Source organism: Symsagittifera roscoffensis, chromosome 5 (assembly GCF_963678635.1).
Source record: "Symsagittifera roscoffensis chromosome 5, txSymRosc1.1, whole genome shotgun sequence".
In the NCBI taxonomy this organism is placed as follows: Eukaryota; Metazoa; Xenacoelomorpha; order Acoela; family Convolutidae; genus Symsagittifera; species Symsagittifera roscoffensis.
In genome coordinates this window covers 55,295,728-55,439,906 of record NC_087066.1, presented here as the reverse complement: position 1 = coordinate 55,439,906, position 144,179 = coordinate 55,295,728, and the positions used below count along the sequence as shown (strand labels likewise).

Sequence of the window (144,179 nt, the reverse complement as noted above, 5' to 3'; positions counted from 1 at the left end):
GAGCAGAAGCTACTCTGCTATGCGTTTAAAGCTCGTTGCTGATATTTGGAGTTCTTCAGCTTTTCGTGATATTTGTATGTGTCTTTATTCAGTTTTCGCGATGTTTTGGCCTGGGGGTTGAAAATTTTCTCATCAAAGAAAGCGCGGCTTAATTGTGAACCCCAGAGTCTGTTCGTTTTAATGTCAATTCGTGCCTCATCCTAAGTTGTACTTAAATTGTTGAAAAAGTTTTTGCCTGGCCTGGCAACGGCTGTAGTTTTGACTCAATCTCGATGCATGCCAAACCTCGTTCATGAGGTTAGCGAATGTGTCCCTGATTTCATTGAGTCTTATGTGTGCGTAACCGCCCTTTGCACAGTGTAAGGCATGTGTCAAATTAAAATTAGCACCACATGCACACGTGAGTGGGGTTTTGGTCGGTTCCCATCCGTATCCCAAGTAAATACCATCTCTGAATTCTGATTTGTTCAGTTTGAAGTTGTATCTGCTCAGTGGTAAAGCATTGAGCCATTTAAAGCATTTAGCCATTAAGACTTTCCTTTTTAAAAGCCAAGTCGAATGCGTATTTATCTGTTTCAGTTAAGGAGTTAAAGAGGTTTGTTTTCTTTCGGTTTGTTCTATCAGTTTTCAATTTTTTATGTTTCATACAAAACTTTTCTTGCTCTGTTAATGCTGTAACAGGATCTTGAGATTCCAATACTAGTGATGTTTCCTTAGATCATTCTAGAAAGCTTTCATGGTCGGATGGCAGCTTGATGTTTGAGCCGCCCATTTTGAGGGGTAAGGTAGATATCTCATATATCTCAGAAAAAATTATCTCAGAAAAAATTAGAAACCTCTGAAAACAAAAGAAGTGTATTGTGAGTGATAGGTTGTTTAGAATTTTATAGAATGTTTACAAAGAAACTACATGACAATTCAAATCATTTTTTGATTTGAAACGAAACGATACAACCTTCAAAGGGACTCCAGCCCAAAAAAAGGGTTTGTTAATCGATCAGAAAGAATTAGCGCAGACACCGTTTTAGCAATATCAGACACAATATACAGCTTCCATGTACGTGTAGACTCATCATCAATAGGAAAATGTTCAAAAGTAGTATAAGAGTTCCCCGAAGGGAAAGGTATTATGTTATTTGTTTCAAAAATTTATCATAAAAAACAGCCGAAAATGTCAACAACAGCTAGAGAACTTTGCAGTGTCGTATCAGCCTACAAACATATGAACATTAGTTACTAAAATTCATCCAATACATCTTTATACTGATCACGATGCTTTAATTTGCCTTTGGGCTCAATGAGGTAAGCTTTATCACAAATATTTTGGACATCAATTGGTGAAATCACAATTCCGACTTTTGAAAATTAATTAGACAGAAGAATAAAACCTGGCAGAGGGAAGAAAACCTAGAAAAGTTTCAGTTAATTTGAGCGAAACGTAACAGCTAGTCGGATTTTCTCTTCGAATTTTGTATGCCTTCGATTAAACCTTCTTGGCTATTCAGGATGGTACCTTTTCAACCTTGTTGACGATTTCTATTAGCTTCATGTGTCTGCTGGGTGCTCAATCAATTCTCTTTGCTATAGCAAAGTCATGGATATTGCAGTTTTTTCTTCGGATATTGAAAATGCTGTCCAGAATTTTGTTTTTTTTTTCGCCAATAATCAGATTATAATTTTTGATTGATCTATCATAAAATCCAAATCAAGAAGGCAAGGTAAGCAGTTATCAACCGTTATCATTAACTCGTGGTCGAACTCTTCAAAATTTGGTTGAATTTAGATTTTGGTGTACACACTGCCAACTATTTTCAGCGCCGTATTGTTGCCGCTGAAACCTTACTATTAAAAGCCTTGATGCTTCCCGATTTTCCAGGCCGTTCAAAGTTGTGGAAATTTATGAGCGCAATGCTTCTCCCGCTGCCTAACAGTCCCGTTACCAATTTGCCGCTGAAATGTAACATTTAGTTTCAACAGTGGAGCGATACCTGATTATGTTGGTTTAATCCTTCTTTTAATCCGAGAACAGCTTCGCTTAATGTGGGTAGAGCTACCACAAGTAAAACAATTACGGCAGTTTTTTGCCCAACGACCTTCTTGCTTACATAGTCGGTAAATAATTTCCCTTTTTGAATTTTCATTTCGTTCGCACGTATTTGGTGTAAGAGTTCTTGCTCGATCTCCTGAACCTTGCTCCCTATATCGGTTCCCTTCGCATCGCGTTCTTCCCTAGTGAATGCTGTCACTTCGACCGTCACTGCTTCGGGTATTCTTTTCACTGTCGACCGACATCTGTCGAACAATTCTGTTCACCAAGTCTGTTAGAATTTCTGTTTCATCCCTCCGCATGGCTGCTATTCGCGGCTTTTGTTTTTCTTCGTTAATTCTAATGACAGCTTCCAGGTGAAGTCCCGCTCTAAATTTTTTGCGATGTTCATATCTCTAATTACCTTGCGTAGCTTAATACTAACTTGACTGTGATGGATTCTTTCGAGACAATATCGTAGCACTTAGTGATCCCAAATGTTTTAGGACTCGTCTGGGTACAACTTTAGCCCCAGTTTCTGCAAATCCCCCAGAAATTCTGTTAATTTTTTACTTGCTTGCTGCACGCAATGCAATAGCCGGCCTCGGATGACTATTGGTAATCTTCACGCAAAAAAAATGCGACCGTTCAACAGTTTTGGTTCCATTTGCTGCACGTTTCTAGTTTTGTAGTTCAGCTAATAGCTCAAAGTGTATTAAGTAGCTTTTGAAGTCGTTAGAGCCGATGAATGCCTCCGTTAATAACATCTCGGAGACCCAACATGCCGTTGCCAAACTTAACTCTATTCTTTTTTAATTATCGTTTCAGTTATCCATTGATTTGGAGTTCTTCTAGGTCTTACCCGTTAATTTTAACATATATAAACTTTTGAGTCCTTCCAACTACAATTTGTCTTCTGTGAAATTAAAAAATGATGTTTTACTGAAGTGTTTTAGGTTTTGTTAGCTCGTTTTTGTTTCAAATTTTCCAATGAAATTGGTACAATTCCGTCTTTTTGTGCAATAATAATTGCAAAATTATAGCCCGATTCAAAAAATGTAGCAATGAATTCATTGTCGTACTGTTTTTCACAATAAACCTTGATTTTAACATTTTATTTGATTTATTGATGATTTTCCGACATGGTGAACAATTTTTGATCAATTAGAGTTTTGTCAGCTTATTTTTAAAACTCACTCGTTTTTCCTGAGCAGCATTCTCTTGCAGTACGGCGCGGGTATCACTGTGAGTTTCCGTGCAGCTGCTAATTTTGACTTAAGCAAAATCAAGTTTCAAAAATTCAACTTCTTCTCAATATCATACACCTTGAAGTAGCCACAGTACTCTACAGAAGTTGGATTTTTCTGTAAAATTTTTAAAAGTTAGACTCGGTTTCTTTGAATCATTTTCGAACTGGTGTCAAGAGATGCAAAATTTTTCTGATTACCTCGCGTTTCACCGTTTTGCTCTTTAATATCACTGGTATTAGCTGAGCAATATTATGGACATTCTCTGATTCGTTCCTATATGCTTGTCATATAATCTTGGCAATTAGATCCCACAAAATTCTACCATTTGACGAGTTTGTCTTAGTATCATCATCGTTAATTAATGAAGTCACTTCTCAGACATCATAATTTCTCAAACAAATTCAGGAACATTGACACTTCCGTCTCTACAATAAAAAGACTAAAATCTCAAATTTTCAATCGCTCCAAGTTCTTTTAATGAGAAAAATTGGCGTCTAACAAAAAAGTGAAAAATCACAAGTTCACAAGTAATGCAAAGCTTATTTTAGTTCTTATGTCATTTATCGATTCTGGGTAGCCTTCTTGTCTTTTTTCAATTAGTTTGGAAAAAATCGCTGCATCGTCCGTGTAGCTGTTGGAACAGCGCCACCGGTGCATCCTAAAATTAGCGAGCAGAAGCTACTCTGCTATGCGTTTAAAGCTCGTTGCTGATATTTGAAGTTCTTCAGTTTTTCGTGATATTTGTATGTGTCTTTATTCGGTTTTTGCAATGTTTTGGCCTGGGGGTTGAAAATTTTCTCATCAAAGATTGCGCGGCTTAATTTTCAACCCCAGAGTCTGCTTGTTTTAATGTCAAGTCGTGCCTCATCCTAAGTTGTACTTAAATTGTTGACAAAGCTTTTGCCTGGCCTGGCAACGCTGTAGTTTTGGCTCAATCTCAATGCATGCCAAACCTCGTTCATGAGGTTAGCGAATGTGTCCCTGATTTCATTGAGTCTTATGTGTGCGTAACCGCCCTTTGCACAGTGTAAGGCATGTGTCAAATTAAAACTAGCACCACACGCATACGTGAGTGGGGTTTTGGTCGGTTCCCATCCGTATCCCAAGTAAATACCATCTCTGAATTCTGATTTGTTCAGTTTGAGGTTGTATCTGCTCAGTGGTAAAGCATTGAGCCATTTAAAGCATTTAGCCATTTAGACTTGCCTTTTTAAAAGCCAAGTCGAATGCGTATTTATCTGTTTCAGTTAAGGAGTTAAGGAGGTTTGTTTTCTTTCGGTTTGTTCCATCAGTTTTCAATTTTTTATGTTTCCTACAAAACTTTTCTTGCTCTGTTAATGCTGTAACAGGATCTTGAGATTCCAATACTAGTGATGTTTCCTTAGATCATTCTAGAAAGCTTTCATGGTCGGATGGCAGCTTGATGTTTGAGCCGTCCATTTTAAGGGGTAAGGTAGATATCTCACGGAACTGGGGGTTAAATGTGTCTTTACCGACTAGGGTTGGTATTAGTTGTTCTTTGATAATCTTTGCACATGTTTCTAAGTTTTCCATATTGTTAGGCGTTGTCCTGGTTAGAAAAGAAATCTTTTCTTGAAATCTTATAGTATAGCCGGCATAAACGTTTTGGGGCATAAAAGTATTAGCAATTTTCATTAGTTTTTTCAAAATTTTGACTTGCACATTCTGTTGAAACTCAAGGAATTTTTTACTATCAGTTTCTGTTCTTATAACTGAACCAAGCACTCGGGCGCTTGCTTTTATAGTGATTCCTGTATTTTCGAAGGTTTTCTCAGCTTCAACGAGTTTTTCATTTGTCGGCATTTGATTGCTTTAACGTGGCAGCCAAAAAAATGTACCTAAAGATACAATTTTATTGAGGACGGTTCGTAGATTGCTTAAATTACCGACCGCGTTTCCGTCGTCTGCGTACCATTTCTGGGTTACGTTGTCTGCTGATAAAAAATTTATTAGGGGTTTTATGGCTAGACCGTACATGGTCATTGCTAGTGGATCCCCCTGGGTTGTCGCTTCTTGAAAATAGATGTTTTTTTTTGTTAACGAACAGTTTGATGGGTTTAAGTACTAGTTCTTAATCGCTGTTTAAAGAGATTGGCAGGTATGTACGATATTTTTCAATGCCAGCTTTCCATTTAGCGAGTTGAAAGCGTTTTTGGTGATTTAGCGAGTTGAAAGCGTTTTTAGCACTACATGCACCAGTGAGTGGGGTTTTGGTCGGTTCCCATCCGTATCCCAAGTAAATACCATCCCTGAATTCTGATTTGTTCAGTTTGAAGTTGTATCTGCTCAGTGGTAAAGCATTGAGCCATTTAAAGCATTTAGCCATTTAGACTTGCCTTTTTAAAAGCCAAGTCGATTGCGTATTTATTGGTTTCAGTTAAGGAGTTAAGGAGGTTTATTTTCTTTCGGTTTGTTCTATCAGTTTTCAATTTTTTATGTTTCATATAAAACTTTTCTTGCTCTGTTAAAGCTGTAACAGGATCTTGAGAGTCTAATACTAGTGATGTTTCCTTAGATCATTCTAGAAAACTTTCATGGTCGGATGGCAGCTTGATGTTTGAGCCGCCCATTTTAAGGGGTAAGGTGGATATCTCATGGAACTGGGGGTTAAATGTGTCTTTACCGACTAGGGTTGGTATTAGTTGTTCTTTGATAATCTTCGCACATATTTCTAAGTTTTCCATACTGTTAGGCGTTGTCCTGGTTAGAAAAGAAACCTTTTCTTGAACTCTTATAGTATAGCCGGCATAAACGTTTTGGGGCATAAAAGTATTAGCGATTTTCATTAGTTTTTTCAAAATTTTGACTTGCACATTCTGTTGAAACTCGAGGAATTTTTTACTATCAGATTCTGTTCTTATAACTGAACCAAGCACTCGGGCGCTTGCTTTTTTAGTGATTCCTGTATTTTGGAAAGTTTTCTCAGCTTCAACGAGTTTTTCATTTGTTGGCATTTGATTGCTTTAACGTGGCAGCCAAAAAAATGTACCTAAAGATACAATTGTATTGAGGACGGTTCGTAGATTGCTTAAATTACCGACCGCGTTTCCGTCGTCTGCGTACCATTTCTGGGTTACGTTGTCTGCTGATAAAAAATTTATTAGGGGTTTTATGGCTAGACCGTACATGGTCATTGCTAGTGGATCCCCCTGGGTTGTCGCTTCTTGAGAATAGATGTTTTTTTTTTGTTAACGAACAGTTTGATGGGTTTAAGTACTAGTTCTTAATCGCTGTTTAAAGAGATGGGCAGGTATGTACGATATTTTTCAATGCCAGCTTTCCATTTAGCGAGTTGAAAGCGTTTTTGGTGATTTAGCGAGTTGAAAGCGTTTTTAGCACTACATGCACCAGTGAGTGGGGTTTTGGTCGGTTCCCATCCGTATCCCAAGTAAATACCATCCCTGAATTCTGATTTGTTCAGTTTGAAGTTGTATCTGCTCAGTGGTAAAGCATTGAGCCATTTAAAGCATTTAGCCATTTAGACTTGCCTTTTTAAAAGCCAAGTCGATTGCGTATTTATTGGTTTCAGTTAAGGAGTTAAGGAGGTTTATTTTCTTTCGGTTTGTTCTATCAGTTTTCAATTTTTTATGTTTCATATAAAACTTTTCTTGCTCTGTTAAAGCTGTAACAGGATCTTGAGAGTCTAATACTAGTGATGTTTCCTTAGATCATTCTAGAAAACTTTCATGGTCGGATGGCAGCTTGATGTTTGAGCCGCCCATTTTAAGGGGTAAGGTGGATATCTCATGGAACTGGGGGTTAAATGTGTCTTTACCGACTAGGGTTGGTATTAGTTGTTCTTTGATAATCTTCGCACATATTTCTAAGTTTTCCATACTGTTAGGCGTTGTCCTGGTTAGAAAAGAAACCTTTTCTTGAACTCATATAGTATAGCCGGCATAAACGTTTTGGGGCATAAAAGTATTAGCGATTTTCATTAGTTTTTTCAAAATTTTGACTTGCACATTCTGTTGAAACTCGAGGAATTTTTTACTATCAGATTCTCTTCTTATAACTGAACCAAGCACTCGGGCGCTTGCTTTTATAGTGATTCCTGTATTTTGGAAGGTTTTCTCAGCTTCAACGAGTTTTTCATTTGTTGGCATTTGATTGCTTTAACGTGGCAGCCAAAAAAATGTACCTACAGATACAATTTTATTGAGGACGGTTCGTAGATTGCTTAAATTACCGACCGCGTTTCCGTCGTCTGCGTACCATTTCTGGGTTACGTTGTCTGCTGATAAAAAATTTATTAGGGGTTTTATGGCTAGACCGTACATGGTCATTGCTAGTGGATCCCCCTGGGTTGTCGCTTCTTGAGAATAGATGTTTTTTTTTGTTAACGAACAGTTTGATGGGTTTAATCACTAGTTCTTAATCGCTGTTTAAAGAGATGGGCAGGTATGTACGATATTTTCAATGCCAGCTTTCCATTTAGCGAGTTGAAAGCGTTTTTGGCGATTTAGCGAGTTGAAAGCGTTTTTAGCACTACATGCACCAGTGAGTGGGGTTTTGGTCGGTTCCCATCCGTATCCCAAGTAAATACCATCTCTGAATTCTGATTTGTTCAGTTTGAAGTTGTATCTGCTCAGTGGTAAAGCATTGAGCCATTTAAAGCATTTAGCCATTTAGACTTGCCTTTTTAAAAGCCAAGTCGATTTCGTATTTATCAGTTTCAGTTAAGGAGTTAAGGAGGTTTGTTTTCTTTCGGTTTGTTCTATCAGTTTTCAATTTTCTATGTTTCATATAAAACTTTTCTTGCTCTGTTAATGCTGTAACAGGATCTTGACATTCCAATACCAGTGATGTTTCCTTAGATCATTCTAGAAAGCTTTCATGGTCGGTTGGCAGCTTTTTGTTTGAGCCGCCCATTTTAAGGGGTAAGGTAGATATCTCATGGAACTGGGGGTTAAATGTGTCTTTACCGACTAGGGTTGGTATTAGTTGTTCTTTGATAATCTTTGCAAATATTTCTAAGTTTTCCATACTGTTAGGCGTTGTCCTGGTTAGAAAAGAAACCTTTTCTTGAATTCTTATAGTATAGCCGGCATAAACTTTTTGGGGCATAAAAGTATTAGCAATTTTCATTAGTTTTTTCAAAATTTTGACTTGCACATTCTGTTGAAACTCGAGGGATTTTTTACTATCAGATTCTGTTCTTATAACTGAACCAAGCACTCGGGCGCTTGCTTTTATAGTGATTCCTGTTTTTTCGAAGGTTTTCTCAGCTTCAACGAGTTTTCATTTGTTGGCATTTGATTGATTTAACGTGGCAGCCAAAAAAATGTACCTAAAGATACAATTTTATTGAGGACGGTTCGTAGATTGCTTAATTTACCGACCGCGTTTCCGTCGTCTGCGTAACATTTCTGGATTACGTTGTCTGCTGATAAAAAAATTTATTAGGGGTTTTATGGCTAGACCGTACATGGTCATTGCTAGTGGATCACCCTGGGTTGTCGCTTCTTGAGAACAGATGTTTTTTTGTTAACGAACAGTTTGACGGATTTAAGTTCTTAATCGTTGTTTAAAGAGATGGGCAGGTATTTACTATATTTTTCAATTCCAGCTTTCGATTTAGCGAGTTGAAAGCGTTTTTTACTCTGTCAGTGAGACAGCAACGGTGAAGGATTTGCAGTATTGATGTTTTAGCGTGTGGATCGCATATTCAAGGCCACATTTTTGTCCTAGACAGAGTTGGTAGTTTGAACCGAGCGACAAGAGTTCAATTTTTAGGCTTTTGGTAATTGTTCGGCGTTTTATCTAACGCATAACTTCTCTTAGGCCTAAGTATTTTACTCCTGGATTCGATTACCTAAGAACTGTAGGCTGAACAAAGGTTTTGCACATATTTAGTGCATCTTCAGGTTTAAAAATTTAACTAATATGTACGTAATGATCAAAAATATAAAAAATGTCAAACACACTCATTAAAAACTATATATCAAATTGTTACTTCATTTATTTTATGCAATCAAATTTAAATATCCCGCCAATTTTATGATGAGAGTTTGTTAGTTTTCCAAATTTTCCCAAATTTTTGTTTTGAAGTTTATTTTCATGCTAAAATGCCAAAGTATTTCAAATAATCTGATGTTTTCGTCAAAATTTTTCAATTTTGGAACTTGTTGTGTTGTTGTTGTTTCAATGTAGCTTCAATGTTAGGATTTTTATTTGAGGGTATTAATCTACATGCGTTAAATGGTTCCGTTAGTTGTCTGGATTTAGTTCTTTGGTAGCCATTTTTTAGGCAATTTTAGCTATTAATTCTGAAATCTCAACTGATTATTGAGCGAAGCGTGCTAAAATACGCCTCCATTTGTTTGCATCAAGGCCAGATGGTCCATGAGATCCGAGCGTTCTCCTGGCTGCTTTCTTGATATGTTGACCGCTAATCTGATTAATTATCAATGGATGGAAAGGAAGTCTTTCATTTGAGACTGGTGTAATATAGTTCTCATCAATTGGTTCAGATGGTGGGTGCTACTCAATAAGAGCCTGTTCTACTGTCTTACCCTTGACGATCTCGTCCAGCGAAAAAACGCCTTTGGATGTTTCCGTTAGTTCAGCTATTGCGCTTGAGATTTTTCCAGTATTCATTAGTTTGTTGAACTTCACAATTATTTCTTTGCTGAGTTTTTTCTTTGCTGAGTGCTACATGAGTTTAAGGGCTCTTGGCCTGCAAAGAAGAGATGACCGCAGTTTTGCTGCCAACACCACTCCTTAGATTGGTCCTGAATAGAAAAATAATTTGGAAACTTGTGTTAGACTATTTAAAAAATTTTAATAAATTTCATAGCAGTTTCCTGAGAATTAAATTTCTGAGAAAAGGTCTCGATAACGACATTATACCAGACTTTTAACGGTTTCGCGTGCCTGATAAGGGTGTTTTTTTTGGGATCAAGCGGTGCACAGCTATCAACTGAAACTTTTGAGACCAAGCGGTGCACAGCTATCAACCTGAGAAAAACCAAGCAAATGCGGATTGGGCCAAGGCATCGCGTAACCTAGCAAAAGCAAGGCAGGTAGTGAGAAGGGGAATAGCTAAGAAGTGGTTGCCTTCGGTAATATTCTATCTGAACCATCAAGCAAGGTGTAGTGTCAATAACCGACACAAGAAAAAGCTTAAAAAGCTTTCAAAAAGACAGGATAGACCATTAAAACACTTGGATAAAAGGTCAGTTAGAATTTTAGATGATGTGATTTTGCCATTTTGGGTGCAGGAAGTCTTAAATTTTGGAGCAAAACATCCGGTACGAGACAAATTCAATGAAATTCATTTCCTTGAGGACATTGATAGCCCGGAGAAACCTTTCTTTGACACTTCCTAACCCGGAGAAAAATTATGTGAGATTGAAGCAGCTGCAAAGATATATGCTAAAAATGAGAAACAGAACCCCTCAGACAAAGGTGTTGAAAAAGCCAGAAAGTGTTTGAAGGACAACGGTCTTCTGGCAGTGTCGTTTGATAAGGGAGCGGGTTTTTGTGTAACGAAAAAGGAGACATATAAGAAGAAACTGGAAGGTTTATTACAGGCAGAACAATTAGTGAGAGGAAGAATCTGACAGACAGCGTGATCAAAAAAATTGAAAAAGACATAAGCAAAAAATTACTCGCCATGAAAAATAAGGACGAGATTAGCGAAAAACTGTATACTAGGTTGAGATCAACGGGGGCGCAGCCGGCTAGACTGTATGGATTAGCAAAAATACATAAACAAGGCACACCACTTCGTCCCGTCCCTTCCTAACCTGGTAACTGATATGACAACCTAAATAAAACATTAGTAAAGTACTTTGAGGAAATTGAGGGGGCAAACATAGAAACGAACACTCAAATGGCCAGAGAGATCTTGGAGAAAACTGAATTAGCCCTGAGGAGACTATATGAGCAAGTCAAGCCTCCGGAAACATCTCGCAAGACTACGAAAAAACTACTGACTTTGGCAGTGAGTAAGGTACACTTTAAATGCAATGGTTTTTGGTTTGTACAAAAAGACGGTTCAATAATGGGCGCCTCCCTTGCAGTAACATTGGCCAATTTATGGCTTAAAGATTACGATCCTGTATTAAAGAAAGATGTACCAAAATTGACTGTGCTAAATGAAAGTAACAATGAGGTCTGCCCTGGATGTCAGAAAAAGATGACATATCGGACTAAAGGTGTAGAAATTGAAGCTTGTTTAACTTGGTTTCACTTAGGGTGTGGTAACATATTGGAATCCGAATATGTAGACATCGCTGAAATAGTATGGTATTGCATTACTTGCAAAAAAACAACAGGAAGCAAATCGGACTGAGAATGGTGTTAAAAAATTTTCAAGATATGTGGATGACATAGTTAGAACTGTCAAGGGCGATCCTGGGATAGTTTAGGCTGCCAATAAGTTGCATCCAAACGTGCAGTTCACCATAGAAGAACTTGATAGTAACGGTAATTTGGCCGTTTTGGATTTCAATGTCAATGTGGACTAAGGAAAAAGTCACATGTGGGTGGTACCAAAAACCCATTCATACCGGCACCATTCTAAATTCCAGAGGTTGCGCAGCTTTGCAGTTCAAAAGAAACGTTTTTGACGGGATTTCATAGGGTTTTCAGAAGTACCTCAACACTGGAAAATTTTGACCAGGCATTGGAAAAAAGATTGGAAATAATGGATTGAAAATCCTTATCTGAAAAATTGGTCGGACAGGGTAGTGTTTGAAACTCTCAACAAGATCATTGAGGTAAAGAAAAATTTAGAGATGAAGGCATCTGAACCGAGAAATGATAAATGGTTAAAAGACTCACCCCCTTTTACAATGCATTATCGAGGCAATTCATCTCAACTGTTAGCTGCAAAGGTTCGGCAAGTATCCGGGGCACAAATAGTTTTTACAACAAAAAAAAGAAAAACATGCTCGCCATCCCTCGAAACTTTCTTTGCTTGTGAACTGAGATCCAAAACGGTGTATAAGCTCACATGTTGTGGATGTAACTCCACCTAAGTCGGTCAGACAGTCCGACATTTAGCCACGATGGTCGACGAACACCGCAAAGGGGACTCTCGAGTAGGGCTACATTTGTTAGAATGTAGTAAGGAGGTAGGCGGTACTGCTGAGCTGAAGTCAGAGATAATGGACCAATCAGCCAACACTCATAAGCTACTCACTTTAGAGGCTTTGCATATTCGGAGGGAGAGGCCAAAGATCAACACGCGATGAATTCAGGAGCCGGGAATCAACACTTATATTATAGTCTATGTACAACATGGCTGAAAGTTAAAAAAAATGACATGTCAGGATCAAAATTATTCCCAAATTCAAATTTTATAACCATGAAAGAACAAAATCTAAAAAACCTCAGAAATTTACAGGAAAATGTTATAAATGATTACGTAATTTTTCATGTAATTAAAGTTGTTTAAATTTGATTGGTCAAAAAGTTTTAGAAATAAATCGTGTATGAGACTTTCTATAATTTCCGGTACAGATTTTTAAAACCTGAAGATGCAGAAAAATGTGCGAAAACGTTTGTTTGAATTTACAATTTTAACGAACTCAAAAACAACAATTTGCTTTGACATTTTTTGTTTTCGGATTGTTTGTCGTCTAACTACAAGTTATCAGTTAATTGAACGCTTAAAATACACTAAAAGCTTGCTTAATGGTAATGGTTGTCTTTTTTGTCTATTCTTCTGAGGTTGAATTTTCGTATTTTCCAAAATATGTTGACTTGTTTTAACAATTATTATTTTCGTTCTTTTGGTTTTCGGATCAATTGGCGTCTAATCATGTATTGATGGCTTAGTGGACGCTCGGAAAATACTAATCTTACTTGATGGTAAGGTTGTGTTCCTCGTCTGTTTTTTTTGAGATTAAATTTTTTCTTTTTTCCAAAAACATTATTGAATTTTTTTATGACAACTACTTCCTTTGGTGTTTTTGTTTGCGGATCAATTGGCGTCTAACCATGCGTTGTGGCTTTTTGGACGCTAGGGAAATACTAAAAGAGTGCTTAGTGGCTGTGTTTGTTTTCTGTTTTTCTTAGATTGATTATTCCGTATTTCCAAAATAATTGTTGATATTTTATGTCAATTTCCTTTGCCATTTTTGTTTTCAGATCGGTTGGCGTCCAACCGGAAAATACCAAAAGCGTGCTTAGTGCTTGTGGTTGTGTTTCTCTCGTCTGTTTTTCTGTGATCGAATTATAAGTAGTTTCAGTTTTTTCACTTAGTTATGTACATTTCACAGACCACAAGCTGTGAAATGTTCAAGTAAAGGTATTAATTAACTTTCGAAGAAAACGGAATTTAGTAGCTTGCAGAAATTTTTGCTAAAAAGTAAATTTCAAACTTTTTCGCAACTATGTGCATCGTCAGGATTTTTACAATAAACTGATCTAAATGACGATTAGTAGCTTGCATTGGTACTCTAAATTAGTAGCTTGCATTGGTACGCTTTGTATCGCAAGTGATGCGAAGCTGCGCTTCGCCTCTGTGTGAGTACTTGTTTTTGTCCGTCGATTTTTTATGCACAATTCTGGTCGATTGTAAGATTTAGTTATTTCCGTTGGCTCCTAGCTTTGCCCTTCTTGTTGTAGCTTTGATTGAGTTTTACTGATTCAGAGAGATGAGTTCGAAGAAGGTTTCAATTCCTAATGCCAGTGGAGACTCTGCTGCTATGAACAAAATTGATTTCGCCAGTTTGGATTTGGAACAACTGGGAGTTGTTAGACAACAAATTGTCAGAGAAGCAGAACTTATAGAACACTCTCTTTCGAGCTTGAAGTTTGCCCAGCAGAGATTTATAAACAGCCATAAAGCAGTTAGCAACGGAATGAAAGCTGAAAATGAGGGCAAACAAATTTTAGTTCCCCTGACTGACTCCCTGTACGTACCCGGTAAACTGAGAAATGCTAGCAAAGTTCTGATTGATGCAGGGACTGGTTACTATGTCGAAATGAACTCCGATAAAGCTTGCCAATTTCTACAGAAACGTATTGATTTCGTTAGTGAAGAAACAGCTAAAGCTCAGGGAATCTTGAACCAGAAGATTGATATGCAAAATGTCTGTCAAATGATGATTCAAACTAAAGTATCACAGCTTCAAGAAGTAGCTAACATGCAGCAACAGTTTTCGAAAAGCAACGTGAACTCCGTTGTATCAAAGTGATAAAAAGTGTGTAAATAAAAGCGCGAGTGTGCATACTTAAGCCCAAATTTAAATATTTCTATGCATATTTTGGATTTCGAAAGCGAGTCTGGTGGCTTAGTTAAAACAGACCGGAATAATGCTTGCCAGGCAAAATTAAAGCATGACTAATTTGTTGCCATTGCTTTATAAGTTAGTGTTCCGACCATTTGAAAAATGCAGAGGAACTTTGTTTTCGGGTGTTTTAGTTTTTTCTTGTGTTCCGCGCCAAATCAGGAACCACCAGTAATCATCGGAATGGGCCGAGGTATATATCATATTAAAGCCTTTTCAGTCGTGATTCAAGCGGCATCAAAAAATTCTCAGTGAGAAAAACCGGTTTGAAACATTGATTTTTTGTCTAATTTTCAGCTAATAAGGTCAGCGTGGAGGCTTTCAATGGCTCAATTATTTTTTTCGAGCCGTTTTTTTTTTTAGCAAAGTTAGTTTTTGGTTTTATTTAGCGTGATAGCCTTGAGAGGACACCGGAAGAAACAGCAATACCTGTAGTACCCGAGACACCGACATAAACATTTTGTGCCACAATCAATAAACATTTCTCATCGAATATCATTCCAGCATAGACATGTACACTTTCAGTATTTCTCTATACTTTATACCGATGGTTAATTCAAAACCCTTTGCTTGTTTTTGTATTTAGCGCCATTTTGATAATCAAAATGTTCAAAAATTCAGAAAAAAATAGGAAAAATTTGTGAACTTTCGTTAAAAAAATTTAACGATTTTTTTTAGTTTTTTTTTAAGTCTTTTTCACTCAAATATGTTTTCCAATTGGCTTATTCGACTATGGCTGTCGAATATGCCTAATTTTATTTTTTCGTTCAGATCTTTTTTGCGCCAAACGCAAAAAACGAGCCCTGTTTGAATTTTTTTTTTGTATTTGTAAAACTATGGTCGGAACATTCTCTGCTATTAGCACAGTAACCGGCTATCCTTATTTACACTGCGATCAGCAAGCAGTATGAGACTTGAACATAGGTTTTTTCAGATTACAAATGTTTAAAAAATCACATCAATCAATTGGGCCTACAGTTGGAATGTTTATTGGGATATCTGATCAACACATATTTTGAGCATGTGTGCATTTTAAATTCCCGTTCTTGTTTTCATGTTGATTGTAAACAAACTCTGAGTTTTAAAAAATTTTCTTTTCCTTTTTGTATTTTTTTGCTTGAAATATTGAATGAGTGTCAATGATCTTTCGTGGTTTGAGTTTTGATTATTTTTTGCTTAATTACCCTTACAATAAACAAGGCTATTGCAATCGGGTACGACTTTTTTTTCTCGTAAATATTTTGTTCGCAGAATAGTTAAATGGTAAATTAATGGACTTGGCATCAGCAGCAAGAACTTTGACATGTTTGTCAAGCGCTCGGGATATAATATTTGTACATAATTTTCTTAATTTCAACTGTGATATCAATTTGTTGAGCTTGCTAATCAGTTTCAGAGCTGCTACCAATACCAGCAGCCTCAATACTTTAATCTTCTAACACATCAATCTTATTCATTATTGCCTTGCCGCTCAAGTCCGCGACTTGATGAACAAGTGCGCGACTTGTTTTCATGTTGGAGTTTTACAGATTTTTCTTTCCCGTTCTGTTTTTTGCTTGCAATTTTGATTTAGTGTCAATGATTTTTCGTGGTTTAACCTTTGATTCCTTTTTGCTTAATTACGTTTGCGGTTAGCTTTTTCTCGTAACTAAATTTGTTCACAGAATGGTCAATGTTAATTGTAATGTCCTTGACATAAAGCGCATGAACTTTGAATTGTTTATAAAGCACTCCGATACCATTGTTGTAAAGGATTCTCTAAATTTGAACTGTTTATTATCAATTTGTTGAGCTAGCTCATCAATTTCAGAGCTGCTACCAACACCCGTAGCCTTATTAGTTCAATAGGCTAAGAAATCAATATTTTTCATTCAGACTTTGCCGCTCAGATGGACGACAGTAAATTTGGTCTCGGTTCTTAATCTTGATCTAAATAATATTCAATTGGGGTTTCACTTGATATATGTTTAACAAATCCATATGCGGAAATATTTAAGTTTTTCAACATATTGTTTTTTGCATGTTTTAAGGAAAGTTTTTTTGCACGTTTAAGCTACATCGTTTTTTGTATAATGCTTTGGAAATTTCACTTGGCACATTGTTAACAAGTCCTTATGTTCTTCTATTAGAAGGTCAAAGCCTTACAAGGATTGTTTTAAGTACTCAAGTCGACGATTCAAAATCCATTGGAGTGCGAATGCTATAACTCTACAACTTTCCGATATTCGCAATGTAAAACTTTCATAATTTTGTTTCACAAATGATTAAATTTATCTTCGAATTGTCAACCCTATAGTGGGTTGCTGTCAGGGTAAACGCAGGATTTGCAAATCTGGCGTCCAAGTATGACTGCTCAAATTTCTTTGCTTTTCGAGATAATGTGTTTCTTAGGATTTCATTTTTTTCAGAAGCTTTGGATAAAAAGTAACTTGAAGTTCTCAACCCTATAGTAGGGTGCTGTCAGGGTACACTCAGAGGTTTCAAATATGGCGCCCAAGTATGGCTGCTCACATTCTTTTGGTCTTCGAGATTTGACGTTTTTTATGAATTTTTCAATGGTTTTTTTTTAAAACATAAGTTTAAAAAAGTAACTGAACGTGAAATTCTCAACCCTATAGTGGGATTCTGTCATGATACACTCAAACGTTGCAAATCTGGGGTTCAAATTTGACTGCTCAAATTCTTTTTTGTTTTCTAGACATGCATTTTTGTTCGAAAACATAAATATAAAAACAACTAACCGAACTTGAAATTCTCCACCCTATAGTGAAATGCTGTCAGGGTACACTCTGCCCTAAGGCGGGTGCTTGTCAAGTACACTTCGGAGTTGCAAATCTGGCCTCTAAGCATGACTGCTCAAATTGTTTTGTTACCCGAGATGTAGCAATTTTTAAGGTTTTCTCATTTTTATTTTCTAAAAGTACTTGAATTAAAAAAAACTAGCCGATCTTGAAGTTCTCAACCCTATGGTGGGATGCTGTCAGGGAACAATATAGGGTAGCAAATCTGCCCTCTAGTTTTATCTGCTCTAGTTATTTTGATTTTGGAGATAAAGTGATATTAATGAAAAAGAAACCCATGATAGATGAGCCCAGTTTATCTTCATGGTTGTATTTCATGGTTTTGGTACATGTTTTCGGAAGCTCTTTTTACGTTCAACGATCTATTTGAAGCTTCTTAGGTGCAAGTCCTGCTCCAGTAACTTCATATTTCTGCATATCTGGTCACTTGGTCTGGATGTAAAGACTACGCCTGGGTGGTAGAGGTCTTGAGTTCGAATCTGACAGTACCTGTTTTTTTTTTCGAACAGGAAATATTCCGTTTCAAAAAATTTGTCAGCTTTGTATTTGTCTGCTTACGTTCTGTCGGCTTAGTTGCTACATCGTATAATTTTTTTTCCAGTACTCAAGTTACATCGTAGTTGGTTTTAGTGTTTTTTTTAGCTATTTGTAATTTTACTAGCTTTGACTTCGTATATTCTTTTTTTTTTCGATTAAAAATCGCAAGTGGTGTGAAGCTCAGCTTGGCCTCTGTTAAAATTATGTTGAATTAAAGCATAAAGAAAGATGAATTGAGTTTTCTAAGTTACGAAAATGCGAATGACTTAGAAAAACCTGAATGACTTTTAGTTTAGGTTCGAAAAGGATTTTAATTTTTAGACTTCCAGCGGAATAAAAAATTACATATTGACCAGGTTTTCTATATTTTGTTTGCTTATGAAAAAACTGTCGATATCAAAAGATTCTTGAAATTCAAAGAGCTTCAACTTAGTGTTTTTCTGCAATCCATTTTCCCATACTTTTTTCAAGACAATTATCAACAAAACTGGGGACCGTAACTTGAGCATAAAGATAAAATAGCATAAAAAATGAGCTTCTGAAGAATATGTACAGTTGCGTTTTAACCAATCAGATTTCACCTTTTAGGATTACTTACGAGAAGTTCAAGCTGCTTCATGGTTAGAGACCGAAAGTTTGGGTACAATTGAAAACGACAAAAGACTATCTCAACTTTTATTGTTCGTCTTTTGCTTTGAAAATTAAAGAAAAAATGGCCATATCACAGCTAGCAAACGTCTATGCCTTAGAGGGCGTAGCGCTCGATATAGAAGTTTTTCTACAGAACTGTCATTAACGCCAAACAAACAAAGTCACAAAAAGCGCGCGGCAATGCGTAGTTTAGCTGGAAAATAATTTATGCTATTTTGTTTAGTTGCTTTCTATAGTGCCTCAATAAATCTACCATTTTTAAAAGTGATAAATTTAAATTAGTATCACATACTGATTGATTTACGTGCACAATACCATTCGTGCTGAATTACTTTGACTCTGCTAAAATCTTCGGTCAGCTAAAAACCTAGCCAACCTAGACAACTTTTGGATGTATCACATATAGTCCAAAGGTCCACTCGCTTCTTTCTTCTTTGTTGAAAATTTCAGTTTGTCATTTATTACACTTGCGAAGCGTAGTGTCACATTAGGAAGTCCTTTTTTTAAACCTAATTCGCAAATAAAAGTTCTCGTTGGATGACACTTTTGTAGCAATAGCTTTTTATCTGGCTTACTTTTGCTGCATCAATGTTTTATATTCTTCACTTTTGCTGCATTAGCATTTTATCTGACTTAATTTTACTGCATTAGTATTTTTTTTATTAATCTGGTTTTTTCGTGGCTATTGTTTGAAGATTTTCCAGCGACCATAGCGCAGATGCTAAGACGTTTGACTCTTTCTCTCGCGGGCGGGAGTTCGATTCCGTCAAATAGCAAAGTTTTTTCTTGTTTTGTTTTTTCTACTTTTTTTGAATAGAGCGAACTTTTGCCGTTTTCTAGCTTGTGTCCTTGTTGATGATTTATTTGTTTGCTACTACTGACTTAATTTATTTATTTGTTTATCTGACTTAATTTTACTGCATTAGTATTTTTTTTATTTATCTGGTTTTTTCGTGGCTATTGTTTGAAGATTTTCCAGCGACCATAGCGCAGATGCTTAGACGTTTGACTCTTTCTCTCGCGGGCGGGAGTTCGATTCCGTCAAATAGCAAAGTTTTTTCTTGTTTTGTTTTTTCTACTTTTTTGATTAGAGCGAACTTTTGCCGTTTTCTAGCTTGTGTCCTTGTTGATGATTTATTTGTTTGCTACTACTGAGAACAAATTGCGAACAAACAAAAATTGCTGAAAGAAATAACCGTTTTTTTCTTGATGTTTTTCCGTCGAAGTTTCTAAACCTTGAGATTACCAAGGTTATAACAATCGGATACTAGACTCGTTCTTCTTAAAAATTTTGCTCACAGGACTCATCTCCTGGAATCAAGCGTCACGCGACTCATCACTGTTGGAACTTCACTGCAACAAACATGTTTTGAGCATATTAGCCTGGAAGTTTGATTCAGGGGTTTGGTAAAATTTTTTCAGCTTTGTTACCACTGACTTTGCATTCTATTGTTTTAGCATGTTTTTTTAAACTACCTTCATCAGTTTTTTGTCGGCTTTCGTGTTTTGTATTGCCAATGGTGCCAAGCTCCGCTTCGCCCCTGTGTTCAATTTCAATCGATTGAAAATGTTGGACATAGGTATCCATTTAATATCGTGGAAATCAATTTGAAATTTTTTGGGCTATTAATTGCGCTCCATACGACAGAAATAAAAGTATTAAGACAAAAATAGCACTTTTGAGTTTCTAGAAGCAGCAGTTACAACTAAGTGACGCCGAAACCGAGCAAAGATTAGCTTAAGCATATCGAACTTCTGACAACAATAAAAAGAGGACAGGAATTTAAACGGAAATCAAAGGACACTAATAGAATGCAATTAAAAAGACGTTCATTTTTTCTGCAAAACTAGCATTTTGATCGAAAATAATTTTTTTCAAAAAAATACATAACTACTTTGCAGAGCAAAGTATTCATCTTAAATGGTTTACAAAACTTAAATCTGAATTTTTTTATAAACTTTTGTGACATAAGAAAGTTTGATTTACCGTTAATAACGCTCAAACAAAAGTTAATTGCAGTCTATAAACAAATTTCAGACACAATAACAGGCTAATTTTGTGTAATTACTCTTAATTACACTTGCGAAGCAAAGTGTTATAGTACGAACTTTCTTTTTTCCAACCTAAGTCGCAAATATTGTTGCGACTTTTGTTGCGCTAGGTCGCAAATATTGTTGCGACTTGAAGCAGCAATATTTGCTGCATCGAATTGGCATGACAGCTTATTTCTTGCAACTTTACAGCTTATTGATAATATGTGATTTGACATTCGAATAGTTATAAGTTTACACAGTTGATGCATTTTTAATTCATCAAATGAACCGAATAAAACTATTTGTTTCAAACGACATAATAAAATCTCGATTTCAGAAATTTTCTAACTCAATATATCTCGCAATTTTTCAAAATGCATAATTGCTTATTTGATTTGCAATTTAATACATCCAAAATTGTTGTATTTGGTGCTACTTTTGCTGCATAAAATTGGCAATTTATTAGCATATGTAGCTGCCTTATTGGAAGCTAGTTTTTGGGGATTTTAAGCATCCGTGCCTGATTGGTTAGTGCGTGAGACTTAAATTTGCTAGGTCGCAGATTTTTGCTAATTCGAGTTTTTGCTAAGTCTCGAGTTTTTGCAAATTCGAGGCTGATTTCTACTTTTTTTTATGTCGCTTGATAGAGCTGCTTTTTGGTCGTGTTTTTGCAAGTGTTGCGAAGCGCAGCTTCGCCTCTGTGTTTAAGTTTGCATCGATGTCCTAATTCGTTCTTTTGGCCACATATAGTTTGCTTGTCTAATTTCCTAGTCCGCTTGAAGGTTATCTTTCATATGCAATTATTTTTCCTCTTGTGCTACACAAAGGGCCGGTTTTTCAGCAGTAAATAGACGCGTAATTTTGGGTCGAGCTTGCCCGATCAAAACAATTATTTCACGATTTGCCAACATACGCTTTAGGACTGCTATAAGGCCGCTTATAAATCTGCTAGAAGCCGCATTTTGTCTGGTTTACTTTTACTGCATACACATTATATCTGGTTTAATTTTGCTGCATTAGCATTGTTTCCAACCTACTTTTGATGACTAGCATGCGTTATTCCATTGATCTGGTTTTTTTTGGTGGCTACTGTTTGAAGATTGTCCAGCATCGCACAACTCATCAATGTTGGAACTTTACTGCAGCAGACTTATTTTGAGACTAGCTTTGTTTTAAATATCCGTCCTGGAAATTTGCTTGTTTTTTTATTTTTACCAACTTATTTCTATAAAATTTCATGTTTTTGTTGCTGCTCGTCGTTTGATGAGCGGAAATAGTTTTTGTTTGCTTGTGTTTAAGGTGAGGAAAGTTTTTTTTTGTAATGTCTTCAAGTCTTTGAATTTTGGCTCAGATGTTTTCAGTCCCTTTTACCGCTTGGTAACCTTTCTCCCGATGCTAGCCTCACATTCGTTTGTTTTAACATGTTTTTTAACAAGCTTCAAGCGTTCTGTTAATTTTTTTGGTCTTTCACTTTTTGTTCGACTTATCGGTGAAAATTGTTGGCCATATTTAATATCGGGGAAATAAAATTGAATATGTTTGGGCTATTATTTGGGCTCCATAAGACAGAAATCAAAAATATTAAAACAAATAATTGCACAGTTGAGTTACTAGAAGCAGCCATTACCATTAGGTGACTCTGAAAGTTTAGCTCAAGCATACCAAACCTCGACAGTTCTAAAAATAGGGACAGGAAAGTTGACGGAAAGGAAATTAGACTACAGTTATAAAAACGGAATTTAGATCTTCGTGTTTCCTACCAAACTAGCCTTTTGGACAAAAACAAATTTCTATAAAAAGTATAATCACAATGCAGAGTAAAGTATGTTTTTTAAATGATATATAAAAGATTTTAATTATAAAACTGACATGTGAAAGTTTGGTTTTCATATAAGCAAGCTCAAACTAAATTTAATGGCACTGTAACTACAAACTTCAGATTTGATAACAGCTTAATTACTGTGGCATCACTCATAGGCGAAGGACCGAATGGTCCAAAACAAAAATTAGCCAATCAGATTTCAGTATTCCGAAGTTTAGAATTAAAGCTTTAAAATCTCAAAGAAAGTAAACAATCCCAGGGACTTAATATTAATATTGGCCGAAAACTTACAAATTGTCACTGATCGCCGGCGAATTCGAATACATTTTGTATTTCAAGGGTTTCCTTATATAAGAAGCAAAACATTGCTTCCTTTAATTCATTTTAGTTGAAGGTTAGTTAATTCATTTCATAAATTGACTTTGACAGTTTTTGTTTAGTCTTTCGCCCATGAGAATAGCCCTCGTTAATTATGTGTAATTGCTCTTAGTTTAGGATTTGCGTCGATGTCTAAATTCAATCTTTCGTCCACATCTCATTTGGTTGTCTAATATCCTCAACCGCTTTAAGGTTCAATTATCTTTCCAACGTGCTACGCAAATATTACTAAATCTAGTACTCGACTTTTTCTCAAATAATCTTGACTGACAGACTCACGGGGCCGTTTTTTGAGCAGTAAATAGACGCTCAGTGTTAGGTCGAACTTCCCGGGGAAAAAATGGAACTATTTCACGTTATTCTCAAATTTTGAACAGCACGTACTGAACCGAATTTTAAGTTAGGCGAAAGTGAAATTTTAACTCAGGAGGTTGTCGAAATTATTTGAAATTTTATGCTAATTTGTTTTTCGGAATCAACACCCATTTAAAGCAATTAACAAATGCTAGTTGTCACACATGCTAATTTCTACGCCCCCGATTTTCCCTGATCAAAACAATTATCTCACGTTTTGCCAACAAAGATCAATCAACTTTAAAAACAAAACTAGGATAGCCGGTTACTGAGCAAGTAGCACAGAATGTTCCGACCAGTCTTAAAAATAAAGCAAATTTTTTTTTCAAGTTATTGGCGTTTTTTTTTCGGCGTGGTGTGATAAAAGGAGCTGAATAAAAAACCGGGGGATTAGTTTTTTTTGAGTCATAGTAAAATAAGTAAATTGAAAAACAATTTTTGTAGAAAATTACAAGAAAAACGAAAAAAAAGTTTGAATTTTTTTTTGCAGTTTTTTGATTTTTTTTGAAAAGTTTGAGTCCATAAAGGTGCTAAAATTTTCAAATTAAACTAACGTTATTCGTGTAAAAGTAATTTTTCACGTTTTAAATTAAACTTTTTTTTTAAGCAGTTAAAATAAGACTGCTCGATCGCTTTATTCGCTCGAAATAAGACGAAAAATCAAAATTTTCAAACCGGTTATATCTTTAATATGATATATCACTCAACCCAGTCCGATGATTATTTGTGGTACGTGATTTTGCGTGGAAAAGAAAAAAACAACTAAAACACCCTAATACAAAGTTCCTCCCCATTTTCAATGGTCGGAACAATAATCAAAATTAGCATATTTGCATTAAATAACAGTAAACTATGCCCTTATTGTTGTCTTCGCTTCTCTGAATCCGAGCTGTTTATTCTTTTTTAGCATCCTGGTTAGTATAAAAAGCGATGTAAAAAGCATGTAATCAGAACATAATAAAAACAGTGAAAAATCATAATTTTCAATTTAAATGTTTTTTTTTGTAATAATATTGTAAATTATTAACTGTTCAACTATCTACGGATTAAGCTTAGCTTATTTTGAAAGATGTTGAATTAAGAGTTTTCAGAGCTCCCAATGGAATAAAAGAAATTGCTTGAAGCTTAAGGTACGCGTTGATTTTACGTGCTTATCCAATAAATTGCTCTGTTCAGCTTTTTCAAATGGCATTAGTTTCATCAATAAAGTGTCAACTCTTGAAGTGCAAAGAGCTTTAGGGCCGTGTATGTATTTTTTTTGAAGTTGCTTCGAAAAATTTCAGTCCTTTTCTGGATGTCTTGACTTTTTCAAGCCTTCTGTTGCCTATGTTTGATTTTTGAAATGTTCGAAATTTTCAAACGGAGGGTAAGGTTCATTTTTTTCAGTGGTTTTTTGGTATTTACTCTCGTTTTTGAGACACATTTTTCCACTAGGCCAGAATACAGAATAAAGTTTACTTTAAATATTTTTTTCTGCAAAACTATGGCAGAATTTTGGTTCGAGATAGAATTTTGGTTCGAGTCAGAATTTTTCACTAATTAATACCAGGAGAAAAGAAACTGCCATAACGAATTGCTGCAAGTTGTAATGGGAGGTCACGGAGAATTTTTGTCAAAGAACAATCTGCAAATAATTTGTCATCAGTTTTGAAGAACAATCAGCAGAGCACTTATTTATATAAGTGGTAGATCACAAAGACACTCCTGTAGTTTCAGAGCGGCCTGTTTTTGGTTTGTGGCTGTTTTTTTTTTCGTTTGGCTATCATACTGATTTTTTTCGGCTAGCTTCCGTGTTATATCTGTATTGTATAAGTAGCACGAAGCTCTCTTCGCTTCTGTTTTTAAGCTCAAGTCTATCGAGTATTTTGCACTTTTGGGTCGTTCGAAGGAACCATAATGTTTTGCACAAAACGATTGATTGCGCAAAACGTTAAAAATCTCAGAATAGAATCTATTATATATTTAAATGCAGGCTTCACTATCTCGCCATGTTTAAGCTTTTTCAACGTATTATTACTGCATGCTGAACGAAAGAATTTTTGCACGTTACGACATATCGTAAATGGTTAAGAATTTTTTTTTCGATTTTCCAGTTTGATTTTAGTGGTTATTTAACCGAGTTTAAAATAAGCAGCCCAATAGTGGGATGCTGTCAGGGTTTTCTAAGGGGTTGCGAATTTGTCCTCCAATTATGAATGCCCAAATTCTTTTAGTATACGAGATACGACAATTTTTGTGATTTTATCAAAAACTTTCTGAAAACTCAAATAACCAAATAGTTTTCAAAATCTGAAATTCCCAACCCTGTATTTATGTCCTTTCAAAGTACTCTCAAGGATTGCGAGTCTTGCCTCTAAATATGACTGCTCAAATCCTTGTAGTTTTCGAGATATGACGTTTTCTGTGATTTTTTCAAAAAAAAATTCAGAAAAATCAAATTATTTTTTTTTCAAAATTTGATAATCCTAACTTTGTAGTTGAGTGCTGTCAGGATACTCCCAGAAGTTACAAATTTTGCCACATGCGACTGCTCAAATGCTTTTAGTTTCCGAGATGTGACATTTATTTTTTTGATTTTTTATCTACAAAGAAATTCACAAAATTTCAAACTACTAACTTGATGAAGACAACCTTTTTGTCAGCGTACACCCAGGTGTCTCAAACCTTGCCTCTAAATATGAATGCTCAAATCCTTTTAGTTTCCGAGATAAGTCGTTTTTAATGATTTTTTCAATTTTTTTTCGGGGAAACAGGTTTAAAAAATTCACGAAATTTGAAATTCCCAACCTTATAGTAGGGTGCTCTCAGTGGTTGCAAATCTGGCCTCCAAATTTCTCCAGAGGCCCATTAAGTTTTTGAGATGACGTTTTTATGGTATTTCTAAATGGGAATTTAAAAAAATTAAAAAGTTTGAAATTACCAGCCCTGTAATTGGGTGCAGTCAGAGTTTGCAGATCTTGTTTCCAATATATGCGGTTTTTCATGAGTTGTCGAAAAATTTCGAAACACCAGAGGTGCGTTAAACGCTAGTTTATGGTTTATAGTTTTTCATGACCACTATTTCATTTTATTTTCGCTCAAAAATTGTTTTTGAATTTTCATTGATGCCTTCGAATGTGTTTCTGGATGTGCTTCCGCAAATAGAACATCATTCCAGACAATCTTTTGGAAGTTTATAGTTGTGATTTTATCGAAAGTTTTTCCGTTTTCTTTGGACTTAGTGGCTCTCGTTTCCTTTCCTGTCTGCTAGCTTGCAATGCTATTTTTTTAGTATCACAAGTGATTCGAAGCTCCACTTAGCCTCTGTGTCAAATATTTTTTGACTGCGTTCTTTCTTATTTTCTAAGCGCCAGCTTGCAGTGCTATGATTGCGTTATAATGCAAGTGTTGCGATGCTCCGCTTTAACTTTACGTTTATTTTTGATCCAAGAATTAGAAGTTCAAGTGAAGAATCATCTGTGGAGTATGGCTATGTTTTTTATTGATTTTCAATTTACACTGCATTTTAGAACTGCATTTTTGCGTCTGGTTAAATATTATTGGACAGTTGGTTCACTTTTTTGCACGGGTAATTATCTCGTAATTTGAATGCATTTTGAATAGTTTGTTGATGAAATGATTACAAAAGTTTTATTCTATGAGTGCGTATTGATAGTTTCTTTTTGAAAAATGCACAAAAGATGGGAAACCCGTTTTTTCTTTGTTTTTTCAAATGTTCAAATAACTGTTCTAAACTTTCTTGCTGCTTGTGCAAGCCACCGATTAATCGTGTTTTTTTTTAACTCTAAGAAAATCCTGTTTTGAAGAAAAATAAGTTGATTACTCGTGTGATAAGCCGTGTGTTCTTCCATTTTTTTTTGAAAATTACGATATAGCTTTTTTGCTTTTATGGAGGATTCGAGGGTGTTTGGTCTTAATCAGTCGAGCAAGATTTTTTGTTTAAAAAATGGCTCTAAATTGTATGCGCGTAAAGATTTTAGATTAGTGATAACGAATTTTCAGTTATTTTTAAAAAAGTTTTTGATTTTCAGTTTTGACTGAGCTATCTTCAGATTAATGTGAAGATGTGAGATGCCATTGTGAAAACACAAAAATGTCCAAGGTATCAATTGAGAAGGTTATTTCCGTGTCCTCGGAGCATCCGGTAAGTCGAAAGTTGAGATTGAATACCCAAAATATTAATCTGCACCAAATCACTTTTGTTACAGAAGACGGAACTGTTTTAGGACCATCTAGCTTCTAATATCTTTTCGGACAGTAGTGGTTACTGGACATGTAACAGCAAAGGAGAGAAACAGGCGTCAGTTGTTGTTCAGGTAGGAAAAATCAATACTTATTAATCAGAAGACTTTTGAATCGCTGCGTTTGCTTACGCTTTTTTAAGTGTCAATGATTGCAGTGAGGGCAATTATCTACGCAGTGTTGATTTTTTTCTTTTTTTTCAGGAAAAATTCAAAAAAACAATTACAGTCAAATTTGACTGTTAGCTATTTGATTTCTTTACACTTCTAAGTCGGAATATGGACTTTAGTGGGTTAACAACCTGATAAGCAAAATCATTTGAATCATTTGTGCTGCTGACATATACTCAATTTCCTGAAATTTTGAGTTTAACTATTGCTAAAAATGGTATGTAACTTAGTATAAATGATATATCTAAAATTCAAAGATTTTGCATAGATCTAGAATTTTGGAAATTATTTTTGCTGCTGATTTTTGTCTTAAGGCTCGAAATGGATTTAAAATTTAAGATTTCCCAGTGGATTAAAAAGAAGTTCAGAAGTTTCAGGATAAATTTTTTTTTAGTTTCACTCGGTTTCCCTGACTTTTTTCCAACTAGTAGAACCATTCAGCTATTGGGCAGCTTTCTTTCCACGCATTTGTGTCGAGTTCTTGTTAGGGATGAATTCGTTTGTATTGAAAAGCTTGAAAAGCAAGCATATGTTAGTTTTTACCCCCTGATATTAGCAGAAATTATCAAATCGTAGCCTTGACTTTTTACTAAAAAACTGAATATTAAGGCGGCTTAGGCCGCATATTAAGGTACGGACAGTAGCGTGGCGGGGGATAGGGAGCCCTCCTCAAAACTGGTTGCCAAATTTTCTCCAAGTGTCTACTCCTTTTGGTGGTAAAAGCGTTTTTGGCGCCAATATACTAAGTTCGAGGAGGATGCTCGTGACAAAAAAGTGCAAATAGAACGTCTTTAAAAGGTCTTTGTAGGCTTTCGGAGGCTCAGAAAGTTAATTTGGTCGGCCTACAAAAAATTCGGAACCCCCTTCCACACGAAAATTTCCCGTGCACGCCACTATGTACGGGTATGTGTACATTAAATAATTTTTTACTGGATTAGGGTTTTTTTTTATTTTAGATTATCCTTGGTCTACCTATTATTCGGCTTATTTGTCCGACTTTTTAAATTTTGACTACACTATTTCTGTTTTCTATAGTTTTCACCCCTCAAGGGTCCTCCTGTGCATGTTCGGCTATGGCGCGAAATGTTGTTTGCTGCCCACGGTTGTTCGCATTTCGGGCCTATGATTTATTTGCCTTGATATGCCCTGGCAGGAAGTTGGTAATATGTAAGGTCAGATCAATTCTTTCTATGGCGTTCGAACACACATTCTATAGCGTTTCTCCTTTTTACGCATTCTTGTGGTTTTCATTGGTTGATTATGTTTACACAAGTCATCAGCGTAGCGTATTTTTACGATATTTCTCTTTTTTCTAACTTAACTCGCAAATAAAAGTGTTCATTAAAAGTGTTCACTTATTTGTAAATTTCACTGTAGAGTTGAAAATTGTATAGCATCTGTTCTCTGCTTTGTTTGTGGCTAGTGCTTTATATTTAATACGTTTCCGTGTCTGAGTGGCTAGAGTGTGAGACTCATAATCTCTCGGTCGCTGGTTTGAATCTCAGAGGTAGCCGAATTTTTGCTAATTCGAGGCTTATTTCTAATTTTCTTACTGCACTATGTAGAGCTGGGCTCTTTTCCAGTTCCCTCCTTTGATGTTTTCTGAAATTCAATTTATGAAAGTCTATTAATAATTACTATTCATGTTATAAACTGCGTTAAAACGTGTCAGCGTGAACAGGTGAACAATTTTATACAACATTTTTAACATGCAAAACGCCGTGTGAACAATTTTTGAGCAGTTTAATTCTGTAATTTTACGAGGGGGGTGGGAAGCTGGAAAAGAGCTTAGATCTGCTTATTTCGTGTTCTCGCTAATGTTTCCGAAGCGAAGCTTCGCCTTTTTGTTTAGAATTTCGGTTGCCGTTTATGCAGTTAAACTTGTTGGTGTTTCTGTGTGGCTCATGTATCGTTCTGTTGTGAAACCTTAGTCCACCAGTGTTTTGCCTTCTTCTTGCAATATATACAAATAACTTATTTTGGCTCTTCCCCCCCCCCCCCACCTGCAATTTTTTATATTTGAAGTTACTGTTCACTTTGTCCGATTGTGATGAAAGTTGCCATGCAGACTAATTAGGCCATGGCAAACATATTTGGTCTTCATAAGTAACTTTGTAAAACCCCTCGTTAGACCATAAAATTAATGTTTGAGTGAGGTGGGGGGGGGGGGGGGGTTCAGACAGTTTTTCTGTGTAGCGATATTGTTTCCGTTTGGAGGGGTTTCTGGTAGATTTTTTTTGTCATATTTTAGCCCTTTTGTCGTGTTTCCTGTTCCAAAATATTTCAGAAAAATTTGTCCGATGAGATGATTTTTGGTCCGCGTTTTGCTAGTCAGACAATTCATGTTTCATCGTCTTTTGCCCTTAGCAGTTGTTTTTTCTTGTGATTTCAACTTCTTCAAAGAAAGCTCGTAAAAATGTCTAATGTTACTCATATTTTAAACTTTATTGTCGTGATTCTTCTTCTAATTAAGTATTTCGGAAAAATTCTACCGGTGTCAAGAAGAATTGGTCTTCAATTTGCTACTCAGATCAATTTTTCGTCAGTTCTTGCAATCAGCAAGGGTGTCGTAACTGTGTAGGTTTTTGCGATGATTCCACATCAACAGGTAACTACTACTGTTTCTAGATCAAGCTGCCACTTTTCTCCAAATAGACCTGGAAAAAGTCTTGCTGTTTATTTGTGGTCAAAAAGATTTTTAAGCTGCTTGTAAAATTTTGATTTTGATTGTATCAAAGCTCCTAATTGAAATCAAGTTCCGAATTAAAATTGTGTTACACATGAGGACTGTCTAGGATTTCATGAAGAGGGAGTTTTTTCAATATTTTGTTGGAAAACTTCTCGAGTGGATTATCTTGATTTTGTATTTTTGTTGCAGCTGCAGCGCTCGACCAAGGTCACGAGTGTGCACGTGGGCAACTATGGAAGTGGGTTTGTGGAGGTGTTGGTGGGCAAGGCCACTTCGCTTAAAGAGGAGGACTTCAAAGTACTACTCCTCTGCAGCTCACTTATGACACTACAGGACAGTAGAAACGAGAAAAATATGCAGGGGTCAGTTAAGTTTTTGTGTTGGTTATTATATAACAATGGAGTTTAACTGATTTTTAAATTAGCAAAAAAATTATTGTGTCGCAAGTATTGCAAAGTTACTCTTGTTTAATGTTCTCTAAGATTCCGTGTTTTGGATTATATTCAGTTTTTCAAAATTCATGAAAAAATGTTACAATTCATAAACGTATTTTTTCTCATGGGTCTGCGTAAAATAATGCGTTGGTTTAAAGTGCACATTTGTCCATACCCGTTCCTTAAGGGTAAACAATTTGTTCCCGCCCAAAAAAATAAAACAAAAAAATACATAGGTCTCGGCAATTAAAGAGATTTTGCGGAACGAGATGGACTTGATTATTGGTTCCTTAAATATTGCATATCTGGTCTACTTCAGGGTGAAAATGTTCTCCGTGGCTAAACTGAATGCTGAAACCCGCGATCAGTATTGGGACCGAGTGAAAGTGGTTTGCACGCAGCCTTTCAATAATGTAAGTCTACTCGATCTTCCAGTTTTATTCAGACTACGAATTTGGACATAAACCAGTCGTTTCGTTTACTCTATGGGGCAAGTTAATGGAAATCTGTGAAGCATAATTTTACCCATAGTTGTAGTGACCTAAAGGCAATGATTTTTGAAATGAAAAATCAGACATATTGTGCAAGTTTATACTTCATCGATTCCAATTTTAAACCTATTTGAATTGAAAACGTCATAGTACAAATTGACAACATCTAGTTTTCAGTACTATCAATGTTTTTAAGAATAAACTCTCGTTAGGGAAGAAGCAGTGAAGTGGCTAAACCTACGCCTCTTAGTCAAAAGGTTGGTGGTTCGAGGTCCACGTAATCCGTGCTGGTTGTTTCCGGGTGAGCCAACATTACCCAACCCAGGAAAATAAGCAAAATGTGCATGTTTTTCTCAATTAGGGGAGATATATGAACCTTTTGCTGTTGGGGATGGGGCATGTCATCAATTTTGCCGTAGTCGTCCCACCTAGAGGAGGCGAACGACAATAAGGGCCCCTCCAACCATGCGCGAATTGGGATTCGAACGCACGGTCCTCATGTTGAGAGACGCTTGCCTTACCCCCACTCGGCCACGGCTGCTCGAAAGGTTTTAAAACTTACCGCTACTTATAATTTCAGCATCTATACGGGCTGACGTTTTTCAAACTGATGGGAGAAAGCCATGAAGTGCAAACTTCTTCATACTCAAGTGCAAATGCTCTAGCCTCTCTTACAGTACCTTCGACCTCAAGCGAACTAGCTCCAGACACCATAAAGATTGGCTCTTTCTTCAAAAACAGACAGTCGCTTACAAACTCAATAGCCTTAAACAGTTCCACAAAACCGACCATTTCTAAGCAGAATTCGAAAGAAGACATTTCGAAAAACACGCCAACAAAAACATCTGTTAGTATAGCTTCTGAAATGAGAGTCAATTCTCCATCTACACTCGTTGCGAAAGATTCGAAAATAGAAGATAATTCAAAAGAAAGTCCTTTAACTGGTAGTAAACCACCGCGGAAAATGCCCAATTGGGAAATGAAAACACCATCGTCTGCTTCAAAAACTACAAAACACAAGGTAAGTATTTCTATCCTAAATTCAAAAAAAATTGAATCTTCTTGAATAGATAGAGGCAAGTCTTTATGTTGAATCTTAGAAATCGGACCTTGAGTGGCCTTCAATTTCCCTCAATTGTATTGGTTTTAGCTAACTCGAGAGAATTCACAAGAATCCACTGAAAAGAAACTGACTCCTGTAAAGAAAGAGAGAAAACTATCAGTGGAATCCGCTTCAAAGAAGCCAGCAGCACCGGCTGTGAAATATGACAAGTTTGAGTGTTTGATGAAAGGTATGTTTTACTCGCCGTTTGAACTATCAGTGAGCACAAGCGAAAATAGCCAGTTGCTGTGAACATAAGCCCTCGAGTTTCAATCGTGTTTTTTTCGAGGTAAATTAACGTAGTGGAGGCAGTTTACAGGCTATGTTGATTTTTCAGGCAAACGTCCCAAAAGTTGTTGATGCTCAAACGCGGTTTTTCGTGGTTTGAATTTTTGACTTATATTAAGTTCATTTAAAATTCAAACAGGAAAATCGAAAAAATCTTAACAATTGCAATATACGATATAGCTTAAACGCGCAAAAATTCCTTCGTTAAACATGCAAAAATAATACGTTTAAAAGCTTAAACATGGCGAGATAGTGAAGCCCGCATTTAACTATATAATTGATTATCAAGCAGATTTAATTTTCTTTTTTCACGAGCTGGATATTACAGTAACTCAACACATTTATCGGTATTAATTCAAGTATATAAAACTCAATTGCGAACTAATCAAATCGAAGCTAAATGTCAGTACGCCGAGTAATAACTTTCTCAGTAGAAATGGTTAAAAATAGCTCTTTTTATTCAATTTTAGTATTGGTAAATCTTTGACAATTTCTGATACGTGTGAACATTTTTAAATGTTTAGACAAGCTAAAAATCCTAACAAAATACAATAAATTGAAAAAAATCTGTTCGCTGTTCAGGTAGCACACAGTGTTTCAACCACCGCATATTTAAAAAAATGGAAAAAAAAAAACAAACTGAAAATTTTTGAAGGTTTATTTTTATTTTCAAGAAAAACTTTCGTAATTTTTATGAACATGCGAAAAAGCTGCAACTATACTTTCGAACAGACAAACTATAGCTTAACTAGCGTATAAAATAATTGTTCTTCTCGTAACTTGGTGTTAAAGCCATGTTGAAAAAGTCTGAAAAGATAAAACATTCCACCGTCTCGTTTTCGAAAGTTTGCAAATGATTAGTCCCCAATTGCGGCACGACGCACCACGCCACTGTTAAGTCTAGCTTATCAACAAACCCGATAACTTCGTAACCTTGTGTTTATATATGGGCGTTAGGATCTCTTTTGACCATCAAGCGATATTCAAAAACAAAGCGAACTGGCAGTTGAAAACGAGTAATGGAAACAAACAACTGACATGTTTTTGAAAAAACGTTTACTTGAAAATTTCAACACAGAGGCGTAGCTGCGCTTCGCACGTACTAGCCAGAACAATACATAATCAGCTCTATGAGGTGCAATAAGAAAAAAGTAAAAACAAGCTTCGAATTAGCAAAAATTCAGCTACGTTTGAGATTCGATCTGCGACCTACTTAGCCAATTAATCACAAACACTAGCCTGGAATCAAGCAGATAACAGATGCTATGAAATTTCCGATGCTTCAGATCGTGATAATAGCAGAAGTGCCACCAAATAATGAACACTGTGCCACTAAATAATGACACTTTTATTTGCGAGTTAGGTTAGAAAAAAAGAAGGTTCGTACTAATACACTAATGCTCGCAAGTTCGCTAATAAAAAGAAAAAAAGTTTCCTGAAAGCTCTTTGAATTTCACGAAAAAGGGAGCCAACAGTTTTCAACTATCCATTCTTAGTTGCACGTTGGTCACATTTGCTATTCAAACAGGACCAAAAAATAATCTCGAATGTCGGAAAATCTTTTTTATTAAAAGAAAAAGTGCATAATACATGCTCAAGCCGTTTGCATTTAAAATGCATTTCAAAAATCACTTTTTTTTCAAAAAAAGTTCAAATTCTCAATCCTGTAGTTGGACGGGGGGCTATTAGAGTACTCTCAGGGGTTGCAAACCTTGCCTCCCATTATGACTGCTCAAATCCTTGTAGTTTTCGAGATATAACGTTTGTAGTGATTTTTTTTTCAAAAAACTTGAATTATTTTTTCTTCAAAATTTGAATTTCTATATCCTGTAGTTGGGTGCTGTTAGGGTACTCTCAGAATTTGCGAATATTGTCTCCAAATGTGATGGCTCAAATCCTTGTAGTTTTTGAGATATGACGTTTTTTGTGATTTTTTTCAAAAACATTTCAGAAAACTTGGACGTATGTTCAAAATTTGAATTTCTATATCCTGTAGTTGGGTGCTGTTAGGGTACTCTCAGAGGTTGCGAATCTTGTCTCCAAATGTGATGGCTCAAATCCTTGTAGTTCTCGAGATATCACGTTTGTAGTGATTTTTTTTCAAAAAACTTGAATTATTTTTTTTGTTCAAAATTTGAATTTCTCTACCCTGTAGTTGGGTGTTGTTAGGGTACTCTCAGGGGTTGCGAATAATCTTGCCTCCAAAAATGACGACTCTAGTGTTTGGAGTTCTCGATTTTAGACGTTCTTGGGATTTGACAGAAAATTGGAATTAAAAAAAGTTTATTAAATTTGAAATTACCGACCCTGTAATTGGGTGCCGTCGATCTGGTTTCCAATATGTGTGGTTTTTCATGAGTTGTCAAAAATTCGAAGCACCGGAGGTGCGGTACACGCTAGTTCAATGAAATTGCTCGTATATCAGGACACTATTTAGTCGTTCAACTGCCCTTTGTTTGATCTGCATTAATTTTTGGTTGAGAAATTTTGAGAAACGATAGATTTTTTGGGCTTTTAGCGTCAATTTTGGGTGTTAAATTTTGAGTCGTGATTGTAATTAATATGACCGATTAGCTTGCCTTATTGTTCTGACTTTCGAGGAAAACGGAATATTTATGCTTGGGATGTTTTTTCATTTAATCGTCTGATTTTTTTTTAACTGAAAATATCGACTCCTTGAAATCAAATTTAAAAAAGTTTTCTGCGATCATTTTTTGCAAAGTTATGGCAGTTTGAAAATTGTTACTTTTGCCTTGCTCTGGACTAATTTATGCGCACTTGAAAACGTAACGCGAGTTATCTCGCACAACAAATCGTTCCAAATTGAATTGAGGCTAGCTAATCGATCATTTTAATTTTGTACGACTCAAATTTTTTACAATTGATCTTTGATATTGTCCAAGATTTTTAGTTTTTCAAAATTTTCTTCTCCCAAAGTTTATTCGATATGGGTTAAGGGGCAGTCGGAACATTCAGGGCTTTGCATTGTACACGAGAAGTCTTGTTTTGATATGGATTAACTTTGAGTGCTAGTTAATTCGCCACATGTAATTAATTCACGTTACGCTTTCAGCATCATAGATACGATTTTTAAAGCGCGCATAAATTGGCCAAGAATAAACTTGGCGTTTTTGAACCCACAGAGCCAAAGCTTTAATAAAAATGATGACTTGTAGAATATCTTGTCACGTTTGTTAAACTAATCAATTATTTCATTAGGGTGTAGAATTTTATATTAAACATTATTATTTTGTTCGCAGAAATTGGTCTGAAAAAAGCCAACGAAGCATATATTCCGTCGAATGTCGGAATAATGATTGTGTTTCTTTTTTTAATTTTCCGAACTCTTCAGTTCTGATGACTAATTTGGCTGTCGATCAATATGCACCACATGTGTATGTGTAAATGTGTGTTTTAGACGTGGTGTTCTGTCTGAGTGGCTTTGTGAATCCCTTGAGGGGGGAGTTGAGACAGAAGGCGCTTGCGATGGGTGCCAAATACAAGCAAGACTGGGACAATGCCACCTCTACACACCTCATGTTTGTTATTTAGACTCTTTTTAAGAGTCGGTGAACGTAGTTCAGACTTTTATATAGGCCCCGATTATTTTTTTTTTCAGGAAGTCTTAAAAGTTGTTTAGGCTGAAATTTAATTTTTCGCGGTTTTGCTTTGAAATTCTTTTTAATACTATTTTAGGAGAGCTCGGAAAATCTAATTGGTCGACCTATAAAAAAACGTCGGCAAAATTTTCAAAATTTTTCAAAAAATCGCCTGACCCCCCATAGAAAAATTTCTGCCATTTTGTCTAAGAATGAACTTGTAAGCATGATGTCTATTTTGTCTGATGATAATCCACTGAAGTTGATATCTAAGTTCACAACATGCCAGCACGCAGAGTAATTGTTAGTCAGCGAACTCTGAATTTGTTGTTGCCTTTGAAGCTTGCGATGTTCCGGGTATGGTTTTATGGATTTTGGGATGCTCTGGATATGGAGAATTTTCTTTTTCACGTGATTTTTGAAATGCATTTTATTAAACACATGAAAAACGGGTTGAGCATGTATTATGCACTTTTTCTTTTAATAAAAAAGATTTTCCGACATTCGAGATTATTTTTGGTCCTGTTTGAATAGCACATGTGACCAACGTGCAAATAAGAGTGGATACTTGAAAACTGTTGGCTCCCATGCTTTATCTATTCCTCGTGTCCACAAATGTACATGTTTCACTCATAATGTCAATTTAAAACAAATCTGTATTCTTATTAAATTGAAAAAAAAAAGATATGTTTTTTCAATTTTATTAACATTTTACATATCTCAGCACTAGTGTTGGATTTTTTTTTCATCTCAGTCAGTGGTTATTAACTAATGAAAATAGACTATGTTGTTGGATTTAATAATATAACGAGCTTCTAAAAACAAGATTTTCTCTCATCGTTGTCAGTGGTCCTTTATTCTGTAAACTCTTGCAATCCGGGCTGTGTAGCCATATTTCATTGAAAATATTGCATAAATCAAATCACTTATTTAACTATTGTCAAAAATCAAAATTGAACATGAACAACATGCTATCAATGAACCCGCCGCTTACAACTATGCTTTTGTGCCTATCGACTCTGGGCTTACTGACAAGTATTCAAAACGTAATGGCAGACGAAAGTAATCCATGCGGTGACTTGGACATGAGACAAAACCAGCTGTTGGACATTGAGGGGCTGCAAGAAAAGGGCAAGGGGTTCTACCTGGGGGCGAAAGAGGCAGATGATGCGTCTGTGTGTGCCCAGATGTGCTGTGATGTGTACTCGTCTGTCATGGAAGAAATGGGAAACAACGCCGAGGTTAGTTTTATACTCTTTTTTGTAAGGTTAGCGTTGGGCGTAATTTAACTGCATTTTTATTTCCAGAACTCAGTTTAATTGCTTCTGAGTTTTAAATGCAATTATTACCTTTGAGATAAGCAAGGGTATTGCAATCGGATACTAGACTTTTTTCCCCGTAAATAACTTTAGGCACGGAATGGTCTTGTGTAGGAATGGTAAATTTCAGACATGCTCAAATTCTTGAAAATTCAAATAAAACTACTTTAATTTAGGTAGTAAATAGATGTGGTTCGACTCTCGGCCGGAACTTGTTTTTTAGTATATATGCAATTGAAAAAAAATCGGTGAAAATTGAATTGTTGAATTTCCGTTATTCTGCTGAAAATTTGTCGGCTTTGTTACCACATCACAAATCTGGTTTTTCCTGTAAGCAACTTTCAATGCAAGTGCAAGTGTTGTTTTGTAAATTCAGGGAAGTGGACTTGAAACTTTTTAATTTTTTAAAACTAATTTATTTACACCAATTTAGTGTATAGTGCAAGTTCACATTTTAGAACTATAATGCAGAATATAGTCATTTCATTTTCAATCAATTGTACATCCTGCTAAGAAAGTTTTTGTAAATACAATACTTTGCCAGAAAAAATAATATCCAAAAACATAGATTTTACTCTTCTTTTGTCAAAAATTTGGCTATTGAAAAAAATTTTAAATACAGTTTGAAGTATAACAAAAAGCGATCCAGCTATTTAACTCAAACCTGCCACCTATTGTAATATATAAACACTCCGAAATTTGGGACAAAATTCTCACAGAAACAAAATTCTAATTAGCTAGACAGATTAGTTATTCCTTTATAGGGTCGTTATAAGTTCTTGAGTGGGTACAATAGGTGAGTCGGGGTAGAGCCCGAACTAATCTTATTTTTTATTAGATCCTCTTTTGACCATCAATCATTTGTGTTTTAGTCTTGTAACACGGCTGTGTTCTTCCGCGAAGAGAGCAGAAGTGAGACTTGTTATCTCGTGCACTGCAATGAGCCAAACTGTGGATCAGAATTTTTGCTGGAAAGCCAAGTTGTGAGTCATTCAAACTTCTCTAATATACTTGTTAAATGCGAATATCAATTTGTCGAATCAGTCGAAACGATTCAGTCCATGTGTGTTTTTACCGACAATTTGTAAAGAAAATGACGGAGTATTTATGCTCGGGAGTTTTTTCCAAAGTTTTAACTACCAATTTTTGACGGAGTTTAGGTATGTCATTCGAAAGATATTGTTGTCCTGAGTTAAAATTTAAAAAAGATTTTTTTTTGCCTGTGATCTTTTTTCATAAAGTTATGGGGTTTAAAGATTGCCAATTGGAGACTATTAACGCGCGATATATTTCGTGCTGTTAACGCTTAAGCGGAGATTTAATTGTTCCGACTTTCGAAGAGAACGGACTATTTAAGCTTGGTGTGGTTTTTTTATTGCTTAAATTTTCGGGAATCGAAATAATAGTTATTAAGCTTGCGATTAGCAAGCATTATCAAACCGGAATATAGGCTTTTTTCGGGTTAACAACTAGTTTATCAGAATCACTTGAATCATTTTACTTTTGGTTCAAATGAAATCAAACCAAAATTCAGACCTTATTTCGCGCATGTGGTGAAGAGTTTACGCACCTGCCTACAAAATCAAAGGTCATTGGTTCGAATCCCGCCAGGATCTGTTTTTTTGTAAGCTGAAAATTGGCCGCGCGTCAAAACATCTTTTTCGGACTTCTGTTTGTCTGCTTAGTTACCGCAGCACCAAATTTGCCCAATAATTGGGCAATTTTTACTGTAATCAAAAAACATTTCAGTGTATCCCGGCTTTGGGCGACTAATTGAATTCCAAGATGTTTTGCCTATTTTATTGTTATTTTTTGATTTTTTTACTGCTGTTCAATAAAAACTATTGGAAATTGTTTTTCTTTATAAAATCAAGGAGTGTTCTGTGCATTTAGTGCAGTGGTGACACCCATGCTTGAGACGAAAAATCCCAGAAGTTAGATTTCAGTCGGAACCTGTTTTTTTGTCGAAACTGAAAAGTTTGAAATTTTCTAGATTTTTGTGTCTGCCAATTTTTGTCGGTTTGTGTCCCGCGGAAAGGTTCGGTTTCTTTTTACACTTGCGAAGCGAGTGTATTAGTACGAACCTTCTTTTTTTCCAACCTAAGTCGCCAATTTTGGTGCCACTTTTTGGGCTCATTTACAGCTTCTTCAAAGCATGGGCTTTGATATTCGAATAGTAATAAGGTAAGACAGTTGATGCATTTTTAATTCATCAAATGAACCGAAAGAAGTAATTTGTTTCAAACACAATAACAATAACTCGATTTCGGAAACGTTCTAACTCAATATATCTCGCAAATTTTTGAAATGCTTATTTTATACCTGTGGCTTTATGCTTTGCAAATTACTACATGCAAAATTGGTGTGATGCCTTCAGTTTGTTATCATCCAAATTATTACTTTAAAAATTGAATATATTTGTATTCGGTGCGATTTTGCTGAATAGCATTGGCAATTTATTAGCGTATGTAGCTGTTTTCTTCGTGACTAGTGTTTGTCGGTTGTTAAGCTTGCGTGGCTGAGTAGATAGTGCGTGAGACTCAAAATCTTTTGATTGCAGTAGGTCGCAAATCAAATCCTAGACATAGCCGAGTTTTTGCTATTTCGAGGCTTATTTCTGTTTTTGGTGCTTTTTGGTCGTGTTCTCGCAAGTATCTGCACAGCACAGCTTCGCCTCTGTGTTAGCTTTTTGAAAGCTCTTTGTAAAGCTTGTAACGGTTCAGATATTTTTGTTCCAGGATTTTCTTGACTTTTTTGCAATTTTTGTAACTTTTTTGACAAAGATTTTTTGCAGGTTTTTTTTTCAATTTTTGATTTATCTTTTCATTTGCTGGTAACCATAGTCATACATTTTGTATTGCATGTGCTGCGAAGTTTTAGAAGTGGCCATGCTCCGGACTAATTTATGTGCACTTTTCAGATTTTATCCATAATCCTGAAAGGGTGACACAAATTATTTATGCGAGGCGAATTATATCGCACAACAAAATGGTTCCAAATTGAATTGACTCTAGCTCTTTGATCATATTAATTTTGTACGACTCAAGTTTTTACCCTTGATGTTTGATATTGTCCAAAATTTATAGTTTTTCAATATTTTCTCTTCCCGAAAAATTATTCGATATGGATTAAGAGGCAGTCGGAACATTCCGGGCTTTGCCCTGATACACGAGATGTCTTGTACTTCAGTATAAATTTGTTCTCAGTCTAATTCACAGTCTTATTCTTCCGACTTTCGAAGAAAGAGTGTAATATTTATGCGTGGGTCGGTTTTTTTCTTCAGTCAATTTTCTAGCTTCTAATTAAGCATTTCAATTTTCTAGCTTCTAATTAAGCATTTCTGACGGGATTTTTTAAAAACTATCCGAAACATAATAGTAGGCGGCGGATTAAATCGTTCCAATTTGAAATGAGGCAAATTTTTTTTGCTTATTATTATCCCTCACCCGGAGATTACGAGACGGTAAATATCCCTTTGTAATTTACATCCCCTTTGTGGGAGGTAAGTTGAGGAGAAAAAAGAATTTGTCAGTTTCAATTTTTTGTCAGTTTAACCACAACTTTTAAATTGGCCCCAAAAGGCAGTCGAAACAATCAGGGCTTCGCCGTGTTATACAAGCAGTCTTATTTGTCTTAAAAAATAGTTCCAAATTGGTTTGACGCTCTCTCTTTGATCTATTTAATACTTTGCACTATGCAAAATATATCACTTTGTACTTTACAAAGCGTGTGAGCGATATTTTTCAAAAAATATATATATATTTTTCTCTTTTTGAAATTTTCATCCATTGTTTTAATTCAAACTACTTCAAAGAAAGCAAAATGCAATCGGTACATTCAGGGGTTCGCAATCGGAACATTCAGGGGTTCGCGCTGATACTAGCAGTCTTGTTGAAAGTCAATGCGTATAAGTATCCGATTTTTGGGGAATTCTCCTTGCTTTTATCTTTTATTTACATAGATTTTCTTTTTTATTTACATAGATTAAATCTAAGTGTTTACATAGATTTTCTGTTTTTATATTAGTTTTTTTTATGGGTTTTCTCTATATATTTTTTTTGTTCAGGAAAAGTCCTAAAATACTCTAATAACTATAGAAATGCATTCATACATCTTCCTGCATTTATGAATGCCTTCAGTTATATGTGCACTTTTTGAGCTCAAGTCAAGTTCGTCTGCTAAAGTTAGGTGAGTTGCGCTCTCATATTACGATAGCAGAAATGGCGCGAAAAAAGCGGGAACGACTTTTAGTTTTGAAAGTGACTTTATTTTTTAGATTTCTCAGCGTAGTAGAACGTTTACCCAGTGCTACAGTTTTTTGTAATTTAGTTGATTTTATCATAACAAAGTCTGTCATAAATTGTTCTTGAAATTGAAAGAGCTTTAACCTGATTTATTTTATCTAAGTTTATTTTATCTGTTTCGGTATAATCAGCTGTACTGTACGTTTAGGTATCTGTTTTAGCGACTAGGCTAACATTATTTGGATTTCCAAACACCGTTAAGAATAGTCACGCAAGCGCTGTTCAAGTTTTTTTGTCGGGCATTTTCTGTTTAAAAAGTTCTCGTTCTCGAACATTGAATCGGTTTTTTAGGCCGATCTTAATGAATTTTCAAGCTCTTCCGAAGCACTATAAAGGCCCTTTTCTGTTCTTTTTTTTGTAAATCATTGTCCCTCACGCCGTATTAAAAGCAAAGTGATAGATTTTGCACCTAGTAGCGTAACAATTATTACAACTAGCCTGCTTCAACCAATTTTCTAAGACGGATTAAATCTCCACGTACGCATTAAAAGCGCGAATTATAGCGCGCGTTAATTGTCCCAAGTTGGCCTAATTAGCAAGTTGGCCTAATAAGCGCGAATAAAAAAATCACAGGTAAACTATCTTTTTACATATAAGCTCAGGACAACAATACCTTTCGAGAAAAAAATCCGACAATACCTTTCGAATGATGTAAAAAAACCTCTGTTAAACATTGCTGGTTAATATGTCGTAATTTGTCTGGATAAAAAAACCAACCCGAGCACAAATATTCTGTCTCTTTCTTCGAAAAAAGTCGAAGTAGATTTTTTTCAAGTAGTATCCTTTTTCGATATACTTTAGTAGCTAAATTGCAATAAGCAATCTCAGAAGCTTCTGAATGTAAATTGGTGCAGTCTTATTGTAAACAAGCTTTTACTGTAAATTGTATGGAAGTATACATATTTAGTCGTTTCAGAGCGAGGAGAGCACATTCGTCATATTTATCGAAGACTTCCACGGAGTGGAAGAATCTGAGGCGAACTTCTCTCAAACATCCCCGTCCGCGGAAACTGAAGACGAGGAATCCAGTGAATCAGGCGAAGAATCCGACAATGAATCCATCGAGGAATCAGACCAAGATTCCGAAGGTGAATCCGTTGAAGCTGACGATGAATCCGAAGAAGACGAAAGTGAATCGGGAGAAACTGACGGTGGGTCTGAAGAATTCCTTGATAATTCGGGGGAGGAGTCAGAAACGACATCTGAAGAGTCTTATGGCGACGAATCGGACGAAGGCTACGAGTACGAAGATGGTGATTACGAAGATGGCGATTACGAAGATGATGACTTTTATGAAGAATCGAACAAAAATTCAGGCGATATCGAGTATGATGACTTTTTTGATGCTGTTTTAAAGCCCATGGGCGATGAAGAAAACTTCACTGATGAAGACGATAACACAGAAGAAGCAGGCAACAGTTTTGATTCGATCTCGTCCAATCTGAACTCAGCTCTGGCCCATCCATCGGACGAAATAGGACTGATTCTAATCTCTGTTTTCTGTGTGGTAGCGGCAGTGACCGCCTCTGTTTTGATGGCCAACAAAGTGTACCAGCATTACCAGAGAAGAAGATTGTACGACAAACTGGATTACATGTCACAAGAGCCCCTATATGGCAATAGCGAATACCATGATTAAAAAATGAGTTTTTAAATCATTAAATCTAATCTTCAATTTGTTTCGGATAAAGGATGCATTTGTTTGGTTAAGGTTCATTCGATTTTTTTGGTTTGGATTTCAATAAATTTACTGTAGAGAATCAAGTTTTCCGAAGCATGTAGAAGTCCAGCTGATTTCATTCCCATCTAAAATCAACGCAGCATATATCCATTGTGCATAGTATATAAAAAGAGACAAGACTGCTCGTATCAGGGCGAAGCCCTGAATGTTCCGAATGCCTTTTAAGGTTTATGGAGCAGCAGTAATAACATAAAAAAATGAAATGAAATAAAACAAAATGAATTTTTTTTTTATAAAATTTGAAATTTTTTATGAAAATCATCCCCCCACACGCCATATAAAGTAGAAAAAGATAGAATTCGTTCCTTGTAACAAATCAATTATGTCAAATAAGCTTCATTCAACCAATTTGGAACGATTTATAAGACGGATTAAATCTTCGCTTACGCGTTAATAGCGTGAATTATATATCGCGCGTTAATTGTCCCAAATTGGTCAAAATGGCAACCTTTAAACCCTCATAACTTTACGAAAAATATTCACAGGTGAAATATCTTTTCAAATTTAAGCTCAAGACAACAATACCTTTTGAATGATATAAAAAAAAATCCGTCGAAAATGGCTAGTTAAATAGTCGAAATTTGTCTGAAGAAAAAAACCCACCCCGAGCACAAATATTCCGTTACTTTCGTATCGAAAGTCGGAACAATAAATGCATTTGATTTTTATTGTTAAAAACCTTCAACTTGTGCGCGGTTATATTTGGCTGTTTAAATTTTGACTCAACTTTCAATTGGATTTTCATATGGGAGCTCCAATATATCTCTTCAACAAGAAAGGCAAAAAAATGTTTTTTTTTGAAGTTTCAAAATTGGATTTGATTCTTAGAATCATATTGGAAAAAACAACGAAATAAATACGTTTTTCAAAATTGTAGTAAGTATCAATGGACGTAGTGAGGCCGTTCTGATTTTGTTTTTTCGCTTTTTTTGGAAGTCTTGCTTCACGCTCAATTTTGATTTTTCGCAAATTCATTCTTGATTTCTTTTCAAGTTCAATTTAAATTCATTTGCCGGGAAAAGAAGGGAGGCAATTAGGCTCTCGATGATTATTCTCGTGGAAAAAACGTATAAGATTACATATTTCAAATATGGATTTTCTTTTTTTGCAATTCCCAAGGAAAGAAGAATTTACCTATTAATAATATTTTATGCTCAACTTTGAGTTGTTTTAATCGAAAAGTGTCACTCATACAAAATTCTTTAAATTCACAGCTTTAAGGGTCCATAATTTTTTTAGGAAATGTTTTTTTTTCTAGTTCGGTTATGCGTTTCCATTTTTTTTGTTAGCTTTGGTCTCTATATTAATTGAAAATTTTCGAAATATTTACTCAATTGGATTGTGTTTTTTTTCTACAACTTTGTCAATTTCGCTCATTCATTGTTTTCGAGGGCTTAAGTTTATGTTCCAGTGGAGCTGAAAGCTAATTCTCGTACAGCAACAGATGGAATGACGCAAATAGTTGCATTTTCTTGATGTTCAAGTTGGATATTATTAATTAAGAGTCGATGAACGTAGTTCAGACTCCTATATAGGTCGCAATGATTTTTTTTCAGGATCAATTTCATTTTTCGCGGTTTGAGTTTTGATTTCTTTTTAAGTGCAGTTTGTTTCCTTTGTTTAAAGGAAGGCAAACTCCACTGTCGAACAAAAAAAAGCGTAAAGGTCACGAAAACGTAATCGACTTCTAGTTTCGTAAGTAGAATTTAATTATCAGATTTAACAGCAAAAAAATACCTGTTGGTCCAGTTTTCTCAAATTCGGTCATATTTATTGAAAAAGTGGCAGTCATAAATCATTTTTTTCTTTGAAATTCAAAAGTTGAGTTATTTCCATAAAACGGTATTTTTTCAATGTCGGTATTTTTTTTCTGTTGCGTTCATTGACTGTGGCCCTTTTCCAACTGTCTGTTGGCTATGTTTTATTACATTTGCGAGAGCAGGTGTCTGGTAAACGGGTACTAGAATTTGTTTTTACAAAGGTGAAGAATTAGTACATGTAGTGAGAGTGATTTCACCGACATACTTTGAGCATTTTTGCATTTTGAATTTCGTTTAATACAATAATTGGGTTCCTGCTGGTCGTAAACCAACTCCAACTTTTCATAGTTTCCTTTTTGATTTTTTGAAGCCTAAACTGTTTATTTGGCTGGTATCAACCGTACAATTTAACTCCTCAGTGACCTATCGTAGAATGTCCACCCCAAGCATGTAGTAATTTGAACATTCCGCATAACATATTCATTTCAAATAAGCGCCCAGAGTATACGACTCGAGAAAAGTTTTTTATACGGAACAGCTATTTTATACTGTTAATAACCTGAAATACTAATCATTATTTTGTATCGATAAAATTTTTTCGATCAATTGGATCAAGTTATTTTATCCTGAAAGTTAATTTCTGAAAAACCGGTATTTCTGAAAAACCGGGGGGAAGGGGGGAATTGTATGGTTGATCCTTTGGCTGTAAAGGTCTCCGCCAATCTTATACCGGTTTGTTCACGTCAAATTTGTCATTAAATGGGCGATGGTGGGTATGCTAAACTTAAAAACATCGAGTTTCGGAATTTTTTTTGACATATTTTTTTGGTTCGAGTCATCTTCCCAGGTTTTATCGGCAGTCCGGGTAGTTTCGGTTATACCCCCCCCCCCTAAGTAGATAAATTTGGCAATTCGAATTTTGAGTCGAAATTGAAAACGTGAAAGCGAGTGAAACAAAATATTAAATATCACTCGCGTGCACTTTGCAGCTGCTCGATTAGGAAACAACAGTATATGGCAAATTTATCACTAGGTTTCCTAATCGAGCAGCTGCTAATTGCACGTAATTGGTGTTTAATTGTTTGTTTCACTCGCTTTAAATTTCAACTCAAAATTTGAATTGCCAAATTTATCCACTTGGGGGGGGGTTTAATAAATTTTCTGTAGAGAATCAAGTTTTCCTAAGCATGTAGAAGTCCAGCTGATTTCATTCCCATCTAAAATCAACGCAGCATATATCCATTGTTCATAGTATATAAAAAGAGACAACACTGCTCGTATCAGGGCGAAGCCCTGAATGTTCCGAATGCTTTTTAAGGTTTATGGAGCAGCAGTAATAACATAAAAAAATGAAATGAAATAAAATAAAATGAAAATTTTTTTTTCTAAAATTTGAAATTTTTTATGAAAATCATCCCCCCACACGCCATATAAATTACAAAAAGATAGAATTCGTTTCTTGTAACAAATCAATTATGGCAAACAAGCTTCATTCAACCAATTTGGAACGATTTATAAGACGGATTAAATCTCCGCTTACTCGTTAATAGCGTGAATTATATATCGCGCGTTAATTGTCCCAAATTGGTCAAAATGGCCAAAATGGCAATCTTTAAACCCTCATAACTTACGAAAAATAATCACAGGTGAAATATCTTTTCAAATTTAAGCTCAGGACAACAATACCTTTTGAATGATATTTAAAAAAATCCGTCGAAAATGGTTAGTTAAAAAGTCGAAATTTGTCTGAAAAAAACCCCCCCCGAGCACAAATATTCCGTTACTTTCGTATCGAAAGTCGGAACAATAAATGCATTTGATTTTGATTGTTAAAAACCTTCAACTGGTGCGCGGTTATATTTGGCTGTTTAAATTTTGACTCAACTTTCAATTGGATTTTCATATGGGAGCTCCAATATATCTCTTCAACAAGAAAGGCAAAAAAATGATTTTTTTGAAGTTTCAAAATTGGATTTGATTCTTAGAATCATATTGGAAAAAACAACGGAATAAATACGTTTTTCAAAATTGTAGTAAGTATCAATGGACGCAGTGAGGCCGTTCTGATTTTGTTTTTTCGCTTTTTTGGAAGTCTTGCTTCACGCTCAAATTTGATTTTTCGCAAATTCATTCTTGATTTCTTTTCAAGTTCATTTTTATTTCATTTGCCGGGAAAAGAAGGGAGGCAATTATGCTCTCGACGATTATTTTCGTGGAAAAAACGTTTAATACAATAATTGGGTTCCTGCTGGTCGTAAACCAACTCCAACTTTTCATAGTTTCCTTTTTGATTTTTTGAAGCCTAAACTGTTTATTTGGCTGGTATCAACCGTACAATTTAACTCCTCAGTGACCTATCGTAGAATGTCCACCCCAAGCATGTAGTAATTTGAACTTAAATTCCGCATAACATATTCATTTCAAATAAGCGCCCAGAGTATACGACTCGAGAAAAGTTTTTTATACGGAACAGCTATTTCATACTGTTAATAACCTGAAATACTAATCATTATTTTGTATCGATAAAATTTTTTCGATCAATTGGATCAAGTTATTTTATCCTGAAAGTTAATTTCTGAAAAACCCGTATTTTATCCCCCCTAAATCAATTGGGGGGGGGGGGGGGGGGGGAGAGGGGCGGAATTGTATGGTTGATCCGTTGGCTGTAAAGGTGTCCGCCAATCTTATACCGGTTTGTTCACGTCAAATTTGTCATTTAATGGGCGATGGTGGGTATGCTAAACTTAAAAACATCGAGTTTCGGAATTTTTTTTGACATATTTTTTTGGTTCGAGTCATCTTCCCAGGTTTTATCGGCAGTCCGGGTAGTTTCGGTTATACCCCCCCCCCCTAAGTAGATAAATTTGGCAATTCGAATTTTGAGTCGAAATTGAAAACGTGAAAGCGAGTGAAACAAAATATTAAATATCACTCGCGTGCACTTTGCAGCTGCTCGATTAGGAAACAACAGTATATGGCAAATTTATCACAAGGTATCTTAATCGAGCAGCTGCTAATTGCACGCAATTGGCGTTTAATTGATTGTTTCACTCGCTTTTAATTTCAACTCAAAATTTGAATTGCCAAATTTATCCACTGAGGGGGGGGGGGAATATAACCGAAAAGACCTGGCAGTTGTACCAACACATAACTTTTGCTGGAGTTGTTCTGATTCGGATATGGTAAAAATTTTTTCATTAGTTCAATTTTATTCTAGCCAGTTATCCATGAAAAAAAGTAACTTTCCGACTTCCGAAGAAAGAGACGGAGTGTTTGTGAACGTTCTGATTTTTCTTCTGAAAATTGCCAATTTGGGATAATTAACGCGTGATATATTTGTTTTTACAAATCCCTTTTTTTAATTGAGGGAGGCATTTTGGTATTTTTAATACTAAACTAGAAGCAAAATTAATCAACGCGTAACTTTACCTGGCGTGTGGGGGGATGAAATAGAGACAAAATCATTATTTTTCTTTTTTGAAAAACTCTTATCACATTTTTTCTTTGATTTAAGGGCAGTCGGAAAATTCGGGGCTTTAAACCGATACGGGCAGTCCGTTAACATGCCTGATTGTGCCATAAACTATAGATTAATCGGTCATTTATTGTGGTATTAGTAATTTTTATTACTAGTATAGTGGGCCTGGCTATGCTTGAGAAGCGAAAACATAGCACATGGTGTTTACTTTTAGATGCGCGTTCGCCAACACGCCCAAATTCAATCAGGTGCAGAAGAGCTCTCCCTCTGCGCACATAGTGAAAAAAGAATGGATTCTGGATTGCCATCAAAACAGAACCCGACACAACCTCACCAAGTATGTTCTTCAACATTAAACTTGCCACTGAGAAGTGAACAAAATTGGACCAGATTTTCCTTTAAATCAATTTTCAGATCTATGAATTCTCTTTTTGCATTTTTTTTTTCAAAAAGGTTGAGGAAACAGGAAAAGATCTTCATTATTCTGGAAAAACCAGATTAACGACAAAAAGTTGATTATTATTTTTTCTTGCTGTTGGTCATATTTAAAAGATGAAATATCGTTTTCAGCTACTCGCTGATTCCGCTCTCCGACCAAACAAAGGATGAACCAGAGATAAAAGCTTCTTCAGAAGGCGACAACAGTGATGCTAATGGTTAATATGTTTGAGATTACTCTAACTGTTTCAAAATATTAATTGTAATTGTTTCAAAAGAATTTGGACAGACTCAATTCTGCAAAACCATAATGATCAAGAAAATAAAATTGGATCTTACAGGGGTTGTATTATCAATATTGATTTTTTGATATCAAAATCATTTGCCTGTCCGATTATTTAGAGCCTAAATCGAGTACGTTTTCTGAAAAGAAAGAGTCTCAAACTATACGGACCTCACGCAATACTTCAAAAGCGAGGGGTCAAATGAAAGAGGAAGAAAGTGATTCGGCTTATGACGTCGAAACAGACGAAGAGTATGATCCATATCAGGACATGGAAAATGAAGACGACCAGTTAGTCTCGATGCCAACAAAGCCGACAAAAAAAGAAACTCCAGATAAAACAGAGGCTTTGAATTTGGAAAATGTGGAGCTGCCTCCGTTGCCTGATTTTTTCAAAAGACGGAAGTTTCTTTTGTTCGGAAGTTTCGACTCTGAACTAAGGCGAATGATGAAGAGGTTGATCATAGCCTATAACGGGTATGTTTTCTCGTAACACAGAAAACTGTGTAAGAATACCTGCCTTTAAAACAAAAAATGCCGAGCTCAATTTAAAGTTTATTTTTGATTCGATGCTCAAACATTATCAGGTATCATAAAAAAAACTATCAAGAACTTTCAACAAATGCAAACTTGCATCATGAAACAAATTTAAGTTTTTTTAAGTTCATATTTTTAAGTTCATTTTTTGTAAATTCATTTGTATTTTGATGCTCGAACACATCAGCTATCATAAAAAAAACTATCAAGAACTTTGAGCAAATACAAACTTGTATCATCGAACAAAATTTATATTTTTTTTGACAAGAATGAAAAGAGGAGCAAAAAGTATAGTTATCCGAAGTCAAGTGGCTCTGTGTCTTCTTATGATTTGATTCGAAGAAGGAAAGTTGATAAAATATTTGCGAGGTGAGATCGAATCATAAATCAAAATTTATCAAGCACTACTTTCTTGTATCTTTTTATACTAAATGCATGTTTATCAGTGTGCTTATGGACTACATGGGCGAAGATGTAAACTACATAGTGACTAGTGAGAGTTGGAGTGACAAGTTTGACCAGGTGCTGGAGGACAACTCATCAGTGCAGTTTGTGAGGCCCTCTTGGCTCACAGCCTGTGACTCACAGCAGAAGGCAGTCCCTCTGCAGTACCACCTAGTGCCACCCACGTGATCTAAAAGGAGAAAGGAAGTGGCAGTAGTGAATGAAATGAAAAAAAAAACATCATGACTCGATTGATTATTGCCTCATTGGTCAGATTTTGCCTGAACTGATACATGGTAGAAAAAACTTAATTTTCGTTCGAGAGCTATATGTTTACTCTAATTGGATTTTGATTCGCGTCTATATAATTTTAAAACTGAAATGGTGAAATAAAATGATGAAATATTTTTCTGTCTGGAATTAGTTTAGTTGATTTAACACAGTGAATTTTATTGTTGCTCCTTGTTTTCAAGTGAAGTTTTAGTTATTTTTCGACAATAAATTGAGAGGCCCTCTCCCGACGCACGAAATTTGGAAATTTAATTGCTTCTAAAAATCTAATTGCAATTGAAAATCAGGGTTGGACTAGATTATTCAGAAATCATTCTTTAAGCGCATATAGCAATATCGGAGAACAAGGTGCTGCGTAGTTTCTGACGCAATTTTTGTTCATTTGAAAATGCTTATTTTTAGTCAAAAATAGACAAGGCCGCCAAGAACTTTTCATTCAAAAATGGTTAATAAAAAAGTTTGAATTCGAACTTCTAAATTATTTAGACAAGCAAAACTTAAATCAAATACAGGAAAGGCTATCAAACGCAATCGTTTTTTAATTTCATATTTACTCACGCAAATGCGTGCGGTATAATGCGAGTTCGCTTTTTTTCTAAGCTAACTGGCACAAATTTTTGCTCAATTTAATTGGCGAGCGATTAAGTTGCTAATTATATGTCAGTGAAGGAAGTGCGGATACTTATTTTGTTTGTTGATTTTTTTTATACTTTTTTCGGATCACAAAATTTGTTCACGCTCAAATTTTATTTTTCGCGATTTGTAATTTGAATTTTTTAAGCTCAATTCAATGTCACTCACCAAAAGGGATGCAAATTGCGCTCTTCAAAATTGCTTTGTCATCAGTGGGTTGTAGTTTTGATATTTCTCAGCAGAACGAAAGACAGTATCGATGAATTTCTAATTGTGCTAGTTTGATCGAAAAAGGTGTCAACTTTTAACGATTCTTGAAAATCAAAGAGCTTTGAGGTCATTTTTTTTTCTTTGAATTTTTCTCCAATTTTTTTGGTATTCTTGTTCATTCCGCTTGCGAGAACAAGTGTCTTGTAATCGCGAACTTGACTTGTTTTTCCCGTAAACAACTTTTCTTACAAATCTTAATTGCTTTCCTTTCTTGCTTTGTTATTGAACCTTATCAACTTCACGGCTCGTTCCCGCTTGGCCTAGAGGTAACGTGGTTGCTTTTGCACCCTACAGTCTAAGGTTCAAGTACGGGACGGACCTTGTTTTTTTTCAGTCTGAATGAAATCGAATATTTTTTCCGGAAAAATTGCTGGATTTTCTTGTTAGCTCAATTTTCGTTGGCTTAGTTGCCTCATCACTGATTTTCTTGTTGCTGTAAGCAAGTTTCTTCATAGGTGCAAGGGTTATTTATTGTTTTAAGGCGGTACTTGTAATTGGTGTACAAAATCTATATTTTTCCGGCTCAACTCATATCTGCTCAAAGATTGTCGGCTTTGTTTCCGCTTCGTAAGTTTTGTTTCGTTTCTAATTAAATATTGAAATGTTTTGGCTGGCATGTTGACAAGAATGAATTTTTATGGAGACATTCGAAAGTTTTAGTAGGCCTAGTTTTTTTCCGACTTATTTTTTTTTATGTTTGCGTGTATCGCAAGTGTGAGAAGCTTCGATTCGCCTCTGCGTTGAAATTTTTTCAACTGTCAGTCGGTTAGGTATTTTTTTCTCAAAACTTTCAAAGCTTGTTATATATATTTTTTCAAATTTGAAAGCTCACTTATGCCAGTATTTGCTTGTTATGCTAAAAGCAGCTTCGCATTTGTGTTCAAAGTTATCTGACAATTCCTCAAATTAATTTGAATTTTGGGTCGTGTAAATTGTCTATTTGAAATAATCTCATCTAGCTTGAATAGTTTGCGGTTCTTAAAAACCGAACATAGCATCTTCTATGGATACAAAAGCAGGAAAAACTGCGGAAATTTGATCTTCGTCTAGATATTTTCGCTGGTATCCCATACTTTGTGAGTTACACTGGACAATGATACTGCTAGTGCCAGACCATAATGAAAAAAGTGTTAAATTAGGACGTTTGTAATAGTTTTTCCGAAAGCAACTTTAGTGTTAATGCAAATTTTGGAGCCCAAGTTCATCATACCAGCTCAAGAGCGTGTCTTAGGTAGTCTGCCTGTCCCAATCAGTTTAGTTTTAAGAGCTTTAAAAGACAATTTCATTGTTTTTAGATTTTGTTGTGTTGACTTTGCTGAAATCCAGCATTATTAAAATGGACACATTACAATCAGTAGGATCAACGTCGACGTTCTCCGACTTATGCTTAGACGCTCTTGAAGACATCATTGACGAACTAGCAATCGGAGTTGTTTTCGAAGTTCATCGAAGTATAAAGTTAAACTATTTCCATCTAGACGATATGTTCAGCTCTGCTTCTTCTTCAATTAACGCACCAACAGTCGAAACTGATCCTCAAATTAGAATTGAATCCATTCCTAAATTACCATTGTGCCCGCTACCGTATTGTGACATTTTCGGCATGCCTCTAAATCAGAAGAAACAAATCGATTGTTCGTGTCCAAATTGTGGACGGATGGTTGCGGCTACCCGTTTAGCTCCTCATCTTGAAAAGTGTATGGGTATGGGACGAAGCAGTAGTAGAATTGCGAGCAGAAGACTTATCCAGATGATTGGCAATCATGCAAGGGTTATTTATTGTTTTAAGGGGGGACTTGTAACTTAAGTACAAAATCTATTTTTTTCCGGCTCAACTGATATCTGCTCAAAGATTGTCGGCTTTGTTTCCGCTTCGTAAGTTTTGTTTCGTTTCTAATTAAATATTGAAATGTTTTGGTTGGCATGTTGACAAGAATGAATTTTTATGGAGACATTCGAAAGTTTTAGTAGGCCTAGTTTTTTTCCGACTAATTTTTTTTTATGTTTGCGTGTATCGCAAGTGTGAGAAGCTTCGATTCGCCTCTGCGTTGAAATTTTTTCAACTGTCAGTCGGTTAGGTATTTTTTTCTCAAAACTTTCAAAGCTTGTTATATATATTTTTTCAAATTTGAAAGCTCACTTATGCCAGTATTTGCTTGTTATGCTAAAAGCAGCTTCGCATATGTGTTCAAAGTTATCTGACAATTCCTCAAAATAATTTGAATTTTAGGTCGTGTAAATTGTCTATTTGAAATAATCTCATCTAGCTTGAATAGTTGGCAGTTCTTAAAAACCGAACATAGCATCTTCTATGGATACAAAAGCAGGAAAAACTGCGGAAATTTGATCTTCGTCTAGATATTTTCGCTGGTATCCCATACTTTGTGAGTTACACTGGACAATGATACTGCTAGTGCCAGACCATAATGAAAAAAGTGTTAAATTAGGACGTTTGTAATAGTTTTTCCGAAAGCAACTTTAGTGCTAATGCAAATTTTGGAGCCCAAGTTCATCATACCAGCTCAAGAGCGTGTCGTAGGTAGTCTGCCTGTCCCAATCAGTTTAGTTTTAAGAGCTCTAAAAGACAATTTCATTGTTTTTAGATTTTGTTGTGTTGACTTTGCTGAAATCCAGCATTATTAAAATGGACACATTACAATCAGTAGGATCAACGTCGACGTTCTCCGACTTATGCTTAGACGCTCTTGAAGACATCATTGACGAACTATCAATCGGAGTTGTTTTCGAAGTTCATCGAAGTATAAAGTTAAACTATTTCCATCTAGACGATATGTTCAGCTCTGCTTCTTCTTCAATTAACGCACCAACAGTCGAAACTGATCCTCAAATTAGAATTGAATCCATTCCTAAATTACCATTGTGCCCGCTACCGTATTGTGACATTTTCGGCATGCCTCTAAATCAGAAGAAACAAATCGATTGTTCGTGTCCAAATTGTGGACGGATGGTTGCGGCTACCCGTTTAGCTCCTCATCTTGAAAAGTGTATGGGTATGGGACGAAGCAGTAGTAGAATTGCGAGCAGAAGACTTATCCAGATGATTGGCAATCATGCAAGGGTTATTTATTGTTTTAAGGGGGGACTTGTAACTTAAGTACAAAATCTATTTTTTTCCGGCTCAACTGATATCTGCTCAAAGATTGTCGGCTTTGTTTCCGCTTCGTAAGTTTTGTTTCGTTTCTAATTAAATATTGAAATGTTTTGGTTGGCATGTTGACAAGAATGAATTTTTATGGAGACATTCGAAAGTTTTAGTAGGCCTAGTTTTTTTCCGACTTATGTTTTTTTTTATGTTTGCGTGTATCGCAAGTGTGAGAAGCTTCGATTCGCCTCTGCGTTGAAATTTTTTCAACTGTCAGTCGGTTAGGTATTTTTTTCTCAAAACTTTCAAAGCTTGTTATATATATATTTTTTCAAATTTGAAAGCTCACTTTTGCCAGTATTTGCGTGTTATGCTAAAAGCAGCTTCGCATATGTGTTCAAAGTTATCTGACAATTCCTCAAAATAATTTGAATTTTGGGTCGTGTAAATTGTCTATTTGAAATAATCTCATCTAGCTTGAATAGTTTGCGGTTCTTAAAAACCGAACATAGCATCTTCTATGGATACAAAAGCAGGAAAAACTGCGGAAATTTGATCTTCGTCTAGATATTTTCGCTGGTATCCCATACTTTGTGAGTTACACTGGACAATGATACTGCTAGTGCCAGACCATAATGAAAAAAGTGTTAAATTAGGACGTTTGTAATAGTTTTTCCGAAAGCAACTTTAGTGTTAATGCGAATTTTGGAGCCTGAGTTCATCATACCAGCTAAAGAGCGTGTCGTAGGTATTCTGCCTGTCCCAATCAGTTTAGTTTTAAGAGCTCTAAAAGACAATTTCATTGTTTTTAGATTTTGTTGTGTTGACTTTGCTGAAATCCAGCATTATTAAAATGGACACATTACAATCAGTAGGATCAACGTCGACTTTCTCCGACTTATGCTTAGACGCTCTTGAAGACATCATTGACGAACTATCAATCGGAGTTGTTTTCGAAGTTCATCGAAGTATAAAGTTAAACTATTTCCATCTAGACGATATGTTCAGCTCTGCTTCTTCTTCAATTAACGCACCAACAGTCGAAACTGATCCTCAAATTAGAATTGAATCCATTCCTAAATTACCATTGTGCACGCTACCGTACTGTGACATTTTCGGCATGCCTCTGAATCAGAAGAAACAAATCGATTGTTCGTGTCCAAATTGTGGACGGATGGTTGCGGCTACCCGTTGAGCTCCTCATCTTGAAAAGTGTATGGGTATGGGACGAAGCAGTAGTAGAATTGCTAGCAGAAGACTTACTCAGATGAGTGGCAATCATGCAAGGGTTATTTATTGTTTTAAGGGGGGACTTGTAACTTAAGTACAAAATCTATTTTTTTCCGGCTCAACTGATATCTGCTCAAAGATTGTCGGCTTTGTTTCCGCTTCGTAAGTTTTGTTTCGTTTCTAATTTAATATTGAAATGTTTTGGTTGGCATGTTGACAAGAATGAATTTTTATGGAGACATTCGAAAGTTTTAGTAGGCCTAGTTTTTTTCCGACTTATGTTTTTTTTTTATGTTTGCGTGTATCGCAAGTGTGAGAAGCTTCGATTCGCCTCTGCGTTGAAATTTTTTCAACTGTCAGTCGGTTAGGTATTTTTTTCTCAACTTTCAAAGCTTGTTATATATATTTTTTCAAATTTGAAAGCTCACTTATGCCAGTATTTGCTTGTTATGCTAAAAGCAGCTTCGCATATGTGTTCAAAGTTATCTGACAATTCCTCAAAATAATTTGAATTTTAGGTCGTGTAAATTGTCTATTTGAAATAATCTCATCTAGCTTGAATAGTTTGCGGTTCTTAAAAACCGAACATAGCATCTTCTATGGATACAAAAGCAGGAAAAACTGCGGAAATTTGATCTTCGTCTAGATATTTTCGCTGGTATCCCATACTTTGTGAGTTACACTGGACAATGATACTGCTAGTGCCAGACCATAATGAAAAAAGTGTTAAATTAGGACGTTTGTAATAGTTTTTCCGAAAGCAACTTTAGTGTTAATGCAAATTTTGGAGCCCAAGTTCATCATACCAGCTCAAGAGCGTGTCGTAGGTAGTCTGCCTGTCCCAATCAGTTTAGTTTTAAGAGCTCTAAAAGACAATTTCATTGTTTTTAGATTTTGTTGTGTTGACTTTGCTGAAATCCAGCATTATTAAAATGGACACATTACAATCAGTAGGATCAACGTCGACGTTCTCCGACTTATGCTTAGACGCTCTTGAAGACATCATTGACGAACTATCAATCGGAGTTGTTTTCGAAGTTCATCGAAGTATAAAGTTAAACTATTTCCATCTAGACGATATGTTCAGCTCTGCTTCTTCTTCAATTAACGCACCAACAGTCGAAACTGATCCTCAAATTAGAATTGAATCCATTCCTAAATTACCATTGTGCCCGCTACCGTATTGTGACATTTTCGGCATGCCTCTAAATCAGAAGAAACAAATCGATTGTTCGTGTCCAAATTGTGGACGGATGGTTGCGGCTACCCGTTTAGCTCCTCATCTTGAAAAGTGTATGGGTATGGGACGAAGCAGTAGTAGAATTGCGAGCAGAAGACTTATCCAGATGATTGGCAATCATGCAAGGGTTATTTATTGTTTTAAGGGGGGACTTGTAACTTAAGTACAAAATCTATTTTTTTCCGGCTCAACTGATATCTGCTCAAAGATTGTCGGCTTTGTTTCCGCTTCGTAAGTTTTGTTTCGTTTCTAATTAAACATTGAAATGTTTTGGTTGGCATGTTGACAAGAATGAATTTTTATGGAGACATTCGAAAGTTTTAGTAGGCCTAGTTTTTTTCCGACTTATGTTTTTTTTTATGTTTGCGTGTATCGCAAGTGTGAGAAGCTTCGATTCGCCTCTGCGTTGAAATTTTTTCAACTGTCAGTCGGTTAGGTATTTTTTTCTCAAAACTTTCAAAGCTTGTTATATATATTTTTTTTCAAATTTGAAAGCTCACTTTTGCCAGTATTTGCTTGTTATGCTAAAAGCAGCTTCGCATATGTGTTCAAAGTTATCTGACAATTCCTCAAAATAATTTGAATTTTGGGTCGTGTAAATTGTCTATTTGAAATAATCTCATCTAGCTTGAATAGTTTGCGGTTCTTAAAAACCGAACATAGCATCTTCTATGGATACAAAAGCAGGAAAAACTGCGGAAATTTGATCTTCGTCTAGATATTTTTGCTGGTATCCCATACTTTGTGAGTTACACTGGACAATGATACTGCTAGTGCCAGACCATAATGAAAAAAGTGTTAAATTAGGACGTTTGTAATAGTTTTTCCGAAAGCAACTTTAGTGTTAATGCGAATTTTGGAGCCTGAGTTCATCATACCAGCTAAAGAGCGTGTCGTAGGTATTCTGCCTGTCCCAATCAGTTTAGTTTTAAGAGCTCTAAAAGACAATTTCATTGTTTTTAGATTTTGTTGTGTTGACTTTGCTGAAATCCAGCATTATTAAAATGGACACATTACAATCAGTAGGATCAACGTCGACTTTCTCCGACTTATGCTTAGACGCTCTTGAAGACATCATTGACGAACTATCAATCGGAGTTGTTTTCGAAGTTCATCGAAGTATAAAGTTAAACTATTTCCATCTAGACGATATGTTCAGCTCTGCTTCTTCTTCAATTAACGCACCAACAGTCGAAACTGATCCTCAAATTAGAATTGAATCCATTCCTAAATTACCATTGTGCACGCTACCGTACTGTGACATTTTCGGCATGCCTCTAAATCAGAAGAAACAAATCGATTGCTCGTGTCCAAATTGTGGACGGATGGTTGCGGCTACCCGCTTAGCTCCTCATCTTGAAAAGTGTATGGGTATGGGACGAAGCAGTAGTAGAATTGCGAGCAGAAGACTTACCCAGATGAGTGGCAATCATGGCAACAATAGTGCAAGTATGAATCATGGCGGGGATCCCGGAATGTTGGATGCTTTTGGGCTGAATGAGTTAACGAGGAATTCAAACTCGCCCTCGAGCGGTAGTGAAAAGGCATCGTCGAGTCATAAAAACCAGCGTGTGAAAAGTAAAAAGGGCACAATGGGCGTGTCTAGTTCGGAGGGGGGCGATAGTTACCCGATGAAGAAGAAAAAAGTGGGAGGCAGTCAGCAGAAACTGTACAAGGAGGCGGTCAAAATTGTGAATTCGGCCAACTCGTACCCGGAGTATCTGGCGCTCGAGTTAGTAATAATTTACAGGGTATATAAATAGTTTTACGAGAGTGCAGGTTTTTTAAGTTTTAAACCGGATGAAGACACGTTTTTGTCAAAATTTTTACGATTCCACTTTAAAGTTTATGTGTTGGGTTGGCACCGAACTTTTCGTTTAAAACTTATTTATAATGGTTTTAACCAAAATGAAAAATTATTGAGAAAAAATTGTTCTGGGTGATGTAAGGGCTGATTTCTTAAGGTGGGAGGAACTTCCGTCCGTTAAATTAGCTTTGGTCCATTGGCAAAATAATGACTAAAGATAAATAAAATCAGCATTGGATTTTAAAACTGATCATTCATTATTACTATCATCAGCAAAATGGGAAAGGAAAAAGGAAAACGTAAGCAAGAAGCGAAAGTACTAAGTGTTTTTTTAAACGCTGTCATCTTCTATAAACGGTGTCATCTTCGATAAATAAACGAAGTGGATTTGATTTTGATTGGTATAAATTGTTGTGGTCTGAAACGCACATATCTGTGCTTCCCAGGTCTTTCCCCATCTTTTTTAAGAAAAAAATCCCTACAGAAATGAGAAAATCTCGTCTTTATAAAACTGCTAAAAAGTATTTGATAAACTCGTCAACTTTGACTGCTATTTTTTGTTTCTAGCGCGGATCACTGTCAGAAAGTGTTGCTGAGCCTGTGTGGTGTAGTCGATCCTTCCAGTCTCATGAATGAACACTCCAAAATGTGTCGCAAATCACTCAAGTGCAAATTACATACGGATTATCAACGTCTGGAGCTCCGCAACTCCGTCCTTGAGTCGGAAGAGTTCGTGGTTGACCCTCAAAGGTCAAAGGTCACTGAATCGAGAATCAGAAACTCAGATTCTATGAACGAGGTGTTTGGAGATTTTGACATTGAACCCCAAGATGACTCGATTGGCGAAAGTTCGAACTTACTTGACCCCGGAGATAATATTGGAAACGTGTTTGATAATTTGAGCAATTGGGGGACAAAATCTGTGATTGAACCCGAACATGGAATCCCAACTTACCCCTCGAATGTGTTTCAAGTGGACACTGATTTCAATACTTCGATATCGTTTTTGGCATCTAAGAAAGACGAGATTCCAGTTCCTGAGATTTTAGATGTCGGACTGTCTTCTAGAGGCAAGGGAATGGAGCAGATTAGTCCCTCAAAGGGAAAAGCGAAGAGCTCCAAAAAACAGAAGAGGAAATAGATTTATTTGTCGAAAATACTATAAATATTTAGATGTTTACCTACTAGAAATCAGTTCTTAAAAAAACCATACGAAACATTTTTCGGATGATATAAGTAAAAAATTTGTTGAAGAAACATTTTATCCTGTTTTTTTTTGTGCATTTTCCGACAGTGATGTTAAGAAATTTTTTCCGTGTTTTCGTTCTTAAGATTTTAAAGGGTAGCTCCAAATTAGTGTTTCAAATTTTTTATTCTTTTCATTCGGTTGAGGTAAATTTTAAGATATCATACGTATGGACCAGTCGAGACTTTTTTCAAGGATGGTTAACAGGATTTTTGTGTCATCGTTTGACTCTAAGAAGAGTATCCATAAATCCTACCAATGTCATAGAAAAATTTTCGGAATTAATACAATATCAAAATGAATTATTTGCTCATTTTAGTAAATCCCTATTTTTGAAATTAGACGACTCTGTAAAATTGAAGCTGGAGCTCCGCGACAACCTATTGTCACTGTAAGCATCAGTCACAGGCTTTTGAATTGTCGGTTATGAGTGATTTATTTCAGTTTGTAACAATGAAAAGTAAACATGGTTTTGTGGCTCCTGTGAGGAAGCCAGTTGAGACCATAGAGGAACTGAGGAAGATCTGGGAGGGCGACAGGGAGTGGGAAACCAGGCGTCAGTTCCTCGACAGACACTGGGGCACCTTGGAACCCTTCGAACTGGACTCCTTATCGTCGGCATGGCTCAACAATCTGGTCCTAGGATGTAGGTTGGTAGTAAGTTGGAAGGCAATTTTTTGCAGCAATTTTTGTATAGCATTTAATACGAAACTAGAAAAGGGTTGTAAGCGGATTGTAAGCTGATGAGAAACATTGACGAACGATTGGACTCATACATGATTGAGCTGTAGGGTGGCCAGTCAATAAGCAGAATTGTCTAAGAGCACAATGGGTCCAAGAGCAGAAAAACATTTACTTTTAAAAGCTATTCGGTAAAAATAAGTATAAGAATAGATATTATTACCAAATTAACTAATCTTTTATGCATAATTGGAGTAATTTAACTGAGATTTAAAAAAAATTCACTGAAAAAACTATTTTACATGATTTATTCATTTTCTTGGTTTTTTTCGCAATTCCGATAATTGTTTTTATCAATTAGCCCGTATAAATCAATAAAAGTTAATAGTTTTCTGTTTTTCTGCTCTTAGACCATGCTGCTTATTGCTCCGCCTCCGAGTTGTAGTCATTACCAAACAACCTAGATTACCAAACAACCCTCTTAAGTAAGAAGTAATCGTTTTCTGCCTACTCGTTCAAGTTCTTTTTCTTAAGGTATCCAAAAGCAACGATAGAGCGAGTCAAACAATTATCGGAAGGACTTACAGTCGAAAATTTGGTTCAACTTCGAGGAGTTCCGAAAGAGTTCGTGAAAGCATCTGGCTCAGACGAACACGAAGAGAATGATGAGTCATCGCAGCCGACAGAATCAACGTCGGTTAAGCCGGCGGATACTTCAATTGTGGGAAAGAATCCATTCAAAAAACGCAAGGTTGAAACTAGTTTTGACCAGGGCGAAGCTTCACAAGATACTATTGAGCAAGTTCGGGAAGAGGCAGCAGGTATCAAGGCCTTCAATTCTTCAGAAACAAATGAAGTTGTCACAAAAGAAAAGAAGTCGAAAAGTGGTTCGAAAAATATGGCTTTTTCTAAAAGCGAAGATAGTTTGAATAGTGTAAAAAGTAATGAGAATAAATTTTCAAAGATAGCGGAAATGACGAATGAAATTGAAGTTCTAGAGGATGGGAGTGAAACTAAGAAAAAGAAGCGCAAAAAGCGAGACGCCGAATCGACTGAAAGTCTTTCGGAGTCGCAATCTAGTTTCAAAAAAATAGAAGTAATAACTATCGAGGACGAATCAGAATTGGCTGTTCCTAAAAAGAAGAAAAAGAAAGCAGAGAAAATAGTTTTCGATCTTGAGGATTCAGCTGAAATGAATGCACCCGCAAAAACCAAAATGATATTTACTAAAAGTGAAGATATGTTACAAAGTGTTCCAGTTGTTAAAAAACCGATCCTAGAACGGTCTCTCAAACCAATTGCAGTTTCGAAAGAAAAAGAAAAGCCAAAGCATGCTCCAATAGTTTTTGATACAGTTGACGGTTCCACTAAAACAAATGTTTCTTCGAACCAAATTTCAAACCAAGAAATTCCTCTTAATCTTATTGAATTCAGAGCGCCACCTTTCCGGATTAGGAAGCAAAATGCTTCGCCGTTGCAAAGAGTTCTCTTAGTAGTTCCGTTTTGCGATATGAATCTAAATTTAGAACATGCCATAATAATGAACGCATTGAGCTGGGGCAACATTCCACATTTCTTTGATTTTCAATTAATGGGTGACAGTGTAAAATGTGTTTTAAGCATACAAAATATGATGGTAAGTTCAGCGGTTGGCGTTTCACAAGAAGCTGCGAAAAAAGTATGCACCAAGAAAGCGTACAACAAATTAATAAATACTAATATCGTTTTAAAACGTGAAGATATGAACGCGAAAGAGTCGAATTTTGAAGCTACAGAACTGATTTCTGAAGAACCACTTCCCGTTAACATAACAAACAGTGGAGCGCTTCCGCTGGGCGATTCCCTGTCGCAGTCAAATATGGGCCATAAATTGCTTATGAAAATGGGATGGTCTGGGGCGGGTCTGGGAAAAGAACAACAAGGTCGCGTGGAACCGGTTGCCGCGGTCGCAAATGTCCGAAGAGCAGGTCTAACAGATGAGATATCACGTAAAAGTGTCAACGGGTTAAGGTTGACAAAGGAAACGGCGCAAAAGTTACTAGAAGACTACGCTTATTCTGGGTCTGATGAGCCGATAGTGTTTTCGGCCGAATTCAACAACGCAGAAAGGGCTCTCATTCATCAAACAGCTCAGGCTATGAAACGAAGAAGCGGGATTAATTTGGAGACGAAATCTTTTGGAAAAGGGGAGGAAAGAAAATTAACAGTTGCTGTCAAGTACAATCCAGAAGATATTTTCGAGCTTGCAAAACAAGTTGGGCAAAAATTTGGAAAACTAGAGATCATTAGTATGGGTGTCTTTGGATAATAGACTGACCTTTTAGTTTTTGTATTCTCTTAGACGTATAATTGCTAATCGGTCCTATATTCAAATTAGAACTTCCTTGTGATTGTTTTTGCTCAAAAAAGTTGGCTTCAAGGGAGAATTTTTGAATTTGTAGGCAATAGTAATTGTTAAGATTTGCCGCATGTACTGGCGTAAATAGATGTGTTAATGATTTATAAATGAAATATCAAGCACCCTAAAGCTCAAGTTCTGCAATAAGCGAATCGATGTTTTCTAATCTATTTGCTAAGTGCGCTAATCGCATCTTTGGTGTAGTCCTCGAAGCTGAAGTTAGACACTCGATAAAACGGCAGACTCTTCACCAAACGCATCCATGTTTGAATGGCCTTGAAATCTGAGAAGTCGAACTGAACGATTTCGAGCATAGTCACTGACGTAACCATAGAGATGTCAGCCAACGACAATTGATCATCGGCAACGTACTTCTGTCGTTTCAGAATCGCCTCAAGTTCAGCGAGGTTCTTGAAAACCGAGCTCAGAGGGTTCATTTTGGGCATAGAATGCGATTTGACAGCTTCACCGACGAAAGTCAAAATACTCGGCTGCATTTGAGTCAGGTCGAAACTGAGTTTGGAGTCGATTTTGAAGATTCGGTTGATGTTACTTGTCGGGTAGATATAACAATCGGAGCCTGAGAATTTGGTACACATGTATTTCATCATAGCCACCGCCTCTCGTATTTCCTCCTCGAAGCCATATTCGATTTTGATCAGCTTCACCCAGAAGGGATCGAAGGTTCCATCCGCTTGAACGTTGAGAGGCTGCACTTGAATGTATTTGGCAACAAATGAAGGGTCTAAAAGAAAGCTTTAGTAAGCCTTGATATTATCAATAATTTACACCCATGTAGATAAGAGAATAAACATTTTCGAAAATTGGAATCAGATTGAAGTAATCTGACGTTTGTATATACACATTAATTTTACAGAAGTATCAGGAAAGAGTATCATGCAAAAACATCCGATATGACAAATATCCGAAAAACTAAGTAGTGTTACAAACATCCGAAAATCAACAAGTGTTGCAAATCTCCGAAATACAGCTTTAATAGTACAAACATCCGGCATCTTTCAAAAAGTAGGGCAAAGATCCGATTTCTACCATACACATTAAAAGTGCTGTATTGGTCAAATTAATAGAGACCATCGCAGTTGCGCCAAAGTATTGCGAGGTTGCAACATCGGCTAATTGAACTGTCTTGTGCTTGAATTTCCCACGTCATTTAACTACGTATTTTTTTGTAAGTTCGGATGTTTGACATATCGGATGATAATTGCCCTAGACCCGAGAAAAACTTCGTTTGCAACTAAGTAATACAGCCACATGTCAATTTTATTGACAATTAAACGACGGACAAAAATTAGAAACATAGAAAATAGGGGACGTAACGGTTGAAGAGGCTATTAATTTTCGTAAGAAGTGCTTTCGTTTCCAGAAATTGATGCTAATAGTTTGAAGTTGAAGAAAAAGTGTTTTGGTTTTCTGGATCTATTTGACTATCCCATCCCCCTTTGATAACTAATAACGAATTGCCAGCCCTATAACGAAATAATGCAACGGTTAAGCATATGCGATTGTGCACCTAGTAACGAATCCTCCCCCTTTGCAAAATAGGGAGAGATCCGGTTTTCTTAAATAATATTGGCAGGTATTAAATCTTATAATGACAAGCAATGTCATTATACCGTTTAAGAATAGTTAATATAGTCTAAAAATGTGAATAATAGATCTCTTGTCCTTGACATTGATACAAATTTGTGAAAATCAAACGCTCAAAGGACGACTTGAATCGCGTCCATGTAAAACACAAACAACATTAGAACGTTGTATTCGGTACCTGTATTTGCGTGGAAAAAAAACACGAATCAGAATTTTTTTTCTACTTAACAATCCACAAAGAGCTTGCTAGTTTCGGGTTGAGCGATCATCCTTTTTGTTTTACCCAAGACTTCAAAGTGGTGATATATTACAATAGGTGGTAGGAAGTTTCAATAGCTGGATCGCTTTTTGTTATACTTCGCACATATATAATTTATTTCAAAAGCCAAATTTTTTGGCGAAAGAAGTGAAAAATTTGAATTTATGAATAGCATTTCATTTGGCAGATTAGTTTATTTACAAAACCTATCTTAGAAGTAGTACAATTGATTGAAAATGAAATTACTATACTGTGCATTATAGTTCTGAAATTTAATACATGCAGTATACTCAAAATGACTACCTATTGTAACATATCACCTTCAAAGTTTATACGTATTATTTTTGCATGTAATTGCATAGTTTTTTCCGCCAGTCTAGGAACTTTGCGTGAAAGTTATTGACAGCAAGATGTCATGGCTGAGTTGTTTAAACAAGCAAAGCTTGTGTTATAGTATGAACCTCTTTTTTTCCATCATAAGGCGCAAATATTATTTTGAATATTGAAAGTGTTCATTTTGAAAGTGTTCTTTTTTGCAAAATGTGCATAAGATCAATAACCAGCTTTTAAGTACAGCCAATGCTAAGGATATTAACACAGACTATTTTATTACAAATAACACTAGCTTCAAAGTATCATGGATCTGTAGCGTACAGATAAGTAAAGAGACCCGCAACAAATTAAGATTGGGAAGGGTCTGATGTTTTGAATGAACTTTTTCGTATACTAGTTAAAATGCGTCCGCCCTATAAATTGAGGCATGTTAGTTGAAAATTTCTTTTTTTTTTCAAATTGACTGGTACTGCTAATGCGTCATTTTTGGCCGCTATCACTTAGCAATTATGTAGACTCATAATTGGCGCGCATCACTAAAGAAATTTTGTAGACTCGACACTTTTTTCATTCAGTTTTTTTTCCAGTAGCGTTATCGGTCATATTTATGCTTGCGTATGCGGAGTGCAATTTCGCCTCTGTGTAAAACACGAGATTGTATGACTAAATATCTCGGTAGGGAACCCGTAGTCTCGGAGGTTTTATTTAAGGCCTATTTTTAGTTCATTTTCTGTCGAGGCTTATTTTTTCTATCATTGTTTCTGTTCAAACCTTATGCGAGCGCTTTTCCACGTTTTTTTGTTGCTTTTGTCTGTGAAGTGCAGCTTCGCTGTATCCAATTGATCTAATGAGGGTACAAGTCGTGTAAATTACATGCCTGGTTAAATTGGTATGATTTTTTCCGAGCTCTGAAACATGTCTGTTTTTTTTTTTCACGCAAAATCAGGTAACGCAAAATAACGTCAGATAGGACATGGTCGAAGCATATATCATAATGAAAATTTGTCAGCCTGGCTTCGGGTGCAGTTAAAAATTATATGAAAAACATCCTCAGGAAATGGCTCTCCCTGTATTAAGATGTTTAAAATAATTGGTTTTGGCTTTAGTTTGTGACTTACGTTCCAAAAAGTTTTAAAAAGGAAAACTTCAAAAAAAATTTCGAATGAATTTTTATTCGCAAAATTTAGTTTTCGTTTTTAATCAGCAAAGATAACTGTGACCGCAACTTTCTGTAAAATTTGCGCTGGTACAGGCTGCTCTTGTTATACTAAGCCAGTAAACAGCAGAACAGAAGCGATTGTTGAGAACTTTGCTCAACAAAATAACACAGTCTGGAATGTGGGGAGCTAATACAGATGGACTATCCTTCGACAGTCCTGTTAAGGCCTGATAGCTCCTCTGCGATTCGTAGAAACCACATTATTTATATTTATTAAGTTATTTATTTGCTTACCCATATCAATGGCGTTAGCTGCTGCCAGAATACACCTAGCCCCATGACTCACCGCACAATCGGCTAGCGGCAAGTACTTCGGCTTCTCGGAAGACTCCGTCGCCGCTTGAGCTCCATTGCGCAACTGAGTCTCTTTCAGTGCGTCAACATGAGGCGTGTAGGGTTCAATGAACCTGAAGCTTTCAGGGGGGTATCCAAAGAACTGATTGTAACTTGTACCCCATATGGCACTGTTGAAACCACGTCGCTCAATTGCCATGGCTTATTGTTATACTTGAAAGAATAAAAATTTTGAACGTCTTTGAATTAGCAAATGTTTTAACTCGTGGTTTACGCACGGTCCAGTTTGAAATTTACTTAATTACAGATTTTTGAGCTTAGTTTGAGCTGCTTTCTTTTTAGCAACTAGGCGATGTTTATAAAGTGATTTTAAGCTTGTCTTTAATGATGAAAATTCTGCAGTGTATATCGTTTAAATCGCAAGTCATCTGGTATTGTAGTTGATTTTTCAGTTGCAATCCTTTTTAATAAGTATTCAGTAACAATTTTATGCGAATTCAGGGAATAAAATGTTTGGATCGAAAATAAGAGCAGGGATTACAAGTTATTCCTGACTCTCTCTCTCTCTCTTTGAATCAACAGATTCAAAATCTTTTTTACTACCCCCACCGCAATCCCCCCCCCCCTATCGCAAAAAGCGAAAGTTTGTAACTCAACAGAAATTAAGATAAGTGTAGGGAAAATAATTAGAGATCACAATCTAACTTTTATAACCCCGCAAACAAAGCAGAAATCACCTCGTGTTATTTTCCCCAAGCATGTGGATTTGTCAAAACAAAGTTTTTTGGTAACTTATGGTTGTGATGGCGATTAGCCGACGTTATGAAACCGGACATAGGGAGTTTTTGTCAAGCAAGATTTTTGTCTAACAAAGTATCCTACTGATTCAGCTTACTTAACTCACTTAATGATTCGGAAATAGTACCGGTGCTTCATTATCACTTAAGTGAAACCAAGTTCAGTTGGTTTCTCTTTCCTGATTCATGATTAGACAGGCTAAGTTCAGCTTGTATGCTCAATGTTTCATGATTTATGATCAGACAGGCTAAGTTCAGCTTGTATGCTCAAATAGCTTTTATTCAAAAGGCGTTTTTTCATTGAATTGGATTCTCAATTAGTTTCTGTTTTCGGTCTGTCATTATGCTGATTGGTTTGTTAATTATCCTTGTAAAAATAACTTGGTCCACTAAATTAGTGGTTTTGTTAATTCTAAAGCTTTTAACTGTGCCTGAATACAGAATCCTAATTGTTAAGTTTTCTTTTATTTTCATTACGCTTGCGATAAGGTTTTGCAATAGGGTACTAGTCTTTATTCCCGTTAATAGCATTGTTCTCAGAATGGTCAGTTTTGAAGGCATGGTAAATTTCTCGAAATTTCAATTTCTCGAAAACTCAAATAAAATTATCCTAATTTATGCAGTGAATAGGTGTAGTCCGTTTTCTGGCAGTAATGATTATTTCAAATAAATTTTTTTTGGATTCTTGGTTTTCGGCCTAGTTTCCCCGTTCATTTTCCGTTTTTTAAAATGCAATTTATATTATTTGCTACTGTTTTTATCGACATACTTTGTCAAGCATGGAATTTATTTTGAATTTAAAATTTTCTACTATAAAGGGAAGTTCTGAAATTCATGATACGAAGTCTGATTTTGAATTTTATTTTTCGATTTATTTTGAAATCGTTTTTTCGATTAAACGGTTTTCGCTTATGTTTTTTTTAGCTTACTGAATTTATATTGCGCAGTTTTGGGCACAACAATTCCTGTTTGACAAAATCAGGTATTGTAAAAATGTATGGGATTTCGTTTTTTAATTTCTTTAGACGCCTAGGAAAGATTTTTCATTTATTGCTAAAATTTTATTGTTTCTCGACAAAACCCATTTAAGTTTCGGAATATTGATACCAACGGAAAGACTAATTAGTAAATAGTGTGTCGGATTTTTTCTATAGTTTTTTTAACCTTACTTCATCTTCAACGGCCTTCGAAATTTTCAGCTGGGTGAATGTTGGACTCTTTTTCTTGGGTTTTTCTTTTTCTCGAACTACCTCGCCAGCTTCGAGACTGAGGTTTCAATTCTCTCTGAGAGTGAGGAGGGAAGAAAAAGTATCAGCTACGCCGTATAAAAAAGTTTTGGCCTAAAAACTGGCCAATCCTGCCGAATCTGAGATTTGAGTTTAATCGCAAAAATTGGCATTTGGAACTTCGCTTTATAAGTGGCTCCGCAATTATAGCTTCAATTGAAATATGCGTCTGGAAAAACGTCCCTGTAGAAACAATTACGCCTTAATTTTTTTGAAAAGCTGTAAGGACTTAGTAAAGTTCAAATTTAAGAAAGAAATGAGCGTAGTGAAGACTCTTATATAGGTCTTGGTTATTTTTTTGAAGTTTAAAATGTTCTTATAACTAAAGATGTGCTTTCATCCATATTAATGCATTTATAAATTAACTTAGGTATGTGTGCACTTTTTTCAGTTAAATTCAAATTCATCTGCTGAAAGTCACGTAAATAGCACTCTCCGAATACGAGCATGGAAATGGCATGAAAAACGTGAAGAATTTCTTGCTCGTTACAAGTTGGAATTCAATTTTTAGATTTCCCGCGGAGTAAAAACTTTACCTAATAATCCAGTTTTGTGCAAGTTGGGCTAATGTTATCAAAACAGCGCCAATCATAAATTGCTCTGGAAATTAGAAGAGCTTAAAGGGCATTTTTTTCTTTCAAATTCGAAAGTTGAGATTTTTTGAACAAATTCAGTGTTTATTTTCTTTGTACTTGCGTTCAGTACTCTTTTCTATTTCTAACTGTCAGTTGGCTATGTTTTGAGATTTTGATCGCTATTCGGAAACTTTTTTCTGAAACTCTGTAGTACCAATTCTGAGTTTAATTTTTCAATTGAAAGCACATGGTGCAGAGAACTTCCATGGATAATCTGTTACAATTTTGTTTTGTAGAAAAGCAGTTATAAATCAGGAAAAACTCGTTTTGCGAACTTTTTATCGTTTTTTAGAAAATTTTCCACTACTTGAAAACTATCCTGTCAGATCTGATTTTCAGTTCAGTTAAAAGAACGGAAAGTAGGTTTTCCCCTACATAAGCGACTTAAACCTTATTTTTTGTAGAAATCACTAAGGTTATGGGTTAGGGTTATTTTTTGAAATTTTAAAGTTTATGCATTACTTCAGGTCAACAGCTGGTGATCTAGAATTTTTTTGTCTTACTTTCCGCTCGCTGATTTTTTAAGCAGAGACGCAACTGCGGTTCTCCCTTAAGAGACGAAAAATTCGTATGTTAGTCCTTTTCCTTGTAGATGAATTGTCCTAAAATCACCTACTTAGTGAAACCACCTTTTTATTGTAAGAAGTACTGATATGCCAATAATTTGAAATTTTTTACACACTTTTTAAAAAATTTTCAAATAATTTTTTTAAAATAAAAAAACTTTAATTTTTGAATTTTTTATAAAGTTATAAAACATGCGAACTTCAACACATATTTTTGTGTAAATTTTAACTCGTGAGCTTTTGTAGATTTTCATTTAAAAATTCAGAGCATTTAGGTGCATTTATAGCAGTTCAGTTGCTGATGTTTTAAAATTTAATCTAACTTATTGAAAAGATTGGTTTTTGAAGTTAAAGCAATCTAAATACAGACAAGACTGCTTGTTTCCGGGCGAGGCCCTGAATGTTGTGACTGCCTTTTAAGGTCTAGGGAGCAGTAGTAACATTAAAAAATTAAATGTAAAAAAAATCATTTTTTTTATTTAAGATTTTTGCGAGCATTCATCCTTCCACACGCCATATACAGTACAAAGTGATAGTTTTCACTCCTAGTAGAAATCAATTATGGCAAATAAGCTTCCTTCGACCAATTTGGATCGATTTCTAAGACGGATTAAATCTCCGCTTACGCGTTAATAGCGCGAGTTATATCGCGCGTTAATTGTCCCAAATTGGTCAAAATGGCAATCTTTAAACCCTCATAACTTTACGAAAAGTGATCACAGGTGAAATTTATTTTCAAATTTAAGCTCAAGACAACAATACATTTTGAATGATGTAAAAAAATTCCGTCAAAAATGGCTAGTTAAAAAGTCGAAAGTTGTCTGAAGAAAAAAAAAACCAACCCCGAGCACAAATATTCCGTTACTTTCGTATCGAAAGTCGGAACAACAAGACTGCTCGTATCAGGGCGAAGCCCTGAATGTTCCGACTGCCTATTAAGGTTTATGGAGCAGTAATAACATTAAAAATTAAAAAAATAAATAAAACTAAATAAAAATTTTTTTTTCTTCAATTTGAATTTTTTAATGAAAATCATCCCCCCACACGCCATATAAAGTACAAAAAGATAGATTTCGCTACTAGTAACAAATCAATTATGGCAAATAAGCTTCGTTAAACCAATTTGGAACGATTTATAAGACGGATTAAATCTCCGCTTACGCGTTAATAGCGCGAACTATATCGCGCGTTAATTGTCCCAAATTGGTCAAAATGGCAATCTTTAAACCCCCGTAACTTTACGAAAAAGGATCACAGGTGAAATATCTTTTCAAATTTGAGCTCAAGACAACAATAGCTTTCGAATGATGTTAAAAAAGTTCCGTCAAAAATGGCTAGTTAAAAAAACCAAATTTGTCTGAAGAAAAAAACAACCCCGAGCACAATTATTTCGTTACGAAAGTCGGAGCAAAAAGTTTGTAAAAGATTCATTGTTCAGTTTCGTTTTCTGTATTTTTGAGTCTTCTTTTTTGTCTAAATTGTTGTTGGTTTGAAAACCACAATCAATTTGCTGTTTATACTTGAAAAAGATAATCGCTTTCTTCATAACTAGTTCTTACGTCACTAATGAGCTCGTGAATTGAAGTAGAACATTAATACCAATCAGCGCTTCCTTACTGCTGAAAGTCTTGAATGTAAACTTTCACATAATTCGGATTCGTTCGATTTTTCAAAAAGGTTAAGTAGAAACCATCTTTTTAAATTTTCGAACATTTCCAAAGGGTGCGCATTTCCGCTTCACATCTGAATAAAACTTAATAACAGTTGATGTTTTGGGTTTTAAAATTAATTTTCACTGTGAATTTTATTGAAGTCTGTGATTTTTTAAAATCCAAAGTTCAGCGACTCTCCAATGACCTGCGCAGATTTTTACCTCGAATTAGAGAAATGAACAGTTTTTGAATTATTTGCTAGCCAGCGCCAGAGCGCTAGATTCAGTTTTGTAACGAAACATTTGATAGCGTTTTGCTGGATAATAATAGCTGTTGTTCCGACCATTAAAAATGGAGAGAATTTTTGTATTTGAGTGTTATAGTTTTTTTTGCTTCTTGTTTTCCACGCAAAACCAGGTACCACAAATATTGATCGGACTGTGGTGAGTGATATATCATATTAGAGCCCTTTCAGTCGTGATTCGAGCGACACTAAAAAGTTTTCAAAATTTTTGAGTTTTGGTCTAATTTCAGCAGTGAAAACATATTCAAGTAAGGGTAGTTTCTGGAGTTTTTTTAGAGCACTTTTGGGAATCCAAACTTGAATTTTTTGAAATTTTTTCAAAATATTTTTAATTTTTTTTCGCTTTTCTAGTCATTTTTTTGATAATCTGTTTTCATATTGACCTATTTTACCATGATTTTCAAATATGCCTACATCATATTTTTTGTTCCGGTTTTTTTTATCACGACATGCAGAAAAAAAACGACACCAATTTGTAAACAAGAACATTTTTGGACTTTAACACTGGTCGGAACATTCTGTGGTACTTGCACAAGTAACCGGCTATCCTTGTTTGTTTGTCGCTTTATATGGAAATTTGGTGCAGAAATTTTTTTTAGTAGCCATATGAACTAACAGTTGAGATAAGATAATCACTGATTTCTAAAACTTAGTTGCTTAATTTTTAAGAATGATTGAGTTTTCTCATCGATAATCACACAAGCAAACATTTTTCAAATCCATTTTTTCGACCTCAATTTGCAAATTTTGCTACCACATAGTAGCTACTTTTGATATTTTGTTGCGATTTTTCAGGATGAGTTATATACAATCTTTATTTTTGTTGGCTAGTTTTTGAGTTAACTATAAAGAGCTCTACAGATATTCGAATCCCATAGTGGGCATCATTTTTGTATGACGTCTTTGGCCTAAAATTTTATTTTCCTCTGTTTCTTGTTTTCTGCCTGTGTTTACAAAGTGCAGATACGCCTCTTCAATAGCGTGCTCTACTAAATTTGCAAAAAGTGAGTTTCGAAAGAAACAAAATACTAAAACGCAGAATAATTTTTTTTGAGTAGGTCTAGGAATAAGTAAAAAAAATTGTACTGTAAAACTTTTTCTAGCAATGAAATGATCAACATAATACACTAATTTGGAAAATTGATAGGACACAAACGAATAGTTTAGCATGAGGCGTTGCTTTTAACCAAGTATTACGTAATCATACAAGGATAATCAGTTGCTGTAAGAAAAAATTGAGTAATTTTTTAAAGACATTTTTTTTCATTGATTCCTGTAAGTCGAAATTCTGATTCATTATTTCCAGTAAAGGGAACGAAATTAGTTTAGAAAGACTATAAACTAAAAAACTTTTTTGTAGGCTTAAGTAGAATTAAAAACAGACGTCATTTATAAACTTTTTATCATTTAGCCCAAAAAATAGGAAAATGGATCATTTTTTTCGACACTGAGAAAAATTCTTTGAACTTTTGTTAAACCGGTTCAAAACGATAACCCTGTGTGAGTTCTCATAGCTCCTCACCTTCACTTTTAACAATTGCAATATGCAATAGTATAGTGACTTGTAATATAGTTTATTTTCAAATCAAGCTTCATCACAAAAAATCAACTGAAAAGCATATATGATAATTTTTTGTCATTTTAACTCTTGTTATTTGATAGTCGAAAGTCAAGAAAGTCGAAGCACAGGTCAAGACTAGTCGAAACATAGGTCGCGCTCAGTCGAAATCAAAGTCGAGCACTGTCGAAACATCCAATTTTAGCCGAGAAAGTCGAAACATAGGTCGAGCACGTTCGAATTATAGTTCGAGCACAGTCAAAACATAAGTCGAGCAAGCCGAAACATAGGTCGAGCACAGTCGAAACATTGGTCGAGCACAGACGAAACATTGGAAACGGTCAAAATATAAATTACTTTATAAAGACGCAATATAATTTATCTCCCTATCTGAGCTATTTGTTTGCTATTGAAATTTATAAAAGTGCTGTCAAAAATAATAAAATTTCAACTCTGAAACTCAAAATAAACATAAAAACCAGATGAGTTTTCCCTGTGTGACCAAAAAAGCATTTTGAACAGTTTGAAGTCAACCACAGCCGCGATAGTAAAGCGAGAAAATTTTTTCTTTGTCGAGACAGTCGAAACATACCCACTGTTGATCGAGAATTTCAAAATATATCTATGCGGGGTGGAGCAAATAGATTTTTTTTAAAAATATTGGTCGCGAAAGTCGAAACATATCAATTTTTGGTCCAAAAAAGTTGAAGCATTTCTGAACTGGTTCGAACAAAGTCGAACGCTTTTTTGTTGGGTCGAGAAGTTTGAAATGTACCAAAATTTGGTCGAGACAGTCGAAGCATATCGAAATTTGTTTGAGAAAGTCAAAAGATACCAAAATTTTGTCAAGACGGTCGAAACATAGCGATTTTTATGTCGAGAAAGTCGAAGCATGAATTGAGCACGTCGACCCGGGTTGTGAAGATTCGTATCTAACATTATGTAAAATTTTATAATTAAAAATTGATTATATGTTTTATCTCAGTTTTGAGAAGTTTGAAGTTTACTAAGTTTTTTAATGGCGAAGGTTTGCGCAGATGACCATAAAAATGTTATAACAAACTCAGTAACGATTTTTTCTTGTTTATTCTAAGGCTATTCATCAAATTAGCTGTATGAAAATTCAATGAATGTATATGAGTTAGTTTTACTAGATAAATGAGTTTGCATAAATGAGTTTCAGAACCTCGTTGAGTGTTGTTGAACATCGTTACGAACGTCAACGTATCTTGAACGTTTCTCATACGTGTAACTCAAATAAGTCCCGTCCCGTAAAGGGGCATCTCAGAAATATGCGCTTAATGGCCGCTCGCAATATAATACTCAAATTAGAAGCCAATGAATACTGGACGTTACTTTTTGATGTCAATATAATACTCAATATAAATACTCATATATAATACCAATATAATACTCAAATTAGAAGCCAATGAATACTGGGCGTTACTTTTTGTTGTAATATAATAATATGAAAATTAGTTTCTTAGCATATGTTAACAAAAACACTTGAGAGAAGGTCTAACTTGTTTAACCTTGACGTCTCAAGATCAAAGATAAAAGGATAATGCAATTTCGCACGCTTCACCCACCTAATAAAAAAAAAGATTTTTTTTATTTTTTCACAAAAAATTGCCTTTCTACATCCTAATGAAACTAATAAGAAAAACACGCAAATTTGTTTTTACTGTTTTTGCTCTTGAGGCGAAAAATGCAGCTCGATTGATAATTAATGATTTATGAAGTTTAATATGATACCTCTGCTGCTTATTTGCAATTCATTTTGCGAGGCGAAAAAGACAAGTCAGCCTCATGAAAATGATGCTCAGTCAATAATAATTCATACCTTCCGGAGCAACCTACAACACATTTGCTGAATCTAACTGGCAGACTAAACTAGCCTTCAATCTTAAATAGATAAAAGAAAAATCTATCAATGAAGTAAAAAATTATCCTTGAAATTTTTATGAATCCTAGTGATAGAATTTGTGCCCATTACCATGGGATAAATGCCTTTAATATCTGACCAATTAGACGAGAAAAAATTACGGAAGATTTTTCAATTATGTTCAAACTGCCGTAGTAAAGAATTGTTTTTTAAAAACACCATGTTTTCGTCAATTAAAAAAGAACTTATTAAATAAAAACCAAAAAGTAATTGAAACACAATTTGAGTATGTGACAGAGAGAAATTAATAGGAAAATTTGACGACCAATTTTGATGTGATTGAATTTTTCCATAAAACAAAAGAAGATCAATGAGCCAAAGATTTAATTTTTTACCCCGTTAGATTTTTGGGAAAAAGTTTGACGACCATTTTGAAGCTTAATGCCCTTTGTTTTTTTGAAGATAACGAAGAAGATACTTGGATGTGAAAGGTCACAAAGGAAGCAAAGCAAATTAATTTAATTAAGTCAGGAGCTAATTGCATAGCAGCTAAATGGCGTTGTTCCAAAGTGGACATCCTTTTTTGAATCAAAGCAGTGATTGCGTGAAAAATTATTTCAAATTAATATTCTTTGTTTTTGTCGCAAATCAACGCAAAGAGTTTGTTTGATACTATTTTTTTAATTAAGTCATGGGATAGTACAGTTAATTGTTTTAGGCAAGTTAATTACACTTGCGAAAGCGAGTATCTCGTAATCAGGAACTAGACTTTTTTCCCCGTAAACAACATTTCTTGCATCTAAAGTTGAAACTGAAGTTACTTTAATAGTGAACCTTCGCAACTTCGAGGCAGCTTCCTATTTGGCCTGGAGGTATCGAGTTGTCTCTGTGTCCTTATGTCTGGAGTTCGAGTCTTTGTTGGACCTTATTTTTTTCAGTTTGTATGAAATTATAAAATTTCCGGGAAAAATTGAAGTGTCGGACTTTTGTTTGTCTGCGGATGTTTTGTCGGCTTAGTTGCCACATTGTCGAATTTATTTGTGCAGCAACTTTGTCGTAATTGCAACTGTTTTTGATGTACTTATGTAATTTATAAAATTATTATCCTGACTATTTCTCTTTTGTTTGATTTTCTTTCGCTTAAAAGCTTAATTTGGCCTCCTAAATTATTTCGTTTTATGCTTTATTGGCTTAACTACCTTGATTTTTGTAAACTCCTAGTGGTGTCAATTACTAGGACTTTTTTGTAGTTCATTGACTTTTGTTCCGATTTTCGATACGAAAGTAACGGAATATTTGTGCTCGGGGTGGATTTTTTTTTCTTCAGACAAAATTCGACTTTTTAACTAGCCATTTTTGACGGAACTTTTTTATATCATTCAAAAAGTAGTGTTGTCTTGAGCTTAAATTTGAAAAGATATTTCACGTGTGATCATTTTTCGTAAAGTTATGGGGGTTTAAAGATTGCCATTTTGGCCAATTTGGGACAATTAACGCGCGATATATTTCGTGCTATTAACGCGTAAGCGGATATTTAATCCGTCTTAGAAATCGTTCCAAATTGGCTGAAAGAAGCTTATTTGCCTTAATTGATTTGTTACTAGAAGCGAAATTTTTTTGTTTTGAACTTTATATTGCGTGTGGGGGATGATTTTCATAGAAAAAAAAATCAAATTTTAGAAAATAAAAATGTTCGTTTTATTTTATTTCATTTAAAGTTTTATGTTGTTTATGTTATTACTGCTCCATAAACCTTAAAGGCAGTCGAAACATTCAGGGCTTCGCCCTGATACGAGCAGTCTTGTTGTTCCGACTTTCGATACGAAAGTAACGGAATATTTGTGCTCGGGGTGGGTTTTTTTTTTCTTCAAACAAATTTCGACTTTACAACTAGCCATTTTTGACGGAATTTTTTTTTATCATTCGAAAGGTATTGTTGTCTTGAGCTCAAATGCGAAAAGATATTTCACTTGTGATCATTTTTTGTAAACTTTCGGGGCTTTAAAGATTGCCATTTTTGGCCAATTTGATACAATTAACGCGCGATATATTTCGCGCTATTAACGCGTAAGCGGAGAGTTAATCCGTCTTAGAAATTGTTCCAAATTGGTTGAAAGAAGCCTATTCGGCATAATTGGTTTGTTACAAGGAGCGAAATTTATCCTTTTGTACTTTATATGGCGTGTGGGGGGATGATTTTCATAAAAAATTTCAAATTTTAGAAAAAAAATTTTTTCATTTTGTTTTATTTCAGTGAATTTTTTTATGTTATTACTGCTCCAAAAACCTTAAAAGGCAGTCGGAACATTCAGGGCTTCGCCCTGATACGAGCAGTCTTGTTGTTCCGACTTTCGATACGAAAGTGACGGAATATTTGTGCTCGGGGTGGGTTTTTTTTTCTTCAGACAAATCTCGACTTTTTAACTAGCCATTTTTGACGGAATTTTTAAATATCATTCGAAAGTTTTTTGTTTCCTGAGCTTGAATTTGAAAAGATATTTCACCTGTGATCATTTTGCGTAAAGTTATGAGGGTTTAAAGATTACCACTTTGGCCATTTTGACCAATTTGGGACAATTAACGCGGGATATAATTCGCGCTATTAACGAAGCTTATTTGCCCTAATTGATTTGTTGCAAGGAACGAAATCTATCTTTTTGTACTTTATATGGCGTGTGGGGGGATGATTTTCATAAAAAATTTCAAATTCAAAAAAAAAATTTCATTTTATTTTATTTCATTTAATTTTTTATGTTTTTACTGCTGCTCCATAAACCTTAAAAGGCAGTCGGAACATTCAGGGCTTCGCCCTGATACGAGCAGTCTTGTTTTATTTCTTGTTAAATTTTAAACATTGCAACTGCATTCCACATTTTGCAATACAAGTCGCAATCACTGTCTGACAGCGCAATGCAATATAGTCGCAATAGAGTGTTTTTCTTTCTCTGTCACATTTATTTGCCCAAGTGCCTGATTGTCTAAACTTCAACTATTTATAGATATTTACTTAGACTTTAATCATACAAAGAGACCTAAGATAGAGATAGCCAAGTCATAGAAGTAGTGTATGTCTAAGTATGGCCCTGAAAGTCAAAGTGAACCCGTTTCTAGTTGTAACTTGAAATCATATAAAAGTTTATACACTTTAACATTCCTGATTCTAACTTAATCGTATATTGTGATATCCTTTCTGCCTTCAATGGTCCTTCGAATTAGAACTGCAAGCAGAGCTAGTTAAGTAAAGGTTAGTAGTACAATCAATCACTTGTATTTGTGATTCCAACAAGCAATGTTCAGTCTGAGAAAAACAGATTCAGTTCTGAAATTGGATATTTAACGCTTGGATAGCAGAGTTTATGGTAGGTAAAGGCATGGTATATATCTATACATGTATATACAACAAAGCAATTTAAGCCCAATGCGCCAGCGAAGTGAGTCTGCGATCAACCCGCGGGCATCTTTTAGACCATTGCGCTTGCTAAACGTTACCCCAACACAACACAAAATACATACCACCGCAACACACTAGAGTTGACAACCCATAGCACAGGTTAAATTGCACTACTTTAAAGCAGCCGATCGCTATTTGCACCAGAGTCTAGAAATTCACCTGGTCAAAAAGCCGAATCATTGATATATATTAGCTCGGGTTCTTGTTGCACATAACAATCATGGTCGGCCGGCCTTTAAATTGAATCACTGACAAAAGCTCTACAGTATTTCATAATTTCTACTAAACTCTTCTTCAAAACTACTAATTTTATCAATGTCTCGTCAAATGAATTAACTTCGATATTTGTATGGTACCTTTGATTTGAAAAAATATTAGCATTTGTTTGCCAGCTTTCGATTTGGTGACAGGGAAACCCAATTTCCCTGTATTGGTCTAGCGACGCGATATTCCTCTATTCACTATAAAAGTGAACGAGTATAGAAATTATTTCATGGCAAGAGAGAGAGAGAGGGAACTGAAATTTTCCATTGAAGTCACAATTTTTCATTCAGTCTGCTACACCAAACAGACAAACGCAACCTGAGAGGTAAGGGAAATTAGTAAAATTTCACCGCACCGAACAAATTTTCACAAACATACCATTTACGCCATTATTTCTGTTTTCAGACCTCGCCGACGCACAAAAAAAGACATATCAACGTCTGTTTTTTTTTATATTATTGAAAAAATATATATTTTAGCCTGGTCTCTTTGAATTGAACAAAATAAAGCAGTTGTCTTCCGCGAGTAGATATTTATACATTATTTTTGGGCGCATTGCCACTTGTAACGTTACTTCTATTGTATTTCAGTCGGGGTTCCTTTTCTACAAAGCAAGGTTGGTTGAGTTTTAAATTATACTTATATTACATATCTTCAGTGCTAGTGTCTTCGTGTTACACTATTTGGTTTTAGTCTATAAAGAAAAGGAAAATAGGTGATATACATTTATATATTTTTTTGTTTTTTAGTTACCATTTAATTTCATATCCGTCAGTCTATTTTTACACTTCAAAATATGTTCTTTTTCTCAAAGCACTAAATTGAATATTACAGTAGCTTTTTTACCACTAAAAAGACACGTTATAAATTTCGTGGTTGAATGAAACGCGCATATTTTTTATGTAACATGACTGAAAAAAATTGATGCAACTGTAAAAAAGAGCCAAAAAATATTTTCTCTATTACAGTTTGTTTGAAAACCGAACAGACGCGGTTTTGCCATTCAATACTTTCATATTTGTCATATAATAGATTCAATTTTGTTAACCATATATACCATATATACCACTAATATATTGAGTTGAATGTGGTTTTACGTTTCAGCAGAAAGCTCAAACGAGTTTTGCTTTATCACTTTTGACTAAACTTATTCTGTTGTCTAGATTTGATGAAACTTCAACATACCATTTGTCACTTACCAACTGAAGCAAAAGCAACGAACGTGCATCATGTTTAAAATCAAACTTACTCTTATTTCTAAGTCCATTACGCAGTTTAAACCGTCATGACTTAAGCTATAAACTATGGCCTCGTGTTAAATTTCCTAGCTTCAAAAACATTTGATAAATTATTTTTGTCTTTGATTGATTTACTCGACCGACAGTTAAACTTGTGGAAATATTGGACTGCGTTCTTAATTTCCCACGTGTAAAATTATAAAAAAACTTTACCGAAGTTCAAGAATTAGTCACTTTAAAAGCGTATAATATACTTTTTGGTTATCCATTCTGAGTTGAAGAATTGAGGGCACTTTTCAATATTTCATTACCATATTTTCCTTCAAAGTTTATTTCGAGTGGGAAACTTTTCCTGTTTTCTCCTATACGTTTGAAGTCAAACTGGAGAAAAATGCCTTCACATGGACATACACACAATTTCATGTCCTGGACAAGTCATCTGAAATGCAAAATATGCAAAACTCTTTACGACGACTATGTCCATAGACCCATGATTTTACTAGAGTGTGGCCATACAATATGCCACATGTGTTCCTCAGCTATGGCCAAAAAGGAGGGCAAAATTATTTGCCCGGACGATAAAACGAACATGGCTCTGAATCGAGTGGCGCCAAATTTAACCCTCCTTCAGATGTTGAAGAGAATATGCACGGGTATGTTGCACCATTAATTGCTATGATTTCTTATCTGGAAGCAAATTAACATCCTCCTCCCCCACCCCAAAAAAACGTTTAGGGGAGGGGGGAGGATGTTAATTTGATTCTGAGTTCAAATTATCAGCCAATCAGAATAGAGGAGTTTACATGCAGCGCTCAGCAAATTTAATTTCAATTAAAAGCTGAGGTGGAGCATCTCGATTCCTTATCTGCTACCACCTTTGAAACCCTGCTAAAGTCGAAGCTTTGAAGCTTGCAAAAGTTGTTTCACCTTGTGAAAAAAAGAATGAGCAGTTTTAAAATCGTTTTAATGAGCAGTTTGAGAATATTTCCCAGTTCTACAAAATCCAGAAAACCAATTTTTTAACAGTAAGTTTTTCTGTAATTCGATTTAGGAAAGCTTACTGGAAAATGAATTTTGATGTGGACAAGCGAACTAAGTATAAAAAAAATGCAGCCTTCCCCTCAAATACTAAAAAACACAGTGTTGGGGACTAGAATTTTATTGCTACTATGCTCGGGGTTTTAATAAGAAAGATACTTAATATGATATATTTTACTGGACCGCTTCGACTTGTCTTTGAGGTACCTGAAGGGGTCTTCGGCTCTTTTCCAGTTCCCCCCCCCTTTCATAATGCCGAGTTTTATGTTTGTTTTACGTGTTATTACGGCTAAACGCCTGATGTTACTCTGTAAAGTATGAAGAACAAATCTGTTCAGAATTGTCGATTCGTTCACCACGCCAATTTTCATTGCATTATGACAACGTTAAATAGACTTTTCAAAATTGAATTTGAAAGGGGGGAACTGGAAAAGAGCCGGGTCTTCTATCGTCCATCCCCCAGATGCCGTTTTTGACTCTTTTCCACACCCCCATCTCCCCCCACATTTCAAGTTTCCATTTTCCCAGTTGTCTTATGTGTTGTTATGACTCAATGAGTAATGTTACGATGTCAGGTATGAAAAAAAAATGTGTTCACAACAAAAAATGGAAAAAGCGATAATTTTTCTTGACAATTGGATCAAGTGGACAGAAGTTAAACGTGGGAAAACGGTAAAAATCTTACGTTCGTAACATCTAGTTTCTTAATTTTCTAGCCATATACTACACTAGTGTACAAAATTAAACGCAAGTTCAGGTTTTCGTTCCAATTTTTGAAGAAAACGAAATATTTTTGCTGGGTGTGATTTTTTTATTCAGTCAGTTTTCAAGCCGCATTGAAGATATTGACTCCATGAAATCAAATTTTAAAAAATATATTTTGCCTCCGATCATTTTTTGCAAACTTTTGAGAGTTTGAAAATTGCCAATTTGGGGCTCTTTTCCAGTTTCCTCCCCCCCTTCAAATTTAATTTTGAAAAGCTTATTTAACGTTGTCATAATGCAATGAAATTTGGCGTGGTGAACAAATCGACAACTGTGAACAGATTTGTTCTTCATACTTTACAGCATAACATCACGCATTTAGCGGTAATAACACGTAAATCAAACATAAAACTCGGTGGAAACTGGAAAAGAGCCCAATTTGGCTATGCTCTGGACTAATTTATGCGCATTTTAAAGACTTTATCCATAACATTGAAAGCGTAACGCAAAATATTTAGGCGTGGCGAATTATCCCGCACAATAAAAAGGTTCCAAATGGGATTGACGCTAGCTAGTCGGTCGTATTAATTTCGTAAGACTCAAATTTTTACACTTGATCTTTGATATTGTCCAAAATTTAGTTATTCAATATTTTCTTTTCCAATAATCAGGGGCGGATCTAGGATTTTTTCGAGGGGGGGCAGATTTTCAAAAAATTTTCGAAAATTTTGACGACTTTTTTTTTAGGTCGACCAAATTGATTTTCCGAGCTCTTCTAAACCACTAAAAAAACCTTGTTTTGGCCAAATTTTCTGCGCCGCAGGCAAATTTTTGAAACAACAGGTCAAAAAAGCCGTTTTTAGGCACTTTTTGAAAAATTTTGACAAAAATATTGCGGTGACCCTTTGGGTCGGCAGGGGGTCGAATCCCTGAGGAGCGGCGTACGCCCCCCCTAAATCCGCCCTGCCAATAATTATTCGATATGGATTAAGGGGTAGTCGGATCATTCAAGGCTTTGCCTAAATATAGATATTTTTTTCTCCCTAAAATGTCTCTTTTCAAGGTCCATTTTTGACAACAGTTCCTTCGAATTTGAGTAAAGTTTTGTACATAAACCAAGAACAAATCATCTAAACTACCCTCTTTGAAACTATCGAGATATTCTGAAAAAGCCAGGGGCTCTTTTTCTTTTCCACCCACCTGCAATTTTTGTTCCGACTTTCGATACGAAAGAAACGGAATATTTGTGCTCGGGGTGGGTTTTTTTTCTTCAGACAATTTTCGACTTTTTAACTAGCCATTTTTGACGGAATTTTTTTATATCAATCAAAAGGTATTGTTGTCTTGAGCTTAATTTTGAAAAGATATTTCACCTGTGATCATTTTTCGTAAAGTTATGAGGGTTTAAAGATTGCCATTTTGGCCATTTTGACCAATTTGGGACAATTAACGCGCGATATAATTCGCGCTATTCACGCGTAAGCCGAGATTATAAATTGTTCCAAATTGGTTGAACGAAACTTATTTGCCATAATTGATTTGTTACAAGGAACGAAATCTATCTTTTTGTACTTTAAGTGGCGTGTGGGGTGATGATTTTCATAAAAAATTTCAAATTTTAGAAAAAAAAGTTTTCATTTTATTTTATTTCATTTAATTTTTTTATGTTATTACTGCTGCTCCATAAACCTTAAACAACAGTCGGAACATTCAGGGCTTCGCCCTGATACGAGCAGTCTTGTTTATATTTGAAGTTCCTGTTTATTTGTCCGATTGTCATGAAAATTGACATGCAGACTAATTAGGCCTTGACAAACATTTTTGATCTCCATAATTAACCTTGTAAAACCACTCGTTAGACCAAAAAAATTTTTTTGAGTGAGGTGGGGGGGAAGGAAAAAGAACCAAGCCAGGTTTTTTTCCGCGTGAACAACTAAGAAACTGCCGAGTTCAACAAAAATTTCACATTTTTCTCGCCGCGAATTTTCTAACGACGAATGAACAGCTATTTTACTCCGCTCATTGAAGAATGTTCACTATGAGGCAAAGTTTAGCGGAGATGATTTTCTCCTAGTCTACATGGACAGTTTACCTAAATTCGATGTAAATGTTGTCCAAAATGGACCTTGAAAACAGGCATTATAGAGAGTAAAATGCCGAGCTTGCGCTTAATTTTGTCCACTAGTGTAATTTACTAGTTGTTCAAAAAATTGATAACAAGCTCTGTCTGGGTTTTCTTTTTTCAAGTTGAAATGATAGACGCGAGAATTTTAAAACGCACTTGAAGCATTTTAATCCGCCCCTTATATTTAAATTTGGACTCGTTTCCAGTTGCCCACTTCCCTCGGAAAATTAAGATGTACAAAAATTGTTCTCACGGCATTTTGCATGAAAGAAAGTTTGTAAAAGTTTGTTCACATGTTCACACTGACACATTTTGATGCAGTTTATAACAAGAAAAGAAATGTTATAGGTGTTCATATAATGAATTTCAGAAAAAAAAATCAAAAGAGTGAAGTAGAAAAAAGTAAAATTTGAATAAAAATTCATCGTCCAACTACAAAAACTAGAGTGTTTTTTCGTTCATTCTTTCACTTTGGTTATGAACTGTCAAAAATGTTGGTTTTTTTTTCTCGACCCTTAAAAACATTGGTGAAATATTGATTCGGGTTTTTTTCCGCCTCTCTCCCTCGCTTACCAAGTTTGTTTTATTAACACTATAATTATGCATGCAGTTTAACCGCATGATTTTTTGCTCGGTACTATGAATAAAGCATATTTTGGTCACCGTTCAAGTTTCATCAAATTGCGTCAATGCAAACTTTAAAAATTTTCAAATTTCTTAAAATCTGTCTGAAAATGTAAGAGGGAAGTAGAAAAAACCTCGTTTTACAATCCAAATCACGATTTCAAAAGCATTAATTTGATGCCTCAACCATACGAGCTCTCTCTTTGAGGTAACAAAATTGTTTAAAAACAGTACACCATAGTTTTTTCTCACTCTTAGAGTGGTCGTGCAAAAACATGCTTGGTCGCACCAAGAAAGTCCACAGTATTTTCTTTGGTCAGTTATTGTTCCGACTTTCGATACGAAAGTAACGGAATATTTGTGCTCAGTGTGGGTTTTTTTTTTGCTTCAGACAAATTTCGACTTTTTAACTAGCCGTTTTTGACGAAGTTTTTTATTTCATTCGAAAAATATTGTTGTCCTAAGCTCAAATTTGAAAAGATATTTTACCTGTGATCATTTTTCGTAAAGTTATGGGGGTTTAAAGATTGCCATTTTGGCCAATTTGGGACAATTAACGCGCGATATATTTCGCGCTATTAACGCGTAAGCGGAGATTTAATCCGTCTTATAAATCGTTCCAAATTGGTTGAACGAAGCTTTTTGTTCCGACTTTTGATACGAAAGTAACGGAATATTTGTGCTCGGGGTGGGTTTTTTTTTCTTCAGACAAATTTCGACTTTTTAACTAGCCATCTTTGACTGAATTTCTTTATATCATTTGAAAGGTATTGTTGTCCTGAGCTCAAATTTGAAAAGATATTTCACCTGTGATCATTTTTCGTAAAGTTATGGGGGTTTAAAGATTGCCATTTTGGCCAATTTGGGACAATTAACGCGCGATATATTTCGCGCTATTAACGCGTAAGCGGAGAGTTAATCCGTCTTAAAATCGTTCCAATTTGGTTGAAAGAAGCTTTTTTGCCATAATTGATTTGTTACAAGGAACGAAAGGTATTGTTATAAGGGTTATAAGATTTGTTACAAGGGAAATTCGAAAAGTATTCTTGTCCTGGGCTCAATATTGAAAATATATTTCACGTATGATCATTTTTCGTAAAGTTATGGGGTTTTAAAGATTGCCATTTGGGACAATTAACGCGCAATATATTTGTTACAATACTTGTAACACTTGTTTGCCATAATTGATTTGTTACAAGTAGCGAAATTTATCTTTTTCGCTACTTGTTAATCCGCCATAGAAATCGTTCCAAATTGGTTTAAAGACACTTGTTTGCCATAATTGATTTGTTACAAGTAGCGAAATTTATCTTTTTGTACATTATATGGCGTGTGGGGGGATGGTTTTCATAAAAAATTCAAATTTTACAAAAAAAAAATTCATTTTGTTTTATTACTTTTAATTTGTTAATCTTATTACTGCGCCATAAACCTTAATAGGCAGTCGTAACAATCAGGGCTTCGCCCTGATACGAGCAGTCTTGTTTGCCATATATGATTTGTTACACGGAACGAAATCTATCTTTTTGTACTTTATATGGCGTGTGGGGTGATGATTTTCATAAAAAATTTCAAATTTTAGAAGAAAAAAAATTTCATTTTGTTTTTTTTTTCATTTTTTTTATTACTGCTGCTCCATAAACCTTAAAAGGCAGTCGGAACCTTCAGGGCTTTGCCCTGATACGAGCAGTCTTGTTTGTTTTTATTTTTAATGTGACTCTTTTGCAGTCGTTTCCTACTTACTCGTTATATTACAAAAAAGAACTTTTTCCACTCCGCCGAAACTATTTTTACTCTGTCACAATCAATTCAACTTGGCATGGTGAAAAAATGACGGATCTTCTTAACAATCTCAACCCCCGTTCAATAAAGGGGGGGATTCTTTAGTAGATACAATAGGGAGGGGGGGAGATTGTTAAGTAGATCCAAAATAACAATTGTGAACAGATTGTACAATAGTTAATTTCATGCCTTACATCGTTTAGCTTACACGCCTTCATCGTTTAGCCTTACACGTTTAGCGATAATTACACGTAAAACAACTGTAGAAACTAAAATTTTAACAGGTGGGGGAAATGGAAAAGAGCCCAGAGTAGAATTGTTTAAAAACTGTTCGTACGGCAAATGTCATGTCAAGAAAGTTGCCTTTTTACACCCCCACGTTTCGAATTTTCTAATTTCATACTTGATTAACGTGTTGAATTGGTGTTATATGCGTGTTATATGCGTTGTCTTACGATGTACATTTTGAGGCAAAAGTGTGTTCACCTTAATTTTTTGTTCACCATACAAATTTATATTGAGTTATGAAATGGTTGAACGCAAGCGGAGGGCAATCTGATAGTTCATGGCTAATTTTTAAAACCTAAATAGTAAATTTTGTGGTACTTTTGGTCGCTCTTTTGCAACAGGGACTGAAATAACTGTTTAATGGCATGTGTTTGACATTTGAATACTATTGAATCAGGTTTTTGTAGTTTTTTTATATATTTGTTTTATAATATTTGTTGCAGTAAGTTAATGAAAATTTTTGTTCCGAATTTTTTTAAATCAATTTTTTTTGCGAAAGTTTTTCCTTCCTAGTTTGTAACATACTAAGTTACAGGATATGGTCATACTCATAGGATATGGTCAGTGTAAAATGTTTATCTGCACGCTGTGCGTTGCAATTAAATGCGCGCTGGTGTGGCATCTCCAAGATTTAGACTTTTAGTTGTTACAGGTTTTTCAGTGTCGAGAGAAAGTATTTCGCAAGAATTTCGGGCTCTTTTTCGAGAGAAAGTATTTCGCAAGTCAGTGTCGAGAGAAAGTATTTCGCAAGTCAGTGTCGAGAGAAAGTATTTCGCAAGAATTTCGGGCTCTTTTTCGAGAGAAAGTATTTCGCAAGTCAGTGTCGAGAGAAAGTATTTCGCAAGAATTTCGGGCTCTTTTTCGAGAGAAAGTATTTCGCAAGTCAGTGTCGAGAGAAAGTATTTCGCAAGTCAGTGTCGAGAGAAAGTATTTCGCAAGAATTTCGGGCTCTTTTTCTTTTTCGGGCTCTAAAAACTTGAGGCTCGTGTGAGGTGGGGGGGGGGGGGGGGCAAAAAAACCGAACTTCTTATCAGGTTGAGTTACGGCGAGGGTTAGAAAGAGAGTGAAAAGTCCCAAAGATTTTTAAAAATTAAAAACACTTTCTAATCTTGTCCAGTTTTCCACAGTTATAAACTGAAGTCGAATGAAAATTGCTAAATGGCATTGTCCATTGAAAACTAATCTGGAAAATTTTGCTTGAAAATATTCAGGATGTTCTGTGATATGCCAAGAACTTGATATTGGCTTTGTTTTCAACTGCGCAGTAAGCGGTTATCCGTAAAGAGTCGAACAGCTTGTTTTTTTACTGCTGCGTTCGTCAACTAACAAAAAACTTGGAAATTTTTGATAGTATCTTAATGAAGTAAGTGTTTTCATTATGTGTGTAGTGAGGGTTTCATTCAGCTATCTGTCCACAATGGAAAAAAATAGTTTCACTTTTTTGTCGGCTTTTTTAGGTCGGCCAAATTTTGTCGACTCTTTTTAGGTCGGCCAAGTTGATTTTCCGAGCTCTCTCATAGCACCGAAAAGACCCTGTTTTAGCCAAATTTTTCTGCATCGCAGGCAAAAGTCTGTAAGAGCAGGCAAAAAAAATCTTATAAGGCACTTTTTTGAACATTTTGACCAAAGAGTCGCGTTTTTTTTGGCGATTGATTAGTTTTTCCCCCTCTAAATTAGTATATACTACAAAATTATTTTTGGCTGGAAATGACTACAATAAATTTTGAAAACTTAATCATAAAAACAACAAGACTGCTCGTATCCGGGCGAAGCCCTGAATGTTCCGACTGCCTTTTAAGGTCTATGGAGCAGTAGTAACATAAAAAAATCAAGCGTAATAAAACTATATTTTTGTAAATTTGAGATGTTTTGTGAAAACCATCCCCCCACACGCCATATGAAGTACGAAGGGATAACTTTACTTCTAGTAACAAATCAATTATTGCAAATAAGTTTCCTTTAACCGATTTGGGACGCTTTCTAAGACGGATGAAGTCTCCGCTTACGCGTTATATGCTCGCGCGTTCTTCGTCCCAAATTGTCCAAAATGGCAATCTTTAAATCACCATAACTTTAGGGAAAATGAGCACAGGTGAAATATTTTTTCAAATTTAAGCTGAAGGCAAAACTACCTTTTGAATGATAAAAAAAATTAAGTCAAAAATGGCTAGTTAAAAAGTCGAAATTTGTCTGAAGAAAAAAACCACCCCGGGCTCAAATATTTTGTTACTTTGGTTACGAAAGTCGAAACAAAAACAACACATTTCATAAAATAGCATCAACATCTTTCCTGTAACTTCATTTGTTTTAATCGACCGGTAGCTTTTGTACTACTTGTTCAGCTACCAACTATTCCTTTTTTGACTTTTTCCCATTTCCCCCATGTTCGAATTTCAGTTTTGAACAAGAGTGCTCGTATATCAGGCCAAAGCCCGGAATGTTCCGACTGTCCCTTAAGACATATAGTGTAATTTTTGGGAAAAAATATTGAAAACCTATAAATTTTGAACAAAATCAAAGTGTGAAATTAATAAGATCAATTACCTAGCCTCAACTCAATTTGAAACAATTTTGTTGTGCGGGATGATTCGCCACGCATAAATAATTTGCGTTAGGGTCTCAGCATTATGAATTAAATCTTCAAAGCGCACATAATTTATTTCAGAACATGGCCAATTTGGCAACTTTCACACCCCCACAACTTAACAAAAAATAATATGAGGTAAAATGTCTTTTTAAATTTGAACTCAGAATGTCAGTATGGGTTAAGAAAAATTTTTGTGGAAAACTATTTCAATCGGCGAAAATTGACTGAATAAAAACCCTCGAAAATCGAAATAAAAAAATTTACCTAATTGATGTAATTTTTCTTCGAAAGTCGGAACAAAAAATAATTTTACATTGTCATAACGTAATGAAATTTTGCATGGCGATCAAACTAAGTTTTGTGAACAAATTTGTTCTCCTTACTTTACACATCGTAACATGGCGCATTCAGCCATGATACCACATTAGAAAAATGCAAAATTTGAAATGTGGGTGGAAAGTGGAAAAAGAGCCCATTTATGTTTTGTTCATAGTGTGTGAGCGAATCTTCGGAGAGGAGTTGAAGGAAGAAGAAACGGAAAAGAAGTACTTCTGCAACAAGTGTCTGGACCTCCTCAACAAGCGCAAAGACGAAGTCAAGAGGAATATCTGGGCCAAAATTGCCGTCATCCAGAAGAAAAACTCAGAGGCTGTCGAAGCTATTCAAGTAATTAAGCAACAAAAGAACACAATTTTTTAAACGAAAAATACCATCACCTATAAGACCACCTCTGCTTGTTTTGCACCCAGTTTATTCGCAAAAACTAGCATGTTGACTAATTATCTAAATAAATCGTAATTAGCTGGTAGCTGAATTTTCGACCTTAGTTATAATTCTTCAGATTCAAATAATTAAAAATCTACAAAAAAATTATCTGCACCAATTTTTCAAGAGTTTTTTTGTTAGTTGGAATGTCTTATTGAAGAATGAGCAAGCTGCGATTTTTAAAAACGGTTGAAGAATGTTTTTTCCTTCCCCGCCCTACATAAACCTCAATTTTATGCTCTAACTTGTGGTTTTACAAGGTCGGATATGCAGAGCTAATATGTCTGGTTTAATATGGTAATCTGTCTGCATGTCAACGTCAACCTTCGTCTCAAGCGGGAAACGTGAATAAATGTTGCACTAGTGAAAAATCACTAATGGGAAAAGAAGAAGCCCAATTTGAAATTTATTAAATATTAAAGGCTTTTTTTCTTTTCTTCTACTGGAAATTTTTAAAAGTAAAATTTTTGTTCACGTTGTCCGATTGCTATGAAGATTTACTGACAGAAATTCTGACTAATTCGACCATGACAAACAAATTTTGGTCTTCATACTTGAACTTTAAAAACCCTCGTTGCACCACAAAATTGTTGCTACTATCAAGGTAAATGGGGGGGGGGGGGGGGGAGGTTGAGGGAGAGAGGAGGAAAAAAGGGCTGTATTGTTGAATGTTCTAGACCTTGGTGCTGATGCTGGAAAACCTGAAGAAGGAATACCTGGTGCACGAAAAACAACGGATAGAGAAGTGTGAGTTCCTACGAAGCATGTTGGAAAACGAGAAAGATTTAGAAGAAGACGAGATCAAAGAGTTCATGGAAGACGTGGAAAAAATGAACAAGGAGCGAGAAAAGAGAAAAATAGACCTGAAAGCCATTGAGCACATTAAAATGCTAATGGACGAGTTATTTACTAAAAAAGACACACAAAGTTTCCTGAATTTCATTCAGCTACACTCCAAATCTCTAGAAGCGACGGCCGTAGACAACAACCCGGCGGCACTCAACGGCAACAACGGGACGACAAACGGAACGATGAGTCATAATACTGCCCCCACCCACCCTAATCAGCAAAACATGTATGGTGGGTCATATTACAATCCTCAACAACACGGTGCTCAGTGTAACCCCCACCAACCTCCCCGCCCCCAAGAAAACAACATGTATATGTCATGTCAACAGCCGAACCAAATGGGGGCAGCCCCCACCCCTAATAACCTGACTGCTGCGCAGTTGCAGCAACAGCACGAAGCACAAGTGCGCAAGATTCTGAGATCTGGTTGTCCCAGTAGCAAAAACCGAGCGAACGGGGGCAAGCCAACAATCTGTTCCTGTAATGGTGTACACCACTAAATCAATAGTAAATAAATATTCTTCAATAGTAATATCCAAAATAATATTTTGAGGGCCAATTTTATTTCAAAACACTTCGAAATAAATAGTGATTACAATTTTGCTGGAGAAACCTTAATTTTTAGCTTTGAAAAATTTCGATGTTTTTGAAATTAAATTGCACTGAAGTCCAAAACAAATCTTGGCAGTTTCAGCTGGTTTTATCTTGTACTTATTTCTAGGAAGTGAAACAAATTTTAAATTTTATTATTCAATTAGTTTTTCAAAAGCAAAAACTGCCAAAGATCTTAAAATGATTGATGAGCTTTGAACTGCATTTTAAAAACTAGAAGCGGAAATGGATGAGAAAAATAAATGTGAAAGCGGCTCAAAATTCACTTGTTTTTGAGAATTGATTTTTGAACTTCAGTTATTTGACTTCCTGGGTTCATAAATGAACAGTTTCCTCATACAGAGTTTTCCGAGAAAAAGTCTAAATTTTATTTTTATATTGTAATCAGCTCTGGTAATTTCGTGCTAAATAATAGTCTATAATAAGTGCTCACCTTAATGACCTTGTTGGGAAAATGGATTTGGGATATTTTATATTCTTGAAACAAATTAACCAATTGAATTGAATTATTTGAAAAAATGAGATTCAAAAATTCTGGGCTTACGACACAAACGGATCGTAATATTGTCACGGTTTTAATTTGTTTGCTCTAGGCTTTGTAGAAAATAAATGTGATTTATTTTGGTGCTTTCTTAGTTACTTGCCTTGCTGATAAAGAAAGATTGAAAATTGTAAAATACTGAATATAGAATGAAATCTATCTTGAAATAAAAATTTTCTCGCGTTCGTTAACTATATTTTTCAACCAAACTGCAACTCCATTAGAATGGTTCAAATGTTTAGAATAGGAGAGACGGTGTAATACTAGGTGACTTAGCATCTTAGGTAAATTTGTTAATAAGAATTTTCAACGAAAAAAGACGATAGTGTTGAAAATTTTGTTGAAAAATGTATGTCAATTTGCTTTCACCGTCTTGTTTGCAAAAACTTCCAGCAGGTTTTTCTTGACACTGAAAAAACTTTTTTTGAAACTTTTTCATGTGGTTGGAGTCACGTTTGCAAGGGCTTTAATATGATATATCACTCAACCCAGTCCGATGATTATTTATGGTACAGTATTTTGCTTGGAAAACAGAAGGAAAAAACCTCGAACACAAAGTTCCTCCCCATTTTCAATAGTCGGAACGATTAGTAGAAAAATAAAACAAAAACGTTTCGGAGCGTTGTGAAAAAACGGAGCGTCGTCTTCATCTTTTACCGTGATCAAATCAATTTAAATCATGAAGTTACTCTACTGTCAAAAAATAGCTTTTTGTTACTACCCCCCCCCCTCACCTTCAAATTTCTATTTTGAAAATTACTCCAACGAAGTAAGTCAAAATAAAACAACTAGCACAGAACATTCTGACCATAGTGAGTTTATGCCTGGAGTGGCTTACTCATAGAGTAATTTCAGATAAGGTACACCGACTGTTCGTCACGCTATCTTATTTTCGGCCGGATAGATTCGTGCAACTTCTTAGTCTAATACCAATCATAGTCTTACTCTTATATATCCTAGTCTCAATAGACGTAGCTTATACTGGTATTTGCGGGTTAGATATCTGGAAATTGTTCCAAAGGAGAACAATTGTCTTCTAAATTGTATTCAAATTGTTCTGGTGCTGAAACTACAAGTAGTTTCAGCACTACAAATAATTGTCAGTGTTAGTTATGGATCATGATTGGTTAGTCAGTAATAATTTATAGAGAGAGTTTTATTGAAAATTTAACTGGTTATAAATACTAGTTTTAAATTGGTTCCAATAGTAAAAAAAAATACAACAGAATTTTTTTAAAATTATTGGTATCGTTGTTTTCAGGACCTTAGGCTTTTTTTCACTGGTTTACGCAATATTGAACTCGTTTCCATTGCCTTTACGTTTCAGATTTCTTATTTCCCCATTCATTAACCTTTTTTAAAGCTATTTTTATAATACTGTTGAATATTTTTGAAATATATCACTTCGGAACGTATGACAAATCTGGGCAGATTTGATTTTTGAGCAGTTTGCAAATTTCACTACATAATGACATAAAAGTAAAACCTAAAAAATTTCATCCAAGAGTCGGGGGCTTAGATTGTTCTCATTTTAAAAAGATTTAGATTATGTCAAAATTATTTACGCTAATTTAGCAATTTCCAGCACAAGTTTGCCAAATATATTTTTTGATATCCGTAACTTTTTTTAATTTTTTTCTGGGCTGTTTAATTTTCTAAATATTTTCACAATTTACACTCAACAGCTTTACGTCAAGACACGCAGCCGACTTTGTTCTTGGATTTTCGTTTTTCTTCATTTTGATTTCGGAATATGGAATGCCTTTTTTTTCAAATTTGACTGTTTTTTGTTCTTGCTGTAGTGCATCAAAACATGTAAAAAATAGTGCAGTAGTGCATCAAAAAATAGTGCACCAAAAAGACTTTGTAGCTGTTATTTTTCGAATTAAAGGTTTCATCTGCTCATTTAGTTTAATTTTCGATTGTTTTCGCTTTGATTGGTTATCGAATTCCAGATTCATATGGCATAATTAGTGCAGGTGCAATGAAGTCACAGTAGACAAATAATTCTGAGAATGCGGAAGCCATCATAAATTGTTTGGAAGAATGATCTTATGACTTTTCACACACGTTATCCAAAAGTGGCAGTTCAAGAGAGATTTTTAAAAACAGATTGAGTCACAGACTAGGCATTTAGAACCTGACACAGAGGACGATTTTTGAACTTATTGTTTTTAAAAATCTCTCTTGAAATGCGATTTTTGGATAACGTGTGTGAAAAAGGATGAGAGCATTCTTCCAAATAGTTTATGATGGCTTCAGTGTTCTCAGAATTACTTGTCTACTGTGAATTCATTGCACCTGCACTAATTATGCCATATGAATCTGGAATTCGATAACCAATCAAAGCGAAAATTAAATTAAATGAGCAGATAAAACCTTTAATTCGAAAAATAACAGCTACAAAGTCTTTTTTGATGCACTACTTGTTGATGCACTACTGTACTATTTTTTAAATGTTTTGATGCACTACAGCAAGACCAAAAAACAGTCAAATTTGAAAAAGGCATTCCATATTCCGAAATTAATTTTTAAACAATTCACTGCCCGCGTCGAGGTTCGCCACTCATGCCCAGACTTTCGCGACAATCAAACTTAAATATGTCCAGACTTTCGCGACAAATTTTTGGCATTTCCAGACATTCCCGACCAAACTTAGGACTGTCCAGACTTTCGCGACCAAAATTAGGAATGTCCAGACTTTCGCGACTCATGGCCAGACTTTCCGGACTCAACTTCTTGGAGCGACTATGCAGTTAGGGTCTGGATCTCGATGCAGCGCAACTTGAAATGAGTCTGAGACCTCGACCCGGGTCATCTTTTAGTATGGTCCTTGTGGGGTTTGAGGATAACATCTTTGAGGATAACATCTTGAGCAAAAAAGCGTCTGGACCAAAAAGTTGAAGTCAAGCTGGTTGAGAGTCTAATGATTGTATATGACTGCTCCAAAAAGATTGCAAGGCTTTTTTGGTCTCTTAGTGAATACGATTAGGGCTTGAATTTGTTTTCGATTTTTGGATGTGAAAAGAAATGTTTTTGAAATTACGGAAAATCTCTCCGTATCCACCTCGGTCCCGAGGAATTGTTTATTGGTCGCGGTGTCTACGCCTTGGTCTGGAAAGTCGCGCCGCGTTCGCCTTTGTCTGGAAATTGGCGCCGATCCCGCCTTGGTCTGGAAAGTCGCGCCGTCTCCGCCTTGGCCTGGAAAGCCGCGCCGTCTCCGCCTTGGTCGGGAAAGTCGCGCCGTCTCCGCCTTGGTCTGGAAAGTCGCGCCTTTTCCGCCTTGGTCGCGAAAGTTGCGCCATATCCGCCATGGTTGCGCCGCGAATCGCGCCTCATCCGGATTCAGACCCAAATTGCATAGTCGCGCCGCGAGTTTGAGTCTGGACATAAGGTCTGGAAATTCTGGACATGAGTCGCGCCAAGGGTCGCGCCGCATCCGGATTTAGACCCAAATTGCATAGTCGCGCCGAGAGTTCGAGTCTGGAAAGTCTGGACATGAGTCGCGCCGTGGGCCGCGAAAGTCTGAACATACCAAAATTTGGCCGCGAAAGTCTGGACATGGGTCGCGAAAATCTGGACAACATACCAAAATTTGGTCACGAAAGTCTGGACATGGGTCGCGAAAGTCTGCCCAAACTTTCGTGACCCATTTCAAGACTTTCGCGACCAAATTTTGGTATGTGCAGACTTTTGCGACCCATGTTCAGACTTGCGCGACCAAGTTTTGGTATGTCCAGACTTTCGCGGCCCACGGCGCGATTCATGTCCATACTTTCCAGACTCAAACTCTCGGCGCGACTATGCAATTTGGGTCTCAATCCGGATGAGGCGCGACCCTTAAAGTCTGGGCATGAGTCTGGGACCTCGACCCAGGTGTTGATGGCGGTGTAGCGTTAATCTATGCATTTCAAGCCAATTAGTGGTTTTTATTTCGTACCTGCTTATGCCGTTTAGAGTCTTCATGCAACTCTAATCTTTTGCTGCTCAAATCGATTGCTTAGAAAATTATGTGAAAATTGTTTTGTGAAAGATATGTTCTACTTGACTTACAATTTCCAAAAAGTCAGTGTAAGTGGCCTTGCCATCCTGTACCATGTTTCAGATTTCGTCGAGGAACTCCGACATTTGAAATGCTGTGTATTTCTTCTCGGATTGCAAACCGACTTATATGGAGTTGTTTAAGTCCTTCCCGAGTCGAGATTTTTCACCTAATTTGAAGCAAGATTTGAGCGGTTTGAGCGGTTTTTTTAGACAATTACGCTCAAAATCTTGCTTCAAAATGAGCGGTTTGAGCGGTTTTGAACGGTTTATCTAAAAAAAACCGCTCAAAAACTGCGCAAGATTTGACCGGTTTTGAGCGGTTTATCTAAAAAAACCGCTCAAAACCCCACACAAGTTTTTCAAATACATTTTGCTCGAGGATTTTTGAGAAAACTGAGTAGAAAAGCCTTATTGGTTGATATTTTGCGACTCACTTTTTGTCAACTCCCATGACTAGCAGAATAATTGCAAAGTTTTGTAACTTATCGGGTTCTATAATTTTGTTTGCCTGAAGGTTTTCCCTAGCCACTTTGATATCTTTTTTCAAAAAATGAATCTATCAATGAAGCTACTACTGTTTTTCTGAGCCTATATGTGGACTTTTTTAAGCTGTCTATTGAACAAGTTTTGAAAGTATCCTTTGAACAAGTGTACTATCTCTGTACAATTTTTTGACATATAAACAGGGCAGGAAAGCTTTGGTTGGATTTCGTTTTCTTATTCACAATTTCACAAACTTTACAACCTTTTGAACCATGTTTTTTTAAAGATAGTCCACCTTGAGAAAGCCTAATGATTGAAAACGATGAGCCGCAATTTATCGTTCACCTTTCTGTCACTCATCCATTTGTTAAAAAAATGCCAAATTTTGGCTGATTTCTGAGTTTTGTACTAAGAAAGTTTTTTTTCTGCTCTCTGAAAGATTTTTGCTTTGTTGTCTCTAGAGCTTTAAGGTTCAGGAAAATTTTTTGTAGTAGATAAGCAAGAGCAATATTTTGAATCGTGAAAACTTGAGGAACAACTGAAGACACGAAGTGTCGAGATGTGAACTAATTTTAATTGGGTCTCAGAAAAAAAACAGCTATGAAAGATGTCCCGCAGCTTTTGTTGAAACTTCCAAAAACGAAAGCAAACAACTGTCAAACCATGTTTTTGAAAATTGTAAAGTATGAACATTTTTTTTTGTGGGACTGATCTAAATTTTAAGGAACCAACTATAATACTTGTACCTTGAAATGCTATATAAGCTGTTGCTTATTTGGTATAAAACACATGAGTAAAATAGGCACATAGGAAAAGTATTCTCGCCAAAACGTAGTTATACATTTCTGTTTTATTTGTTTGATTGTTTAAATAATGCAAAAAAAAACTTATTGCATACTAGCCTTTTGTTTTTCAAATATATCAATGACAAATATTGAACACTCGTGTTATGACGGAACTACTTTAGGGTGACTGCATAACACAATATCAATTTTCGATAAGTTCAAGTTTCGATGAGTTTGCGGTTCTCACTTGAGTTTTCGGTTGGTTTTCCTGTTTTTACACCCTGTTAAGGTTACAATGTTTTCTTTGAATAAATGTCACTCGGTAGTTTGAAAGCGGGAATTTTTTGATCATTTTTCGTTAACCGCTTGTTGTTTGACACTTAATCACATCAAAAGTCATGCTTATGTGAGGTGGGGGAAAAGGAAAAAGAGCCCATGTTCCGACCATGATTGAGGTCTGTCTGGTGATATGTTTTGAATGTGCTCAATTCTGAAAGCTTAAATTTGGAACTTTTAAACCAACCTTAGAACAACGGAAACTGGCCTTTTTTCTTGTTCTTTTTTTGAATTTTAGAAACTTGTTCTAAGAAAGCCATTTTTGAAAAGTTCCAAATTTAAGTTTTCAGAATTGAGCACGGTCAAAACATATCACGAGACAGACCTCAATCATGGTCGGAACATGGGTTCTTTTTCCTTTTCCCCCACCTCACATAAGCATGACTTTGGTGTAACGAGAGGTGTTACGAGGGGTTAACGAGGTTGGGTATGAATACCAAAACTGTTTGTCATTGCTTATTTAGTCCGCATGAGATTTTTATACAATCGGACAATGTGAGCAGAAGAATTGCTAGTGAAAATTTGCAGCTGTGGGGAAGAGGAAAAAGAGCCAAAACATGCCTTAAGCCCGATCGTCCCAGTGTTAAAGAAAGTCAATATCAAAAATTATTTTCAATTATACACCATTTTTGAAGCAAACTGAAAAGCAAACATTGCATTAAAAAATAGTTTTCAAAGCATTTAAATTACAAATACCTTTAATAATTTTAATCTGATGAAAGTCAGCCTGAGATATTACCCAATTAACATAGATTATAACGTATAATTTTGGACAAATCTTGTTAATTGATGCATTTCCAATTTCGGTCGAGACGGTCGAAATATATTTCGCTAGGGTCGAGCACGGTTGAGCACATTTGTTTTTATTTCGACGTTCGAAACATTTTTGCTCGAGTTGAGCACGCTCGAGCAAATTAGTTCCGATGGCTCTTTTTCCTCCCCCCCCCCCCCCACCTCACACGAGCATGAATTTTATTGTGTAACGGGCTGTTTTACGAGGTTAATTATCAAGACAAAAAATGTTTGTCATAACCTAATTAGTCTATATGTCAATTTGGCTCTTTTCCAGTTCCCCCCCTTTCAAAATACCGAGTTTCATATTTGTTTTACGTGTTATTACGGCTAAATGCGTGATTTTATGCTGTAAAGTATGAAGAACAAATCTGTTCAGAATTGTCGATTTGTTCACCACGCCAAGTTTCATTGCATTATGACAACGTTAAATAGACTTTTCAAAATTGAATTTGAAAGGGGGGGGGGAAACTGGAAAAGAGCCGTCAATATTAATAACAATCGAACCAAGTGAAAATATTTTTTACTAGTAAAACTTTGCAGGTGGGGGAAGGAAAAAGAGCCGTTTAAGTCGTTTCGATTGAGAGGGCAAAAAATTCAGGCAAAAAAGGCGTTTTTAGGCACTTTTTGGAAAATTTTTACTAAAAAGTTGCGTTTTTTTGGCACGCGCTCCCCCCTTAAAATATTTAGAAAAATTTTAAGGTCCATCAGCCAAAGATGAATATCTGAAAATAGTTCAAAGGGGGACATTTTGGGTCGCCAGGGGGTCGAATCTCTGAGGAAAGAAAACGACGCCCCCCCCCCCCCCCCCATAAATCCGCCCCTGGGTCGAAACATACCAAATTTGGGTGGACGGTCAAAACGTAGCAAGTTTTGGCCGAGACGAGACGGTCGAACTATGCCGAATTTCGGTCGAGACAGTTGAAACATACCGAATTTCTATCGAGATGGTCATAACACAGTGAGCACCGCGATACGCACGGTGTATAGTATGAAGATCAAATCTGTTCACCATGCCGAGATTCATATAGCGTTACGACAACAGGTTTTCCAAATTTGAATTTGAAATTTGGGTGGGGGGATGGAATAGAGTCCCCTTTGGTGACCTTTTAAGAGAAAAGCTTCTTTAAGTGCTGTTTTAGCGCACGTGTGCACAACAACATGCAATTATTTTGCACATATGTGTAATTGAAAATGTCGTGTCCGTTTGCATATTTGATTGACTGCTGGTTTGCACGTGACCGAATTGTCACTTCCGAATTGCAAATCGAATCAAGACATAAGCAGAAGTCGGAGAAGATATCGGAGAAGAATTACATACAGACATCAACTAAGCTCATCTTCGCTTAATCACACTAAGATACACTGAACTGAATTATTATCAACTTATTTATAGTGAACAGAGAAAGAAACTACCAAACAAGGTCCCACTCCGGCGAAACAGATTTACATTTCCAGATGTCCATTAAATTGAACAGTCAAGGTCATTGCCAACTTTGAAACTCATCCTCCCCCTTTCACCTCATATTATTTCAGTTTTCGGTGTAGTTATTTCCGTTTTTTAGAGGTAGCTTAACAGAGTGCAAAAAAAATAAATGTGTTTTCAAACCGGTCAATGGGCAGCATGCTAATTTTCATGAACTTTCAAGTCTAGAAGGTTTTATAGCCGAAGCAAAAAAAAAACATATCAGCCGAGAATAATGAAATTGGATTTTTTGCTATCAGCCTATTAATGAAAGATCATTCCATGCAGATTAAGAAAGCAGAATTTTTTTTTTAATCAGTGACTTTTTTGTATAACTCTTTGATAAGGGGGATTGGCTCTTTTCAACTTTACCCCACTTTTCAAATGTTTTGTTTTTTTTTTCGTCGTTTTACGTGTAATTATGGATAAACGATTAAAAATACGATGTAAAGTATGAAGAACAAATCTGTTCACAATAGTTAGTTTGTTCACAATTCAAAATTTCATTGTATTACAACAATGATAAAGTCGTTTTCAAAATTGAATTTCAAAATTGGGGGGGGGGGGTGGTGGAGTGGAAAAGAACAGGGGGATCATCTAGAAAGAAAATAATTCTCTTTGCTTTGGCCATTGATTTATGGTTTCTATTTATCTGGAAGTGTAATGATTGTGTATTAGATTCTGACGTTTGACCTACTTTAATCTTAGGAGCAGTCCAAGCGATTGGACACTCGCTCCTTCTCTCCTGCTGCAACATAGGGCCCATTTTAACCACCTGTTTCAAGCCGCGAACATCTATCTCCATCGTCCACAATGGAATCTATGCCCAATATGGAGGGCTCGAAAGAATGCGTGATTTGCAGGGAGGAGCTGAAGAACCCCAAGTACCTCCCGTGCGGACACGAGTACTGCGGGCCTCCAAAGACATGTCTAGAGGATCTCGAAGCACAACTGGGAACCCTGAGGTGTCCCGAGTGCGACGAAGAGTTTCAATTTACAGCCGAAGAGTTCCAAAACATGCATTTGACCAAAGAAGAAGTAGAGAGGTTGTCTCGAGTTGATCTCTGGACTAAGGAGTTCTGCCAGAAACACCAGCAGTGGATGATTTGGTTTTGTCACGACTGCCAAGACAAAGTTTGCAAGAAGTGCTGGCGTGAGGAACATATGCAAGACTATCATCATGATGTCGAGTTTTTGGAATTCGTGAACCAAAAATTCTTCCTTGACAAAATCAAACTATTCAAAATCGAGGGTCGCAAAGCGCTTCTTGAGTTCTTGCAAGCTGTTATTGACAAAATGTTGGCGCAACTTCATTTGTATACTGAGAAGTTTGACGAAGAAATTGAACATTTGCAAGAAGCGGAAGGAGCTGCTAGAAATTTACCGACAAGTTCCTCTGGCCAACAACAAGCGCCTGCTCCTTATGACCAGATTTTTGACGAAAATCATCCCGAAGTGGTGGCTTATCTGAAGATTCACGCGGAACAAGGAATTCGACTAGCAAGGAAAACTTGCTTCCGAAAATCAGATGAGAAAAATTTACAGAAAGTGGCCGATTATTTGCCTCTGCTCTACGGGAAAGGATGTAAGTTTGCTTTGTAAATTCGGCTCTTTTCCAGTCCCCCCTTTGATAGTTTCTGAAATTCGAAATATAAAAGTCTGTTTAAAATGACTTTTCATGTTATAAACTGCGTTAAAACGTGTCAGCGTGAACAGGTGAACAAATTCGGGCTCTTTTCCAGTTCCCCCCTTTCAAATTCAAATTTGAAAAGCTTCTTTAACGTTGTCTTAATGCAATGAAATTTGGCGTGGTGAACAAATCGACAACTGTGAACAGATTTATTCTTCATACTTTACAGCATAATATCACGCATTTAGCCGTAATAACACGGATAATTAACATAAAACTCGTTATTTTGAAAGGGGGAAAATTTGAAGAGCCCAAATTTGTGCAACACTTATCTTATAATATGCAAAATGCCGTGCAAACAATTTTTGAACAGTTTTATTTTGTAGTTTTACGAGGGGGTGGGAAACTGGAAAAGAGCCGTAAATTCATTTGAGTATGCCGGATCACAAGACTCATCCCTCCCCCAAATTTCAAATATTAAATTTTCATGGTTGTTTTACGAGCTATTATAGCTAAAGGCGTGATATTACGATGTACAGTATGAGAAATAAATGTATTAACATTTGTTAATTTTTCCACCATACCAAATTTCTGCACAATATGACGATGTTAAAAATGAGTGTCTCTTTCCCAATGTCCACGAAAGTTGCAAGTTGTCCATGATCGCCTACCGTTTCAAACCGCCAAATGTAGCCATTAATTTTGTGAAGTTGTATAAAACTTTATAACTTTTTTCCTCTCCCCCATATTTGAAATTAAAATTCGAAAAAATATTTTAACATCTTCATGAAGTAATGAAAATTTTACATCGTGAACTTTTCCAACTAGCTGCTGAAAACATATTTTTTCTTCACACCTAACATCCTAACATCACGCGTTTAGCCATAATAACACACATCAGTTTTTTTGGTTTTTTGTTATTTTTTCTCAAAAACTACCTTCCCAAATCTGATTTGTTGGATTCGACGGAGTGAATGAGTTGTGGACAATTCCCTGCTTTAGCGACTACGCCCATTTTTTTATAATAAACAAAAAAATTTTCCTCGAACAAGTCAAATTTGTGATTTGTTGACCATTTTTGAAACTTTTTGTCTTGTCTCGAAAACTACTCTCCCAAATCTTAGATTAATTGAAAAATCCATCGTTTGAGTTTTCTTGGCTTTTCATGATAACTACCCAGCTGAGTCAGGTATCAAGGGTTTAATTGAAGCTTGAGGTTGTGAAAGCCTTCGTGCATGAGCGGCTACGTTTTATTTTTATAAAAGAAAGTCCTCGGAAAAAATTCCTTTTGTCAAAACATATAACGCTCGCTTTATCAGAAAAACAACAAAAAATTCCAGAGAAGCCCAAGTACCCATTTCATCCCGCATCAGCACAAAAATTTCGGAAATAAGTAAGATACCTCTAGCTTTAGCTGGGCCCCGAGTTTCTTTTGTCCATTTTTGTTGTCCAATAAGGCCGCTGTTACTCTGCTTGTCAAATATGCCTAATTTCCTGTGCGATATAAACAAGTGTTATGAAAACAAGTGTTATCACGCATTTAGCCGTAATAACACGGATAATTAACATAAAACTCGTTATTTTGAAAGGGGGAAAATTTGAAGAGCCCAAATTTGTGCAACACTTATCTTATATTATGCAAAATGCCGTGCGAACAATTTTTGAACAGTTTTATTTTGTAGTTTTACGAGGGGGTGGGAAACTGGAAAAGAGCCGTAAATTCATTTGAGTATGCCGGATCACAAGACTCATCCCTCCCCCAAATTTCAAATATTAAATTTTCATGGTTGTTTTACGAGCTATTATAGCTAAAGGCGTGATATTACGATGTACAGTATGAGAAATAAATGTATTAACATTTGTTAATTTTTCCACCATACCAAATTTCTGCACAATATGACGATGTTAAAAATGAGTGTCTCTTTCCCAATGTCCACGAAAGTTGCAAGTTGTCCATGATCGCCTACCGTTTCAAACCGCCAAATGTAGCCATTAATTTTGTGAAGTTGTATAAAACTTTATAACTTTTTTCCTCTCCCCCATATTTGAAATTAAAATTCGAAAAAATATTTCAACATCTTCATGAAGTAATGAAAATTTTACATCGTGAACTTTTCCAACTAGCTGCTGAAAACATATTTTTTCTTCACACCTAACATCCTAACATCACGCGTTTAGCCATAATAACACACATCAGTTTTTTTGGTTTTTTGTTATTTTTTCTCAAAAACTACCTTCCCAAATCTGATTTGTTGGATTCGACGGAGTGAATGAGTTGTGGACAATTCCCTGCTTTAGCGACTACGCCCATTTTTTTATAATAAACAAAAAATTTTCCTCGAACAAGTCAAATTTGTGATTTGTTGACCATTTTTGAAACTTTTTGTCTTGTCTCGAAAACTACTCTCCCAAATCTTAGATTAATTGAAAAATCAATCGTTTGAGTTTTCTTGGCTTTTCATGATAACTACCCAGCTGAGTCAGGTATCAAGGGTTTAATTGAAGCTTGAGGTTGTGAAAGCCTTCGTGCATGAGCGGCTACGTTTTATTTTTATAAAAGAAAGTCCTCGGAAAAAATTCCTTTTGTCAAAACATATAACGCTCGCTTTATCAGAAAAACAACAAAAAATTCCAGAAAAGCCCAAGTACCCATTTCATCCCGCATCAGCACAAAAATTTCGGAAATAAGTAAGATACCTCTAGCTTTAGCTGGGCCCCGAGTTTCTTTTGTCCATTTTTGTTGTCCAATAAGGCCGCTGTTACTCTGCTTGTCAAATATGCCTAATTTCCTGTGCGATATAAACAAGTGTTATGAAAATGTATTGCATTTCTGTATTGAGAAGCTTTAGAAGTACCTCTTTTTCGAAAAACTCTGTGGGGGAATAATCTGACAAAAATTATTTTTTCTTGCAAAATACTCTTCTAAATCTGAGATTTTGGTTTCAATGGATGAAACGATTGGTGGAAAGCTCCCCTGCAGAAACGGATACGCCCATTTTTTTTCTTCCAAAGAAGTTTATGTCCTTGGATACGTCATAATTGTTACTTTTCGTTTGTTTTAAAGCTTTTGATTTTTCTCGTGAACTAACCTGCCAAATCTAAGAATTTGAGAAAAATCAAAAAACATACTGTGAGAATTTACCCTGTTTAAACGGCTACGCTTAATCGTTTTTCCATAAATGGTAATGGTCCCCGGAAAAGTCAAATGTTAAATTTTTTGCCCAATTTTTGAAATTTTTTGACTTCGCTTTAAAATTTTCTTTTCATTTCTGGGATTTTGGGATTAAGCTAATAAAGATTGTGTGAAGTTTTTTTTATAATTGGCTAAGCCCAATTTGTTGCACAAAAAAAATTATCTCCCTCGAAAATGTCGCATTATATTTTATGACTGTTATTGAAACTTTTTGACTTGCCGGAAAAAACACAATTTCAAATCTGATATTTTGGATTGAATCAAATTAAAGAGTTCAGAAAACTCTCCTGTTTAATTTTCGTAGTCTAAATTTTCTAACCGAAAAAGTAATAGTCCTCAGAAAAATCTAATATTAAATTTTTGACCGTTTTTATAAAACGTATTGGCTATTCTCATAAATTACCCTCCCTAGTCTGAGATGCTCAATTCAATAAAAAAAACAAGTTACGTGAAGCTGCCCTTCGTAAGTGGTTACGTCCAATTTTTTCTGCAAAAGTTATGGTACTCGGAAAAGTCAAATTTTTCGACCGTTTTTAAACTTTTTGACGTATCTCAAAAACTACCATCAACAATCTGAATTTGGGTTCAGTCTAAAGAAAAGGTTGTGTTAAGCTCCTATATATAAGCGACTTTACGCAATTTTTAAATAAAAAAGTTATGGCCCTCAGAGAAGGCATTGTTTTAATTTCTTTTCCGTTTTTGAAATTTTTTTTGACTCTTTTCAAAAAATCTACAGCAGAATCTGTTATCAAGGGTTTAAACGAGGCAAAATTTTGTGGTAAACCTCCGCAGAAAAGCGGCTACGCCTCAAATTCTAAAAAAAGAAAAAAATTTTAGGAAAATTACAGATTCTCAAACAATTGTGTTAATTATTTTTTTCTAGAGAAACATTTAAGGTTTTGGGTGAAGCACAATTTTTGAATTTTTGAAAACTTCTTATTTCCCGCATCAGCGCATTAAACTTCAATATTAGCAAACAAGTACCTTCAGCGTTTACTGGGCCTCTATTACTAGTTTTACTGTTCGGATGTTTTTATTAGACCACGGAGAACACTTTTTTTATCAGAATACTTTTTGAAAAAAAATTGTAAATTTTATAAGACTATTGTCGGAAGAGTCCGTGCCACTTGCACAGCAATCGTTTATCCTTCTTTCTACTTCAGTTTTTTTTTCATCTTCCATGAGACCATATTTTGTGCTTGCGATAATTACATTACAGCTATTAAAACGAGTTTTGTTTTAGTGTCCAAGTTTTCGGTTCAATGGTCAAGCGACGGACGCCCCAAATCTCGGCTCAGCAGCCGAACTCGCGAAGACGATATGGTCCAGCCGAAAACGCTGGAATCATCTGATTTCGAAACACGCACAGATAAGTCAGGCTTATCGAGCTACCATTCCGCACGACCCGATGCAACTTCGGAAATGTCAGATATCAGAACGGTGCCCGGACAACCAGGGCAACCTGGTCAAATGCGAGATGAGAAGATTAGTGATGGAACCCTTGAACATGAGTTCCAACCCCCGCAACAGGGAATCGACGGAGGTCAGCCTGGTCTTCCGCCTCCGGTTCCACCCGACGAACGTCGCTCACCAGTTCCTCCCGGATTCGACCAACGTAGGACGCCATCAGCTCCTCCTGGATACCAATCCAGAGCAGTTACTCCCAAAGATTCTTTGGGTAGTGGAACTTACTACTCCCCTATGCTTCCAACTGCTCGCGAAGAGGTTCGCGATGCAGAGCTGAAACGGGCTTCGGAAAGCAGGCCTAGTACAGTTGAGCCTTCCGGAACGCCTGGCCCACAACCGGGAGAACCAGGATACCAAGGGCAACCAGGAGAACCAGGATATCAACCACAACCAGGAGAACCAGGATATCAACCACAACCAGGAGAACCAGGATATCAACCACAACCAGGAGAACCAGGATATCAACCACAACCAGGAGAACCAGGATATCAACCACAACCAGGAGAACCAGGATATCAACCACAACCAGGAGAACTAGGGGCTACACCTCAACCGCAAGGCGAAACTCCAGGTCCTCAGGGACCGTATACACCTGCACTACGAAGCGTAGATGATGATGATGATCAAATGAAGAAACTGTCAGGTGCATCTGTAACTCGCATGGACGGAATTGAATCACTGACACCTACAGGTGGAGTGACGCGAGATGGAACTGCCGAAGGATTCCGGCCACATGCCGCGGAAGACGAGACATCAGATATGCGAAGTAGTACTGGTGGCGATGACATTCAAAGACTGTCTGGTGCAAGCGGAAGTTTCGCAAGTGGTGGATTTGGTGGTAGCCAAGGACAAGGTATTGACACTCTTCAACCTCAAGATCAAGCACAGCCAAGAACTGATTCTCAAGGAACTGCGCATTTATACGCAGACTCCGTCAAACACACAGCAGATCAAGAAGTTGGAGGCCGACCTGTGTCGCCAGCAAGACAACCTAGCGAAGAGTTTGCGGAAGGATATGGACAACGACCCAGCAAGGACGCATATGGTGGATCACGAGAGAGAGGTCAAACACCTGGAGAACCAGGTACGTATCCTTATGGTTCACAACCTACAGATCGCAAAGGCTTGTCCTGGCATCCAGATCAGCTTGAAGTGCATGATCAGTCCCAAGGTCAAGACTGGTCGAAATCTCAAAAATCAGCAGGTCATACGCCTTACCCATACGACAAAACTAACACTCTTGACCGTTCAGGACAACAACCCTCTGGGTCTCAGTTTGGGGGAAGTCAGTCTCCGGGATACCAACCGTATGACCAGTCGCGAGGAGTTGATCAAGGTCTACAGCCTTCTCAAGGAGTGGTTCAGACCCCGTACACCGGGGAAGACCAATTCCGACCGCATGCTGCCGAGGATGATGTCTCGGATGTTCGGAGTAGCACTGCAGGCGATGATATCCGGAAGCTCTCTGGAGCCAGCGGTGCTTTCAAAAGTGCTTATGGCAGCCAAGAGGGTGGTCTGGACTCTTTGCAACCAGGAGACAGAGCAGGAGCTGCATCTGCTGGATTGGTTCAAACTCCTTATCCCTATGACCAATCGAGGAGTCAAGGTCAACCAATGGAAGGAGAGCAACAGCCAGAGGGCCCTCCTCCTGCATATCCGTTTGAAGAGTCTCAAGGTCAAGACAGGTTCCCTTACGACCGCTCTCAGCAGCAGCCATCGTTCCAAGGAGGTCAAGAGGCCCCAATGGGTCAACAACCACCTGGTCGAAGATGTAAGTGTAGCTTCTTGTTTTAATCATTCTGTATGATTTAACTTTTAATGGTTGTATTCAAAACATAAACTAAACATTATCGCTCATCCTAAGAACCATTAAAAGTCAAGTTTTTGGAATTTTTGTTCGAATGTCAAAAGTTGGGCAAATGATAGTTCTTCTTGTATGAGAAACTTATAATTTGTCCTCAGAATGTAAGAATTGGTTGGAATATTTGACCAAAATTGTTTATTTGACCTCAAAAACACAATTGACCTCAAGAAGATGAAGCTGCAAAAATGTTTAGTGAGTTACGGCACACAGGAGCAGCTGCAATCTCCCAGTGCAGAGATGAGTGCGGCGCCTCAGTTCGACGACACCAAAGCCGACAGATATCCCTGGAACCTGGAGGCATCCGATGCTGCCATTGGACAGCCGAGTAAAGAGAAGACGCCAGTTCCATGGACTCAAGATGCGAGAGGCGAGTATTCACTCTCAAAATATGTGAAAGTCGGAGGGTCAAAAAAGATTTCGCTACAAGAGTCCCATAATCATTAACATTTTGCTTAACTTAAAATAACATTTTTAAGCAAAATAAGTGGCAATTGAAGGTTTCTAGGGAAAATACTAATCCTAATTACATTTATTAGTGCTTCAATTTAGATAACAAAATTAATTGAAGTTTGAAATTAATTTTGAAATCCAAAAATATTGATGTTTTTTTTTGCGCAATATTTGGCGTAAAATGCTCATTCCCGAACAAACTCAAGAATTTTTTGACCATTTTCAATTATTATGGTCGAAAATAGATTTTCCTGCTTTGGATTGGCCACAAACATAAACGAATACACGAGTTCAACAAAGATCAAAATGATTGACGGGTCCTAATGTTTAGGATACCCCGGTGGCCAATCCAGACCAGGTGAAGAGAATCTGGGAAGATATCCTGCCCCACCCCACCCGTCGATTCAGGAGGAACAGGGTGCCGAAATGTGCGACGAGTGCTCCTGCGAAAGTATACGCCTCCAAAACTCACTCGAAATTTCAACGATTAATTACCAGAAAAGAAAGAACCACCCTTAAAATTACAAGAATTAAAGTTACCAGGAAGAATTATTAGATCCGCTCTTAAAATCAGCTGATATTTGCTCTAGATATAACAAAACATGGTTCATTTTTAATCAGAAAACCTTGCGAAGTCAGAAAGTATCTGACAGTTATTTGCGAAGTGAGATTTTTGACAGTTGTTTCGAAATGACTATTTATGTTTGCGTAGGCTACCCGAGACCAAGTGACGAGCGACTCGGCGAGACGAGTCCGATCGCCGAGGAGATGGACAATGATCAAGACCTCGGAAAACTTTCGGGTGCTTCGGTTCTCACTCAAGACCAACCGAGCGATGCCGAGTCAATGATGGGCATCGGAGGGCAGCCGAGTGATAGTCAAAGTAGGTTCCGACCACATGCAGCCGAGGATGACGTATCCCACGACGCGTACAGTTCGTCGGGTGGTGACGACATTCAGCAGCTGTCGGGAGCAAGTGGGAGTTTCCGAGCCCCGAGTGCATACGGAAGACCAAGTGACGGTGGCGCACAGCCGATGCAAGGTAGCATTTGTTATATTTAATTCTTGTACGTTTTGAAAAATTGCTAAGTAAAAGATAACTAAAACAACTAATCAAGTTCAAAATAATCAAGTTCAAACTAATCAAATGTCAATATACGAATTAAAGACAATTATATAGGTCGAGTTGATTTTGTAGTTTTTTTCAGAAAAAAAGTCTGCAAAATTGTTCACACCGAAAAAGAATTTTGATAATTTGTTGTTTGATTTTGATTTTTTAGTTGAATTTTTTCATTTGCTGAAAGTAACGAGAGCGGAAATGGCGAGAAAAAAAACTTGGTTGAAAATCCATTTTGGGATAATTTTATCAACAAGTATTATCTTGACTTCAAAGAATTTAAGGCCATATTTTATGAGTCGATAAACGTAGCTCAGACTGTTATATAGGTCTATATATACACATTCAGACATATTAATGCATTTATGAGTGCACTTAGGTATTATATGCACTTCTTGAATTCAATTGAAATTCATGTGCTGAAAGTGACGTACATAGCACTCTCTGAATACGAACGTGAAAATTGCGCAAAAAAACGTGAACAATTTCTAGTTTCCAATGTGGAGTTTAATTTTTAGATCTCCAGCGTAATGAAAACTTTACCTATTGATCCAGTTTTCTCAAGTTGGGTTAATTGTGATAAAAAAAGAGCCAATCATACATTCTTCTAGAAATTCAAAGAGCTCAAAGGGCATCTATTTTTGTTCCGACTTTTTTTATTCAGTCAACTTTCGCCTATCGAAATAAAAGTTTTTGGCGAAACTTTTAAAAGCCCATTGAAGATATCGACTTCCTGAGTTCAACTCTGAAAAGATGTTTTTACCTCCGATTATTTTTTGTAAGTTTTGGGTGTTTGAAAATTGCCAGATTGGCCATGTTCTGGACTAAGTTATGCGCGCTTCGAACAATTTATTCATAATACTGCTGAGAGCGTAACGCGAATTATTTATGCGTGGCGAATTATCCCGCACAACAAAATTGTTCCAAACTGAATTGAGGCTAGCTAATCCAATCGGTCGTATTAATTTCGTACGACACAACATTTCACACTTTGATATTGTCCAAAATTAATAGGTTTTTAATATTTTCGTTCTGCAAAAACTGTTCAGTATGAGTTAAGGGACAGTCGAAAAATTCAGGGCTTGGCCCTGGTAAACGAGCAGTCTTGTTTTCCTTGAAATCCGAAAGTTGAGGTTTTTTAAACAAACTCTTTTTTTTCTGTTTACTTGAGTTCATTAATCTTTTCCAACTGTCAGTTGGCTATTTTTTTGTTAAAATGAAGTCAAACTCCACTATCGAACAGCAAAAGTGTAAAAATTACAAAAAATGTGATCAACATCTAACTTCGAAAATTGAATTTAATTATCAGATTTCCCATCGAAATATAAATTTTGTCTATTGATCCATTTGTTTCATATTTATTTAGTTTTAGCAAAAAAAAGGTCAGTCATGGTTTGTTCTAGAAATTCCAAGAACTTTAAGGCAATATAATTGTTCCGACTTTCGATACGAAAGTAACGGAATATTTGTGCTCGGGGTGGGTTTTTTTTTCTTTTTCTTCAGACAAATTTCGACTTTTTAACTAGCCATTTTTGACGGAATTTTTTTATATCATTCGAAAGGTATTGTTGTCCTGAGCTCAATTGTGAAAAGATATTTCAACTGTGATCATTTTTTGTAAAGTTACGGGGGTTTAAAGATTACCATTTTGGCCAATTTGGGACAATTAACGCGCGATATATTTCGCGCTATTAACGCGTAAGCGGAGAGTTAATGCGTCTTAGAAATCGTTCCAAATTGGTTAAAAGAAGCTTATTTGCCATAAATGGTTTGTTAAAAGGAGCGAAATTATCCTTTTGTACTTTATATGGCGTGTGGGGGGATGATTCTCATAAAAAATTTCAAATTCAGAAAAAAAATTTCATTTTATTTTACTTCATTGAATTTTTTAAATGTTATTACGGCTCCATAAACCTTAAAAGGCAGTCGGAACATGCAGGGCTTCGCCCTGATACGAGCTGTCTTGTTTTTCTTTGAAATTCAAAAGTCAGTTTTTTGTCTGTTTACTTTCGTCCATTGACACAGGCTATGTTTTTTTTTGAAATTCGCAAGACGTTTTATCGAAAGACATGAGTAATTTTTCTTTCGGTTTCCTTGCTCTCATTGACAACTTTGGCTGCTTTTTGGCTGTTTCAAAAGAGTAATTTTTGCAGAAAAGCGCGGCGGTAACTTTTGGGTAAATGACGAAAACGTTTTTGGCTTGCTTCAGATGACGAGGAAGCGCTCGGTGCTCGTCTGACACCTGATTATCCGAGCGACTCCCAGATGTCGGTGATGTCCTCGTTCCGAGGTGGAAGAGACGACAGTACATTTTCAATGTCGCCCTACCCTCACACGGGAACCACGCCTACTGGTCCATTTCAACCACTGCCTCCAAGGAGCTTTGTCGTGCATAAACGGCAAGAGGAGCAATTTGCACATGAGCAAGAAGGACAGCCTCAAACGCCACAGCCGTACGCGACCAGTCCTCAAATGGGTGGGTCAAGTCGTATGGGCGAGGAACGTAGGTTCGAGGAGTCACAAGGTGGATACCTTTACGCTGATGAGGGACAACAGACTCCTCAACCTGGTCAATCGGGTAGAAGTGTTATGGAAGAACAACGAAGGTTCGAAGAGACTCAAGGGGCAGCTAGTTACCCTTCGATTCCTCAACCTCAAGGTGGCCAGGAACAGTCAAGGTCATTGATTGAGGAGCGGAGGTATGAAGAAGATACAAGACAACCCTCAGCTCCAGTGTATCCTCAACCCCAGCCACAGCCTGGACAAGGTGAGAAGAGAATTTTCACAGAGGAAAAGAGATTCGAGGACATTTCTGAGGCACCCTTTTATCCAGCACCCCCTGCTCCGCAACCTCAACCCGGAGGAGAGAAAAGAGTTTTGGTCGAAGAGAAGAGGTTCGAAGAGCAATCCGAAGCTCCGCAGCCGCAACCTCAACCACAACCACAACCTCAGCCTGAAGCAGAGAAACGGGTTCTTGTCGAAGAGAAACGGACTGAAGAAATTACTCAGGCTCCTGCCCCACCGCCAGTACCGCCTCCACCTCCGCCCCAACAAGAAGCGGATCGTAAAGTCATCATAGAAGAAAGACGAATTATCGAGGAATCTGCTCAGCCTGTGCCTCCTCCACTGCCACCTCCTCCGCCACAGCCTCCTCAGCCAGAGAAGAAAGTTATTGTCGAAATTCGAAGAATTGAAGAGATCCAAGAAGCAGCCCCAGTGCAATCACCCTTGCCCCCTCCCCCACCTCCACCGCAACCCGAGAGGAAGGTAATCGTAGAAGAGAAAAGATTCGAGGAAGTTCAGGAAGCAGCACCTGTCGAGGCTCCTCCACTACCTCCACCGCCTCCTCCTCAGCCAGAAAGAAAAGTCATCGTCGAGGAAAAACGATTTGAAGAAGTTCAAGAAGCAACACCTGTCGAGGCTCCTCCACTACCTCCACCGCCTCCTCCTCAGCCAGAAAGAAAAGTCATCGTCGAGGAAAAACGGTTTGAAGAAGTTCAAGAAGCAACACCTGTCGAGGCTCCTCCAGTACCTCCACCGCCTCCTCCTCAGCCAGAAAGAAAAGTCATCGTCGAGGAAAAACGATTTGAAGAAGTTCAAGAAGCAACACCTGTCGAGGCTCCTCCAGTACCTCCACCGCCTCCTCCTAAGCCAGAAAGAAAAGTCATCGTCGAGGAAAAACGATTTGAAGAAGTTCAAGAAGCAACACCTGTCGAGGCTCCTCCACTACCTCCACCGCCTCCTCCTCAGCCAGAAAAAAAAGTCATCGTCGAGGAAAAACGATTTGAAGAAGTTCAAGAAGCAACACCTGTCGAGGCTCCTCCAGTACCTCCACCGCCTCCTCCTCAGCCAGAAAGAAAAGTCATCGTCGAGGAAAAACGATTTGAAGAAGTTCAAGAGGCAGCACCTGTCGAGGCTCCTCCACCACCTCCACCTCCCCCTCCGCAGCCAGAGAGAAAAATCATTGTCGAGGAAAAAAGATTTGAAGAAGTTCAGGAAACTTTACCAACTCAAGTGGCACCACAGCCTCCGCCACCACCTCCAACACAACCAGAAAAGAAGGTATTTATTGAAGAGAAAAGGTTTGAGGAGGTCCAAGAAACTGCGCCAGTGCAAGAAGCACCACAACCTCCTCCACCTCCTCCAACACAGCCAGAAAAGAAGGTGTTCATTGAAGAGAAAAGGTTTGAGGAGGTGCAAGAAACTGCGCCAGTGCAAGAAACACCACAACCTCCTCCACCTCCTCCACCACAGCCAGAAAAGAAGGTGTTCATTGAAGAGAAAAGGTTTGAGGAGGTCCAAGAAACTGCGCCAGTGCAAGAAGCACCACAACCTCCTCCACCTCCTCCACCACAGCCAGAAAAGAAGGTGTTCATTGAAGAAAAAAGGTTTGAAGAGATCCAAGAAACTGCACCAGTGCAAGAAGCACCACAACCTCCTCCACCTCCTCCAACACAGCCAGAAAAGAAGGTGTTTATTGAAGAGAAAAGGTTTGAGGAGGTGCAAGAAACTGCGCCAGTGCAAGAAACACCACAACCTCCTCCACCTCTTCCACCACAGCCAGAAAAGAAGGTCTTCATTGAAGAGAAAAGGTTTGAGGAGGTCCAAGAAACTGCGCCAGTGCAAGAAGCACCACAACCTCCTCCACCGCCTCCACCACAGCCAGAAAAGAAGGTGTTCATTGAAGAGAAAAGGTTTGAGGAGGTCCAAGAAACTGCGCCAGTGCAAGAAGCACCACAACCTCCTCCACCGCCTCCACCACAGCCAGAAAAGAAGGTGTTCATTGAAGAGAAAAGGTTTGAGGAGGTCCAAGAAACTGCGCCAGTGCAAGAAACACCACAACCTCCTCCACCTCCTCCACCACAGCCAGAAAAGAAGGTGTTTATTGAAGAGAAAAGGTTTGAGGAGGTCCAAGAAACTGCGCCAGTGCAAGAGACACCGCGAGCTCCTCCACCACCTCCACCTCAACCGGAGAAGAGTGTACTTGTTGAAGAGAGACGATTCGAGGAAGTTCAAGAAGCAACTCCAGTTCTGGCACCGGCACCTCCTCCACCACCGCCTCCGCAACCAGAAAAGAGGGTACTTGTTGAAGAGAGACGATTCGAGGAAGTTCAAGAAGCGACTCCAGTTCAGCCACCGCCACCTCCTCCACCACCGCCTCCGCAACCAGAAAAGAGGGTACTTGTTGAAGAAAGACGGTTCGAGGAAGTTCAAGAAGCGACTCCAGTTCAGCCACCGCCACCTCCTCCACCACCGCCTCCGCAACCAGAAAAGAGGGTACTTGTTGAAGAGAGACGATTCGAGGAAGTTCAAGAAGCAACTCCAGTTCAGGCACCGGCACCTCCTCCACCACCGCCTCCGCAACCAGAAAAGAGGGTAATTGTTGAAGAGAGACGATTCGAGGAAGTTCAAGAAGCGACTCCAGTTCAGCCACCTCCACCTCCTCCACCACCGCCTCCGCAACCAGAAAAGAGGGTACTTGTTGAAGAGAGACGATTCGAGGAAGTTCAAGAAGCAACTCCAGTTCAGGCACCGGCACCTCCTCCACCACCGCCTCCGCAACCAGAAAAGAGGATAGTTGTTGAAGAGAGACGATTCGAGGAAGTTCAAGAAGCGACTCCAGTTCAGCCACCTCCACCTCCTCCACCACCGCCTCCGCAACCAGAAAAGAGGGTACTTGTTGAAGAGAGACGATTCGAGGAAGTTCAAGAAGCAACTCCTGTGCAGCCACCGCCACCTCCTCCACCACCCCCTCCGCAACCAGAGAAAAAAGTCATCGTTGAAGAGAGGCGGTTCGAGGAAATACAGGAAGCCGCACCAGTTGAGCAACCTGCACCAGCACCTCCCCCAACACCAGCACCTGAATCTCGAAGAATTGAGGAGGTCAAGCGATTTGAGGAAGTTCAAGAAGCTGCGCCTGTTCCCGCACCTCAGCCGGCTCCACCTCCTCCACAGCCAGAGAAGAAGGTCTTTGTTGAAGAAAAAAGATATGAAGAGGAACAGAAGGCAGCTCCAGTTGCACCACAGCCATCGCCTCAACCATCACAAGAAGGATTTTCAAGCAGAATTGAAGAAGTAAAAAGGTTCGAAGAGGTTCAAGAGGGTGCCCAGCAACCGCCACCGCCACCTCAACCGGCACCGTCGCCAGGCGGCTCCCGAAGAATTGAGGAAGTCAAGAGATTTGAAGAAATTCAAGAGGCACCTACACAACCTCCTGCTCCGCAACCGCAGCCACCTCAACAAGGATTCACCAGTCGGGTTGAAGAAGTTAAGCGGTTCGAAGAGGTTCAAGAGGGTGCTCAGCAACCGCCACCGCCACCTCAACCGGCTCCGTCGCCAGGAGGATCTCGAAGAGTGGAAGAGTTTAAAAGATTTGAGGAAGTTCAAGAAGCTCCTCAGCAGCCTCCGCCACCACCTCAACCTCAACCACCCCAACAAGGCCTTACAAGTAGGGTAGAAGAAGTTAAAAGGTACGAGGAGGTGCAGCAAGGAGGCCAGCAACAACAACCGCAACCGCAGCCTTCACCGACTCCCTCAGGTGGAACTACGCGGAAAGAGTATTATAGAGCCGAGAAGATTTACGAACGAAATGCCCTCACTCCGAACTTCAATGACGACGGACAATGGCCCGATGGAACCATGGACGTCACCGACGACCAACCGTCTGAAGGAACCCAGCGTCTGGGAGCTGCTGGCGACAAATGTTGTCCTGCTTGTCGCGAGCTTAACCGAATCAAACCTGGTGCTTGTCCTTGCTACGCTGAGCTGCAAAAAATACGAGAACAAGGATATCCTCCACCGATGGCAGAGCAACCTCCTCAGATAGAGCAACCACCTCAAGAGCCAATGACTCAGCCCCCGCCTGAGAGCGATCCGAGGTTCGCCGGGGTAACCCCCATGGATTCGCCTGAAGAGAGGTCTGGATACTCGGCAATGGAGGATCCCCAACCGCAGCCAGAACCACAACAAGAACAACAGCCGGAGCCTGCACCTGAACCTCAGCCAGAACCGGAGCCGGAACCGGAGCCTCAGCAACAAGTTGAACCAGAGCCTGAGCCTTACGATGACTTTCAACCCGAGGAGCAAGAACCAGAGGATCAAGACGAGGTTCCTGAAGATGACGAAGGATCGGGATTCAAAACCGACGATACGACTGTCAGTGACAAAGGCGATAAACCGGTCGAGTTTGCTTCCATCGAAATGCTTGCCAGAGCTAATCAAAATATTCACGTTGCTTGTTATAACCCGAACAGAGGTTTGCTTTTTGTCATTGAAAACTCGCTTGTCCGAAGTTACAAATGGGAAAATAATGAACTGGTTGGCAATTTGGAACTTGATTGGTCTTCGTTTGCAAAACCGAGGTCAATGGCATTTGTTTCCATTCCTGGAACTAATTCCAAAGACAAGTCTCCGCAACGTCTCGACACTTTGTACATAAGCGGATGGACCAAACAAGACGGCTGCTCAGTGTGGCTTGTTGACCAAGACAAGTTGCAACCAAAAAGAAAAATGGACACTTCGAAGTGTGAGAAAAATACTGAAAAAGTTCTGAGCGTTAAACACAAATACTTGTTGGTGCATGAACAAAACACAGCAAATATCCACATTTATAAAATGGAACAGTGGCAGTACAAAATGGAAGCTCAGTTACCGAAACATGTGACTCAGTTTGAGCTAGTCGGAGATCTTTTTTTCTTCGGCGCGTTACGAGACAGACGTGTGTATGCTTACAAAACTCTAAAAGAAAACAGACAATACCGATTCGAACAGCCTAACCCAGTCTGGGGCCCGAGAAAAAACTACTACGGTTCATACGTGCAACTGGAACCCAAGAAGATCCTCGTCACAGATCCGATTAATTATCGACGTCATCGAATTTACGAAGCCGTTGAAAACGAAGGCGTAAGAAGAGTCGTGACTTTTTTGGGACCTGTCAAGTTCCGACCGGTGTGTTGCATCGACAAAGGTGTAGTTGTCGGTCGTGACCACGATGAACATGAAATTGTAGTCCTCAAAATTGAGTGAAAATAGTGAAGAAAAAAGAAGATGTCACTTTTGCGACTAATTGATTAATGCAACAAATAATGTGCAATTTAGAGTAGGAATTGAGTATTCTAATCGATCATGTTTGAGCTTAAATTGAGTTTTGGGATATGAGAAATCGTGCAGAATTTAAAACCGAGAATAGTTGTTGTGTTGCGAAAACATGGATACGTAAAACTTGGTTAGAAACTGTTTTTAAAGGGAATGAATTTAAAGTTCAATGAGCGGGCTATGTATTGAAGAATTAGTAAAGTCATTAGAATTAATTCTTCAAGAATTAAAATATTTCGCAGAAAATTTCCCAAATCAATTTAGGGGGAGAAAATGCGAGTTTTTCATAAGATAACTTGGAGAAAAAAAATATCACCTGACTAACAAGCAGGGTCGACCTTTGTTTTAGGTCGAGCTTTTTGTTGACCGTTTTTCTAGGTCGACCAAATTGATTTTTTGAGCACTCTCATAACATTATAAAGACCCGCTTTTGACCAAAAAATTTGCGAGGCAAGCAAATTTTTGAAAAAAAAGTGTCAAAAAAGCCGTTTTTTGGCACCTTTTGAAAAAATTGACGAAAAATTTGCGTTTTTTCGTGGCGCGCGCTGCCCAAAAGCACCTTTAGAAAAATTTTAGGGTTGGCTTGTCTAAAATCGATGTCATAAAATAATACCAAAGGAGGAATGCTTTGGTTGGTGAGGCGGTTGAATCCATGAGCGGGGGAGTCCGTATCAAAAAAACAACACTACAAAAAATTATGCATATTTCATACAGCGATAGTTTTCAGATTTGATACATGCTTGGAGAGGGCATTATATGGTAGGTCAATTAGAGAAGGGATGGTTCTGTTGATTCAAAAAAAGTATTCAAAGTACTCATACACTTCAAAACTACTTGAGTTGTCGGAACAACCTTTAACGTGGTAATTCAACCCATTGAAAAGTTTTCGCTCAAAAAATAACAATTGGTCAACATGTTTAATCAATATCTTGTGTACGGCGGTTAACCATCAAGGATTCTTTCATGTCTCATTGGAAAAAAATTCTGCCATTATTCTGCGTGCATTGATTGCCCATGGATTCTAATTGATTATAATGGATTCCCGAGACAAAAAAAAATCCATTATAAAAATGCATTATAATCCATTACAGATGTCAAATTCAGACCAAGAAATCGATTATATTGCCATTATAATCGATTACTTTTGAAAAAAAATCCATAACAACCCATTATAATTGATTATAATCCATCATTTTTGTCGGTGAAAATGATTTTTTTTGCCAATATAATCCATTATAATCGATTATATTTCAAATAAAAATCCATTATAATCCATTATAATCGTTTATATTCCATTTTTTAGGAAATAAATTAAGAAAACTGCAAAATGTATGCTATGCTTTTTACTAAATGCCATGTCCCAACGTCACCCCTTCAAGTTTTTTTAGGTCTCCCCAAATAAGGAGGGAGCGTTAAACTGGGGGTGTCAATCATTAACCCCCTCCCCAAAGTCTACCAATAAATACGTGTTCAACTATAAGGAGGGGGGCAAATAGCAGTTGTTGTAAACTGAACTGTCATGTGTGGGTTAAAGTAAACTGGAGGGGTGGGGGGAGGGGGCGGTTAAGTAAACTGGGGGGTGGGGGGGTTTCAATCAGATTATTCAAGACAAAAAAAACATAGATTTTTAATTGAAATGTAATATTTATGAAACGTACGTAGCAACTGCACTAAACAGGAAATGAGATAACTTAAAAAAAATTGTAAATTTTATGAATAACTTCTCGAAAAAAGCGATTATAATTGATTATAATTTATCATATTGGATTATATTGGCAAAAAAAAACATAAAGATTATAATCCATTTTTCATGTATTATAATTGATTTTAATGGATTGTATTGACATAAAAAATATTATGAATATAATCCATTTTTAATTGAATGTAATCGATTATTTTGTAAATTTATAGATACTGGCCATATTATGACATTATAATTGATTATGATCCATGGGCGCTCGGAGCGGGTTGGTAATTCAACCCATTGATAACTTTTTGCTCAAAAAATTAACAGTGGGCCAATATGTTAAATCGATATGTTGTATACGGCGTTTAATCATCAAGGAATCTTTAATGTCTCATTGGAAAAAAATCCAGTTTTTTCGCACAAGGGTTTTAAAAAATTGATGTTTCAGTATTAGGACATGTTCTCATTTACTTTCTGTCACATCAAATTTTTCAAATTGCTGAAGGTACGGAGTCTGTTAAAGTCTCATCGTAATTTTCAGTTAGATTCCATTTGCTGAATATTGGCTGTGGATGATGATTGGTTATCCTTAAAAGTGCCCTCTCCAGGTCTAAATGTACCCTCTCCTGGACGAACAACGCGATTTATGAAAAAAAATGTAGGCGCGACTTCACAAAAATAGACAGTGTAAATTTAAAAAAAAACCGGCGGACTGTCTGGGCATTTAAATTCCTCTGGCTAACACATGAAGTTATAACAAAGCAAAAAATCACCAGTGGATTTTTCATGTCACATTGAGAAAACAACTTTACAACTTTGAATACGTTTTAAAAACCTTTTAAAAAAATTGAAGTTTCAGTCGTACTGAAAGGCACGAGAGCAGCAGATTTTGTTTCGCCGGACGTTTAGACGAAGAAGTATTAACGCACTTTTTACCAACAAGCCAAGCAAGAAGTGAACCTCGGGCTATTCTCTCTGGGTTATGAACTGGGCTGTTCAAAAGTCATTCATCATATGAACATTAATTGTTCCAGGTTCATGATCAGCAGCGCTGAAGAAAAGTTCGAAATCAGCTTTTGTTTTTGTTTTTACTAACTGCTTTATTTCTTTGATTAATAAATTGACCCAAAACAGTGTTTTAAATACGTTTTTTGTTATCAACAAAATCAGCGGACATGTACTTTTCATATTTCTTCTGCTACATCAAACACTTTCAATTGCTAAATGCATTGAATCTGGTAATGTGGTACTGCAGGGTGTTTTCAAAGCGTGTTTTTTTATAAATCCTTCTCATTTATTTAACAAGTATTTGGGTTATTGAAGTGATTCGTTTTTCAGCAGGAGAATAGAGCTTTAAAATTATTTTCTAGTTCAATTTATCCGGTTGTTTTAATTCAGTACTATAGTAGCTTGTTCAGCACAAAATGAAGTGACGATTAACAAAATCACTAAAACATGCGAGACCAAAAAACAATTCAACTCAACTATTAATATCACTAAAACTCACGTTAATATCACGAATCACTTCAATAACCCAAAGATTTGTGAAATGAAATTTTTTTTATAGGAAACGCGTTTTACCCTGTAATTAGTGTCACCGTATTTTTCAACTGAATATTAGTTGAATCAATGCTTGGTTTATTTTAATTTGCAGCCATACCCCCCCCCCCCCCGGGTTGAGGTACGCGATTTTACAAAAAAAAGTTGGCGGCTATAAGAAACGATTGACAACAAGACTCAAAAAAAGGCTGGCAGCGCGACCTACGAAAAATTTTGCGACGTGGGAACTGACTTAACAAAAGACTGTTAGCCCTACTTTTAAAAAAAATTACGCCGCGATTTATAACAAACTGACGACGCGGCCTAAAAAACTCGTTGACTCAGAAAAGAATAATCGTTTTGCTATGTAAATTTTTTGCTAAATATATTTTATAATTTTTTTTGTGCAATTTTAGTGCTACTTCTTTGTTATTTTTCTACAGTATATATCAATCAAAAAGTTTTGCCAGTTTTTACTCTCGGAATTTCTTTCTAAAATGAGATTTAGTTTTTCCTTTCATCTCAAGGTCTCTGGCTTGACCAAGATTTTAAGAGTGCGTCGTTTGTACATTTTTGGGAGACTTAAAAAAAGACTTTTGATTCAAGGGATTCAAGAAAAGACTGGCAAAACGACCAAAAAAACTAGTGGTGCGGCTCATGACTGAGGAAATGTCTCAAAAAAACGGAAAGAGCGACGTAAAAAGTGCCTAATGACTAGGGACGCGACTTGGAAAAATATTGCTGGAGCAGTTTAATAAAAAATTGACGGCGCGACTTACGTTGTTTTTCTCAAGAAATACATTGTGTTTCTTGATACGTCGCGCCAATCGCGCCGTTTGTTTGAGTTGAGCCCGGTCCAGAATAAGAGGTTATCAGTAGCACATTGATCAAGCCATTTCTGAGGATATTTAAACATCCACAAAAAACCTGTATGCCATTAACAAGCCCTATTGCTCTTAACACTATGCCAAAGGCAATCACTTTGGCACAGTGTCATGAGAAAAGTTTTGGCGGCGCGACCTAAGAGAAGACTGGCGGAGCGACTGAAGAAACATAATGGAGGCGTAGTTTTATAAAAGGCTGGCGGCGCGTCCTGAGAAAATGCTGACGGTGCAACTCAAGATAGACTGGTGATGTGACTCAAGAAAAGACTTTGGGCCAGATTTAATCATTGTTTTACTCAAGCGAGCTGTAACCTACGACGAAGAAAATTTACATGCTTGATTGTAAATTAGAATTTGAAATAGTAAAAGCACAACCTTTTCAGTTTTTTTGTGCATTTTTTTATCTATAGTGTAAGTCAACCAAAAATATTGCCAGTTTTTTTCCTCGGATTTTTTCTAAGATCAGATGTCGTTTTTTCTTTTCTCTCAAAGTCTCTCACTTGGCCAGGATTTTAAGATTTCGTCGTTTACACAATGCAACGCCTTACACAAATTTGAGGTATATCAATCAAATATTTTTGCCAGTTTTCTTTTTTCGGCCTTTTGGAACCAGATATAAACTATATTTATTCTTTGGTTATACATTGGATATTTTATCTCTATAAAATATTTAATATTAACCAATCACGATCCATCTAACTAACAATCCACTTATTTGTAAGAGCTGAAGTTACTTGTAATTTCAGCACCAAAGAGATTTGAATTTAACTTAGAAATTAGTTACCTCTCCCAGAGAACTTTAGCAATCGCAATAAGCCAGTATACTCCAGATCTATCGGGCCTAGCAGAGACTAGTTAAACACCCTGAGACTAGTAGATATAAGAGTAAGATTAGGATCGGTATTAGACTAAGAAGTTGCACGAATCTATCCGGCCGAAAATCAGATAGCGTGACGAGCAGACGGTGTACCCTATCCGAAATTACTCTATGAGTTACACCGACAACCTAACTCATCTGGTGCAACCATAAGTCTCAATCAAGACCTTAAAAAACAAATTAGATTAGAAATAACAGATAAGATTAGAATTAGACAAAAATATTATCAAAATGTTACATGATAATAACCTAATTGAAATGTCTCTACGACTCAATAGATCAGAACCGCTATTCCGCACAAAAAAAAACTACCAGGCATTGGAAGAAGATCTCGGACAAGAGACGATCTACGACTATGAAGAAACTTACCATTAAGATTCATGGTCGTACAGCGAAAGCCAGACCAAACTTTTATATTTAGGATTTTAATAGCAAAAATTTAGAGTTTCATTTGCAAACATAGAACCCTTGAAGAAAAATCTTCAATGATTACTACAGGCGCTAAACCCTATTTACTATTGTACAATAACTATTTATAAAAACATCTCAAATCGTTCCCTCTAAATCTGCAGTAAAATTGAAAAAGATATCTGAAAAAATATTTTTATTAAAAGAAAAAATAAAAATTAGTTGAAATGATCATTAATTATTAGTATATACAAATCATCTTGGCATCCCCCGCTTCATCACTTAAACATAATAGCAAACATTTAAACCACTAATATCATCAAACACTAAAATTTTTATCAAATAAATTTAAATTATCTTTAAAACCTTAACTAAATTTTTATCCTTCTTTCATCTCAATTTATTCAATCTTAAACCAGATCATCAAGGCTTCCCTTGGATCGCCATTAAAATTTAAACCAAATCCAATTAATATCTTTAAACATTATATACCAATCATCAAGGCCTATCCTTGGATCAAAAAAGAACAATTTTGTTCTCCCCCACCCAATAATAAAGTGTCTAACGACCTCAAACGTCGATTCACACCCCAACCCTTTTTTTTAAAAAAAAGACCCAGGACTAATAGAAACTTTTCAAACACACTAACCATTCAAATTAAGCTAAACAGTGGAGAACTTCGGTTACTCATCTTTCACTTAATCCCCCCTCTTACCTGACCCAGGCTAAACCTTAAATCTTAGTAAGAATTAAAATAGTATCAAACGAACTACCTGTGTTCTAATTATACCTGAACCTTGTGGGTCGATTTACTTACTATTCTCCAACCCTTGAACACAATCACTACCCCTAAGTAAGGTTAAGTAAGTTAACACCTTAACTTAGAATAGCCACGAGGAAGAAAAAATCATTCTTCGGAATAGATATATACTTTTCTCTCCTACCCTACATAAAAAACCCAAGTTAGGCTAACCAAAAAATCGTAAGGACTAACAGTCTAGGATTTTAAAATCACTAAAAATAACCTTGCACCCCTCATCCTAAACCTTATGTCACTGAACAATTTAGGAAATAAACGAACAATCGTACTACACAATTGTAAAATAAATAACGAAACATACGATCTTGTAACTACACCGCATGAACAAACAATCGGATATATTCGCTCAAAAAGTCAAACAATAAAAACAAAAAATTTTAGGCAAGCAAAGACAAATTACACGAAAAAGATTTTCAAAGCGTAGAGACGCAGTCTCCGATTCAGAAGTCAGCGATTTAGATGCACTCTACAAACTAAAAGATACAGTAAAAAAAAATTACCCAGTTCATGATCAATTATATTTTTCCGATTCAGAAGCTACATCGCATTCATCAAAACAAGGAAAAAGAAGAATAAAAAAGATATACAGAAATAAACCAGTACGTTTATACAGTTGGAACCAACCAATCAGACACATTGAGCATTACGCACTGACAGTCATAAAACGAAAAAATGAGTCAAAACCCAAGACTCGGTTTTCCCATTTATCATCATTTTACTCACTGAAGACAGAGGACAAACACAATTTTGTCATAACCTAATCGCAAAAATATTTGAACAAGGAATTAGCCCATGTAAAGCAGAATTCCCAGAAATAATAATCAAAAGACAAATTGTCGACCATTACAAAAAAAGAATATGTAACTTAACACAACAAAATGGAATTTACACCATAGGACTCAGTACAACAAGAAACTTTGATGGCAAATATGTTATCCAAACAGATGATGTTGATATAGAATGTTCAAAAGTATTCACAGAATACATTAAAAACATACAACATCAAAATTCACAGAGAGCAAATTCAATTTTCATTAACGATGTTTTTGCAATAATATATAATGATTTAGCTATACTAGAAAAGAAAGAAACCGAAAGCACATTACCGGTTCAAACATCAAGACACACAAATGTAAGAAAAGAAATTGCCGCATTCTCAGCATTTTTAAACACAATCCGTGCAAATTTTTTGAATAACGAAATTTCACCAAATGTTAAACACGATTTACAAAAAATCTTAGCATGGTTTATAATAGACTATTTTACCCACAATACAGATTTAATTGCACAAGCAAGAAAAAATTTTAGACCCCAGAGTACAAATGACGACACTCTCATTGCCGAACAATCAGATTACGTTTGGGACCCTGAATGGTCTCATCCATTATTTCTCAATATTCCAATAGACATCTCAAGTCAAGCAATCAGTACAATAACTATTCACAAAGACTATATAAAAATAATACCACTGACAATAGATGCAACACCTTTAAACTATAATTCATTTTTACCTGATAGACAACAAAATAATAGTTTAAATTCAACTCTTGTGTAACAAGAAAACTTAAATGGAACTAGAAATCTTACACAATAAGATATTCAAACACCATCACATTTTATAAATGAAGAAATAGTTGAAATCATTGTAACAACCACACAACAGAGTATTTCATCAATACATCCAAATCTTACAACGCCAAAACCAAAGACTTCAATGTTACCCCAAGTAACATTACAATCTACAGTTAAACCCTCGATTGCTCCAAAATAATTACATATGGATTACCAAACATTTAGACCAATGACGAAACCACCACAAAAACAAAGAATATTCACCAGAAATAATTTTGCAGAACACAATTATAACTATGTAAATAGACCGCAAACATCTAAACCCCCTCGTACAAATCAGCATAATCGTTCTTTTTCACAACGACAAAATCCCCAACAACACACATCAAACTTCGTAAATTTTAATGATAACCCACGTATTCCAACAGACCCAAGTGAAAACTATCCATTTTTTCAACAAAATAAAAATCATAAAAAACCATACCAATATAAACAAAAAACACCTTACTATACACCTAATTACCATTCATTAGATGATGACGATTTTCATGACCAAAACCGTCAACAAAGTTCTCAAAACCAAAGAATCCAGTCTTATCACGTAAATCAACCAGATATTTTTGAACCATATACACTAGAACAACATATGCGACAACCTAGATCAAATTACGAACCTCAAAATAATAATTTTTATTCACAAAATCCAGCAAATACTGATTATTATCAAGCAACGCAAATGCAAAACGAAATACCACTACCATATTATTTACCACAACACGAGATAACAAAAAACCAACTGACAAATTTCTCACAAATGTCAAATGCCGTAGAATCACTACAAATGACTATGAATCCATACTTCATGGGTGGATCATCAATAACTTCAAATAAACCACTAATGGTATTCACAGGCACAGACCCTGAATATTCTGTAGAAGACTATTTAAATGCAGTCACAGCAAATTTAATTTTAATTATCGGACCTGAACCAATTAATTCGTCACTCCATCAAAATTGGATACATAGATGCACAGCGTTAATCCAAACAACACTTGATGGCGCAGCTCAGAAATGGTTTTCAGTTCTACCAATAGATATAAAAACAAATTGGAAAAGATTTACACAAGAATTTTCAAAAATATTTGATTCTGAAAGAAATAAACAACACCAAAGAGTTTTGTGCAATGAAATTCCCAGACTACCAAACGAAACAATTAAACAATTGGCAGTTAGAGTCGAAACACTAGTTCGAAAAGCATATTCACTAAACACTCATGATTATAAAAACACGAAAATGACAAAAATTTTAATGATGACTCGAACACCCCAATTAAGAAAAATAGCTATAAAAAAGAGAGCATCGCACCCCTCATCAATTCGAGAACCAGATATAGATTTCAGAAAACTAGTTGACAAATTAGAACATGCAGAAATCACAATGAAACTTGAAGAAACAGAAAATCTGAAAGTACAATACGTTAATAGAATCGAAACAAATACCCCACAAATAAACAAGATACACGATTCAGATGTAAACCTAACTGAAAAAATCACTGAAATTTTGAACATATATGAGAAAAATCCCAATTTCAAAGGTAAACCATCTTTCAAGAAATGGTGTAATTATTGTCGAAGATACGGACATAGCATTGCCGAATCTAGACAAAAACAACAAGATAACCATAATGAACCACAAAAGTACAAAGAACCAAACAAATCATTCTACCAATACATGAAAAAGGATCAAAATTTACCAAACAAAAATATACATAGTAATAACAGCTCTGATAAACCACTCCCAAATAATTCAAATTACTCAAGAAACCAATCACCCTATAACTCTAATTATAGAGGTAGATCACCAGAACAAAGAAATTCAAGAAATTTCTCACAAAACAGATATAGTCGATAAGATAGCCAAAATAACCAGTATAGAATTAACTATTCAAGAGCAAATTCAAACAGAAGAGAATTTGTTGATACCAGTTCCCATTCAAGTTCTATCAATAGACACAATTCAAACGATAGATCACGTAATTCATCATACAATAGAAATATAAACTACTCGAATAACAGAAAAAGAAGTTATTCAAATAACAGAAACCAACGTTACCAAAACAACAGATCAAGAAACATTTCATATAACAGATCTAATTATCAAGGAAACAATAACAATTACTATAATAGGTCACGAAACAACTCACAAAATAGGAATCCCAACTATAACAATCGAAGAAATTATTCTCAATCCCCTTATCGAAACAACAATCGTTACCCTGATTCCCAACACAAATATAGAAGTAACACGCCAAAACATCAGCGACAAATTAATCAGGTACAAACAACTGAAGAAACAACTTCAGATCCCCCTGGTATTGAAACACAGAAAGTACCGAACTACAATTAAACGACATTAATTGTGAATCAACAGACAGCGAGAGTAATACACATAACACTATCTCAGTTAATATGATCACAGTCGAAAACGACTACGAACCCATCATATACGAACAACCCTTTAGTTCACACATTTACGAAAATCAATCAGAACTTCTTCAAGACTATTCTACTAGACCCATAAGAAACGATGTATCAATTGAACAGAATGTAAACGAAATAAATTCAGTAGTCAATAACGAAAAACAACGCTCAAGAACAAATCACATCTACCAAAATATACAAACAGAACAGCCCAGTGAAAAAATTTGGACAATACTATTTCTCTTAGAAAGCCCAAAAAGTAAAAAATTTCAACCACACGACCTTGAAATAGATTTTTTAATTGATTCAGAAGCAGAATCAAATATTATTAACATCCCTACTTGGAATGAAATTAAATTGTTACACCCAATCCTAACACCTATAAAAACCGCCAGTAAACTAGCAACAGCACAAGGATCAACATTAGTAAATTACGGAAAAATACAATTTTTCCTTGTTCCCACTAGAACAATGTAACAGAATAAAATACTAAATAAACCATTTAAACAAACATTTCACATTACAGACATAAAACACAATATCATTGGCAAACCATTTATAACTAAGTATATTCCCACAAAAAAAAACATTTTGAAGAGCAAACTCCATATAAAAGATAATTACACAAGGACAAAAAACACATCCTTAACATTCTTTCAAAGATTAAACAAACAACCACAATTTTTCTCCAAGTTTTACCCTATTTATAATCAGGAACGAAAATACCTGAAACCACTATCAGGAAATGTATATAATTTTTCAATTAAACAAGTCCACCAGTACGATAAGAACCAAAACAAACAACATTTGTTTATGTCAGACGTTGAATTTAAACCAATTCATAAACTTTTTAGAATCACAATCTCATCCATAAAATACATGAAACATTCAAACTCAGATATTATTTCATTACACGTATATAACAATTCACCATACCAGATAACACTACGCTTAGGACTCTTAGGATACTGTGAAACAAATGCTACAACTTCACCCACAAATGATGTAGCATATCGAGTCAATAATATATTACAATTACTAGACATATGTCAATCCACAATTCTTGATGAAGAATTCTCAATAAACAACATAATAAGCAACAAAAAAAGAAACACTGACTACTTCAAAAAAACACCATATTTTAAACCAACGTTTAAAATATCACATTATACAGAAGAACAACAAAAGTTTCTAACAATGTTTAATTTTCAACATTCCCAAACAACACAAAAAAAATTCGATAAATTAGCTGAACTGTTTTTAAAGTTTCCAGCAGTTTATGCAACATCCAAATTCGATGTCGGAAAAATTAGTTCACCACTACATTTACCTTTAAAACCTGACGCAAATTTCAAAAAACAACGAGAGAGTAAAGTACCGATACATTTACAAGATAAAGTAAACAGACTACTTGACACTTTAGAACAATATGAAATTATATCACCAGTAAACAAAGAAGAACAACCAAAAGGTAACACCTTTATCAACCCAGTTAACATCTTAGCTAAACGAGAATCACTAAAAATCGTTCTAGATGCTAGATACCTCAATTCACTAATTGACGAAACTAAATGTAATTGGTCCATTGAACCTATTCGAGTAATTCTAACCAAAATAAATGGTAAATACTTCACAACCGCAGATATGAATAGTGCATACAATCAAATTCCACTAGATGAACAATCACGACGACTAACACAATTTGTTATTGGAAATCAACAATACGAATTTAATAGATTATTCTATGGTATTTCCATAGGACCAGCAGCTTTTTCAGCATTTATGAGTAAAATTTTTATATCACTTATATTTAAAAAAAATGCAATCACATACATGTAATTATACCTAAGACCTTTCTAAAACATCCTTAGACAACAAAATAACTTCGAATGGACCACCGAACATCAAACAAGATTCGAATAAATAAAACAATTGTTAACAGAACAGATATCAAATACAATCCCTGACCTTTCAACCATTTATGCATCAACCATTTTGTGCAATGTGCGATGCTTCAAACTTTGGCATTGGCGCAGAATTACTACAATCACACAGTGGAACAAACAAAATGAATCTTATATCGGCAAATTCTCGCTTATTTACACAAGCTGAACTACGACTCTCTACTCTCATGAGAGAATGCACAGCTATAATATACACACTCACGGAATATGAAATTTTTATACTTGGATCTAAACATCCACCAGTTCTGTTTACAGATCATAAACCTATAAAATTTCTCTTTACACAGAAATCAAACCCAAACTATAGAGTTTATAGATTTCAATTAACTTTAATGAAGATCCCAAACTTACACATAGTTTGGACTGCAGGAAAAAATTGTGCACTACCAGATACATTAAGTAGAAATACACCACCTGAACTTCTTACACGAAAAACTACAGTTGAAATACCACACAATATTAAATTCTATCTTGCAACAAATGAAACATCACCCAGATTGGAATGCAAATATGCAGTAAAAACTGATATAGATCAGTCACAAATAAATAACTTACAAGATTTCCCACTCTATTTAGGTTGTCAAAATAACCACTATGAAGTAGATCTATTAGGAACATCCACATTCAAACCAATTCCCTATTCTTATTGGATAAAAAATAACACTCAACAAAAAACAATCAAACAACAACCACACAAAAAAGACACCTTTCCATTGATAGAAAAAGAAAATGTAACTGATGAAATAAATTTTTCAGGACTACCAATAAATAATTCATAATACACGATAAATCAAGTTTTTGATCTTCATGACCCACTTGACACAATTTCTTCATCAAAAATAGAAGTTGAAAATACTTTTCTACCACCAACAGAAAAAATTACACTACAGTTTTTACAGAATTATCAAAACTTTGATCCCGTAATTCGCCAACTCAAATCATGGCACAAATATAAAACAAAACCAACAAAAGCTGATACAACAATATTACGAAATAAAACACTCCTCCGATACTTTAGAAAATACAATAATACAACTATTAATGAAACCACAGACCTTTTAGAATATCAGACACCCGCTTTTAAAGTACCCTGTCTCACCCTCAGCATGGTGCTAATAGCATTTGACATACCTCATACGCAACATACAAAAGGACACTCAGGATCACAAAAGACACATTCAAATTTTACACCAAAATTTTTACTTCCCAAATGCACCAATTGGGATTAAAGTATTATGCAACGATTGCATAATATGTCAATTAAATAAACCTTATCTATATCAAAAACAAATAGCAATAAAACAAGATTTCAAAGGAAAAAGTCTATATTTCAATCATAGAATTTCATTCGACACAAAAGAACCAATTTCACCATCCTCCGAAGGAAATTCTTATGGTAATTGTTGATGCATTTACACACTACGAAGCACTCAACCCAGTACCACATTGTAATGCTTACTACGCATACACAACACTTTACGAACATTGGATAGCTAAATTCGGAATACCATAAATACTAGTCACAGATAACGTCACAGAATTCATTAACAACGAAATCATCACATTATGCAACCTATATAAAATCAAACATAAACCACGTACATCTCATGCAAATGGATTAGTCGAAGGTATGAACCGTTCACTACAAGAATACCTCAGATGCATCATAAATGGAAATGATACACGATGTACTGAATGGTCAACAGATGTAAAATTATTCCCATTATCCTAAAATTCTTAAATTACAACAACCTTAGGAATGTCACCATACGAAATGGTTTTTAATCAAAAGCCACGAAAACCAATCATGTTTACAGCAAACGCTCATAAAAATGCACAAGGTTATTGTCAACCCAACAAGGATTCAATTTGTTATAACCTACCATTACACACACATGATGAAGACCATTTTCATCATCCACAAATTTTGAAATGAGCTTCCGGTACACATACCGAATGGATTTTAAAAAGAGATAAAAAACACATTGAAATCTACCAAAAAGTAACAAAAAAATTGTTACATAGGCAAAATATAAATAACCAAATTAATTCAAGCTTCATGCCAGCAACAGACTTAAAAATTGGAACATTTGTTTTAATACCTAATTTTAATACACAAAAAGGAATATCCAAAAAAATACAACCATTTCGAAAAGGACCATACCAAATAATTGATAAACTTACTGAAGTAACATACAATTTTACCGACTCCAGCAAGAAAGAAGTCATACAACACCGTAACAACCTTTTACCTTATTATCCCAAGGAATACGCACTTCGCGAATTAACTCAATTATATTCATTCACAGGTTTACATAAAGTTCAAAAAACCCACAAATAGAACAAAATCAACTTCTTAATACTACCAAAAATACGAAAACAATTCAACAACAGAATATAGACCCTCAAAGATCAAGACACCAGAACCAAAAATACCTAAAAGAGAAAGGAAAAATATAAAAATAGCAGAAAAAATTTTACCACAAGATCAACAACAAAAATCCAAACATAGAGAATCATCACGCCTTAGAAGTCAACCAAGGAAAAACTATAAAACATTCATCCCACAATCTAAAAAATTAAAGAAAGTTGAATTTCAGAAACAACTTTGATTTAAAATTAAGGTAAACATTCTTTTAAATCACTTTACACCTTCACATTTCTGTAGAAACATGCTGAAGATAACCTCGATCAATTCTAATTCAAATTCAACCAATAAAAATTGTTTAAATTGTCACCTTTCTATCTCTAACACAAACTTATTTAGCCGATAGAAATTAACCTCCAGGCATATCTATAACTCTAATTTTACAACCTCCAGGTCAAAAACAAGCAACTCGCTAAAATTTGACAACTAAAATAAACACTACTTCAATATTATAACCCTCCCCTATCAGATTATGCAAAAATCAACATTATTTTTCCAATTCAGACCTCAAAAGTCCCCCAACCAAAAATGGCAAATTAGCCTAAAGTAAAAAAGTTCCATGATCATTTGGTCTAAAGTACAAATATTTCAAAGATACTACCATTTATTCAACAAATGAAAACAATACTATGAAGACCTCCCGAACACCAATAAAATAGCCCTCAACAATTTTTGCTTAAGCTCAACCCACTTGTCAAAAAACCAATAAATAATCCGACCACACTTGAATTTCGCCTCGAAACTTTTAAACAAGATTTCAAAGGAAAAAGTCTATATTTCAATCATAGAATTTCATTCGACACAAAAGAACCAATTTCACCATCCTCCGAAGGAAATTCTTATGGTAATTGTTGATGCATTTACACACTACGAAGCACTCAACCTAGTACCACATTGTAATGCTTACTACGCATACACAACACTTTACGAACATTGGATAGCTAAATTCGGAATACCATAAATACTAGTCACAGATAACGTCACAGAATTCATTAACAACGAAATCATCACATTATGCAACCTATATAAAATCAAACATAAACCACGTACATCTCATGCAAATGGATTAGTCGAAGGTATGAACCGTTCACTACAAGAATACCTCAGATGCATCATAAATGGAAATGATACACGATGTACTGAATGGTCAACAGATGTAAAATTATTCCCATTATCCTAAAATTCTTAAATTACAACAACCTTAGGAATGTCACCATACGAAATGGTTTTTAATCAAAAGCCACGAAAACCAATCATGTTTACAGCAAACGCTCATAAAAATGCACAAGGTTATTGTCAACCCAACAAGGATTCAATTTGTTATAACCTACCATTACACACACATGATGAAGACCATTTTCATCATCCACAAATTTTGAAATGAGCTTCCGGTACACATACCGAATGGATTTTAAAAAGAGATAAAAAACACATTGAAATCTACCAAAAAGTAACAAAAAAATTGTTACATAGGCAAAATATAAATAACCAAATTAATTCAAGCTTCATGCCAGCAACAGACTTAAAAATTGGAACATTTGTTTTAATACCTAATTTTAATACACAAAAAGGAATATCCAAAAAAATACAACCATTTCGAAAAGGACCATACCAAATAATTGATAAACTTACTGAAGTAACATACAATTTTACCGACTCCAGCAAGAAAGAAGTCATACAACACCGTAACAACCTTTTACCTTATTATCCCAAGGAATACGCACTTCGCGAATTAACTCAATTATATTCATTCACAGGTTTACATAAAGTTCAAAAAACCCACAAATAGAACAAAATCAACTTCTTAATACTACCAAAAATACGAAAACAATTCAACAACAGAATATAGACCCTCAAAGATCAAGACACCAGAACCAAAAATACCTAAAAGAGAAAGGAAAAATATAAAAATAGCAGAAAAAATTTTACCACAAGATCAACAACAAAAATCCAAACATAGAGAATCATCACGCCTTAGAAGTCAACCAAGGAAAAACTATAAAACATTCATCCCACAATCTAAAAAATTAAAGAAAGTTGAATTTCAGAAACAACTTTGATTTAAAATTAAGGTAAACATTCTTTTAAATCACTTTACACCTTCACATTTCTGTAGAAACATGCTGAAGATAACCTCGATCAATTCTAATTCAAATTCAACCAATAAAAATTGTTTAAATTGTCACCTTTCTATCTCTAACACAAACTTATTTAGCCGATAGAAATTAACCTCCAGGCATATCTATAACTCTAATTTTACAACCTCCAGGTCAAAAACAAGCAACTCGCTAAAATTTGACAACTAAAACAAACACTACTTCAATATTATAACCCTCCCCTATCAGATTATGCAAAAATCAACATTATTTTTCCAATTCAGACCTCAAAAGTCCCCCAACCAAAAATGGCAAATTAGCCTAAAGTAAAAAAGTTCCATGATCATTTGGTCTAAAGTACAAATATTTCAAAGATACTACCATTTATTCAACAAATGAAAACAATACTATGAAGACCTCCCGAACACCAATAAAATAGCCCTCAACAATTTTTGCTTAAGCTCAACCCACTTGTCAAAAAACCAATAAATAATCCGACCACACTTGAATTTCGCCTCGAAACTTTTAAACCTCTTCACAAAATTTTTCAATCTATTTCAATTTTTGATATACTTTTTCATTGAAACTTTTGAATTCAAAATAAAAATTTCTATAATTTTTTGCGATCTTTTTTTAATTTTCTATTCCCTATTTGAAATATATCTCCAACTCTCCCAAATCCTTGACCACATCTACAGGTACGAAAACGTATAATCTATCTAAATGATACGAACTATTTTCAGTCGAACAGATATTTTTCTTTTATTCATAATTTTTCGCACGTTTTTAATCTCCCTCATCATGACAATATGCAGATGTATCAAAAAAGCAATAGTCACACTTGTCCTAGCAAACATCCTCTTGATACGTTTTATTGAAGAATAGTATAATATACACAAATTTTCCAGAAAAAATTAAAATTCAGATAATTTTCCAAAATTGCTAATCAACCACCACCAAACCAGCCCCCACCAACCACATCCCAGGAAAGCCCAAAAACACCCACAACTATAAACAATCCTCAAACATCAACACGCATTTCTTTTTAAGACAATCCATACACTTTTGAAGAACGACACGCACGCTTATCAGAACCACTAGAACCAGTTCATCGACAAGCATCTCTAAGTGAACCAACATCTAACTTATACCCCACCCTCAATCGAGTTAGACATTTTAGCCAAAATCAAAATACACCTGATATACAAAAACAGATTATACACCCGCGAAGAAATAGAAATTTTCCAACCCCCAGAGTTCATTTTAATATACATCAATCACCAACACCAACTACCTCAGAACTTTCAAGCAGTACACTACCAGAGCACTTCTTTCACAAAAAAGCATCTCAAATATACCCTCAGACTACCTAGGTTCAACCCCCACATCACAACAAATCCGAGAAAACCCTTTTAATCCCCCAGACGCCACAGAAAGACCACCATGTTGGACAAAACACTCATATACACAAGGTGAACCGAACATAGTAGATAAACCAATAGATATTTCTTCTGATACAAAACTATCATCATTACCAGAAACACTCTCACTTCCGTCAACACTATCAAAAAGTCAAGTCTCACCAACACTTTTCCCTTTAAATTTTCCAAACAACCTCGACGCTAAATATCGAGAACAATCATCGTCAAATATCCCTTTACGATTAGATTGGAATACTTTCGTAGCACCTCCCCCACTATTTGGACAACATCAATAAAGTAACCAACTCCATAGTTGGGCACTTAATAGATTACAATATAGACCAGATATCCACGAAGATATCCGAGAGCATAACATTCAAATACTTCAACAAAACAGTCTTCAATTAAAGTTCGAAATCACAGTCAAACTTAATAATTTGTTCAACACCCTTTTCCCCTAAGTCCAGCAAACATAACAGCTCAATCACTATCTCCTCCATTTATAACAACTGAAGTAATATATAAATACCATAGATACACTAAAACACAATTGGATAAATCACATTTTATAACCCATACTCCGGATTATCGTACCAATGTATATTATAAAAATATTTACATTTCCACACATTCTTTTTTCAATTTTTTTCCGAACAACATACAAATCCATCCCCTCGTACAGGACCTCAGGATTCATTAGTAACACACTATGATTGTGAAGAAAACGAACAAACAACACTACACAAATACGCTATAAATCAAGTAACACAATGCGAATCAGAACCACAAGCTATAGAAAGCACAAATGTAATAGCAACACTATACTCAAAAGCCCGCTCAACAACATTAACAGGTTACCAGTTTACAGCAACATTTTCCGAAAAGAAATTACATTGCTCACAAGTCTCAAACGGAAATAAAAACCGACTAGACCACAAATCTTTCTATCAGAGTAATATTGAAAGATTACTACATCTTAACCCTCAAGATTGTAAGAATGAACTTAGACAATTAAACTCAACACAAAACGATGGAACAAATAGAGAACTTGTAAATTTTCAAGTTTTCCCAGACTCAGCACATCAAGCAGAACTTGAAAAATACCAAGGTCACATTAGACTAGACAGAAATTTTCCCTTTCATGGAACACATGGAAGACTGACATACGCTAAAAGCTAAAACTTGGATCAGTGATCCATCAAAATGCAAAGCAGATACAGAAAAAATAAAGGATATCAACAAATATTGTTTTTTGATTGGAAAATACAACTTGAAAAAGTACAATTAACACGAGATTTAAAAGACAACACAATCCTCGACCAAGGCATTAGACTACCTTGCAAAAATGACCAAGGATATTGCGATCCTACAACACGCACACAAGCAAGCATAGTATGGTTTCCTGAAGAAACCTGCACAGTTTTCCAAGTTGCAAAAATACACGCTAGAATGATTAAATTTCACCAAAAATATTTTATTGAATCAATCCCATTTGAAAAAGTCAACCAATTGAAAGACTAAGTACTAACTTTAGAAATATCCATAATATCGAAAATAAATTGACACGTTTTCAAATATTTCACGAAACAGAATTTGCATGTAAATACAAAAACCAACTCTACAAAACACAACACTCCGAAATACTTGTTGAATACGACGAAGGTTTCAACCTGACCACCGGAAAAATAAAATTTGACCCCTATGCCACACATTACCTAATAAAAGAAGATACATCATACATCCCAGTGAACCTCCGCAAAAACACAGGAAATCCTGGTGGAAGACTAGAACCATACGACAGTGAAAGTACACGTTTACAAGAACTATCATTAATGAAAAATAACTATTTTGGCGCAATATATTTTGATATTCAATTAGATATCAAATTAGACTACACAATTAGTAGAATTTTCCAAGCAATGTCACTTTCTGAATTGGAAACACTCTATCAACTATGCGAATTAGAAAGAACACAAATTCTACAGTCACTCGCATTAACAGTACTCAAAATACCATACGCAGGATATTTATTATCGGGAAATAGATCAAATTTCCTTGAACATGAAGGAAACATTTTATGGTTTTATACTTGTACCAAAAAAGTATCACCACTATATGTTTTTGAAGACAAACGTTGTTACAAAAGAATCCCCATATTCTACAAAAATAAAGTGCATTTTAATGATACACTTTCAAGACGAACATATTTTTGGGATACCGCAGTCCCATGTGAATCAGAAAATAGCCACAACGTCGTGCAATTAAACCCTGACGAAGATAAATACTATCTACTTACACCATACCCTACACTCATGCAGCCACTAAAAAAGTTTTCACCAGAATGCATTCGAGCTATCGCTCGCAACCCAAATATCGATTTACAATCAATAGGTATATATTCTAAATCCGATATACAACATCACATTAGAACACAACAGTTTCATGAACTACTAACACAAATAGACACTATACAACGACAATCAATAGACCAAAATTTACGAAAACTTGCAGAAACAGAAGGATTTTCAGACATTTACGCACAAGATTACAATGGATTTTTTAAAGACATCAAAGATTATATATATTTAAACGGCGAAAAATATCTTCATATTTTCATCATCAATAAATAAAATCCTCCTAGATGCACAAATTAAAGAATACAATACAAAACTATCAACAAATCTCAACACATACGATGACTCACATAATAAAACAAACGCATTACCTACGGCACGCCATTTGCCAAATAATCATGCATTATCTTTAGTCTCACGAAATTTTCGTAACTTAGCAATCACAAACCCCCTAAACTTAAGACCCAGTCACATACAAAGCCCCATCCAACACATAGTGACACAACAACCTTCAATTGAAGATACATACGAACAAATCATTCAACAGCCCCATACCACCACTTTTCAGTCTCAAAATAATCATTTTTTTAGCCCACGATGAGCAGACAAATTGGATCACTCCACAGATCAAACTCCAACCCTGCCAACCTCCAAAATCCACTCTCTATTATCCCACTTTTTGCTTTTCCGCCACCTGATTCACCACAAGCTAACACATCATCCGGCATGAATTATGACACTAACTCAGATATCATAATTTATACAACAATTTCACAATTCAATAATTTTGATATTGAAACCCACGACGAATTCGCCGATTCAGAACCATCCCCTTCTACACATACCCCGACCAGCTCAGCAACCTTTTCAAAACCCCCTTTCCAACCTATACAATCCTATAGCCAACATACATCTCCCTACACTCCTTCTCAAGTAACCCCAACATACTCCCCATTCAATAATGAACGCTCCACCAACAACTCTCCTGATAATATCCAACTTTCGGAAGAACTAGATACTTTCATAACACTCCAACAACAATTGCTATCTCCCCACACCCTCACTATTCACCAATTATCATCAACAATAACATCATCAAATCCACCAACACCCACACCAATTTCAGATTATACTCCATCATTAGCTCATTCATCCACTTCCACAGAATCATCCAACAGTACTAACCGTGCTTATAGAACCTTTAAACGTAAATTTCCCAATCATCCTTTTCCACCCAAACCCGGAACCGCCCGAGAATATATCAATTATCCAGACATCGCCAATACAACGAATTTTCTTCAAATAACTCTATCTTTATTTCCCCAATACACACTAAATCAATCAGATTTTAACCCTCAACCACGTCATTTTGTAGATGAACATGTATTAATACCCACACTTCATTGAACAGCTTATTATAATTTCACTACCCCCCTTACACTACCACTCTATAACACCACTATCGATATTGAAAGGAATCGTTCACATTAACCACAGCACTCACTATACGACAATTTAAATACGGAGGATATAAAAAATTACTAAAAACATTCACTGCACCCCGCGCTAACGACTACTCAATTGAATATTAAGATCATAACATCATCAGATCTAATCAAGACCAATTTCTTGACGACGATGAATTGGCTAATCCACAAATCACAGAAAAGTTTTTTATTAAATCATCATACATATTCACACTTAACATACTAGATAAAAAGCATGATCACATTATTTCAGAAGCACTATCAGACATCCAAGCATATGAATCATTTCACAAAAAATTTCAAACATTTACATTAACCTTTCACTTCCTGACACCAAAAGAACGCGATGTGCACTGCTCACACAACATCATGTTGAGAACTGAGCAAACACATACTTATACTTACTATCGCTTTATCCAAAATCATTTTCATTTACACACACCATCACGTCAACCCCACCACAGACTTAAATTCATTAATTCCAAATATAGCTCACCATTTTTTCTAAACTTCACGTATTGCATTAAAAATACTAACTTTCAAGGCATCCTCTGAAATTATGATCCCATCACTCAAATGTATATATTTTGTCCCCTCACGAAGACCTTCAACGACGAAAAATCCCGACCCCTGATCATTCCGCATGAATATATTCAACCTATAGAAGTAACCATTTTAGAATTTATTCATAATACTAAATATAATCATAAAATTTGTAATCTAATCCAGAACACACATCATGAATTTGCAGTAGGCACCGAAGAACTAAAAACCATCAAAGCACTGCAATTGCTTTGGCCACTGTTGCAAACTAAAAACATAATACGCATACTAGCAAAACTACTAACTACCTCAGACGCCATTCACGAACTTTTTCTACACGGCTTTTGCCCAGATGAATAAAGGTATTTATGAATTTAATAAATTTCAAACTAACACACTCAAAATTGAACTAACCGTTTTTTTCAGTAACTTGTATTCTCTTTAGCCTTCACATCACGATCATCTTCAAAACAAGAAAGACAAATAAAAATATAAACTCTGTTTTCCATTTTAAACTATATTAAACCAATGCACTAAATGATACAGTAAAAGTTAATTCAAAGTAGTAAATTCATTTCTAAATTATTCCCCCAAATAAAGTTAATTTCAAATACGATGCAAATAAATTACCTTTTAATCCCAAGAGCAGTAAGATTTCACCTTAAAAGCAGTAACGATTGAAATGCAGTACTAACCTTTTCTATAACTTCTGTTTAAACGCACAGAAATTCTATCCACAATCGCACAGCTCGCCTACGAAGAATTGTTTATAATAATGAATTCAAGTTTTAAGTTTGCACTAACAACAACTCAAACAAGCAATAACAAATTTCTACTTTTCCTTTAACCCGGTTGGAATGGAATTATATAATAACCAAACTAACCAACGCAGCTTACTAAACACCATAAACCATAAACTAACAGCATGCCTAACAAAAGAAAACCCACGGTACCCAAACCGGATTAAACCAGCCTAAAATTGGATAAATTATTCTTTTGAAGACTATTATCAAGTCTAAAAACGAAACAATAAAACACCAAAAAGTCGCAAGACAAACCCAAACCACAAACAATATGATTTTTGAGAAAAAGACACAACCAACGAAACAAAAGGAAAACAAAAAATAATATAACACAAAAGTAAACACAAGACAGGACCCCTTAAAAAAGCAGCACGAAATCTTACTCCCCTTCCTGGCCTAACCCACCAGAGAGGACGTCCTGAGCATGCTCTATAGCCGGCCTAACCGACCGTGCTACATCCACGCTTTGTGACCACATCACTATTTTTGACAAGAGGTACTCAAAAGTGAGTAACTCTAAAAAATAACTGAACTAAAACTAAAACGCTTTTGCGAAAACAATTAATCAAAATCATAACTAAAAAAATAAGAACTAACAAAATTTTATAAAATGTAAATTACAATATGCTGTACATAGATCACGAACAACCACAAGAACGAGCATCCAAAAACTAGACGAACCCATAACACTCAACCTACAGGATGGCTAAATACAACTGACATGCCGCTCACAATCACAGCTCATAAAGGATTTAGTACGACTTGACTTCGCAGAAAAGGACTTCATTGAATCAGACCAATGACCATCTCGATGTCCAAGTATACGTACAGATCCGAGTTACAAGGCATCCCCTCCAAACACGATCTTCACGCCATTCCCAAACCAGATCGAAACACAGTTCTCCACAACCAATCAAGAACAAACTATCATAACAAACCAACTTGAAATCAGATTGATTTCATTAACAGTCATAGTCTTTGTCAAACGATAACTAACAACTTCCTATCGATGACTCCAGCTTTCTGGAGCTTTCTTCTCCAAGAACAAAATACAAAATGATGCTCGTCAAACAACAACGACCAACATCCATCCTTCATTACAGATAGAAGATCTAAGATTCAAAACTCTGTAAACCCGGATGGGTGGAACCAGATATGAACTATATTTAATCTTTGGTTATACATTGGATATTTTATCTCTATAAAATTTTTAATATTAACCAATCACGATCCATCTAACTAACAATCCACTTATTTGTAAGTGCTGAAATTACTTGTAATTTCAGCACCAGAGAGATTTGAATTTAACTTAGAAATTGTTTACCTCTCTCAGAGAACTTTAGCAATCGCAATAAGTCAGTATACTCTAGATCTATTGAGCCTAGCAGAGACTAGTTAAACACCCTGAGACTAGTAGATATAAGAGTAAGATTAGGATCGGTATTAGAATAAGAAGTTGCACGAATCTATCCGGCCGAAAATAAGATAGCGTGGCGAGCAGACGGTGTATCCTATCCGAAATTACTCTATGAGTTACACCGACAACCTAACTCACTTTTGTTTTTTCTTTTATCTCTATTTATTCGACTTTTTGAGGGTTTAGTGCTACTCAAATCTGTTCAGGTCGTTTATTCATTTTTGAGGAGACTTTTCAAAAGACTGGCAGCATCATTCAGTAAAAAAAAACTTTGGTTTAATTGTTTCGTCAAGCCAGTCGCTCTGTTTTGTAGTCGCGCCGGTCCGGAAATGCGGGTTTTCAGTCATACTGGTTGCCATTTTGAAAAGATTCAAACACCGAAAAAGAAACTGTAGTCCGGGACAGAGTCGTATCGTCGTGAAATTTGGATAATAAAAATATCGGCGGAGCGACGTAAAAAAAGACTGGCGATGCAACTTAAGCAAAAAAGAGGCGTAATTTCAAGAAAGACTGACAGCGCTTACTAAGAAAAACTGACGCGCAACATTGCGGCATGACTCAAGAAAAAACTTTGAGTCAAATTTAATCATAATCATACTGTATAGTTTATCCAATTCAAAATTATGACCCATGAGCTGTAATTTGTGGCAGGGAAAAATTACCTGCTTGATTTTAATTTATATTTGTTTTTAAAGGGCAAAAATCTATTGTGTTGTTCAGTTTAAGTGCTACTACTTTGGTTTTTTTGGCATTGTATTCAATCTAATATTTTAGCTGGTTTTCTAATCCGGGATTTTGTCTAAGATCAGGCTTAGTAAAAAAATATTTGGTATAAAAATATTTGGTTTTTTTTTGTATCTCCCTACCAGTCACGGCAATTTTTTTTAGGTGCGCCGGTCTGGGCTTGCCGGTTTTCAGTCGCAGTGGTCTCCGGTCTGGGCTTGCCGGTTTTCAGTCGCGTGATTTTTTTTCAGTTGCCCCCGTCTGCGCTTGCCATTTTTCACAAGACATAATCACCCTCAAAACCTGTAGTCCGGTAACAAGCCGTCTTCTCTTATGGGGGTGCGACTAAGAA

At 36.1% G+C, this 144,179-nt stretch overlaps 7 protein-coding genes across 8 annotated transcripts; 6 read left to right on the top strand and 1 right to left on the bottom strand.

Annotated features, from left to right (window-relative positions):
- The first annotated feature begins 13,907 nt into the window (after nt 1–13,907).
- On the top strand, nt 13,908–14,450 carry LOC134846799 (prefoldin subunit 5-like). Its single transcript, XM_063864191.1, has one exon. The coding sequence runs from the start codon at nt 13,908–13,910 to the stop codon at nt 14,448–14,450; it is 543 nt and encodes a 180-aa protein (XP_063720261.1).
- Nucleotides 14,451–27,149: 12,699 nt separating this feature from the next.
- On the top strand, nt 27,150–50,878 carry LOC134846965 (DNA repair protein XRCC1-like). Its single transcript, XM_063864424.1, has 11 exons — nt 27,150–27,264; nt 27,347–27,436; nt 30,411–30,583; nt 30,975–31,068; nt 31,727–32,167; nt 32,297–32,438; nt 35,955–36,075; nt 48,952–49,074; nt 49,308–49,393; nt 49,578–49,935; nt 50,442–50,878. Exons 1-11 carry the CDS (start codon nt 27,214–27,216, stop codon nt 50,626–50,628), a joined length of 1,866 nt encoding a protein of 621 aa, XP_063720494.1. The 5' UTR covers nt 27,150–27,213; the 3' UTR covers nt 50,629–50,878.
- LOC134846963 (CDKN2A-interacting protein-like) lies at nt 36,797–63,330 on the top strand. The gene is made up of 3 exons (XM_063864423.1): nt 36,797–36,806; nt 60,702–60,909; nt 61,475–63,330. Exons 2-3 carry the CDS (start codon nt 60,713–60,715, stop codon nt 63,246–63,248), a joined length of 1,971 nt encoding a protein of 656 aa, XP_063720493.1. The 5' UTR covers nt 36,797–36,806; nt 60,702–60,712; the 3' UTR covers nt 63,249–63,330.
- Nucleotides 37,089–43,522, top strand: LOC134846966 (acidic leucine-rich nuclear phosphoprotein 32 family member A-like). Its single transcript, XM_063864425.1, has 3 exons — nt 37,089–37,376; nt 38,327–38,437; nt 42,675–43,522. Exons 1-3 carry the CDS (start codon nt 37,095–37,097, stop codon nt 43,395–43,397), a joined length of 1,116 nt encoding a protein of 371 aa, XP_063720495.1. The 5' UTR covers nt 37,089–37,094; the 3' UTR covers nt 43,398–43,522.
- Nucleotides 58,173–60,255, top strand: LOC134846141 (ataxin-7-like protein 3). The gene is made up of 2 exons (XM_063863369.1): nt 58,173–58,938; nt 59,581–60,255. The coding sequence occupies exons 1-2, from the start codon at nt 58,211–58,213 to the stop codon at nt 60,152–60,154; spliced, it is 1,302 nt and encodes a 433-aa protein (XP_063719439.1). The 5' UTR covers nt 58,173–58,210; the 3' UTR covers nt 60,155–60,255.
- Nucleotides 63,331–63,354: 24 nt separating the features above from the next.
- LOC134846967 (glutathione S-transferase D2-like) lies at nt 63,355–67,403 on the bottom strand. The gene is made up of 2 exons (XM_063864426.1): nt 66,992–67,403; nt 63,355–64,083 (listed from the first exon to the last, which is right to left on the bottom strand). The coding sequence occupies exons 1-2, from the start codon at nt 67,248–67,250 to the stop codon at nt 63,506–63,508; spliced, it is 837 nt and encodes a 278-aa protein (XP_063720496.1). The 5' UTR covers nt 67,251–67,403; the 3' UTR covers nt 63,355–63,505.
- An 11,453-nt stretch (nt 67,404–78,856) lies between these two features.
- On the top strand, nt 78,857–92,157 carry LOC134846279 (uncharacterized). 2 transcript variants are annotated; one of them, XM_063863564.1, is made up of 6 exons: nt 79,027–79,093; nt 79,578–79,774; nt 80,040–80,065; nt 80,613–81,340; nt 90,330–90,502; nt 91,279–92,157. In XM_063863564.1, exons 4-6 carry the CDS (start codon nt 81,079–81,081, stop codon nt 91,948–91,950), a joined length of 1,107 nt encoding a protein of 368 aa, XP_063719634.1. In that variant the 5' UTR covers nt 79,027–79,093; nt 79,578–79,774; nt 80,040–80,065; nt 80,613–81,078; the 3' UTR covers nt 91,951–92,157. The 2 variants fall into 2 exon arrangements, with proteins under 2 accessions (XP_063719635.1, XP_063719634.1); XM_063863565.1 differs by lacking the exons at nt 79,027–79,093; nt 79,578–79,774; nt 80,040–80,065 and adding an exon at nt 78,857–78,978.
- The last annotated feature ends 52,022 nt before the right edge of the window (nt 92,158–144,179 follow it).

Excerpts from the sequence above, each read along its gene's own strand:
- LOC134846967 (XM_063864426.1), bottom strand. The coding sequence starts at position 67,250 with ATGGCAATTGAGCGACGTGGTTTCAACAGTGCCATATGGGGTACAAGT. Across the intron at positions 64,084-66,991 it reads AGCTAACGCCATTGATATGG|ACCCTTCATTTGTTGCCAAA; the intron begins GTAAGCAAATAA and ends GCTTTCTTTTAG.
- LOC134846966 (XM_063864425.1), top strand. The coding sequence starts at position 37,095 with ATGAACAACATGCTATCAATGAACCCGCCGCTTACAACTATGCTTTTG. Across the intron at positions 37,377-38,326 it reads AAATGGGAAACAACGCCGAG|TCTTGTAACACGGCTGTGTT; the intron begins GTTAGTTTTATA and ends TTTGTGTTTTAG. Across the intron at positions 38,438-42,674 it reads TTTTGCTGGAAAGCCAAGTT|AGCGAGGAGAGCACATTCGT; the intron begins GTGAGTCATTCA and ends TAGTCGTTTCAG.
- LOC134846279 (XM_063863565.1), top strand. The coding sequence starts at position 81,079 with ATGCCTTCACATGGACATACACACAATTTCATGTCCTGGACAAGTCAT. Across the intron at positions 81,341-90,329 it reads GTTGAAGAGAATATGCACGG|TGTGTGAGCGAATCTTCGGA; the intron begins GTATGTTGCACC and ends TTTTGTTCATAG. Across the intron at positions 90,503-91,278 it reads AGGCTGTCGAAGCTATTCAA|ACCTTGGTGCTGATGCTGGA; the intron begins GTAATTAAGCAA and ends TGAATGTTCTAG.
- LOC134846799 (XM_063864191.1), top strand. The coding sequence starts at position 13,908 with ATGAGTTCGAAGAAGGTTTCAATTCCTAATGCCAGTGGAGACTCTGCT.
- LOC134846963 (XM_063864423.1), top strand. The coding sequence starts at position 60,713 with ATGAAAAGTAAACATGGTTTTGTGGCTCCTGTGAGGAAGCCAGTTGAG. Across the intron at positions 60,910-61,474 it reads AATCTGGTCCTAGGATGTAG|GTATCCAAAAGCAACGATAG; the intron begins GTTGGTAGTAAG and ends CTTTTTCTTAAG.
- LOC134846141 (XM_063863369.1), top strand. The coding sequence starts at position 58,211 with ATGGACACATTACAATCAGTAGGATCAACGTCGACTTTCTCCGACTTA. Across the intron at positions 58,939-59,580 it reads CCGGAGTATCTGGCGCTCGA|CGCGGATCACTGTCAGAAAG; the intron begins GTTAGTAATAAT and ends TTTTGTTTCTAG.
- LOC134846965 (XM_063864424.1), top strand. The coding sequence starts at position 27,214 with ATGTCCAAGGTATCAATTGAGAAGGTTATTTCCGTGTCCTCGGAGCAT. Across the intron at positions 31,069-31,726 it reads GCACGCAGCCTTTCAATAAT|CATCTATACGGGCTGACGTT; the intron begins GTAAGTCTACTC and ends TTATAATTTCAG. Across the intron at positions 49,394-49,577 it reads CGACAACAGTGATGCTAATG|AGCCTAAATCGAGTACGTTT; the intron begins GTTAATATGTTT and ends CCGATTATTTAG.